Below are 121070 nucleotides of genomic sequence, written 5' to 3' on the forward strand. Positions count from 1 at the left end.
TTAGCCGCATTACGCTGAGGTTTCACCAACGACTATTTTCAGCATGCGCGCACTATTCAATGAGAAAATGCACCTGCATGGTAATTCTACAGTGCGCAACCTGGGGAGAAGTGCAGGAAATAGTGGGGAAAGCACATTGAACCCCAGACAAGTGGCAAATAAAACTGGAAGACAGTATAGAAGGCTGTTATTGGCTATAAGTAAAAAATTGAGATTCTTAGAAGGTGTCAAATGGCTGATTTTAAAATTTTTAATTCTTTATTTTGAGTGGTCAATAAAAAAAAAAAAAGAATAGAAAAACAAGTAGTAGTGCCGCGTGGGGAAGTATTATTAGGCAAAAATAGGCGGCAAAATTCTAAAATGGATAAGAACATAATAAACAACAATCATAGTACAGACACAAAGGGCTGATGTTTACCTTTTATATTAACAGCGTTTTTCACCTCTAGAATGATTTAGGGAACAGAAAAAAAGTCTGTACTGTGACTTAAAAAATAATTATTTTTTTTATAAATTTAAGAAATATTGTTAAAAAAACCCCCACCTGTAACGCCCATTTAGTTTAAATAAAAAAAGTTAAAAAAAAAAAAAAAAAAACCCTTTCCCATCAATATAACACCCCAAAATACATGTCCCATATAAAACAGGCCATTTTTGGAATTTTTACAGATAATCATCCCAAAAAATGACGAACCATTATTGGCCAAATTATGCTAAATGCCTCCATGTGCCTGATTATCCATTGGGAGGGGTATGCTGGAGGTTCTGCATGTTATTACCTTAAAATAAAGGGCCTGATTCCGCAGCGTCGATTGATTGTTAAACACTGTGAATGTGTATAAGTTATGAGTCGACGTTGATGCTGTTAAAATGTCGGCATGTGTAGAATGTCAAGGTGAGAAACGCAGACTTTCAATACGGAGCAGCAGTGGAGAGTTAGGGTTAGGCTGCGTGAGGGGACAGTTAGGGTTAGGCACTAGGGGAAGGGTTAGGCTGCGTGACGGGAGGGATAGGGTTAAGCCATGGCAAGGGAGGATAGGTTTAGGCACTAGGGGGGAGGGTTAAGGTTAAGCTCTTGGGGGAGGGTCAGGTTTAAGCTACAGAATGGGAGGTTAGAGGTAGGCACTAAGGGTAATGTTAGGGTTGGGCTATGGGAAGGGAGGTTAGGGTTAAGCACTACAGGGTGATTTAGGGTTAAGCAACGGGAGGGGAGGTTAGTCGCCAGGGGGAGGGTTAGGGTTGGGCTATGGGAGAGGACGGTTAGGCACTAGGGGAAGGGTTAAGGTTGGGCTATGGGAGGGAACTTAGGTACTAGGGGGAGGGTTAGGAACTAGGGGGAGGGTTAAGCTTTGGGAGGGGAGGTCAAGGTTAGGCACTAGGGGGAGGGTTAGCACTAGGGGGAGGGTTAGGGTTAAGCTTTGGGAGGTTAGAGGTTAAGGTTAGGCACTAGGGGGAGGGTTAAGCTTTGGGAGGGGAGGTTAAGGTTAGGCACTAGGGGGAGGGTTAGCACTAGGGGGAGGGTTAGGGTTAAGCTTTGGGAGGTTAGAGGTTAAGGTTAGGCACTAGGGGGAGGGTTAGGCTATGGGAAGTGAGGGTTCGGGTTGGGCTATGAGAGGGAAGATTTAGGCACTAGGGGGAGGGTTAGGGTTGGGCTATGGGAGGGGAGGGTTAGGTTCTAGGGGGAGTGTTAAGGTTGGGCTATGGGAGGGAACAGGTACTAGGGGGAGGGTTAAGCTTTGGGAGTTTTGGGAGGGGAGGTTAAGGTTAGGCACTAGGGGGAGAGTTAGGTTTAAGCTTTGGGTGGGGAGGTTAAGGTTAGGCACTAGGGGGTGGGTTAGGGTTAAGCTTTGGGAGGGGAGGTTAAGGTTAGGCACTAGGGGGAGGGTTAAACGATGGGAAGTGAGGGTTAGGGTCGGGCTATGAGAGGGAAGATTTAGGCACTAGGGGGATGGTTAGGGTTGGGCTATGGGAGGGGAGGGTTAGGCACTAGGGGGAGGGTTAGGGTTAGACTACGGAAGGGAAGTTAGGTATTAGGGGGTGGGTTAGGCTATGGGAAGGGAGGGTTAGGGTTAAGCACTAGGGGGACACTTAGGTTTAGGCTACAACGGGAGGTTAGGGTTAGGTACTAGGGTGAATGTTAGGGTTAGGATATGATAAGCGAGTTTAGGGTTAAGCACTAGGACGAGGGTTAGGTTTATACTACAGTAGGGGAGGTTAGGGTTTGGCTATTGGAGGAGAGGTTAGGGTCAGGCACTAGGGGAAGAGTTAAGGTTAGCGATACTACTGGAGGCCACAGTGGATCCACCGAAAGTACTCATAAGCTGACCACCAGACCCGAAAGACATATCTGGAGCCGCCGGACCTGCCGTGCCGGGTAAGTCACAACTAGACCACCAGGGATGACGACATTATGCCCATGCCGACATTGTGAATGTCAACAAAATATACCACAACCCATTCATAATAGAATTGATGGTATTGCGGGGGGGCTTCTCTTTCAACCCCACCCTTCGCTTTAGCATGGCGCTGTCACCTCTGCCATAAGCCTTTGATGCTGCTCGTCTCTCTGTTCGCTACAATTTAGTGTATATAGCAGTCAGAATATATTTTGGCTAGGAAGCTGTTTTCAATTAATATGTATTTATTGTTTTTTACAGGACTAAAAATATGACTCCCGTTCCCTAGTGTGCGGCAATTTGATATGGGAACCAGACTCTCCGAGTGGAATATAATTTGGATAATTCACGTTTTCACCATGGAATCTTCTGAAGGTCATCATTGTTTTGAAATGATTTTTAATCAGACTTTTGCTAAGCTGGAAGTATCAGCTCAGACCCTCCAACATGACTCATTCCATTAGGTACAAAATGCTCTGCTCCTGGATTTCCCTCTTAATTTATTATTGCAGCCACCTGTGGTGAAACATCCTTCTCATCAGTCAACTAGTTCAACACAGGTGACTGCAATAATACATTATGCGGGAAGTCCAGGAGCAGAGCATTGTGTACCTGATGGAAGGGGTCATATTGGAGGGTAGGAAATCGTTCAAAAAATCGTCTAGTGTGTACAGGGCTTAAAAGCTGATTGGTTGGCACTTTATCCCCATCCACTTCATCTCTCGCCAAGGCTTAGCACATAGGACCTCATTCAGAGTCGGTCGCGAGCGCCGATGTGCTCGTAACCGACTCGATGGTTTGGCCTTGTTTGGTAGGCGGGCTTGGGGGGGTGGTTTCCAAAATGGAGGCGTTCCTTTACGAACGCTTGCCGTTTTGTGGGCGGCCGCACTGACATCATCAGTGATGTCAGTGGGGAGCTTCCTGCTCCATCAGAGCAGAAAGCTCCCTGGGGCTTACGAGTGCCCAAACCCAACCTTAGGGTCTGGTTGTAAGCCCCGATGGTCGCGATGGTGATCACCATCGCGACCATCAACCTGGTTGGTCGTTAAGCTGTGGGTGGTAACCCACAGCTTAACGATCGACAAGGAGGCGGCCGTTCAGGATGCAAGCGGCCACCCTGATTCTGTGCGACCGCTTGCATCTAATGATCGCCTCTGAATGAGGTCCATAGACCCCATAGATTCTTAAACTCTGACCTCCCAAACAGTGCATGCTTTCCAGGTCTTCTCACAGAATTGCAAGTGAAATAATTAGCTCCACCTGTGGAACTTTTAAAATGTGTCAGTAATGAAAACACCTGTGCACCTGCTGGGTGACCCAGAAATGTGTCAGTAATGCTGGCCACACACCTTACAATTATCGGGGCGATCCGCCTGATAGCCGCGGATCGCCCCGATAATTGTAGCGTGTGTGTGGGCGACCGAGGGTTAAATATTGCTCGGTCAGGCATGCCGGATTGTCCAGCATGGCCGTCTGATGCGATATTTATGAGGTGAACTGTCGGCTGCATCGGGCTGTGTATGCCCAGCCACGGCCGACAGACAGACAGACATTTCCTGTGTTCCTTCCCCGGAGCGCAGATGTCGGGGTTAATACACTGCAAGAAATCTCACAGTGTATGCCGCGGACATCTGCGGCTGGCAGGCTGCCAGATAAAATGTCTGTCGGTCTGACGGGCATTTTATCTGGACGTGTATGCCCAGCTTAAGTAATGAAGTGACCTGGAAAACATGAACTGAGGATTGAGTTTGAGAAGCACTGTTTTAAAATAATTAATCTATACCCGACAGGCATAATGGGCTTCAAATACATTTATTTCTAGACTTAGGGGGATATTCAATTAGATATTCTTAAAGAAACAAGTTTATTAATAACTAACTATAATAATGACATCAGCAGACTACATACAGTTAGTATATTATGACAGATATGTGATTTATATTGTGGTGTTTATAAAGGATGTCAATGTAGGGTTTATTATATCTGTACACATACATATATGTATATCTATATATATATATATATACACACACAAATACATATATAATATGCGTGTGTCCCCAATTCGTTCTCCTTTTAAAATGGCTCTCTTTGTATAGAATAGATGTTTTCAAAGTGCATAGTCCAGACTTTCAATGTATAGGGAGGGTGTTCTTAAAAAAGGTCAAAATAGATGTCCCAATATTAGTGACCTAGGACACTAATATTGGGACATCAATTTTGACCTTTTTTAAGAACACCCTCCCTACAGATTGAAAGTCTGGACTATGCACTTTGAAAACATCTATTCTATACAAAGAGGGCCTGATTCGGACCCGCTCGCGAGCGCTGAGCGCTCGCAAGCGGGTCGATGGTGCCCTAGTGCGCATGCGCACGATGGACGGAGCTCCGTTGTGCGCATGCGCGAGACTCGCATAGCGACAGCCAAGCTGTCGCTCCGGGTCTCGCACCAAAGGGGGCGTGCTGTCGATGGTGAGTGACAGCACGCCCCCTTTGGTGGGCGTGCCGGGGGCGTGGCTGCCAGACGGAGGCGTTCCCATGGGAACGCCTACCGTCTGGGTCTGGCCCCACTGACATTACTAGTGATAGAGCCAAAATCACTCCAGGGCTTGCGGTCACCGAGACCCTACCGCAGGGTCTCGTCGCAAGCCCGATGGTCGCGATGGTCTTGACCATCGCGACCATCATTATGGACGCTCGCATAAGCTGTGGGTGGTTAACCCACAGCTATGCGAGTGTCCAGGAGAACGCACCAAAAAAAACCAACGCCCTGATTCAGAGCGGGCGCTCATTCAGAGCGTCCGGCTCTGAATCAGGCCCAGAGAGCCATTTTAAGAGGAGAACCAATTGGGGACACTCATATACATATACATATATATATATATATATATGTGTGTATATATATATATAGATATACATATATGTATGTGTACAGGTTTAGTTAAATACAGAGAGATATATATGCCCCAGAGCGCACCACAATCCCTGTTTCTTATAATTTTAATAATACGAGGTTGGGATACCTCTATATGTGGAGCTGCTAGTGACATTGCACTAAAAGAACCCAGAGCGCTGTACTAAAACCAGTTAAAGTTTATTATATCTGTAACTGCAAGTTGGTAATGATTACAATTGGCAGCTGTAACTGGTGCCTGACCTATGTGCAAATGGGCGTATCTATAATGGGTGCAGGGTGTGCGGGGAACACGGGCCCCTGGGTCCAGGGGGGCCCCGCACCGCACAAAATGCACCCATAAAATTACTTACTTCTCCGGAGTCCCATGTAGGCCCGGGTGTCCGGTGCTGTAAAACGACTGGAAAATGGCCGTGGCGGCCATTTTCCCGTCGTTTGCGCATGCGCAGTACAGGGAAAATGGCCGCCGCGGCCATTTTCCCGGTGACCTGTGCAGACACTATAGACTCTGGGCACACTCTAGTGCCCAGAGTCTATAACTCCGGCACTGGCCGCGCACAGCTCAGTGCGCTGCCAGCCACCGGACGGAGAGGAGGGGACCCGTGTCGGAGACTGCACACGGGCCCCCTCCTCTCTAGAAACGCCCCTGCATGCAAATAATACCCCTTTTCCACTAGCCTCAAAATCCCGGGTTATTACATGTGAGCGCACATCAGCCCGGGATTTTGGTAAGTGGAAACGGATCCACCTGTGTCCAGTCACCCGGAAGCCATGCCTACTAGCGAGCAGGGTTATTCCTTGGAAGAACCCAGATAATGCTCAGTGTAAATGGGTAACCTGGGCTATCCGACCCGGGACCCATTTACAGCACGGGGAGATTCTGGCGCAAGGAGATGATGTCATCTCCAAATGCCGCACCCGTGTGCAGTGTGAACGCCCTACGCAGCCTGAGACCTGATAGCGTGCGTGGCAGTTAGCAATTTCTGAGTAAGGTCAGAGCTTGTGCAAGTGTGCGTGAGGCTGCGATGGTACTCGATTGTACCGATGGTTTTGCAGTCTCGCTAAACATTACGGATGTGCGTAAGGTAAAGTGGGCGTCCTTATGTTGTGCCGCGATGGCATAGCGATCGCAATGGATTAGCATACTATCGCAGTTGAACTTATTGCGTAATCGCTGGTATTCGCAGTTACGATCCGTAGTAAATCAGGTCCTGTGTTCCAAGTTTTGGGTCAGACCTGGAAATAAGTGGAAAAGCGGTATAACTGTAGGCATGGTGCACTCATGGTAGCATTAGGTAAGGGGTATGAAGAATACATTAAGGACAGGGCTGGTTAAATGCATCCAATGTTAGGAGGTTGAGATTTTGTAGTTAAGAATATTCAAGTCACAGCAACCTATATAGGATCCGGCTGTGTACAGTTGCAGGTGTCAGAACCATAACTCACATTGACAAGCAAATGGTTGCTGTAAATTTGTATTCTACCACTGTATAGTATGACACATTATCCCAAATAAATGATTACATTGACCCTTACCCCCACAAAATGATTATGGCAGCCTGTGATCTGATTATATTCCCTTTAGTACCCACAAAATATGCACCAACTTGTAATGCTCAAACCAGGGGCGTTTCTAGAGAGGAGGGGGCCCGTGTGCAGTCTCCGACACAGGCCCCCTCCTCTCCGCCCGGCTGCCGGCAGCGCACTGAGCTGTGCGCGGCCAGCGCCGGAGATATAGACTCTGGGCACTAGAGTGTGCCCAGAGTCTATAATGTATGCACACGTCACTGGGAAAATGGCAGCGGCGGCCATTTTCCCTGTACTGCGCATGCGCAAACGACGGGAAAATGGCCAGTCGTTTTACAGCGCCGGACCCCCGCGCCGATGTGGGACTCCGGAGAGGTAAGTAATATTATGGGTGCAGGGTGTGCAGTGCGGGCCCCCCTGGACCACACCCGGCATCCATTATAGATACGCCCCCTGGCTCAAACATAATTCCAAAACAGCCCTGTGCCCGCACATTATAGTATTGCAAACCTACTCCAGACCCTCCAACATGACCCGTTCCATTAGGTACAAAATGCTCTACTCCTGGACTTCCCTCTTAATTTATGATTGCAGACACCTGTGTTGAAACACCTGTCTCATCTATACGTTAGGTGGGAAGTCCAGGAGCAGAGTGTTTTGTACCTAATGGAACGGGTCATGTTGGAGGGTAGGCTACTCCTATCCTGAGTATATGTGACAATATTTTTATTTTCAGGGCCCCAAGCTCAGGAGCAGGGCTGTTGAGACTTCCAAGGGTTCTGGGTACTGAGGGGGCATGCCCAAATCTGTGAGGCATGTCCACGCCCCCTCATGAAAAAGCTATGTAAAATACTTGCAGCAACTGGCCCGTGGCCCTGCCGGGTCCATCCAGACCTGGGCCCGGGAAATTGAATTTCTACCAGATCCCCCTCCACCACTGCCTCTCGTCCGCCCCTGCTCAGGCGACATGTACTGTAGACAATGTAATAATGTATGTAGAATATCTACTTTGGTGGTACTTAAACAAATGCTATTCTCCTTCTGCAGGTCTTGTATCGAAATCAGGCAATGTTGTATTTAAACCAGCGTCTGTCGTCTCTATGGGATCCAACGTTTCCATAATTTGCATCTCTACAAGTTTCAGCTGCAATAGGGGAGGCGATTTCTGGTTTCTGTTGAATAAAACCATGAGGAAGCCGGACTGGGGGAATTGGACGTCGGCCACGGTTCACCTCTTCAGTGTCACAGAAAGTCGCCACGTTGTTTGTTTCAGGGAGTGCGATGGACTGAAGAATGTTGTTCACATGGACTGGTTACGGGTCGGGTGTAAGTGTTCTGAGGACCTGTATGTCATACATGTACGTTTTACCAATAACAACACTTGAGGCTAATTTTTTAACTCAAATTTTCCATCCTAGATCCTCCTGATCCACCTTCAAATATAGGGTGCTCATTGGACGAATGTTCCCCTGTGATGATTTGTAAGTGGGACCTAGGCCAGAGGACAGGGCTGCCCACAAACTATAGCGTACTTGTAAAAAAGTAAGTCCTGGTGATAACTTCCTCTTTTTACTCACTGTTTATGTTTCGTCCCCTCCTCCCATGTCATTAACTGCCCAGGCTTAATGAACATTCCTGCTTAGTTAATGTCCGCCATTTTTGCCTTGTTAACTAACATCTGTAATCGCTGATATGTGCAGAAAACACAGATTAATTAACGTGACTATTTATCATTGTAGTCATGCTGGGACAGCGTGTCCGATAAGAATATGCGCCGTAGGTGTCTTACTCTCCATTGAAACCACTTGTGCATCGCCGCAGTGAAGACGGTGTTTGTACTGGACACGAGCGCCCTCCAGGGTGTCGGGGTGGATCCAGAGATCCTTTCTAGGGAAAATGTGGTCTGTATGTTCCAAAGGCGTTGGCTAGTGGGGACTAGCTCCGAAAAGCTGATCATTCCAGAGCTTAGTACCCAGCTCCAGACTGCAGACCCCATTGTGAGTAATACCCCTTTTACACCAGAGCAAAAACCTGGGTTATTGCTGGGTCTAACCGGGTCACAGCTCAGTCTAAAAGGGTCCCTGATAAATAACCCGGGTCAAGTGACCCAGCAATCCAACCCAGGTAACTACCAGGGTCGGACCCATGATGGACCTGGGTAATGGTGCAGTGTAAACGGTGCAACCTGGGTTATCTGACCTGGGTCATGCCTAAAATGAGCTGATTGGTAGTTGTGGAGCAGTCACCTCCCACTTTTTATGACCTCACAAGTTTTGCAGGGCAGACACAGGTTCAGTGTGAATGGGGCTGACCTGGGAATAACCCAGATCGATGGTGCTGTGTAAACGGTATCTGACCTGGGTTGGAACCATCTCTGAAAACCCAGGTCGGACCTGGGTTTTTGGTGTATTATAAGAGGTATTAATGAATAATAGGGACCAGTGGTGGCTGCAGTGCAGTCCAAAATTCAAATAGGGGAGCCACACCAACTGCCATCTCAAACAATGACAAACATCACCTGCCGGGACTCGCTGGCAGTTGGTGTGGCTCCCCCTATTTGAATTTTGCCCCAACTCTGGAGCCGCCACTGATAGGGACTGTGGTATCATGCGATGCTGAGCTGAAGGTGGGAGGTTTATCTGATTTCTTCTGCTTTTACCCTTTGGTAAATTGTATCATGCAATATGCAGGCACTAATACATAATTGTTGCATGATTTAAGGGTACAATAAGCTTGATAAATATGCACCATAATGACAAGAGTTTTACTTTATAGAAGTTGGTTGTAAAAACTTTGAGCTTAATTCAGAGATCTACGTAACCTGATGCATGAGCAAGCCGGCCATTAGGAGTTACCTGAGATGTTCATGCCAGTGATCCGATGATGCGCCTTCAGACGCAGCACCGGATCTCCTAATCTGGCTGGAGGTGGCTATTTGTACGAGACGCCTCCTGCAGTGTTACCATATATTAGCACATTCCAAAGACGCAGCTACTGTTCTGCTGCATCAGGCCCTTTGTATTATATAGGGGTGTGTCTGATGCCACAACATTCCTGCATTCATTTAACAGGAAACCCCCATGATTGTTCTGTGCTGTTAAGGACCCTGCTTATTCCACTATATAGCAAAAACTATATCACTGCCCCTGTCACATTCAGCCCTGTCTTTGCTAACAAACGACTTGTCTCCTGATATGCTCTGTGCTGCTGTGGGACACTGCTCTTTCCACTATATAACTCACAGTCTGTGGCTTCCTGCTGCCTCCATTCCCCTCCTAACATCATGTCACCACCCCTGTCACATGCAGCCCTGTCCTCACTAACACATCACTCATCTCCTGATATACTCTGTGCTGCTGGGACCCTGCTCCTTCCACTATATAACTCTCAGTCTGTGGCTTCCTGCTGCCTCCATTCCCCTCCTAACATCATGTCACTGCCCCTGTCACATGAAGCCCTGCCCTCACTAACACATCACTCATCTCCTGATATACTCTGTGCTGCTGGGACCCTGCTCCTTCCACTATATAACTCACAGTCTGTGGCTTCCTGCTGCCTCTATTCCCCTCCTAACATCATGTCACCACCCCTGTCACATGCAGCCCTATCCTCACTAACACATCACTCATCTCCTGATATACTCTGTGCTGCTGGGACCCTGCTCCTTCCACTATGTAACTCTCAGTCTGTGGCTTCCTGCTGCCTCCATTCCCCTCCTAACATTATGTCACCGCCCCTGTCACAGCCCTGTCCTCACTAACACATCACTCATCTCCTGATATACTCTGTGCTGCTGGGACCCTGCTCCTTCCACTATATAACTCTCCAGAGTTTTTGGACTAAACAAACTAAAAGAGAAATGTAAAGAAAATAGTATAAATATCTTCTTTGTATTATTCTAATCAATTTTATAGTCAAAACTCAGGGGTAAAATGTGTGTGGCAGGTGAGGCTGTGTGTGGCAGGTGAGGCTGTGTGTGGCAGGTGAGGCACTGCCTCCCCTGTCTACCTTTTCCGCACATGCCTGATCAAAACGCACCAAATTTCCAGCACTATATACTGCTGCACCTTCTGGTTCTTCATATATGTATCTGTAAATCTGGCTCTGATACTAGCCAGTGCCACCCCAGCAATGTACTGTACCCAGGGGCGCCGAGAGGGGGGGGGGGGGGCGGGTACAGTTGACCCGGGCCTGGGCTTCCAGAGGGGCTTGACGGGGCCAGGGCCGCCCCCCCTCTCACTTCTTCCCGTCTCCCTCCCTCCCCAGCAGTCCTGCACACAGCGTGTGCTGGGCTGCAGTGGGAGATTGCTTGCTGCTGCTAAGTAGCAGCCACAGCAATCTCCTATGCCTGAAGGGGGGAGCGATCACACTGATTGCGCCCCCCTCTGGCTTTGCACCGGGGTGAGGGGCTCACAGCGCCCCCTCCCCGGCACGCAGCGACGCTTCGCGGCGCTGCAAAGCAATGTTTTTTGTGGGGTTTTTCAAGGGGGCGTGGCCACGCCTTCCGCGATTAGGCCACGCCCCCTCTTTACCGGGGCCCCGTGTGGCTCTCTACACCCCTGACTGTACCTCGCCGCACATCACAGGTTCCTACCCACTTAAAAAATGGACATAATGGACGAGCAGGAGATGAAGATTGATATCAAAATGATCTTTTCATTACTCTGTGAAGCTCACAGCAGCAGCAGGCAGCGATTTTCCATCCTAGAGGCTGGTGGGTATCTACTAGACTATATGCTTCATGAGCGATATCGTCTAGTGTTTGCCCTGCAGTGCAGGACACAATGTCGTTAACGGCATTGAGAATCATATCGTTCAGTGACGTCACCCTCCCTCCTACCCGTACTCAGCTTGCCCTGCAAGTACGGGCGATGAAAGATGTTGTCAACGACCGGAGAGATCGCTGGTCGTGGACTGCATACCCACTGGACGATATTGCGGACGATGAACGATAACATTATCGTTCAAATCGTCCGATTTATCGTCTAGCGGATATGCGCCTTAAGAGGGGAGATGTACTGAGCCTTGTTGGAGAGAGATTAAAGTACCAGCCAATCAGCTCCTAACTGCCATGTTACAGGCTATGTTTGAAAAATGTCACTTAGGAGCTGATTGGTTGGTACTTTATCTCTCTCCACTTTATTACTCTCCAGAGAATAATGCAAACCGAATGTCTGCAGGAAAGGTCACCTCCCTCTCATTTGCATACAATGCCAGAAGCAAAACAGATGGCTACAAATGTAAGTGTGCCCGCCTGAGATGCAGAGCGTGACATCTGCGCGGTTTATCTGCAGAGTATTAGAACAATGCTCGTAACTGAGAACAATTACTGCCCCAATTAGTGTTTCCCATATGCGATCTTTATCACGTACAGTCACTGTATTACTGTGTGCTTTACCCTTATCTGTATAACAGTGATTGACGTGTGTGATAATCTGAGAGGGATGGAACGGAAGCCTCAGCCACAGCACCTGTAAATTATTGAGGTCGATCTGAACAGATGATGAAATTTCGAGCTGAAGTTCTAGTAATCTGATCTAATACGGGGACATGATATTGGTGCTGACAGGAAATATATACTAGGTTGCACTGTGACATCACCATCTACTAGAACAAAACTCTGTACTCCACAGATATTTACAGAGCAGTTACTGATGGTGGAAAAAGAAAAGTTCTCTCTATAAAGTTGTTTTCCTAGGTGCGCTGGTTGTGTCGATCTGGCAGTGTGCTAGGTGTCTACTTGGCCAGAGGTTCCAAAACTCTGTCCTCAAGGGACCCTAAGAGCTATTTCACACATGCCGGTTTCGGCCGGTCAGGCAAGAACCGGCCGGTAGCCGGCCGGCTTTTTTCTGCCACTCAGGGCCTGATTCAGAGCCGCTCGTAAGCGGCCGCTCGTTCGCTCCGAGCGATGTTCGCACAACTGCGCATGCGTATGGGTTGTAATGCGCATGCGCCAACCAGTCACTGCGGTCAGAAATCGTGCGCTCGTAAAACAGCGAGGGTCTGCTAATTTGAGTGACAGAATGAGGCGTTTGTGGGTGGTAACAGGGGAAGGTGCTTGAAAACGGGGGAGTGGAGATCCGAACGCAGGCGTGCCTAACGGTCAAAACGCCGTTTTATGGGAGTGCATAATTAGTAAAGGAGCGTCATCGACCACGTCACTTGGTTGTCTTTTAGCCTGAACTGCTCGCAGTGATTGCGGGAAGTAAATCCTACCACAAGCACTGCGAGCAGGTCAGACGCCTTTCGATGTTCCAGATTAATCTAATAAATAGCGGAGATGACGTATGATGCGAACAGCAAAGGGGCGTCTTTAGAAAATAGCGAGCGCATTTTTCGGACGCTCGCTCTTTGCGGTCTGTTGACGCCTCTATGTCTGAGCTCAATTTAAATATCCGGCCCCTTTTTAAGAACGAGCGTTCGCAAATAGCGTCCGGGTCTTAATCAGGCCCTCAGTTCCTTTCATAAGCAGCGGCTTTGAGACGCTACTTATGTCAGGTGTTTTTTGTCCCCTATTGGGCATGTGCAGCAGCGGCACAAGCCCGGCCAGCAGGAGCCAGTGTGTGTGAAAGGAAACATTGTTTCCTTCACACTACTGGCGTGCAGAGACGGCACGGCATAGTAGTTTTTTCCGGCTATATCACGGCGACCGTGCCGTGACCGTGTCGTGTGAAAGGAGCCTGTCCTTTCCCTGCAGTACTATATTTCACAGCCGGTTAAATACCGGGCGGCTTTTTGCCGCCCGGTCAAAACCGGCATGTGTGAAATAGCTCTAACAGTCCAGGTTTTAAGGAAAGCCATGCTTGACCACAGGTGATTTAATTAGTACCGCAGTCAATTTGATTTAACCACCTGTGCTCAATCATGGATAGCTCTAAAACCTGAGCTGTTCTGGAGCCTTGAGGACCACGTTTGGGAACTTTTGTACTTGGCTGATGTGTTCTGGCAATCAGATTGTGGTGGGTACAGTTAATGTATAGGCAAACCCACAGTTAGGTATGGCCATCGACCATCGATGATTCATAATCAGAATTATGGTTGATGTTGAATGCTTTCAGCATCGACGAGGGAGAACAAGATGATTTCCATCCATCGATGTCTAAACATAACCAAATGTGTTTTTTTTTAACAAGGTGCCAGGACTCGGAGCATAGCCCCGCCCCCGGCACCCACAAAGACCCACCCCTAGGTTCTGATTGGCCCACGGACAAGTCAGTCAAAACAACAGTGATGACCATCGGTTGATGAAACCATTGATGGTCATACATTGTATAGTTTGTTACCATCAATGGTTACTTGCTATTTTGCCATTGATGGTAACACCATTTTCATTGTGTCATCGGCCACCCTAATGAAGTGGGTGGGTGCAGACAGCCTCCGGGAGACTTGGCTACTCTTCCGGGCATCCTAGACAGCCACCCGAGATTCAGGAGCTTACCGGATGTTCCCGGGAAGTTAGGCAAGTATGATAAACAACACTGGGCCTAATTCAGCAGTGCACTGCTGAACGCAGAGTCTCGATGTTTGGGAAACCACACATGTGCAGAACAGGTCTGCGCGGCTGCAAGGAGACTGTCAGCAGACTGTTAGTGATTTACAGTCTGCTGCCGTTTGGGGGCGGGGAGGGGCGGCAATAGCCTCCGTTAACCGAAACGGAGGAGTGTCGCCGCCGCTGGGGGGGGGTTAGAAGGCAGGATCTCTGTCGGGTGATGAAGATTTCCTGGCCTCTTCCTCTAAACTATGGCGGCCGGCTGCGGGACCCTATGGGTCACCACAGCCGGCCGATGGTATGCAGATTAACCGATGATGCATTACCTGCTGCATTACCAGATCTGCAAAGGATCGCAATTGCAAAGCTGCCTGCATGTATACATCATATATCTATAGCCTGCGTGCATACATCATATATCTATAGCCGGCATGCATACATCATATCTATAGCCTGCGTGCATACATCATATATCTATAGCCTGCGTGCATACATCATATATCTACAGCCTGCGTGCATACATCATATATCTATAGCCTGAGTACATACATCATATCTATAGTCTGCGTGCATACATCATATATCTATAGCCTGCGTGCATACATCATATCTATTGGCTGCGTGCATACATCATATATCTATAGCCTGCATGCATACATCATATCTATAGCCTGCGTGCATACATCATATATCTATAGCCTGCGTGCTGCGTGCATACATCATATCTGTAGCCTGAGTGCAGCTTTGCAATTGCGGTCCTTATAGAATCAGGCACACAGTACGGTATCAAGTATCACAGTGATACTTACAAACATGCAGCCGGTATTTACCATAACTAACCGGAGAGATCCAGCGCTGTCTTCCTCCCCTGCAGCGTCCTCCGGTGAGTTGCCGTCAGCCGTGCAACAGCCGTCTGTGTGTGTGTATAATGCTTCATGTCGGCGGGGATTCCGCAAAGTCTGGAAGGTTTCACTGAAGCCAGAAAGGCTTAGCTTGGGTCCCCATGTCCGGCAATGGTAACTGTACCGCCTCAGCTGTCTATAGTTGGAGTAAGCGCTACAAAAACAGAGGTAAGCCAAGCTTTCTGCTGTCTGCTAAATGCTGAAAGGTGGTCACATAAACCCTTTTAGCATAAAAAAAACAAGTTCTAAAGGGGTTATGACTTGTTCTTAAATGGAGCCTTATATCACTCAACGGAAATGAAAGTGTAGGTGCAATAGAACCAATGTGATCACCACCTAAATACTGTACACTGGTAAAGGCATCTTTTTAGAACTTTCACTACGAAATAGAAATCATTCACATTGTACGTCAAGACCCTTGGTTACAGCAATTGTCGTCAGGATTGCTGCAAAACCTGGTTCCTATTAAACATGTCATGCAACAATGTCTGTGGTTGGTAGTGATAAAAGGAAAATGAGATCTAAGGCTCTCCCGCCATTGTAGAACTACAAATTCCAGCATGCATTTGGCTTGTTGAAAAGGGGCCTTGTCAATCAACCAGAGCTCTGTCATTCATGTCCCTTCTCTGAGCGCTCCCTCTACAGCTTTCGGAGCATGAAAGTTGCGTTATCACTAGAATACCAGATTGTGGTAGAGGTGTAATTGTCTCCTTTGGTTATGGTTAGGACTTTTCTGCACTGTTGCAATCTAAACGTTTAACACCAGTGTGGTCACAGAGGCAGCTGCCTCAAACTCTAATCTACTTTAATCATATATCATGTCTTATAAATTTGCATAGAGGGTTTGCAATGCCCTAGATCATCATGTCCACAGCAATACATAGCAGCAGACGAGTATCAGCGTGGATACATATCATTCATTTCATGGACGCTGAAAGTGGTGGTCTCAGGGCCTGATTCAGAGCTGAACGCTCTGAATCAGGGCCGTCCTATTTAAATGTGGAGCGGCCTTTTGGACGCTCGCATAGCTGTGGGTTACCACCCACAGCTTATGCGAGTGTCCATGATGATGGTCGCGATGGTCAAAGACCATCGGGCTTGCGACGAGACCCTGCGGTAGGGTCTCACTTCCGCAAGCCCATCATTACTGATGTCAGTGGGACCGGACTCAGACGGTAGGCGTTCCCATGGGAACGCCTCCATCTGGCAGCCACGCCCCCGGCACGCCCACCAAAGGGGGCGTGCTGTCACTCACCATCGACAGCACGCCCCCTTTGGTGCGAGACCCCGAGCGACGTATTTCTCGTCGCTCGCCGGGTCTCGCGCATGCGCACGACGGAGCTCCCTCCACCGTGCGCATGCGCCAAACATCGACCCGCTTGCGAACGAACTTCCCTCGCGAGCGGGTCTGAATGACCCACTCAGTCCTTGTACATTCTTATGCACGGCTGATGAATGGGTGGCCATCGATGCTTACCATCATTGGGCCCATTGGTGATTACCATCGATGGCACAAACCCATCGATGGTGAACCATCGATGGTTTGCACCCCCTCGCTGGCCGCCGATGCTGGCTGCACAGCAGCGCACTGGCCAATCAAAAATGGGGAAACATCTTAGTGGCCGCTGGGAGGCTGATTTAAGCTCTGTCCTGAGAAGGAACAAAAAAGAATATCGGCTACCTCTCATCCATCAATGGTGGAGAACTATTGGCTTTCTGCCATCGATGATAAAACTAGTTAACATAGGTTGGCCACCATCAATGTTTTGAAAATATTGATGGTCGATGGCCATTTCTACACTGATGGCATCAAGTAGCAATCCGTAGGCCTTATTCAGTAAGGAACGCATGCACTTGGCCAATGTTTTCGCACTGCGCATGCATATGCATCGCAATGCGGGAGCGCGAACTAGCCAGTGCGATCGGGTTAGGGTACGCAGACCACACGCAGTGTGTACGCAGATCCTTACGAAATTGATTGACAGGAAGTGCAATTTGTAGGTGGTGACGGGGGGTGATCAGGCGAACGCAGGCATACCTGTGCGTTGGGATGCCATTATAGGGGCGTGCATAATTAAGGCAGTGCAACGGCATACGCAGCCACACCGTAAGCTGTATACAGGAAGCGGCCAAACTCCTGCAGCGGGTCAGGTCAACCACTATTATGCTAATGGGTCCAAAGGTTCTCTATGTTACCGAGCTTTACGCTGTCTTACGTACTGATCAGGCTGGGAGTAGAGGGAGATGGGCGGCTTAATATACCGCTGGGCGTCTGTATCTTGTGCAGCAGTCTCCGTGTGTATGCATTGATTAGCATATTCTCACAGCGGACGGGTGCGTGCGTTCTCTCCTGTGCGTTCCTTGCTGAATCAGGCCCTGAGTGTATGGAAAGAGGGCTGGCGAATATATGCATTTATTCACGCACATGTAATGCTAGAGCGTATACAGACAATTTGTGATCAGCTTTGCAACATGCCCAGTGTGTTTATGTGAGTAGCGGCGTGGAGGGCAGCGTATGTGTATAGTTACAGCGCTTGTGTTTGTCGGTAACGGTGGTGGTCTTTGTACTGGAAGCAGTGAAGTTGGTGCGATGTGTGATAATAGGAGTTACAGTTGTGTGCGCTATAATAGAGGCCGTATGCTGCCAGCAGTAATAATGTAATAATGTAACTGAGCAAAGTACACAGTATATTGAAGCTGAGCTGTGATATATATATATATATATATATATATATATACACTGGTAGCAGCGGTGTGTGATGAGGAATCTACGCAGAAGGATGACATTAGTCTATCAGATGTAGTTAGCAGACTGGCGGATGGCACGCCGCCGGTCTAAATCCTGACAGTGGAAGCCTGACATGGAACTTAAGATAGGTGTCGAAATAGCGGCGCTTATCTTAATCCCGAACCCAGACAGACGCCAGCCCGAATGAGGTAAGCCGGGGACATCGTAGCTGTCAGCCACGGGGGGGATGGGAGTGTTAGGTATAGGCAGCATAGGGCGGTTAGCGTTCGTTTTTTGGGGGGGAGGTTAAGGTTAGGCACCACAGGGGGGGGTTAGGCTTAGGCACCACAGGGGCGGGGTTAGGGTAGGCACCCCTAGGGGGGTTAGGGTAGGCACCACAGGGGGCGGGGTTAGGGTTAGGCACGAAGAGGGGAGACTTAGGGTGCGGGGTGGGGAGGGTCAGGGTTAGGCACAAGAAAGGAGGGTTAGGGGGAGAAGGGGAGAGGGTAAGTATACTTAAACGACCCCTGTCGGGATACTGACCATCGGGATGCCACTGTTCCCATTCCGGCTATCACTGTGCAACCTGCACACCCTGCCCCCATTCTAAATATGCCACTGGTTGTAACATTATTATAAATAAATGTACTTCATACATGGAGATTTGCATTGTGATTAAGGTTTTTATATTGCATTGATACAGTCAAAGTTGTGAGCATTTTGGGTTATTTTCACTGAGATATATTAAATCTTAGAGGCTGGGATGTACTAAAGGAAAAATGCGGTGAAAATCCTTTTTTCGGGATTTTTACCGCATTTCCATATGTACTAAGCCCCACCTGCACTTTTATCGGTGCAGAGGGTAACGCCAGAAAAACCTGGCGTTACCCTATAGAAGCCTATGGGCTTCTTACCGCACCCCGCTCCCGGCGCTTCGTCTCCGCCCCGCCATCGCCCAGCGCTGGCCCCCACTCACCTGCTCTCCATGGTCGCCAGCCTGCACCTCCTCCTCCTCCTAATCTTCTTCCGGGTGCAGGGAGGAGGAGGAGAAGTCCGGGGCTTCCTGCACATGTCACCAGCAGAAAGCTCCCGGGGCTCGGAGGGGGCGGGGTCCCACGGAGACCCCGTTACCCGGCGTTGGCTATTTCGCAAAGGGCACCTCTTATCGCAAGTGCTGTCCTTTGCGATACTAATAGCATATGTTAGTACATATATGCGATTAGTAAGGTTGCGGTGACTGGCGGAATGGTCACCACAACCTTAGTACATCTTGGCCAGAGAGAGATAAAATTGTGAGAGATAAAGGGACGGAATGAACTAAGTATCGCTCCGCGATGCCGTACATCCCGCCTATCTTCAGGTACATACATTCCCGATATGAGCTGTCCTTTGCAATGGCTCCGGACAGAGGCCCTGATTCAGAGCCGGACGCTCTGACCAGAGCGCTCGCTCTGAATCAGGGCCGTCCTATTTAAATGTGGAGCGGCCTTTTGGACGCTCGCATAGCTGTGGGTTACCACCCACAGCTTATGCGAGCGTCCATGATGATGGTCGTGATGGTCAAGACCATCGCGACCATCGGGCTTGCGACGAGACCCTGCGGTAGGGTCTTGCTTCCGCAAGCCCATCATTACTGATGTCAGTGGGGCCGGACTCAGACGGTAGGCGTTCCCATGGGAACGCCTCCGTCTGGCAGCCACGCCCCCGGCACGCCCACCAAAGGGGGCGTGCTGTCACTCACCATCGACAGCACGCCCCCTTTGGTGCGAGACCCGGAGCGACAGCTTGGCTGTGGCTGTCGCTGTCCGGGTCTCGCGCAGGCGCACGACGGAGCTCCCTCCGTCGTGCGCATGCGCATTGGGGTAACATCGACCCGCTTGCGAGCGTCCTGCGCTCGCGAGCGGGTCTGAATGAGACCCAGAGAGACTTCTGGGTTTAAACCCCAGAAATCCCCCTGGTGTTCTTCTACTCCATTTTATCTCTCTCCAAACTTTAAGAAATCTCCCCCTAAAATATTATAAGGACTTGAGTGGGCGTGGCTTATGATGGAAAGTGTGAAAAGCAGGTGGGTATTTAACAATATAATCTAGGAACGATGTACAGAGATAGCGAGACGTGTGCAAAATAACATACGTAATATGCCTTTTTTCTTTTCATGAAATACCTTTATTTTCTTGGCCCCAATTTGCTGACTGGGATTGCTGCCTCATTTTACCACGTCACAGTGAAATCCCCTGACTGTATATATTACTGTTCCCCAATTCTAAGTGCAGACACATTATAACACGAAGTGTTGTTTAGTTTACAGACAGGACAAGAGAACACAGTGAGGAGGGACGTAGCTAATGTCACCATCCCAGTGAACAGGACAGTGAATGGAACTTTTGCAATTCAAATCATTGCTGCAAACCGACTGAATCATTCTGCATCGGAAGTTGTACTGGTCCAGCTGGCAGATATAGGTAATGTCTGTATCATTTAACTCCTGTCAACTATGTTTTTGTTTTTCTGCAGCAAATACATTAACGCAGTGGTTCCCAAACTTTCTCAGTTCACGGCACCCTTATTCACTAAGAATTTTTTCGTGCCACCCCTAGGCCAGTGGGCAGAGAAGAGATCTAAAATGCCTAGCAACAGAATGTTTGCTTTGTTTCAAAGCAATTGGCAGATTGATAAGTGATCTATAATGAAGCCTGACGGGTACCTGACAACTTTCCTAGAATGTAAAACACTCAGATGCAGGCCTGGTAGGTGGGTAATGAACCTTTACCTGCTACACAATGCCAATATTTTCGGCATTGTGAAGAGGGGGCGGAGCTACGATGATGCGATCGAGTCATCGCCCGGCCACGCCCCCCGCTGTGCACAGACATTCAGCTCCCTCCCGGAAGGAGGGAACTGAATATCGGCATGTATGGTGTAGAGGTTATGGGCACAAGTGGGCTACACAGTGCCACTATACACGGGGTGGGGAAGCACAGTACCAGTGTACATTGGGTAAGAACACATATGAGGCTACACAGTGTCAGTGCACACAGCATGGGGGCACAGATAGGCTACACAATGTCGGTGTATACAGGGTGAAGGCACAGGCGTGGCTGCACAGTGTCCGTATACACAGGGTGGGGGAACAGGTGGGCTACACACAGTATACTTCTTACCTGCTCTAGTCTGCAGATAGCTGCTGCACAGCGGACTCCCACTGTTATCACTCTATTCCGTGCTTCTAACTCCATTGCCCTCTGTGACCCCCAGCAGCTGGCTGCCTGTACAAACTCCGGAGCACGCAGCGCGTATACCGATTGTATACTGACTTGCTTAAGCCCTCAAAGATCTTTTTTTTTTTATTGCCCCCAAACTGCCAGTAAATCTCCTTGCCGCCATATTGTGCGGCATTTCTTTAATATCCACTTAAATGCTTTTAGTTAAATTTATATCCGTTAATCAATGATGAAATGATTAGAAGAGTATTTTAAAGATATTTTACTTTAATATGTATCTAAGGACTTTACTGTCCTCCAGATACATATGAAACACTAAACAGGTGCTTACATTTCAAATTAAAAAGCAGATCACGGATTCTGCCATGTCCAGTGGTTGTTTATCGATCAGAGACACTGGGCCTGATTCAGTCCCGCTCGCGAGCGCTTGCAAGCGGGTCCATGTTGGGCCAGTGCGAATGCGCACGACAGACACGGCTCTGTCGTGCGCATGCGCGAGACCCGGATAGCGACGGGCAAGCCGTCGCTACGGGTCTCGCTACAAAGGGGGCGTGCTGTCAATGGTGAGTGACAGCACGCCCCCCCGTTGGTGGACGTGCCGGGGGCGTGGCTGGCCAGATGGAGGCGTTCCCATGGGAACGCCTACCGTCTGGGGCTGGCCCCACTGACATCACAAGTGATGTCAGTGGGAGTGCTTTTGGCTCTGATACCACAAGGGTCTCGTGGCAAGCCCGATGGTCGCGATGGTCTTGACCATCGCGACCATCTTTTTGGCCGCTCGCTATAGCTGAGGGTGGTCACCCACAGCTATGCGAGCGGCCAGGAGGCCGCTCTAAAAAAATAGAGGGAGGACACTGATTCAGAGCGAGCGGTCTGAAAGAGCGTCCGGCTCTGAATCAGGCCCACTGTTCAACTGGAGTCTGTGGGGCAGATTTAACTAGCCGTGCGCTGACGTCAGCAGCTTGCGCTACGTGAATATTGGCCCAATACGGTAGCTGATTTTTGACAATTCCGACACGGTTGTAATGTTGCTTAAAGCATTTTAACCGTGTCGGCATTTATGACTTTTAACCTGGTGCTTTACCGTCATGTTTAAAGCTATAATGCCGACACGGTTAAAATGTTCAAAATGACATTACAACCGCGTCTGCATTGTCCTGCTGACATAATGCTGCCTGTCGACATTTTGACTGTCGCCAGGATTAATGTCGACTTTTCGTATGTATGCATTAGCAAACAACATGTCCTACTTTAATAAGAAGGCGAATGTTTAGCGGAATAGGTCACTTCATTTCACTTCACGCGTGTGGAAAGAATATGTTTATTATTACAGTGGTTCCCGTCACACCTGTGATCACCAAGATTGACGTCCTGGAATCAAACTTGGTCATTTCCATCAATTGGCGGAACCAGACATCAGAGAACCGGCGTTACTGCGAACTGGAGTACAACACGCTGAGGGAGCCGATGTGGACATTGGTGGGTAGAGTTCTGTTATCACAGTGGCAGCAGGCCAAGGAGCGTTAACCGTTGAAAGCATGGAGGGGGAGAAGAGACAGAGGACACCAGGGGGGGGACAAAGAGCGCATACCGGGGTAAGGATGCCGGGCACAGGACACAGCAGCAGGGGAACAAGAGATGGAGTGTTGAGAGAGAACAGAGCGGACATCGGACAAAAGGATGCAGCGGGAGGAGGGCAGCAGGGGGCACAGTCGTCGGCAGCTGGGGGCTGCAACTGTGGGCAGTGGGGGGGCACAGACACCGGCAGCTGCAGGGAAATCCATAGGGACATGGCAGGTGTTAGGGGAAAAGTATCTCTTTTCCAAAAAGCCGACTCCGCAAACAGAGCAGCTTTTCCGAAGTGATACTTTTGTTAATGAGGCATGATGAATGAGGCATGATGAATGAGGCATGATGAATGCCTCCAAACAGTTTTTCAAACTCGCAGTGAGTTTAAAACCTAATTATCACAAGTGATAATTATGTAATGATGAATAGACCCCTAAATCCATCAACGAGCACCTCCACTACTGAGAGATTTCTCGCTATCTATGAATTCCCTTTAAAAGTTACAGTTGAGTTTCCCAGAAAAGAGGTTTCTGCCGTAGACCAACAGTCGTCACAGACCACAGACCACCGACGTTATCAGTCCCAACTGCAGTAATATGTATCCAGTGCGACTTGCGGTCTCCCCCTCCAGCAGTGCATCTATGTATGTAGGACGACGTTTGCAAATTAAGGGCATGATTCAGGGGTGGACGCTTTGCTGGTGTGTGTGTGCGCAGTTTGACAATGTATGTTGTACTGCGCACGCGTCCGAGTCACACCGCGCACATATCACGATGGTTCACTGACAGCGGTCGTAGTGAGTATTTGGATGCAGTGTGACTGACACTCAGTGAGACTTTATATGGGAGGTAACAGGGTTTCTACTATAGTAACATGTGAGCGTGTCACAAGCGTTTTGTGGGCGCGTCGCAGCTAGCGTCTGCTTCCTTGTACGCAGCCTCACTGGCCACGGCGGTTTACTTCCGGCAGACATTCTGATCAGCCATAGAGATGCTCAGAAGTTCAATGGTACAACCGATGGGGCGTCTTTGTTAAAGCATGTGTATGAACTATGGGTCTGATTCAGTACGGATTGCAACTGCGATTTTCACACGGAACGCAGTGGCGAAAATATGCTAATGCTTCCCAAAGCTCAGCCGGCATAAAGACGCCTGCTACTGCTTTCTCACATTAATCCAATGGATGGATTCCTCTGTGCGTCCGTAGTCGCAGTGCGATGGCAGACTGCGCGCACAGTGGCTTATACGCATGCGTGGTGGCAAACAATCGCTCAATCTGCGTCCGTAGTTGCACTTGCGATCGTTACTGAATCAGACCCAATGAATCTGGCGAGGTCCACACGGCACGTATACAAGTAACGTGAGTTTTTGTTGTTTTTTTTGCGCTTGTGTCTTAGGCTGGAGAGAAAATAATCAGTAACAATCGTCTTTCTATTGTGAAAATCCGTAATGCAAATTCCCTGCAGCTGCGATGCAGAGAGGCGACGGGACGTAGTTACTGGAGTAGATGGAGCGACCCGTATGTGTTCCCTCCTGCAGGTACTCGCTGCTTAATGCTTCAGGTTTCTCTTAAAATGCTGCTTAAATTTAGCTTATTGTTTCCATTACATTGGTCGATGGTGCAAAATATATCCCATTAAAAGTATAGGAGACCCGGAGGTGACTGTTAATTCAGGTAACTTTGTGGGAGGTAAAGGCTGTGTGCCCTCCCGAACAGCAGGGATCATATAGGGGACATACATACATCTACAGGCCGATTCTCCATTCTGCCAATCACAGCAGGTATCATATAGGGGCCATACATACATCTACAGGCCGATTCTCCATTCTGCCAATCACAGCAGGGATCATATAGGGGCCAAACATACATCTACAGGCCAATTCCCCATTCTGCCAATCACAGCAGGGATCATATAGGGGCCATGCATACATCTACAGGCCGATTCTCCATTCTGCTGATCGCAGCAGGGATCATATACGGGCCATACATCTACACCTTGATTCCCCATTCTGCCGATCACAGCAGAGATCATATGTCTCCCCCAGAAATGACATTACCCAAAATATTCAATAACAAAAAACAAATTGCATTGTCACATTTACTATCATGTGCACAACACAAATAAGTGAAGACAATAGGATGCCGGTGCGTGATGACTGAAATAGCGTAGTCCAGTGATTCCGTAACTCTGCCATTACAGTCCATGATTTAAGGATAGCCATGCTTGAGCACAGGTGACTTAATTAGTACCTCAGTTCAATTTGATTTTAACCATCTGGGGTTAAATTTACTAACGTTCGATTTGTGATTCATTTTTATGAATCGCTGAAATCTCCTGAGATCGAAATGAACTCAAACAGCAGAATCCCTCAGTAAGTCTCAAATTTACTAAGAATGGATTTTGCTTTCGATTTTCAAATCGAATTCGATCTTGTTTAATGTTAAGAAGGGATTTGCTGCTCAATTTGGCATATTCATGTCCAAATGGAACAGCAAATCCCACTTCAAAACGAAGTGAAAATCCCAGACTTAATAGACCTGCTACATGCTTTCACTTTTAGCATGAGCAGTTCGATTTCACACAGATACATGCAGACATCAGTGAGATGCCTGCATGTATCTGACTGTAACAAGCTTATAAATAGTTACATTTAGAAAAAAAATTACGTGGGACCTCCCCCCCCCCAAAAAAAAAAAAAAACAGAACCAGCCCGGACTCTTCATAGCCAGTACTGGTTGTCTAAGTATAGGGAAAAAATTGCGTAGGGTTCCACTGTACTTAGTACAACCAGCACTGGACTCTGGGAACCAGTGCTGGGTCTGGAATTACAGGGGAAAAAATTGCGTAGGGTCCCCCTGTAATTACCAGAACCAGCACCGAACTCTTTCTAGCGGGGGGCTGATGCAACAGCCAGGGGAGCCCTTAGCACCATGCCCCCCAGCCGCAGCATCAGCCCTGACCGCTAGTCAGCCCAGGCCAGGGATCCCTGGGGAGTTCCCAGAGCCCAGTGCTGGTTATACTAAGTACAGTGGAATCCTACGCAATTTTTTCCCTATACTTAGACAACCAGGACTGGCTATGAAAAGTCCGGGGCTGGTTCTGTTTTGGGGGGGACCCCACGTTTTTTACATGTAACTCTTTGTACAACTTGTTACAATAAGATACATGCATGCATCTCACTGATGTCTTCATGTATCTGTGTCAAATCGAACTGCTCATACTGAAAACGAATGCATGAAGTTCTATTGGGATCCTATTGTTCTCTATGTGAAAACATCGATGTTTTTTTAAAATTCATCTTTGTGTTCGATTTGACATTCGATTTGGCCTTTAGTAAATCCTTTCATAAAAAAATCGAACCAAAAGCGAATGCAAGATCGAACAGAAAACAAAATCGAACTTTAGTAAATTTACCCCCTGGACTCGAGCATGGATATCTTTAAAACCTGGACTGTAATGGCGGAATTTGGGAACCTCTGGCATAGTCAATACACCTGATGTCCTGATGACGCCTATTCTTTCCATACATTCCCTCTGCAGCTCCCGGAAGGGAGGTATGATAATGCATTACTTTGCCATTTTATTATTAATCCCAAAAGTCTTTTACACCCCAAACAATGAAAGTTCAACACTTGGTATTGCTCTGCTGCTCCCTGCTGGTCACTCTTGAGAACTGAGATAAATATTATATGGATAACAAAATTGACCAAACATCTGTCCTTGCTTTGCTCACTGCTGCTGCTCTATCAAAGTTAGCTCTGGATGTTAGTAAATAGAAATAACGGATTGGTTCCAGATGCCAGAGATGCACTCGAGTACCAAGATCCTGACTCACAAGGATACCCAAACTTTTATGGTCTTTATGTGACTTAGGGGGAGGTGCACCAAGCCTTGGTGAGAGATAGCGGGGAGAGATAAAGGGCCTGATTCATTACAGATCACTATTGCAATCACAGCTGTGATTACGCACGCAGACCCACTGCGAAAATATGCTAAAGTTTGGAATTGTAATGCCGTCGCAGCCTAACATAAGGTCGCCCACTTTTCCTCACTCACATCCGTAATACTTAGCAAAACAGTGAAACCATCGGTAACATCGAGTACCATCGCAGCCTCACGCACAGTTGCACAAGGTCTGACCTTACTTAGAGATTGCTAGCCTTATCGCACGCTATGAGACCTCAGGCTGCGTTTGCCATCGTCTGCGTTTCGCCGACTACCCTCTCCATCACCACCCTTAAATGCTCAATTCCTGTCAATCACTCTGTGATGGTTCTGCGTAGTGTCTGCGATCGCAGTGGAGCCTTCGCGCACGCGCGTTGCGGTGCATACGCAGTGCACAACAATCAGCCGTCTGGATGCGTGTTCGCAATAACGATTCATAATTAATCAGGCCCAAAGTATCAACCAATCAGTTTCTGTCATGTTACAAACTGTGGGCCTGATTCAGACCCGCTTGCGAGCGCATAGCGCTCGCAAGCGGGTCGATGGTGGCCCAGTGCGCATGCGCACGATGGAGCCGGCTCCGTCGTGCGCATGCGCGAGACCCGGATAGCGACGGTCACTCCGTCGCTCCGGGTCTCGTACCAAGGGGGCGTGCTGTCGATGTTGAGGGACAGCACGCCCCCTTTGGTGGGTGGGCCGGGGGCGTGGCTGCCCAGATGGAGGCGTTCCCATGGGCATTCCCAAGTGATGTCAGTGGGAGTGCTTTCGGCTCTGTTAGAGCCGAAAGCACTCTGGGGCTTGCGGCAACGAGACCCTACCACAAGGGTCTCGTCACAAGCCCGATGGTTGCGATGGTCTTGACCATCGCAACCATCTTCCTGGCCGCTCGCTATAGCTGTGGGTGGTCACCCACAGCTATGCGAGCGGCCAGGAGGCCGATCACAAAAAAAAAAAAAGGAGGGCCCTGATTCAGAGCGAGCGCTCTGTCAGAGCGTCTGGCTCTGAATCAGGCCCTGTGTTCGAAAAATGACAGGAGCTAATTGGTTTGTACTTTATCTTCGTCCACTTTATCTCTCTCCATGGTTTGATACATCTCCCCTCCCTATTCACATACTGATACCTGGGAAAAGTAACTAATTCCTAAGTGAAATAAAGTTACATTTTGAATGCTGAAAGTCACTTAAAAGTTTCAACTTTGAAATGGTCGAGTGCAGATTAAATTATTTAGAAATTGGTTATAAATTTTAGAATTTCAAAAGACTTTCTTAAATTTTATTCCCCCCCCCAAACTTTCATTTTCTTCTCTCAGCCCCTGAGGACCATCCTGATGTGTGGCGGATTCTTGGTCCAGAGCACCCCGACGGGAGCCAGGAAATCACCATCCTTATAAAGGTACCAACTTAGTTATCATATTGTTTTGTAGAAGACCTAAAACCGTAGATAACACATTGCCTTAAGCTGGTCATACATCTAGCATCTGTCGAGACAATTACCCGATCAACAAAATCCAGCACGTTATACAATCTTGATTTGCCAATTCCAACCCAAAGAGGAACGGAATCGGCCAGCCGCTGGATTTTTAACATGTTGGATTTTGCAGATCCCCCGAGAAATCGCCGATCATCAGATTAGTATCGGGGAAGCTGGGATTAGGCCGCTAGATGTATGAACCGCATTACACGGTTATAATTCAGGTTCAAATCAACTTCTCTGTAAATATTCTCGGCTCTGACTTTTTGCATTAATATGATTCTGTTGTGTCACAGCCGAATCCTGATGATTTGCCGCTGAGAAGAGTCGCCGGATATAAAGTGTATTACTTACATAACAGCATAGAGTCTGTTCTCCGCAACTGTTCTCCGACTGGCATCCAGTGTGCAGCCGTGATACCAAAAGGCATATCGACTATATTTATATCATCCTATAATTCCTACGGGATATCACCGGCAAGTGAAATACCAATCTGGGAGCAGGCGGGGTCTGGTGAGACTGCATCATTTATTCTATTTGATATAATCGTAACATTTTGTTTGTTAAAACAGTCCTATAATTATTTGCACAAACTAACCGAAACATCGGGGCATACAGTGAACAAATGCTGTGGAGAGGGGTGTCTATCTAGAAAATTAGGGGCACCTTAGAAATGTTGCTATGAGGCCCACAAAGATTTAGTTACTCAATTGTGTACAAGTGTCAACATTATATACATGTCGACAAGTTGGCTGGTGACATTCTGAGCATGTTTTACCTATTGACATTATGGTGTCTATATAGTGATTGTTGGCAAAACAGACCAAACCCCGCTGTTATGGTTTTGTTAGACTATTGTCATATGTCCTGTCCCTCTAATATTCCACTTTTATCCTTTTGGTCTTTGTTAGCACAAAACTAGAATCAGAGGCAGCCAATGGGGGCAAGGGTGTATCTAACAGCTGCTATGGAGCCCGGCCCTCCTCCTACAGCAACTTCTCCGCAGTTTGCTGCAGGGCACATTTACTGTCACAGGTCCGGCTGACTCCATCTTTCCCCAGTGGGAGTGTAGCCGTGTGCAGGGGCGCCGAGAGGGGGGGAGCGGGTACAGATTGCCCGGGCTTCCTGAGGGGCCCGGGTCCAGCGCCGCTCTCCCCCTCACAGCTGCCCAGCACACAGCGTGTGCTGAGCTGCAGTTGGAGACTGCTCGTGACTGCTGAGCAGCAGCCATGGCAGTCTCCTATGCCTGTGCGGGGGAGCGATCACACTGATCGCGCCCCCCCTGGCTTTGCGCCGGGCTGAGGGGGCTCAGAGCGTCCCCCCTACCCAGCGCACGGCGCTGCAAATCTTTTTTTTTTTTCTCGGCAAGGGGGCGTGGCCACGCCTCCCCACGATTAGGCCACGCCCCCTATTACCGGGGCCCGCCACAGCTCTTGGCGGGCCTGGCTGTGTGTGACAATTTTACCCGCTGGAAGCAGCAAAACTACCTGACTGATTTGTTAGTGAATCATAGCGTTCTTATATACCACGTTATATAAAATACAAAATTAAGATTAGGGATACTATATCATTAGAGATTATTTTTCATTTATAATACTATATGCTAATCAGCATTCATTTAAACCTTGTATGTCAACTAAGCAAGCAGATAGTGCAAACATTATATAATTTACAATCATTATGGATAAAATGCTAAATCATTTTCATATATGCATTTTATTTTGCTGCTTAACCTTTATGCTGGTAAATGCTCTAATGTTTGCACTATCTGCCTGCTTAGTTGAGATACAAGGTTTAAATGATGGCAATTAGTATTTAGTAAGTATTATAAACTACAAAATATATGTAAAAATATATACTGTGTATATAGTCTCCCTAATCCTAATGTGTGTGATATAGGGGGGCCATACTCCAATTATGTCCTTAATGCTGGTCATTCTTCCTTCCAGCATTAGGGAGGAGAGATGGAGCTGGCTGGGCTTATGACAGCAGATATGCTGTCCTGCAGCAGCGAGTCGGAAGTTTGCTATGGGGCCCTTGTAGGTCTTGATGTGCACCACAATGGGGGGTATATACAGGGGGAGGAGCCTGAGTTAAAATGGCAGATTTGAAATTGGGCAGCAGAGGCGTTTTAAGAGAAGAGGGAGCCCGTGTGCAGCCTACATGCGTGTGCTCTCTTACTGACGCATGCACAAAACCTCCTGATTTTTCGACTACACATGCGCAGATCTTTGGGAAAATGGCCCTTGTGGTGCAGGGTTTGCACCGTACAACCTGCACTAATTATACACTATGTAGACAAAAGTGATTGGACACCCCGTGCTTCAGCTGGTTTGGCCTGGGTCCACTAGTTGTAATGCATGGTCACATTAGCTCTCAGAAGTATAGAGATGGTCTCGATAACGCTTTGCTGCCTACACTGTGGCGGTTCGACGGAAACAATGAATGTTTTTATCAGGACGGCAATGCCACCTGTCATGTTTCTAGGGCGACGGTGGGCTGGTATACACAAAATTCGGTAACCCGGATGGACTGGCCAGCTGAGGCGATTTGGAGCGACGGGTGCGTTCTAGGCTGACTCGACCTTCCTCAGTGTCACAGTTGGTCACTGTACTTAAGGCGGAATGGAAAACATAGTAATCACTGCACGTGGTGGACCTACAATGTACTGACGTCAATAAAATCTTGTTGATCTATTTGCTGGTAGCGTCCAATCACTTTTGTCTACATAGTGTAGGTACGCCCATGATGACCAGGCACTTCCACCACTCACTATACCTCAGTGTCTCCATTCCCTGTGGATTTGGAGAAAGGGATTTAACGTAAGTTTAATGGCGGATGTCAGTCCGCAGGGGCTGTTATTATAGAATTGATGACGGTCATTATCTAATGGCCATCAATCACAGTGACCTGTACGGGTCTCTAACACCTAGGTGTAAATTGTTACATTGTTCATGTTACACTTTTCAGTGATCTCACTTGGAAATTGAATTCACAATAGATTATCCTTCTGCTGTCTTTAAACATGTATCAGAACCACAAAAGCTGACCGTCACATCTGGACTCCTGACCTCCATACCGGTTCAGTGGCAGCCACCACGCTACTTAGGTGGCCTCCTCCAGGCCTTCATTCTGCAGTGGTCTCCTGACTCTTGTGACGGGAAACAGAGAAATATATCCTGGCAGAAGCTTGGGAAGGAAGAAACCAGTTTTACCATAAACGGTAAGCATTGCCTGTTATTTATTTGCTCATGTTTTGCTGCAACTCTCGCTAAATACATGACTTTAGGTTCTCTCCTCTGACCTTTGCCAACGCAGTTATATCATCAGGCAGAGTTGTCTATTTTAATAGCCCTCTGTGCTCTCCATATTTCATACACTTTTAATTGGCAACCAGATTTATGTTGTCTCCAAAGATACCAATAAAAAGTACATCTATGGCGTTAGTTCCCGTTGGCCCGCTCTGGGAACTCTCATTGGCTGCTGCATCCACGGAGGGAGCTGGGCAGGAGCTCACTCATGAGCTCCGCCTTCCGGCTCCCGCAGTGGGTGATGGCGAGAGACGTCATGACGTCTGTCCCATAGTTTGAGCGGAAGGACAGAGGAGTGGACGGTGGCAGGCACAGGAGCGGGGATTCAGGTAAGTATATTGTGTGTGTCTTGTGTTATATATGTAAGGGGCACTGCATAGGGTGGACCACTACTGGGGGCACTGCATAGGGCGGATCAATACTGGGGGTACTGTATAAGGGGCACAACTGGGGGCACTGCATGGGGGCTACTACTGGGGGCACTGTATAAGGGGCACTACTGGGGGCATTGCATAGGGGGACCACTACTGGGGGCACTGTATAAGGGGCACTGCATAGGGGGGGCACTACTGGGGGCATTGCATAGGAGGATCACTACTGGGGGGCACTGTATAAGGGGCACTACTGGGGGCACTACATAGGGGACCACTACTGGGGGCACTGCATAGCGGGACCACTACTGGGGGCACTGCATAGGGGGGCACTGTATAAGGGGCAGTACTGGGGGCACTACTGGGGTCACTGTATAAGGGGCACTGCATAGGGGGACCACTACAGGGGGCACTGTATAAGGGGCACCACTTTAATAAATGTAATAAATCATGCTGGCTGTTTTTTTAAGTTATAGAGGTGTGTGTGTGTCTGTCTGTGTCAATCAGTGTGTGTGTGTATATATACACTGTATATATATATATGTGCGTGTCGCAGGGACAGCAGGATATCACTGGTTTAAATGTGGAACAGCAGTTGAACATTGATCCAGTCCAGGTTTTCTTTAAGGTCAGATATGAACTGCAGCTAGGCTGATTAGTAGTACCAGTTAGCTATCTTTAAAAATGGTGTTTGTGTACAGGGATGATGATCCTGACGTTGAAATAGTCGCCCAGGTTATAGGCCCGGGGGTGACTAGTGTTAGGGATCCTGGACCTGTGAGTCCACTAAAGAACTGTATTACTGTTTGGAAGATTCTGTGTACGAGCCTGTAACATCTTGCCTATGAACACTGCACTGTCCTGTATACCTGCCTGCAGCCAGGTGCTAGTTCTTAAGTTACGGAGGAACCCCACTCGTTTTGTTCCCTGTAATTTTAGGAACCAGGACTGGCTGACCAGTCCGGAGCTGGTTAGCCTTTTGGGGGGCACCCCATGTAATTTTTTTGAGAAAAATTAACCCACAAAACACGAGTATCATTAGTAAACATACACAATCACACTGATCTGTGTATGTTTGATGGCAACTCGCAGCTCAGAAGGTGGTGTATTAGAAACTTCTAGTGAGTCCCCGATTTGAGTGTAAAACGGCTGAATTTAGCAAAATGAATAATGGTAAATTCCCGATTTAGGCAGAAATGAATGAAAAGTACTTGAGCCGATGGTGAAATCATTTCTATTACAAAAAACGGCCGAATTAGCGGAATTAAATCACCCAATTTCAACCCCAAAAGATGAACAAATCACCCGACTTGAATGATAGTAAATTTCCGATTTGCAAAAAAGTGATTTTTTTTTTCCCACCTGAGATAGTAATCTCGGATCAACACAAATCTCAGTAAATTTACCCCTAAATGTTTACCACGTTATCTTACCATATTCTCTATCCTGATAACAGAAAAATATTTATAGAATTACTTACCTGATGATGTAGTTCCCAGGTGACATCAGGAAAAGGAGCATTAAAATGATAATAATAAGAGCACAATTATAAATACAATTTGTATTTCATCCAGGGCGATACATTAGCACAAGTCAGCCTGAATTCCTCCCGCACTGCATGCACAGCGCTAAATGCGTATATTTGCCCATGTGAAAAGTGTACGCGTCAATGTGGCCATACCACCCTTATCCGTTTGCCCGATTAAAGAGCCATTATCGGTGCGCTCTGACACCAGCCTTATGCTGGGAGTAAAAGATGCTTCACAACAGGCGAAAAACACATACGCAAAACCCCGTGTAGCCCAAAGCCACACTGAGCTTAGCCAGTGTGTGACCGCCCCATTACAGCCCAGTTATGTCCTTTCAATCGCAAGTGAGATGTGACTGAATTGTGCTTAACTCTGCATCAAACGCAAGTGCGAATGCTGGATCCCCTGTATATTCAGTGATGAGGGTGATTCTTCTGTCATTGTCTCATGTGTACCTTCTGTTTTAGATAATATGGTGGCAGGAGACATGGTCACTATATCCGTATACGCAGTATACAGCTCCGGAGTAATCAGGCTTAGCACCACCTATGGTTACAGCCAAGAGTTGAGTGAGTTAATATGTTACCGTTTGTTTCATTGTCTCTATGGAATTGTTATCCATCTGGAAAAATGATTATTTAAATGTCCTTTATTTATAGCACAATAAATAAAATAGTACGCTTCTATATAGATGCTTTGGGTCATATACTAGGTTTGTTTACATAAATACAAAGAGAAAAGGCACACATAGGATATATAGATGTGCTACTGTACATATAGAAGTATGACAAGTATACCTAATCCAGTATTACAATAAATATTTACAATAACCCCCAAACAAGATTATTTCATTTTATTTATATCCTCCACAGAACCCAAGAAAGGTCCTAGATCTAAATTAGACAAGGACTCATCAGATGCAAGAAGCATCCGATGGGATGAGATTCCGCTGTGCGACAGACGAGGGTTCATCACAGAATACACGTTGTATCTGAAGCCAGAATCAAGCCGTGTACAAACCAAAGGTAGTAAGTGACGCAGAAAGCTTGCAAATGCCAGCACAGCATGCCTGTATCTCTGCATCTTGTACAAGGGATGGTACAGGATTTTAGTGCAATGAACTTAATTAGGGGCAAGCGCATTCTGTAACATGACCACTAGATGGGAATGTGCACTACATGCTTCAACAACTGTACATGCAAACATCAAGTACAGTTATTATAATAATGTGTATAAACTCTTGTACTTAATCTATAATGTTTATGTATAGGAAGGTGTCCTAGTTGTAAAACTAACAGTGGAGTATAGATTTCTAGCTGTAACCTACTATATCCTCTTGTAACCATATATATTGGGAATTAGGCAGAAAATACAACCCAAACTGTCCCTATCTGCACAACATCATTATCAGGGCGCACTTGTGCCGGTCCTAGCCCTGGCGCAAAAGTTTCGCCTGAAAACAGGATCTATCGCACATATGCCCAACTCCCCGTGTCCTGCAATTCTGTTATCACGCCCTCACAGAATTAAGGGGCCTATTCATCATCGAAGGCCGTATGGCCTCTCATGATGAAGGATTGATCTTGCTGCGAGGGATACTTAAGTCATACTTGTCTCCGGGAGGGAGCTGAATGTCTGCGCACAGCAGGGGGCGTGGCCGGGCAATGATGCGACATTGGGGGGGAGGCGGGCCCACGTGATTGTGTCATCGTGGCTCTGCCCCCTCTTCACAATGCCTAAAATATTGGCATTGTGAAGGTGGGGACGGGGCCACGATGACGCGATTCAGCGTTGCGTGGGTTTCTATGAGTATTGGGGGGCAACAGGCGGCAGCCAGGAGGCTTCCCTGCCTTTCCGGGGGGTCGGGAGTGGCACCCAATATTTGGGAGGCTCCCGACCAAATCGGGAGGCTAGGCAATCCTGACTTAAGTATCCAACTCACAGCGGAAGAAACGTGACACCCGAGCAATTCATCATTGCTCCGGTGAGTGGACAGCTGCTCCAAAAAGCAGTTGTCCCTGTGGTTAGTATCGCAGCTACTTCTTACTTACCTGCTCCCCACGTCGTCCCGACTACACATGCGTGACCAGAAGTCACGCATGCGCACAGCCGCCGGGGAGCTGGTGAGGAGGCGGCGGAGGGATCCGCTCGGTTCTCTCTTCGCATCCCCGGAACTCCTTCCCATAGGAAGTATCGGAGCTATGTGAACAAGAGCCGTCTGAAGATGGCGCTTGTTCTCGGCAGCAAACTCTGAAAACTTTTAAGTTTGCTTAATACCCTATCGGGCCCCTGATGATGAATGGCCAGGTAACTTAAATAGGCGGAAACTAGCATTTCTGCATGGTTACCGGGCCATTTATCGTTTGATGAGTAGGCCCCTAAGCCAGAATGAGTACACCCTGTTAGGGTGGAGATGTGTTTGGTTTATGGAGGACTCTGCACCACTCGCTTGGTTAAGGAGCCTGTGCAGAATGAAAACACAGTAGATACGCTGCGCAGACTTACTTTCAATGTGGCCCCATGGAAAGGATTAGTGTAGCCTCATTGTCTCTTTGGGCGCCTCTGAGTGTGCAACCACTAATGGCCGGTGAGATCTTCGTCATACAGTCTAATGGGGAATATGCACCTAGTTCTTATTTCTTTGTAAAAAAAAAAAGGTAAATTTAGATTTTGTACTTCGGTTTACCAGGATCCTCAAGACACTTTGTGCTGGAGAGACTGAATTCCAGTGAGCTGTACTCTGTTTGTATCTCTGCCTCGACGAGCGCCGGAGAAGGCCCCGCTGACCACTGCACTCTCATCCATCCTGGTAAGACCGCTTAGCACTGTTTTATGTGGATATCTTACCCGCAGCAGCCTCCATCCCATCTCTAGAGGAGAAGCAGTCGGGAAGCCGACAGACGGAATCCCGACCGTCGGCTTCCCGTCTGTCTAATCCCGGCAAAGGGTTAAATGATAGGCGTCGTTTTACTTACGCCGGGAGCCCGACACCCGGCTTACCGATCCAAGGTAAGCCAGGAGCCGGGCACGGACAGCCACTTCAGGGGGTTTAGGCACCCCCACGGGAGGTTAGGGTCAGGCTAGGGGAAGGGGGGGTTAGGGTTAGGCACCCCCCGGGGGACTTAGGTTTAGGCGGCGGGAAAGGGGGGGTTAGGTTTAGGCACTTAGAGGGGGGATTAGGGTTAGGCACCCATAAGGGAGGGTTAAGGGGGTAGAATAGGGTAGGAAATACTTACCGTGGGACGATCGGGATTTTCACTGCTGCTGAGATGCCGCTGCCGGGATTTGAACGGCCGGCGGTCAATCATATTGGATCCCTCTAGAGGCCGGATCATTCCCGAGAGCAGACGTCTTTTATCCACGTTCTCTGCCACACCCGAAAGTGACCTAATTGATGTTTATTACTGAGCATTGTGATCACTTTGTAGATACTCTGGGTCTGATTCAGAGCCGGACGCTATTTGCGCTCGCTCGTTCAGAAAAAGGGGTGGCTATTTAAATTAACCGTTCGCTCTTTGCGGTCTAGAATGCGCTGATATAAACAAAAAAGTGAGTATCATATGTCATCAAAATACTTCCCTTAATAATATGGTCTGGATCATTCACGTCTCTGAATCCTTCTTCCTCCCTTATAAGTCCAGTGCCATAAAAAACATAATCAAAGGGATAGGGACCATAGTGTAGTATGTTTTAAACACGACAATTTTAATAAGAACATACAACAATGGTTCGTAACAGAATCCAAACATCAAACTGAAAAAATATTCTTTAAAAAATAAAGGTGGGTAATTACCGGGTTTCCCCTTGCATGCAGGCAAATAAAGTCTCAATCTGGTGGCCTCCGGAAGCTCCAATTTGATACCTTTATGGTCGGGGTAATCCCTGGAACATCCACCCTTCAAACCTTTCAGTCTGCACCACAGGCCAACGCGTTTCAAGAGTCACTGCTCTCTTCCTCAAGGCAAATGTGGTTCAGACTGTGAAATGTCGGCCTTATATACCCATCTTCTCAATTACTTCCGGGTCAAGTTCACCTCTATTTTGCATATCAGAGTGTTCTCCCGTTTCCTCACTTCCGGGTTACAGCGGCCATCTTACTTGAGGCATCAAGCATCCTGGACAAAGCGCCATATTTGGAAGGTCCTTTAGGCATAGAAACTTTCCAGGTTCTTTTAACCTCCATTCTAAATCACAAGTCCACAATGTCTCTGCCATCTTTGTTAAGGGCACCCATACTTATCCTTAGGTGCCTTATCATTATTTTCCTAGGAAAAATGGCAACCGTTCTGGATCTAGATGCCTTAATAACTATAGAAAATGGAGTGAACCTAAAACAATAAAAGATAAATCTTATAGAAATGGATAATATAACCCCAAATATATACACACAATAAATAAAACATATGATCAATATAAAATAGATGTATAATATAATTCTAAAATGGATCAATAAATGCCATAAAAAAATAAATCATTAAAAACCATCAAAAATACATAAATGAATAAATAGTAAAATTTGAGATGGGATCATAAAAACCACTTTAATTCAAAATCAGAGTTTAGACCATTGGGGATTAGTGTCTTTAGTTTAAAAATCCAATTAATCTCTCTCTTGGCTAAACGGTTTTCTAAATCTCTATTCTTCCATGTATTCTTTACATTTTCTATGGCCATGAAGCTAGTAATTTCTTTAGTAGAACAATTATGCATTTCTTTGAAATGTTTTGAGAGAGCATGAGTTAATAGGCCCTTTCTTATATTACGCAGATGTTCGCTTACCCTAGTTTTAAGGGCTCGACTGGTTCTACCTACATAAATGAGTTTACAACTACATTCTATGAGGTAAATGACACTAGTTGTGTGACATGTCATAAACTGATTTAATTAAAAATTTTTGCCATTCCTTTCGAATTCCTCATATTTCGTTTGCCCAGTCACAATATCTCTGCATGCGGCACAACTGCCACATCTGAAGAAGCCTTTATTTCTTATTGGGTGGGTAGATGTTTCTGGTAAGGCACTTTTTGTTAGAAGACTTTTTAAATTAGGTGCCTTGCAATATATGTGATAGGGACGTTCAGGTATAATTTTTTTCAAGACCAGATCTTTTAGAAGGAGATGCCAATGTCTTTTTATGATGGTTTCTATCTGTCTATGTTGTGCCGAATATCCTGTGATAAACGCAAATTGAAACCTATCATTTTTACGTTTGTCTTTAATAGTGTTATCAAGTAAATCCTTTCTGTTTTTATCCAAAGTTTCTTTTTTATGCTGATCCAATAAATTGGTGTCATAGCCTTTTTCTATAAACCTTTGTTCCATGGCTTCGATTTGCAGCTCACATTCCTCCTTTTTACTACAGTTACGTCTCAACCTTAGATATTGACTTTTCGGGACGCTTCTTAACCAGTTTCTATGATGTTGACTGGTACTCGCAATGAAATTGTTTGCGTCTGTAGGTTTACTGTAACTTCTTGTGTGTAGTTCATTATTATCCACATAGATGGTTAAATCTAAAAAATGTATTTCCTTTCTACTGGATTGAAACGTTAAAAAAAATATTAAAATCATTATTATTAAGATCATTATAAAAAAGAGCCAGATTTTCCTCATTACCGCTCCATAAAAAGAAGATATCGTCTATATAACGGTACCACCATTGGAGGTTCACCCTAGGTTCTTTCATGATTACCTCCTCTTCCCAGTACGCCATAAATAAGTTGGCGTAACTGGGAGCGAATTTTGTACCCATGGCAGTGCCGTTCAATTGGATATAATAATCTCCATTAAAATAAAAATAATTATTACAAAGGATAAAATTAATGCCTCTCATTATAAAATCTTTCTTATCTTGGGTGAGGTTAGTCTTCTCCAAATGCCATTTTATCGCCACTAGACCTTTATCATGTGGTATGCTAGTGTATAAAGAGGATACATCCGCTGTAACAAGAGTCATTTCTTCCACCCATCGTACATTATTTATTTTCCTTAGAACATCTGTGGTGTCCTTCAAATGAGATTTTGTTTTCTCTACCAGCGGTTGTAAATAAGAGTCTATATATTCCGATAAATTCGTTGTCAAACTTCCTACTCCTGCCACTATTGGTCTTCCTGGTGGCTTAGTAACACACTTATGAACTTTAGGTAAAGTGTATATGGTTGGAGTATTAGGATCCTCTATTTTCAAATAATCGTACTCTTTTTTCGTGATCACTCCTTTCTGGGATGCTTCATCTAAAAATTTGTAGTAATTTGTTTTAATCCTTACTGTAGGATCACTCTTCAATTTCCGATAAGTTTTTGCATCACTTAGTTGTCTGTCTATTTCTGCGACATAATCGTCTTTATTTAAAATCGCGACTCCCCCACCCTTATCACAAGGTTTGATGATAATATTTCCATCCTTTTGTAGATTTTTTATAGCTTCTCTTTCCTTCTTCTTCAGATTAAATTTCTTCAGACCCGCTTTTTCAAGCTTCTCTATATCAAGTAGAACTGATTTTTGGAAGCTATCTAAAAGGCTTCCCTTCATATGTCTAGGATAAAATGTGGAGCGTTTTTTAAATTTACTAGTTTCTGGCTCTTCTACTTCATTATTTTCCTCATTTTTCTCTGCAAAAATTTTTTGAATCGTCAGTTTTCTCACAAATCTTTCTACATCTAAATAGGTCTCAAATTGATCAATTTTATTGCTGGGGGCAAACTTCAACCCTTTTAGAAGGAGATCTTCCTCTTCCTTTTTTAAAAGTCTCTTACTTAAATTGAAGATCTTACTTTGATTATTCGCCGTTATATTTCTTTTGATCTCCTTTTGATGTTGTTGTTCCTTTCTTATCTTCCGTTTCTTCTTTTTATATATCAATATTTTTTCTTTACATCCCCCCCTTTTCCCTATAACTCTTTTTTGTTGTATTACTAAATTTTTTATCGGTTTTTTGGTCGTCCCCAACCTTCTTCTAAAAAAGGTTTTGACCTGTTAGTGTAGATCCAATTCCTTTCTTCCACTTGGTTCCTATCTTCATTTTGCATCCAAGTTTGAGGAAATCTATCACGTCCTGATCTTTCCCCTCTCTGTATCCATCTATCTCTTTCATTTCTTTCATTTTTTCCAGAAAAATAGTCTTTTCCCCATTGTTCTCTCCGATTTCTTGTATTAAATGGTTTCCATCTCGTATCCTCGTATTTCTTTTCATTTCTATATCTTAAAGTTTCGTTTCCATGTGATCTTCTATGGTCTTTTCTAATAGTCCATTTCCTTCTACTATCATCTACGTCTTTATGCATCTTTCTGTATCCACTATTATATCGATCTCCATAGTTCCTAGAGAAAGGACTCTTATTGTGACGAAATATCTTTTGTTTTTCTTTTCCTTCCTCTTCATCCCTTATATTCCTCCAGATATTATTCTTAGATTTTTCCTTATTCATCATATATTCCGGAGATGCAGGTATATCTGATATTTCTTCCACATCTTCTGAATCTGTTTCCATTGAATATTGTGATCCCTCATTCACCCTTTCTCTGAAGAAATCTCCTTTACCTTCTTTATAGAACTTATGGTCTCTTTTCAACTTCTTTTGTTTTTTCTTTATTATCTCCTTGGTATTTTTTATTATTTTAGACTCAATTTCTTTCTCCGCTCTTTTAAATTCAGATTGTTCTTTAAACTGCTCTACTAAAATATATAATGCATCTATCTCTTCTTTGATCTTTTTAATTCTCTCCCTTCTTTCCTTTAAAATTAGATCCATTAACGAAAATGAGCATGTTTCCAAGGTTCTAATCCACTCATCCCTGAAAGACTCATCCGAGTCTTCAAAAGATGGTAATTTCTTTAACCTCAGACCTTTAGGAATTATTTGATCGGCAACATATTTTTCTAATGTAACTGTCTCCCACCACAGGCGATTTTCTTTTAATAATAATTTTTCTAATTTCTTAACCATCTATGTGGATAATAATGAACTACACACAAGAAGTTACAGTAAACCTACAGATGCAAACAATTTCATTGCGAGTACCAGTCAACATCATAGAAACTGGTTAAGAAGCGTCCCGAAAAGTCAATATCTAAGGTTGAGACGTAACTGTAGTAAAAAGGAGGAATGTGAGCTGCAAATCGAAGCCATGGAACAAAGGTTTATAGAAAAAGGCTATGACACCAATTTATTGGATCAGCATAAAAAAGAAACTTTGGATAAAAACAGAGAGGATTTACTTGATAACACTATTAAAGACAAACGTAAAAATGATAGGTTTCAATTTGCGTTTATCACAGGATATTCGGCACAACATAGACAGATAGAAACCATCATAAAAAGACATTGGCATCTCCTTCTAAAAGATCCGGTCTTGAAAAAAATTATACCTGAACGTCCCTATCACATATATCGCAAGGCACCTAATTTAAAAAGTCTTCTAACAAAAAGTGCCTTACCAGAAACATCTACCCACCCAATAAGAAATAAAGGCTTCTTCAGATGTGGCAGTTGTGCCGCATGCAGAGATATTGTGACTGGGCAAACGAAATATGAGGAATTCGAAAGGAATGGCAAAAAATTTAAATTAAATCAGTTTATGACATGTCACACGACTAGTGTCATTTACCTCATAGAATGTAGTTGTAAACTCATTTATGTAGGTAGAACCAGTCGAGCCCTTAAAACTAGGGTAAGCGAACATCTGCGTAATATAAGAAAGGGCCTATTAACTCATGCTCTCTCAAAACATTTCAAAGAAATGCATAATTGTTCTACTAAAGAAATTACTAGCTTCATGGCCATAGAAAATGTAAAGAATACATGGAAGAATAGAGATTTAGAAAACCGTTTAGCCAAGAGAGAGATGAATTGGATTTTTAAACTAAAGACACTAATCCCCAATGGTCTAAACTCTGATTTTGAATTAAAGTGGTTTTTATGATCCCATCTCAAATTTTACTATTTATTCATTTATGTATTTTTGATGGTTTTTAATGATTTATTTTTTTATGGCATTTATTGATCCATTTTAGAATTATATTATACATCTATTTTATATTGATCATATGTTTTATTTATTGTGTGTATATATTTGGGGTTATATTATCCATTTCTATAAGATTTATCTTTTATTGTTTTAGGTTCACTCCATTTTCTATAGTTATTAAGGCATCTAGATCCAGAACGGTTGCCATTTTTCCTAGGAAAATAATGATAAGGCACCTAAGGATAAGTATGGGTGCCCTTAATAAAGATGGCAGAGACATTGTGGACTTGTGATTTAGAATGGAGGTTAAAAGAACCTGGAAAGTTTCTATGCCTAAAGGACCTTCCAAATATGGCGCTTTGTCCAGGATGCTTGATGCCTCAAGTAAGATGGCCGCTGTAACCCGGAAGTGAGGAAACGGGAGAACACTCCGATATGCAAAATAGAGGTGAACTTGACCCGGAAGTAATTGAGAAGATGGGTATATAAGGCCGACATTTCACAGTCTGAACCACATTTGCCTTGAGGAAGAGAGCAGTGACTCTTGAAACGCGTTGGCCTGTGGTGCAGACTGAAAGGTTTGAAGGGTGGATGTTCCAGGGATTACCCCGACCATAAAGGTATCAAATTGGAGCTTCCGGAGGCCACCAGATTGAGACTTTATTTGCCTGCATGCAAGGGGAAACCCGGTAATTACCCACCTTATAAACCTGCACTTTTATGATATAGATGAACTGGAGTTCATATATTTTTTAAAGAATATTTTTTCAGTTTGATGTTTGGATTCTGTTACGAACCATTGTTGTATGTTCTTATTAAAATTGTCGTGTTTAAAACATACTACACTATGGTCCCTATCCCTTTGATTATGTTTTTTATGGCACTGGACTTATAAGGGAGGAAGAAGGATTCAGAGACGTGAATGATCCAGACCATATTATTAAGGGAAGTATTTTGATGACATATGATACTCACTTTTTTGTTTATATCAGCGCATTCTAGTCTGCAAAATTTTTTTTAGTTTATGTTCCAGTTGTTTGAGTTATAATAGGGTATAACTTTTTTTGCGGATAGGAGTGCAGCATAATATATACACATAGGCGCCTGGTAACACACTAATTTTTTCACGTTTGCTCTTTGCGGTCTGTTCACGCCTCTATGTCTGAACGAGCGAACAAAACATGCGGTCGTTATTTTTAAAAAAACGCCCCCTGGCCGCTCGCATCATACGTCATCTCCGCTATTTATTAGATTAATCAAGTACATCGAACGGCGTATGAACTGCTCGCTATTCTTGTGGTTGGATTTTCCTACCGCAATCATGCGAGCAGTTCTGACTATAAAACAACCAAGTGACGTGGTCGATGACGCTGCTTTATTAATTATGCACACCCTTAAAACGCCCGTTTTGACCTTTAAGTACGCCTGCGTTCGGATCTCCACTCCCCGTTTTCAAGCACCTTCCCCTGTTACCACCCACAAACGCCTCATTCTGTCACTCAAAATAGCAGGCATTCGCTATTTAGCGAGCACACAATTTTCGGCCGCACTGACTGGTTCGCGCATGCGTATTACAATCCGTACGCATGCGCAGTTGTGCGAACATCGCTCGGAGTGAACGAGCGGCCGCTTACGAGCGGCTCTGAATGAAGCCCTCTGGTCCAATTGCCTAATGTTGGCGGTGATACCAAAGCATGGAAGAACAATATGACCTTATTGAAAGACACTGCAGGAATCTAATTTTCATAGCCTAGAATGGTTGCAGCAGAAGATAACAGTACGGCTACCCCGGCTCCAATCATTGGCCATGAATCCTCACCTATTATATTGTGGGATGATTACACACAGGAGAGATGAACTCTGGGAAGAGGGAAGGGGATAGAGGGCCTGATTCATTACGGATCGCTATTGCGGTTACGCATGCAGACGGACGATTGTTGCGTACTGCGCATGTGTGCTAAGGCATCACAGCGAACACAGAGACCAAGCAGACCACAGAGTGATTGACAGGAAGTGAGTGATTGGGAGTGTTGATGGGGGGGAGTGGTTGGCAAAACGCAGGCGCGCCATTGTGTTTGAACGCTGTTACAGGGGCGTGTATAAATTAGCCACTTCGATGGGATACGCAGATTGTGTACTCACTGCATGCGATGAGGTTAGTATTTCCTGAGTAAGGTCGGGGCTGCTGTAATTGTGCATGAGGGGCCGATGTTACTCGATGTTCCCGATGTATACGCAGGACTGCGAGGTATTACGGATTTGAGATAGCGGTAATGGGCGTCTGTATGCTGGCTGTGCGATGGCTTTGCGATTGCAGTCATTAACATATCTTCGCAGCGGGTCTGCGTGCGTAATCGCAGCTGCAATCGCAATAGTGATCTGTAATGAATCGGACACAGAGACAGAAATAATGGCAGTCTACAGAAGTGTGAGGTCTCACTCAGACGTCTTATAATAAACATATTATACATTCCTGACACAAAAGGAAATTACACGTGCACAACTCCAGCATTACTAATTCCATGTATAATACATTTTTGCAATAAAATTTGGCAATGAATAGAGGTTTTAGCATAATCATGGCCAAGGTTATGGGCCTACCCACCACGTCCAGGTAACCTCTTAGGGTAGGTCCCTAACATACTGGGGTTAAAGTGCAGAGCGCGGGACACCCCTAAACCAGCACAGCTGAGCTACCCCAGCGGCTGGCTGGCAACTTTCAGCCTGGGGGGCAAACAAGGGCAAGTGGCCCAGCTTTTCTACCAGCGAATGCAATTTTAAAATGGGCGTGACAATAATGTTGGAGGTATGGTTTGCGCAATGTGGCGCTGCAGAGCAGAGAATATTGTTTTTTTTTGCAGGTGTCCTATCCTAAATGTGATAGCTATATATGGGATGAGATGAAATATATTGCAGCTGTACCATGTGTTTGTTACTTATGTATCATGCACAGTGACATTTATGTAGGGGGCAAATGTAGTAATTATTTAGGTGACATGTGCAAGTACAACCTACATAAATATCAATGTGCATGATATATGAGTGACAAAAACACAAGACACCTGCACTATATATCATTCCACCGCCTAAATAACTACGTATAGTATAGGAGGACCCCTGCAATATATAATAGTGAAGTGTCCTATGTGTTTGTTACTAATATAAAATATGCTGGCAGTGTTACTTACGTTGCACTTGCGTGTGTAGTAATTGTTTAGGTGACATTCACATGTACATGTCACCTAAATAATTACATATGCAAGTGCAACATAAATGCATGATATTTTATATAATTAGTAAACTCATAGGACCCCAGCAGTATTTATAATACATATAGTATGCAGCCCATTGCCATAATATAAAATAAATGTGTGACAGTGACACAGTCAAGTGCCACTGCCCTCACCTGTTCTGTCTCAGTCTTTGGCTGCACGTGGATGCCCTGGAGTTGCTGCTGGAGTCCAACGGACATGGACGGGGGTGGAGCTGTGAGTTGTGACTCACGAGTTCCGCAAAGGCCCATGGGAGGAGCTGCTGCGGCTGGGCATGTGCGGCAGCCCTCCCGCGGCCATTTTAATATGGGGAAGCCAGGACTATGATAGCTGCGGCGCCATGCGGCCGGGTAGGTAGTGTGAACCGGCCCGGCATAGGGGGACATGGGACCGGCCCTGCGCCAGTGGCCCAATCATCTCTCTCTAGCTGGGCAGGGACCAGGGAGCCGGAGCATCTGCTGCCTGCCTGCTGGAACCTGGCGGCCCTGGAATACTAAAATTGTACCGGCTCGGGGGGCAGATGGCACCCTGCCCCCCGGCCCAGCCCGCCACTGCCCCAGGGCATCACTCTAGAGAGAAAGGTGAAGTGTAAAAGAGTGTTAGATAGATAAGAGCAGTTACTGCATATATTAGAAGTGAGGTGAAAAATAGAGGTATGAAAATGTTACATATATAATAAACAAACAATAGAGGCGCTAAAAGTGCAAAAAAAAGGGAAAAATGTGTTATAATGCAATGCCCTGAAGCAGCCCAACCGAAGCAGTTCAGGGGACTCACGCCCCAAAAATCACCCCATGGCTACACTATATAAATGTATAGGACTTACCTCAATTGTACCTTGTTCAAAAGTGCAGTCAAACATGCCAGGATCCCTAGTTAAAATCAATGGGAGACAGGTGGGGAGGGGTGCTAGTTTAGGTTGAAGGAGTCTCATGCCTTCAGATGTGCATATGAGCACACTAAAAAATAGTGTATATGGAGAAGGGCCCTAGACTGCACACCCTGACTATATATATAATGGGAGGTGCTACTTGTGGAGACTAATGTTGCAGACACAAAAGGAAAAATGACAAGTGCACAACTCCAACATTACTAATTATATATAATACATTTTTGCAAAAAAATAGAGGTTTTAGCATAATCATGGCCAAGGCTATGGGCCTACCCACCACGTCAGTAGTAATTCCAGTAGACAAATACAGAGGGGAAACAAATGAGCTTGTACGTAGCTCCTCAGATATAACCCATCAGTGACCCTGAACATTTATATGATTTGAGAGATGACGATTCTATTCATCCTCCGGGACTCGGCGGTGACAGATGACCCCTGGCCGCAGCACCACCTGTAATGGATGTAGTTCCACCACTTCCTGTACATACCATTATCTCATTTGCAATGAAGAGCAGAGCAGGGGCCTCAGGAGGAAAAACCACCATGCCGGGCGCCAAAAATGTTACTATTGAGTGGTGTAGTGTCTCGTCCCTGACCATAATATTTAGTTATATTACCTTGATGGATCTATGGTATCATTGTGGTGTGTACGATATGTGTCTGGGGTCTTGAGTTGCCTCTCATCTGCACATTGCTTTTTTTTCTAGATAACAGTTTGCACAACTATCTGGGGCTCCTGTTTGGTATAGGCTTCGGCACCATTACTCTCACGGTGCTCTTTCTGACTGTATCGCCGATTCGGAAAAGGTAGGTTTTGAATACAACCGTTATTTGTATGTTTGTCTTTACGTGTAAGTGGCCTAAAGGTGATGCAATGGTAAAGGTTGTGTCTACCATACATCTATCCCTCTGTATAGCCTCTGACTTCCATTCTGTATGGGAAAGCTCTGGTATTAAAGAAATAAATAATTAAATTATTTTTTTTTAAGTTTTTCCCCTCCTCCAATTCTGCAACCAACCCAACGATAGACAACCAGGAGTGGAGTAATGAGGTATTTTGGGAACCCTGTAGTGACAACTTTGTCGCCCCAGTGGTATCCGTACACTGACCTAGGTAAGTATGGTTTGTAGAAGTGCAATTCTATCAAAACGGTCTTATCTTTGGTCAGTTCACCAATATACAGGGTCAGACTGGCCCACAGGGGTAAAGGGGAAATCCCTGGTGGGTCCCACCCCCTCCTCTAAGGTCAGGTTCCAGACTGTGCACTCGCTTTATACATTGGGTCTCTATAAGGGGGTCAGTTACCTGGTAGAGCAGGTACATGGATGAACACAGGGGCTCGGTTTGCTTCTATAGAAACTACACCAAGATCCGCCCTCCTGCCAATCAAATTTACCGGGTGGGTAAGTACATATATATATATATATATATATATATATATAGTCATAACACCCTGCACCTGACACAACCCATGCAGTACCTCTCTCCTGCCTGGGGTGTCGCTCTCTGCTCTGGTCTGATCTGTCACTCTCTGCACTGGGCTATATATCAGAAGTCTGTTGATTCACCTGAGTGTGCTAGAAGCACCAGAGCTGACACCCCAGGCAGGAAAGAGGAACTGCATGGGTTGTGACAGGTACAGGGTGCTAGAATGAAGCATATATATATGGGATTGAAATGCCGGCGGCTGTTTAGACGCCGGTTCAAATCACGACAGCGTGAGCCTGACAGCAGGAAATCCCGACAGCGGCAGGCAAGTGATCTAACCCTCCCCTCTCCCCCCCTAACCCTCCTTTAGGGGTGCCTAACCCTAAACTCCCGGGGTGGTGCCTAACCCTAATCTCCCCCCAGGGGTGCCTAACCCTAACAGCCCTTACTGCTCCCTAAACCTAACCCTCCCGGTGGGGTGCCTACCCCTAACCTCTCCCTGGGGGTGCCTAACCCTAACCTCCTCCCCCAAAACCTATCGCTAACCCCGCTAACTGCCCTAAACCTAACTCCCCCCCCCCCCCCACGGCTAACAGGACGGTCGCCCTGGACTTAGCTCGTTCGTGCACATGTTGTCCTCCATTCCAGCATCGGGATTATGATAGGCATCGGCATTTCGGTGACCGTCGTTCACATAACTACATATATATATATATATATATATATACACTGTAGTATCCATGTTGTCTGTAGGTTATGTCCGCTCTAATGCTTGGCCAGGCTGCTATGGTGACTGGCCACACCCCTTAAGCGCATGCTGCTGCTGCTGCTTTCCCCCGATGGGCCCTTCCTATATACGATGATGATTCAGCCTTCTGCTTTCTGATTTATTTATTTTTTTTCAGCAGAGGGCCTCATTCACACAAGTACGCCATGCAAATGTTTTTGCAGTTGAGCAAGTATGGGTAAACTGCGCATGCATCAAAGTACTTTACTCTAGTCCCTTACTACAACTATTTAATCGCAGTGTGACTGACAGGCCAGCAGCACTTGGCGGCGGTAACAGGGAGTGACAGCAAAAACGCCGGCGTGTGGCGACTGTTTTCAGGGCATGTCGCTGTCTGCATCTGCAATCCCATGCGCAGGAAACATGGCTCCGGCGTCTCACTTCCCACGGCCATTCCGCACAACCATAGGGTTACTCAGGAGGCCGATTATCGAAGGATCTGCAACAGCGCCTGTGTCTTTGTAGTACGCAGATGCTTGGCTTTACGAAGCCGCCGATGGGCGTCTCAATACAATTATAGCAATTTGCGACATTTGCATATTTTTGCACATCCACTGCGTGCACTGAGGCGGCGGCATTAGCGTAACTTCTCTGAATCAGGCCCAGAATTTACAAAAATGATCACAAGTTAATGAAGTTATTAATTAAGCAGCCAGCAGGGGGCGCCGCAGTACAATTACCTGCCTCAGAGCGATACACCATAGGTTCTGTGTTACATAGTAACGTGATGGTATGGCGGTTTTACCCAAATGTCAGCAAAAAGTACAATCTATGTGGTAGGAGATTACCTGAACATGATGTACGTAGAGATTACCAGCCCTTTACCACATCGCCTTGCATTCTCTTCTTTGTTGTCTGAAAGGGAATACACGCAGTGCTGCGTCTCTTCTTTTACTGTCTTTCAGGTAAATAATCTCTTTTAAAAAAAAAATAAAGAACAAAATAATTATATTCATTGCGCAAATATGGAATTCACAGGCAGCAGATTTTGGGGTGCAGTAGAATTTATGGTATCATTTTACAGGCTTATTTCACCCAAAACTGAGAATTCTGTAAGATTACTTACTTGGAGCGCTATGTACTAAGGGCAGAAATGCGGTAAAACCCCTGAAAATGCCGTTATCAGGGGGTTTTACCACATTTCTCATATATATTAAGCACTGGAATGCGATCGCGTTACCCAATAGAAGCCTATGGGCTTCTTTTCGGGACGCCACCTGAGGGGGAGCCAATCCCTCACAGCTCCCCCCAAGGTGCGTGGAAAACTGGATTAAGGCTTTGGGGGGGTCCGGGGCACTTAAGACAGGGGGGCCCTAAAGTCTAAAATTAAAATAATGCATCATCAATCACTAGAGAGAGAATTACAGTACAATTAGGTGGTAAATATTAATATTATATATAGCATATACTGTAGGTATCCTGTAGAAAGGAAAAAGCTGCACTCCACAGACTTTTAAAATAGTTTCAATCTGTATTAATAGTTACCGATATTTCAAGACCTCTATGGGTCTTTTCTCAGGGTACAGATTTACACTAATTTAAATGTATGTGGAGTGATGCTTCTTTCTTTCTACCTTAGCTATTTGCTTCTACTAAAGTAGGAGTGCACCCCGGCATGCTGTTTCTTTTCCAGAGTGCCAAACTTCACGCCCCTTCCCTCACTGCACCCTCCCCCTGTGCTTACATTATTCACAGCAATCGACGGGGTGGTGGGCGGGACTTTCCTACTGCCGGACCACGGCACCCCTGTGCGACTTTTTTCTTTTATGATGCTGACAGACCGTTATGTGACACAATGCCTCAGCCTCAGCCGTTCTCAGCTGCACCGCGGCATGTTCCACCCCCTCCGTCTCCATACGCCGCCATCGGGGACTGTAAAGGATGTCTTAAGGTGCCTACACACATGGCGATATTTTACCCGATCTGGCCGATTTCCGACGCATTGGATCGACAGATCGGGTAAAATATGCCCAAATCGTGAGTCCCCACTCGCGATCACGATGCGATGCGCGTCCCCGCAGGTCGCACATCGCATCTCCAGATCTGACAAGCTCAAGTCACGATGCACTGGATAGTTTAGGAGGCACGAATGATCGTGTGCACAGATTGGCAGCGCTTTCAGACCATATCATGCCCACGACTGCCGGGGAGCTCCCGGGCACAGTTCAGGGGTACACATCGTGGGATCGTGAGCACATTGCTACCTTTAGACAGTGGCTGCGCCTGTGCTGTGGATCGCGGAAACCGATCTGATCTGTGGTGGGTGCAGGAGGCCCTCTCTGAGAGGGGGGCCAGAGAGTACATGCCCCCACTGCCCCCCTTAAACCGGCCCTGGTTGCGTGTCCCTCTGCGCTTACGCAGAAGGACAGAAGAGAGCCTTCTGGGCTATAAACTTGGAAGTCTCTCTATCACAAAGGATAGCTCTTACCGGGAGAACTGTCCTTTGCAATTTTCTAGGTACATACCGGTGATATTATTGCCGGTATGTACCCGATAATGGGTGGTATGTACGGCATTGCGGATGCGATGCTTAGTACATCCCAGCCCTGGAGTAGGTTCGGGCTGCCTGATCAGCAGACATCTCGCGCACGTGCCTGTGCATGGTACTACGCACTCCCCATGGCATCATGCTTCCTGCCCGCTCCTCGCACCGGCTGACCTGGCCTTCTTTGTTTCATGGCTGGCAGTGTTGCCCAAAAATAAGGCACTGCCAATGTTAGTGTTCAGAATATAGCAGAGAGGCGGCAGGGGGAGCACAACATTAGTGACCCGCGTTGCCTGAGCGCTGCACGTCAGATGAGAAACCTTCTTGGATCCGGTTTTGCGCAGGATTTTTGTTTTTTAGTTTTTGTTGGAATTATCATTTAATGTTCCTTTAGGTTTACTGCTCTAGTGATGAATGTAATGACCAGGCCTAATTCTGAGCGGCACGTCAATGCAGCAGCGTTTTTTGGCGGCCGTCCGTCTGCGAGTTTATGCCAATTGCGCTACAAACTCCTTCCCTTCTCGTTTTTTTCTTTGCGATACGATTGTGTTCGTACATAGTCGCAGTTGCAATTTTAGACGCAGGGAGGGAGAAGTGTATTAAAAATGTAGCAGGCGTTCCTAGGCGGTGACAGGGAGGTGGCTTAGCGCACGGGTGGAGATGTCCGTCTTATGGGCATGATACGGAAGTGTCCCAGAGCGTGTCGGTGAACGTGGTTGCGTGCGCAGATGCTCGACTACTCACACTGGAGGCCATACTTGTAGAAACCGCGCCTAGCATAGGGCTGGTGCGAATGTCGATGGTGTGACCAATAATGGCGTCTAAAGATGCACCAATCATAAATTCAGCATCTACCGCTGCTGCAAGTAGGCGACACGGACACAGTATCAGTGTCAGACGCAACTCGTGGCCCTCATGAAGGTTAGAAGTGTATCAGGTTGCCAATGCCTGTTTTGGATAATGATAGCAGATGTCTGGTTGCTACTGGTTACTGAACAAGTATAGGGACTCGGTATGATTTACTGCTGGACGCTTGTCCGGCGGTTGGAATCCCGACAGCGGCTGCCCGACATGGGCGAAAATCCCGATCGTCCCTAAGGTAAGTATTCACTAACCTAATTCCCTCCCCTAACCCTCCCTTAGGGGTGCCTAACCCTAACCTTCCCCCCAATGCCTAACCCTAATCCCCCCTCTAAGTGCCTAAACCTAATCCCCCCTTCCCCGCCGCCTAAACCTAAGTCCCCTGGGGGGGTGCCTAATGCTATCCCTCCCTCCCCCTAGCCTAACCTTAACCTCCCGGGGGGGTGCCTCTAGATTTAGACGCCTGTCATTTAACCCTCGCCGGGATTAAGCAATCGGGAAGCTGGCTGTCGGGATTAGGCCCGCTGGCTTCCTGACTGCATACCTGTGTATAGCACCATGCTATATTATAGGGACGCTTATGATAACAGGGACAAAGAAAAACTTGGCACTGCCCATAGCGGCAAAACTGTTAAACTTCACTTGAAAAATGACAAACATCGGGTTTCCACAGGCAGCACCGTTCCTTACACCCACGTGCTTACATGCTTTCCAATGTCTCCATAAAACCTGGTAAGATTTGTAAACGTCACATTTCTCTGATTTTTAGGTTGAAAACAGTTATAATCTTCTTTCTCCCGAAATATCTACGAGAGGAATATCCCCGAGCAGATAACAGTGAGGCAGTGAAGGCTCTGCAGGTAATAACCTCTCTCCTGTCATTCCACTAGCGCAGGTGCAATAACTCTCTTACAATGCAGTCGTTTAGGGAGGTTCTAATAGCAAAAGAGGCGTGTTCACCGCCATGGGAGGCGTGGCCAGTATGAAAGGGTCTGAAAATTTGACAGCGTGGGCAGACTGTTAGCAGTTACCCCCGCCCCAAATTTGTTTGTACCCTTCACAGAGTGGCATCATGTGACTGTCAAGAATATACACTGTATTTCCTCTATAGGGCCGGGAGAGGGGCCAGGCAATGACACTATAGCCAGTGATTGCGGCCACGTTATATAATTTGGGCATTTCCTGATGCTCATTAATGCCAGCTGCCTTAAATAGCCAGCAGGTACAGGGGGAGATGTATTAATCCTTGGAGATAAAGTACCAACCACTCAGCACCTAACTGTCATTTTTCAAACACAGCCTGTAACATGGCAGTTAGGAGCTGATTGGTTGGTACTTTATCTCTCTCCGAGGCTTGAGACATCTCCCCCACAGACAGACCTTGCTGTAATAGCATCGACACACTATTGTTTCAATGCTCCTGTTACTATGCTGTATTGTATCCTGACTGCTATTTTGTATTTCACTGCTGCTTGTGACTCTGACCATTGTGTTTGCTGCCTGTTCTGGAACCTTTGACTTTTCTGTTAGCTGCCTCCACTGACTTATTCATCGCTTCACGCCCATTTGTTCCGTTCTCCTGCTTGTGCATTTATCATGACTTATTCTGCACGCCTCTACAGCAGACTGACACTTGCTTATCTCCATTCTTGCTGTTTCGCTGACCTGTTATCTGGCCCAATAGTTGCTACTGGCTACACTATACTGCCAAATGGGGTAGTGGTTGAACTTGGGTACTGCACCCAGCTTATTCAAGATTCTGTGGGGGCCTATTCAGGACTGTACGCCAGCCGTCAGCGTTTACACTCGCACTGCGTGCATGGAGATAAATGCAGATATTTGCCCGTATGCAAAGTTGCAGGTAACTATGCGACTGCACTGCCCCTTTCCATCCGCTCGTGGGCGTAATCAGTACGCACCTGCCCAAGCCCAATACCTGTTGCAAATGATCTCTGTGAAATCTGCGCAATTTCACTTGCATGCCCCCCAAAACACTCCCGCATCTATTTAGCCTACGTGCAAATGATCTGCGTATGATTTGGAATTGTCTGTAGTTGCTGGTAGTTGCGAACACTCAGCTATGGCGTATGCGCGCAGTGCTTAAAAATCGCAAAGGTCTGCAAAACAGAGTTATCTGCAATCCTGCTTTGGCCCCCGTGGGTCTATCCTGTAGTCCTGCTGCATCTTGCATCCCTGCTATAAGTGGTACTGTCAGGTCATTCTGTTACCTGATTGTGCCAACCAACACCTGTGAGCTTATCAATATCTGAGATTAAATCCTAGGGGGGCAAGCAAGTACCAATGAACATATTGAGTCTCGTTGGGGCGGGGGCTGCTCTCGTCAAGATTGGTTCTGATAACTTTAAAAGTGACCAACCAACTACTTATTGCTATTGCTTTCAGTTTCTATGTTCCTTGCTGCATGTGTGCACTTACTGCAAACGGTGAACAGAAAAAAAAAAAAATTGGGGGGCAATTTTGTGCTTCTGTTTTTGGTTTTTTTAATAAATTTTTTTTTTTTTTACTTTCATATATCTGACTAGGCAGACAGGGAGGATCTGGAGACCACCTCCTATCCGACATATAGTGACCCTGAAATCACTGAGGTACAAGATGCTTCAAGTTACCCGGTCCCAATGGCAGAAGCCGTCGAGGAGAGAGTTGCGGCAGATGAGCCACTTCTGAACTTCCCGACCAGTGATGATTTCCCTGAGCACACGCTAGGATACAGGCCACAGCTTACAGAGGCCAAGATCCAGAGGAACGATTCCTATTACAGCCCCACTCACATGCTGGACATTCAGAGAGTCGCTCAGAGGTCGGAGAGTCCTACGCTTGCCTTGGACACGGAGGAAAATACTGTGTTATGGGACACTGGAGCTGAAATGGATCTACAATTTTTTAAAGCGATTAAACTTCTGCTAGGCGATGGTACTGATCCGAATAAAGAGTCTTATTCTCTGCAAGCAACAGCCAGCAACTGTACCGAGAGACTCCATAGGGAAACCTCAGCAGAAATGCAGGAGGTTCCCACCGACCGACTAATCTGTACTTTGCAGAGTGGCCCTAAGGAATACAATGATGTCCATTCCTATTTTCCACAAATGTTTGCAAAAGGAAAATAACGTGTGTGGGTAGCATCAGTCATGCCCACTTAGAGAAGAGCTGGCTTTTGGCTCATAAGATCTCTTGATCAGTTAATGCCACAAGTTGGTCTCTGATTGAAGCAGATGTGTTTTCACCACAGCTGCTGAATGTTTTCAGTTATGATCTCATGGATCCCCCTTTTCCAGAGCATCGTTCTGCACTAGTATGAGGTCCTGGTAATTTGCAGACACTGGACCTCATTCATGAAACGCGTTGGGTACATGGACGAATCTCCTTGGTTTGGAACAGCCTAGATTGTTGCCCGGCGCACTTCAATGGGGCATAACTATTCTTTAACCTTGGGGAGCACCTCCGCTGAGTAGGGTGCTCCTAGGTTAGTGTAGAAATGGAAAAAGGAAAGAATGGCGCACTATGGAAAAGCGTAAATGTCTTTTCAAACCTACCAACACTTTAGAACTTCCCCTTTTATTCAACTTTTCAGCTCTTCTCTTACATTAATCATGAGAGAGAGGGGACGCCTCTATAGAATATTGTGCTGCTCCTCCGTTGCTTTGACATTATGACCTTCTGTTACTTTACTGCCCTCCTAGATCTGCAGAACAGTGACACATTCAATTGATCAAGGGCCAAAACAAAAGGTTTTGTATAATCTCACTACAAAATTATGGGGTCTATTTACTAAGCCTTGGATGGAGATAAAATGAATGGAGATGAAGTCCCAACCAACCAGCTCCTAACTGTCTATTTCAAATGCACGCTGTGACATGGCAGTTAGGAGCTGATTGGTTGGGACGTTATCAGGGCTGCCATCAGAAATTGTGGGGCCCGGTATTGAAAAAACAGGCAGCCCCCCTCCACGGACCCTAATGGGGATACACAGTGCAGCAAAGGATGGACATGGGGGGCACAGGGCTAGGAAGACTGTACTGGAGTGGGGGCACAGGGCAGGGAAGACTGGACCTTAATGGGGAACAGGGAAGGCTGACTGGACTGGGGGAGGGGCAGGGAAGGGGTAGGCTGGACTGGGGAGGGAGGGTCAGGGCAGGGAAGGCTGGCTGGAGTAGGGGGGAGGCAGAGACAGGAAAGGCTGGATGGAAGGGGGCAGGGAAGGCTATCTGCACTAGGTGGGGGGGGCACAGAGCAGGGACTATGGGTCTCATTCAGACCCGGTCGCAAGCACTGAGCGCTCGCAACCGGGTCGATGTTAAGGCCCTGCGTACGCGCAGCGGCCGCACTGCGCGTGCGCAAGCCCCGGAGCGAGAGAGAACCTCTCTCGCTCCGGAGCTCACTATAAAAGGGCCGGCTGACGATGTTGATCGACAGCTCTGCCCGTTTTGTAGGCGGGGCGGGGGGTGGTTTCACAAACGGATGCGTTCCTTAAGGAACGCCTGCCGTTCTGTGGGCGGCCGCACTGACATCAGCAGTGATGTCAGTGGGGAGCTTCCTGCTCGATCAAAGCAGGAAGCTCCCTGGGGCTTGCGGCTGCTGAGACCCAACCTTAGGGTCTCGTCGCAAGCCCCGATGGTCGCGATGGTCTTGACCATCGTGACCATCAACCTGGTCGGTCACTAAAGCTGTGGATGGTAACCCACAGCTTAGCTAGCGACCAGGAGGCTGCACTTACAAATAGAAGCGGCCGCCTTCATTCAGAACGAGCGCTCGCTTCTTGCAAGCGCCTCTGAATGAGGGCCTATGTACCTACCTGTTTTCCTTGTTTCTACAGAAGGACTGGAGAGAGCGGGGGTCCCGGGTGGGAGTGGTGCAGATTTGCCTCGGCAGTCAGTAAGAAACAGTGCTGTCAACATGTCAAATATACCGCTGGTCGCGAGCCAATCACACCTCATGGACTAGCAGCCAAACATGAGTGGGTGCTCCTGATTGGCTGCTGTTCCACAAACTGTGATTGGCTCGCAGTCGGCGCTATATTTGACATGCCGGCGGCGCTGTTTCTCACTGACTGGCGCTCCCCCGCTCTCTCCAGGCCCGGGATTTCCAGACCCGTCGGTCCCCCCTCGATGGCGGCCCAGGACGTTCACTTTATCACCATCCAAGGCTTAGTAAATAGACCCCTATATGAGAGTCGCTAAAGGAATTTATATAATAATAAAAAAAGTTAGTGAGTTGTTAACCATGAGAAGCTCCCATGAAATTCTCAACCTGCAAATAATTGAAAAAATAAGAAACACAGATCAGAATCAACAGTGACATTTAATTTCTGAAGTTTGTGTCACAGAAGCAGATGAATGAATGAATAGTGCAGCATTGCAGACTAATGTACGGGCTGCAGATTGGCGCTAGCACTGGCCGCTCCTGTGTTGCTTACATACAGATGTCACTGAGAACAAAGTCGAATACAATTGACATCTAGAACCCAGCAAAATGAGCCGAAATAGAGATATTTGTGCAAAATGTTTAACAATGCAAACATGTATATTGGTAACTACCCTAGTAATCCTCAATTAATCATTTGTGCAATTATATTTTTTTATGATGGGGACTTATACAGAGAAACATTTTTGGAATAATACTTTTGTAAGTAGTGGGGGAAATGACTAGAACACATTGGGGTATATTTAATAAAGTGCAGGTTTTGAGAAGTGGAGAATGTTGCCCATAGCAACCAATCAGATTCTAGCTATTATCTTCTAGAACAGGGGTCTTCAACCTTTAAGACAGTGTAGGCCACATTAAAAATTTCAACGAAGCCCGGGGGCCACTAAGCTATACTGCGGTATTTAGACTCTGCCCCTTCCTCACACAATTATGTCCCATAACTGCCCCCTCCTACAATTTTAATTAGGTCCCAGAACGACCCCCCTCCTCCCAAAATTATAATTATGCCCCATAGCTGTTCCTCCTCCTCCTCCATTAATTATGTCAGATAGTTGCCCCCATTCTCAAACAATTATGTCCCATAACTGCCCCCCTCTGCAGTGCCCCCAGTAGTGCCAGGGCTGTAGCTAGGGTGGTGCGGTCGGTGCTTCCGCAACATTGCTGAGGGCGGAACACTGACCGCCCACCATCTCATATATAATAGTATTCCACTATTCTCTCACTCTGTGTGTTCTTTAATCCAGGGCCGGGCGGACGCTGCTGCTTGTCCGCGGCGCCCAGCACAGAGGAGGGAGACAGCCGCAGCCTCCCCGCCTCCTTCTGATGTCACGTCTCCCGGCAACCTATTGTGATAGGTGAGATGGAGACGTCATCACGTTTCCTTCCAAGGCTCCCTCTGAGGTCAGTGAGGAGCTGTTGTGTGGTTGGGCTGGCTCAAGGAGTGGCGCGGTGCGGCGCTGCCTGTGTGTACCGGCTGTGGACGCAGGACCGAGGACCTGCCACTGTACCAGGTGAACCAATGAACTTTCTCGCACAGGGCACCAAAATGTCTAGCTACGGCTTTGAGTAGTGCCCCTCATATAATGCCCCCAGTAGTAGTCTTTCCTATGCAGTGCCCCCAGTAGTGGTCCCCCCTATGCAGTGCCCCTTATACAGTGCCCCCCATAGTAGTCCCCCTATGCTGTGTCCCCAGTAGTGGTCCCCCCTCTGCAGTGCCCCCAGTAGTGGTCCCCCCTATGCAGTGCCCCCAGTAGTGGTCCTCCCTATGCAGTGCCCCCAGTAGTGGTCCCCCCTATGCAGTGCCCCCAGTAGTGGTCCCCCCTATGCAGTGCCCCCAGTAGTGGTCCCCCCTATGCAGTGCCCCCAGTAGTGGTCCTCCCTATGCAGTGCCCCCAGTAGTGGTCCCCCATATGCAGTGCCCCCAGTAGCGGTCCCCTCTATGCAGTGCCCCCAGTAGTGGTCCCTCCTATGCAGTGCCCCCAGTAGTGCTCCTTATATAGTGCCCCCACCCCTATGCAGTGCCACTTACATATGGGGGACCCCTATTTGGGAACAAACTTGGGGGTATATGTGGTACCCCCAAGTTTGTTCCCAAATAGGGGTCCCCCACATATATAGGACAAAGACACAAAAAACCCCACTTACCTGAATCCCCGCACTTGCCACTTGCCGCCGGCCCGCTCTGCACTATGGGAGAGATGTTATGACGTCTCTCCCATCACCCACTGTGGGAGCCGGAAATGGAGCTCATGAGTGAGCTCCAGCCCGGCTTCGGCCGTGGGTGCAGCAGCCAATGAGAGTCTGTCTGACTCTCATTGGCTGCTAAAACAAACACACCACTGCGTGGTAGTACGAGTGTACTACCCGGCACCGGCGGCGGTGTTTGTTACTGTGTAGTGTGGACCGCATTCACTGCGTTCCGCACTACACTAACCATTGGCGGCCCACGGGGAACAGCTCCACGGGCCACGGGTTGAAGACCTTCTAGAAGGTGCTAGATAAATGTTAAGTGGAATCTGATTGGTTGCTATGGGCAACATATCCACTTCTAAAAAACCTGCACTTCAGTAAATATACCCCATTGCCCATGGTTGCCAAAATTCTGGCTGCCCCTTCCGGGAGGGAGCAGCCAGATCGGCGTGGCCGGCACAAGGGGTGGGGCTGAACAGATTACTGTCATTTGTGGGCGGAGCGGGGGGGGCTGGGCCACGTGATTGTGTCATTTTGGCCATTCCCCCGCTACACAATACCGATATTACAGTTATTGTGAAGCAGGGGCGGGGCCAAAATGTAGCTGTTCAGTGTGAATCGCATCACCCCCCGCGCTGCGTGGGTTTCTCAGGTTACAGCGGGGTGGGGGGTCGGAGGGGTCAGCGGCTGCTGGGAGGATTGCCTGCCTGCCTCTCCGTGGGGCTGGGAGTGCCACACGATTTTTGGGAGGCTCCCGGCCGAATCAGGAGGGTAGGCAAGTATGCCAGTGCCCCCACCCAATACCTATACTGTTTGTCTAGCTGCCATATACAAGGAACATTAAACACAATATGTTTTACATTTCAAATCATTTTAGTGTCCAAAACAAATTTTTAATTTCTCTCATTATTTTGCAGACACAATTTATTGTGTAAATGATCACAACACTGTTTTGTTCACAAACCATAATTTTGTGGCCAAAATGACGCATAGGAAAACATTTTCCTGTGTACACAGTGGGCCTCATTCAGGCGTGGATGCAGCCGCTGGTGCGAAGGTTCATGAATTTATACGCAAATGCTAGTTTCAGCCTGCCCCTTATGTACTAGCGTGCACCTGAAAGTGCAAGCACTGGAACGGCCATTTTCAGCGTCTCCGGGACGCTGTACCAACGCCGGTGATTCTTGATAGCCCACCATCAGTGCACAATCGATGCGTGGACCTGCCCTATGGCAGTGCCTTCGTCTAAACATTGCCTCTGTGGCTACGGCTCTGCATCTGAGAACGCAGCTTTATTCAATAACATGCCCACGAGAGCGACTTTACTTGCGTTCCCTTCACGCCACCTCCCAGTCACCACCCAGGAACCCATGGGATTCCCGCCTCATTTCTGCTTCCATCGTTCCCGTATGTAACTGTGCATTGATGCCTACACTCAGGCTGAATAATATCATTGTGTGCAATTAGCAAGGACCTCTGATTCAGACAGACCAAATGTCACTTTCCTATAACTTCATACACAAGTTCTGTCAATTGGAATAAGCATTTTGACAATATACCATTTACTCTGCACTAATTTATTAATGAGCCTGAGAGCCATTTACAGGAAGCTGTCACAGCGTTACTGAGAACTACGCTGTAAATGCGCAAGTGAAAACGAATGCAGTGCGGTTACAATGTCTCTGAAATAGGAGCAGAATGCTTTATGGCTTATTACACGTCTTAATATAGTGACACTCTCAGGAAGGAAGTGGTACACCTAACAATGATATGCAAAGCTAAAACAATGCAACGTTCAATCAAGCAATGCAATAACAACATGATGCAAAATGAACGTGTTTCCTACAGTTCATTTCTAGAAAGCACTTTGGAGCAACTGATCGCTAGGAACCTCATGAGTCCGGATGTTTTCCACTGTAAAGGGGGGTATCCACTTAGCGATTTTTATGAACGATTGAGCGATAACGATCGTTTGATCGTTCAATTGTTTGCAAATCGTTTGCAAAAATGTCTAAAACGACCAGCGATGCGCGTGCCCGCTGGTCGTTTAGACATCTATGATCTCTCCAACATGCTGGTCAACCTGACGATATCGTCAGGTTCAGCATGTTTGCAGATGATTGATGAGCCTGCACTGAATGACTGCTCGTTCAGTGCAGGGTCATCACACAACTGACAAACGACTGCACGATTACAATGTCATAATCGTGCAGTCGTTTTCAGATCTGGTAGTGGATACCCCCCCTCAGTCTACGTTTTTGCAATTTTTCCAGAATTCCGATTTCTGATGCACCTACAGTAGGTGAACAAAAATAGGTTCATATGGAAGAGGCTGCAGGGCCGGGTAAATACCTGTTGGGGGCAGTAGTGAGTAGGAAGCAGGGGCGGCCACGTGTCCATCTATTGCGCAGTCATGTCTGTGACTTTATGGCAATGCTGCTACAAAGCTCTTCAGTGGGGCACAGCCATCCTCGTGTGCAAGGATTGAGGCACCCATTAGGCTGTGACAGCGGAGGGTTAGGGTTAGGCACTAGGGGAAGAGTTAGGCTATGGGAGGGGAGGATTAGGGTTACACTATGGGAGGGGATGGTTAGGGTTAGGCACTAGGGGGAGGGCTAGGGAAGGATGTGGCAGCAGAGGGTTAGGCTGCGGCAGAGGAGGGTTGGGGTTAGGCACTAGGGGAATAGTTATGCTATGGGAGAGGAGGATTAGGGTTACACTATGGGAGAGGAGGATTAGGGATACACTATGGGAGGAGATGGTTAGGGTTACACTATGGGAGAGGAGGATTAGGGTTACACTATGGGAGGAGATGGTTAGGGTTACACTATGGGAGAGGAGGATTAGGGTTACACTATGGGAGGGGATGGTTAGGGTTACACTATGGGAGGGGAGGATTAGGGTTACACTATGGGAGGGGATGGTTAGGGTTAGGCACTAGGGGGAGGGCTAGGGAAGGATGTGGCAGCAGAGGGTTAGGCTGCGGCAGAAGAGGGTTGGGGTTAGGCACTAGGGCAGTGTTGGCTAACCTTGACACTCCAGCTGTTGTGGAACTATATATCCCAGCATGCCCTGCCACAGTTTTAGCATGCCCTAATAGCAAAACTGTAGCAGTGCATGCTGGGTTATGTAGTTCCATAACAGCTGGAGTGTCAAGGTTAGCCAACACTGCACTAGGGGAATAGTTATGCTATGGGAGAGGAGGATTAGGGTTACACTATGGGAGAGGAGGATTAGGGTTACACTATGGGAGAGGAGGATTAGGGTTACACTATGGGAGAGGAGGATTAGGGTTACACTATGGGAGGAGATGGTTAGGGTTACACTATGGGAGGGGATGGTTAGGGTTAGGCACTAGGGGGAGGGTTAGGTGTAAGCTATGGGAGGGTAGGATTAAGCTTAAGAGATACTTACAGCCGGAAGTCATGCACGATCTGCATACTCGGGTCACCGTTGGACCCAGAAGAACCACTGGGGCCACCGAACTAGGTAAGTCATCAGTAGACCGCCAGGGACCTTTTGACAGTGACAACATGATGAATGACATTGTAGTCAATGGCGACATGCCAAGGATGTTAACATAACGCCCGTATCAATTTATGAATGTCGACAAAATATACCACACCCATTCACGGATTCATGTAATTACTATCTAAGGCCCTGATTCAGAGCCGGACGCTCTGACATCGCGACCATCGGGCTTGCGACGAGACCCTTGCGGTAGGGTCTCACTGCCGCAAGCCCTGGAGTGCTTTTGGCTCTATCAGAGCCAAAAGCACTCCCACTGACATCACTAGTAATGTCAGTGGGGCCGGCCCCAGACGGTAGGCGTTCCCATGGGAACGCCTCCGTCTGGGCAGCCACGCCCCTGGCACGCCCACCAAAGGGGGCGTGCTGTCAATCACCATCGACAGCACGTCCCCTTTGGTGCGAGACCCATAAGGACGGCTTGGCCGTTGTTATTCGGGTCTCGCACATGCGCACGACGGAGCCGCCTCCGTCATGCGCATGCGCACTTGGGCAACATCGACCCGCTTGCGAGCGCTCAGCACTCGTGAGCGGGTCTGAATCAGGCCCGAAGAACCTTTGTTTTATTGCTTTTAATCTTTCAACAAAAAAAGCAATCCCTAATCCCCTATGATGGGAAAAATGCAGCAGTTTATTTGCAAAAAAGATGGCGGGTAGCCACAGAACTCTGCCACTTATGGGCAAAACAATGGTGGGAGCACCTGAACTGCCTTATAGTACTTCCACCTAATAATGGTCACCTGGAATATTGGCAGAAGACATTTGACAAGTGGCGAGAATGAGCACATGCCACGGAAACGCTTTCCTGCCCCTGTTCTAGAGTATTATGTGTGCTCAGCGCTGCCGATGGAATTCTAACCACAACAAATGTGGAAACAATATAACAATACATGATCCCTATATTCACCCCAAACCCCACCCCATGCAAAATTCACAAAAGCACACAATGAAAACAAAATATATAGTTATTAATTACGTTACAGATCTAACAGATTGAAATGGAACAAATAAACATTTAGCAACAAACAGAAGCTGTGTAGATTCCATTCCATAAGGCGGTGGTTCCCAAACTGTGTGCCGTGGCCACCTGGGGTGCCTCAGGGCACTTGCAGGGGTGCCTCGGGTTGGTGGCACAGTACCAAATAAAATCAATTTTAGTAAGTGTTATAGGCAAAACCAGTGCTAATGACTGTCACCCAAACAATATGTGGATACAAAAAAGCACAGCCCTGTCAACCACCACATAACTGAATCTAAGGGTAACATATAAACACAATTTACTACAGTTAATTTTTGCTGAATTTCTCAATAAGAAACTTCTGGCCCAGCGGTGCCGTGGAAAAAATGCTGGTACTCTAGGGCGCCGTGATTCGTTTGGGAACCATTGCCATAAGGTATCAAAATGCAAATGCAATTCTTTGGAATGGAATGGTTTCATTTTGCAGGAGAGTCCTCTCGCGATATACTGGCTTGAACAATTAGATGACATTGACGAGGCCTGGAACTGCGAGGCCTCTCTGGTGGTGTCACACGATTTGCACTGGTCGTTCTCGTTTTCAACCAAACAGCACAGATTTGATGGGCAAAATGGCAACGTTTCACCAGCCGATGGAACCGTGCTGACGGCATCCTGCTCTCCAGGCTCGTACAGGAACAAGATTTGGTTTTGCAGAATAAAAAATATTAAATTCAGAAATGGAGTTTGCAGTGCGCACAGCTTTAATGGGGATAGCTTTGCAGAAGTTTGCACAGCTACTTGTACGGTATGCAATCGGGAAGCCGGCGGACGTAAGGCCGACAGCCGGCTTCCCAACTGCTTTATCCCGGCGAGGGTTAAATGACTGGCTAGACGCCTGTCATTTTACCGATGCAGGGAGACCGGCGCCTGGCATCCAGATCAAAGTGAACCCGGGCGTCACTGCGGACAGCCGCGGGGGGGGGGAGGGTTAGGTTTAGGGCTCCTGGGGGGACTTAGGGTTAGGCACCCCCCCCCGGAGGTTAGGGTTAGGCTAGGGGTAGGGAGGGTTAGGGTTAGGCACCCCCGGGGGGGACAGGGTTAGGCACCCAGGGTTAGGCACCCCCCCGTGGGACTTAGGTTTAGGCGGTGGGGAAGGGGGGTTAGATTTAGGCACTTAGAGGGGGGATTAGGGTTAGGCACTGGGGGGAAGGTTAGGGTTAGGGGGGTTAGGTTAGTTGATACTTACCTGGGGACGATCAGGATTTTCAGTCGTGTCGGCCTGCCGCTGTCGGGATTTGTATGTATTCCACTTGTACTATGTAAAAAAATATTTGCATTATTATTATCGGGAGCCCGATTCAGAATAACCTGCGAGCCGGCCACATTGTGTGCTTGGTATTATACAGTATGCAGTACAAGTAAAAATTTTATTTACAGGTGCCCTGTGCGCGTGGAGTGGGGCCACATGTCACAGGGTCATGCCCAAGTGGCAGGTCCTCATTTTTTGGCATGCCTGGCAAAAATCGGAGACGCTGTCACGCCGCTGTGCACTGTGCCTAGCTCAGCAGTGCAGTGTGAACCTAATGGAGCTGCTGAGGCGGGAAGGTGGTTGGGCGATACGGTGTACCGGCTACTAATTTTTTAATGGTACGCCATACCGGCCCATACCGCCTTTCAGTACTGTACGGATCACTGCCTATAGTCATAGTTGGCTGCACCGTATTCTCTTCATCCGCCAATGAATGTAGCCGCCATCACTATCGGCGCATTTTGCAACAACCCTATCCGCGGAGCAACAGATATGTCTGAAATCAAAGAGATCGCTGCGTACACACAACTCTGAATAAGTCGCAATCCCGTCTACAGGCCCACGGCGCGCGTTGCTTACGTACGAACGCTAAGTTACAGCCGCCAGCGGAGATGCATTCGCTATACATAAAACTTGCCCATAGTTGCTCAAACTTGCATACGCATACTATGACACGTGCACCGTTGCTAAAAAACGTGATATCCGTTCCACAAGGCGAATTTGGTCGCAACTGTCAAGTATTCGCTGTTTTAAACTGGTGATTGTGCCCAAATTATAGGAATTGTCGCATATATAAGCTCCTCAACATCTCTGCTGCACCAATCATCCAGCCACAGATCCGCGTTACACCTGGCTATTCTGGGAAGTGGAGCATTGTTTCTATAATGCTGCTGAAGCTGTTTTATTTTCACTTCTATCCACCCCCCTGTTTCAGTACCTATTTACTCATCACACAGACACAAAAAGTTCCTCACTTTGACGCATTTCCTCTTATTTGCACGGAGCACGCAATACCCCAAAGAGCAGGATCACCCCCACTCCCAGCGAACCTCACACTCACCTATCAGCTGTAGCTTAACAACAACTTGGCCAGAGAGACCTCAGCTTCCCCTTTATGGCCGAGAACATTGTTTTTATGTTTGCTGTGTTTCTGTTCTGTTTACTGATAACTTTTTGTTTGTATGTATACAAAAGAAATGTCTTATTTTCTCAGGAGAGACTATTGTGGGGTCAACCCAATTAGGTGCGAATTGTGAGTAGCCTGTGTTTTTCATGAAACTCGGCAACTTCGCACGAATGCACGCATCCGAGAATTCTCCAATGCAATTCAAAATGTCTAATTGCGGTACTTGCAGCGGAGGTTTGCGAATTGACTGCCAAATTCGATGTGAGAGAAGTGCATGAAAAAGTGGGGAGACCATCTTGGACCCCCCAAAATGTATAATTTTGTTAGCAGGACCATATTGAAGGATGTTTGTGGGCATTAGGAAAGTACTGAAGGTTTTTAGGGGTGTCAAATGGGTGATTTGTGCTTTTTATAAAAAAAATTGAATAAAAAAAAAAAAAAAAAATTAATTAAAAAAAACAACTTTTTTTGTTTAATCTCAAACGAATTAAACAAAAAAATGCAACAAAAAAAGTAGAAAAAAAAGGTGATTTTGGGGTACTTTGAGGGCACTTTGAAAAATTGTAAAAACATGATAAAAAAATATAAATTTAAATAAATACTGTAATTAAATTTGGGGTGCCTAAACGAAAAAGTTGATTTTGGGGTAAATTGAGGCAATTTTTTTTTTTTTACTCTAAAAAAATGACATGTAATTATTGGACCAATTAGGCTTATTGGAAACTTCCAGTTGCCTAATTAGTCAACAGGGAGATGCAAATGGAAAAATGCGAACTCACTTTGACTGGTTCAGTGCGAGTTGCTAATTGGATTGCAAAATGAGTTCACCATGCGAGTTCGAAGAGAAAACAGCAACTCGCAATACGCAACACATTGTATTGATCCCTTGATATTTTAAGTCTTTTTTTTTTTGCAACATTATTCAATGTTTAAGAGGCACTATCACCTAGTAAAGGAGTTTAGTTCATCCTCCTAGCTGATGGAAACTCCAGCCTAGAGATGGACATCGTTCATTGATGTTTAGCAAACATGGATGGTTCGCTTCCAATGGTCAGTGTTTTGCTATCGATGGCTGAGTTCCAATTGAGATACAGCACTGTGGTTTTTCCCCCTGGCTCATTTTCCTTAGCCCTACCCTCTATTCCTGATTAGTTTTTTGGACATGTGACTTCAATGGGCCAATCATAACCACATTCAAAAGAGGGCTCTGAGTATGGGGAGTGAGCACGCTCTTCCAAGAGTTTCCTAGGTGGTAGTGCAGCGGGAAAGAGTTTCATTTTTATCAAAGTGTCAGAATTCCAATTAGGGATATCAGCTCAAAAGAAAAATACATGTAATCATACTATAGTACATACAACGAACATTTGAGTAAATAAAAAGATCACATCTACAGTACAATAGAAAAAAAAAAAAACTTATCTAAACTATGGTTGCTGGAAACCAACATCCAGTACAGTCTCTGCAAATTAACCACTGATGTCTCCTGGTCCTCATTCAGCAAATCCGCAGCTGTACCACAGGATCTCCAGATAAGATATTCAGCTGTTTTCATTTTCTTTTAAGACTGTTTTGATTATTTTAGCGCAAAGTTGCTGTTTAAGTTGTTTTGTTTTGCTGTTATATATACATTCAGAATATATCATATTCTGTCAAGGTCCAGTCAGGGGTAAAGAAACCCCCCAGAAAACGGACAGAGGACGCAATTTCAATGTTTGCGCAGTTGGCTGTTGTTTTTTGTACCGCGCATGCATTTGACTGTATTTTGGTAATTCAGTCATTAAAAATTTTAATGCGGATATCAGACAATTAATAAAAGATTTTTATATATCAAATAACATTTTCAATATATGAAAAAATATAATCAAAAGATGTGCACAGTTGATATACTTACAAGAGCGAGGACCACGTTAGAAATAAAGTTGCATAAATGGGGAAAAAAAAGTCCCCAATAGAGTGTATTGCAATTAGCATGGGCCATAGGCTATTTAAGTAGCCAGGGGTAAAGTCCCCTTCACACAACTCTGATGAAGTTATGGGTGTCACTGCAATGAAACTCATCAGGTACTTATCGGGCATACATACTGGACCTGGACCATATATCACTCTATTGATCACTATGTCTTGGGACATAGGAGCTGATTCAGACCCGCTCGCTAGGATGCAATCGCTCGTAGCTGGCCGATATTTCCAATCTATGTATGTGTATGCATCACAATGCGCGTGCGCAAACCAGTGTGAACGCTCGGGAAGCAATCGCTCACTGCGCATAGACAGCCCAGCAGAGTGAGTGGCAGGAGAAGCCGTTTGTGGGTGGTGACAGGGGCAGTCCACTAGAGACGGGGGAGTGGAGGTGCGAACACAGGCGTGCCTGAGTGTTCCAACGCCGTTACAGAGGCGTGCATAATTAACAGACAGCGTCATAATATACATCACTTGGTGGGATTTCACACTGAAGTGATCGCAGTGCTTGCGGCAGGGTATAGTCAACCTCAAGCGCTGCGGTCGCATCCAATGGTGCTCGATGTACCAGTGTTTTCATGCACTTCCTGGAGATGACGTGGGCAAGTGGGCATCTTATGAATAGCCGGTGGACGTCTGCATACACTAAGTGATCGCACGCCAAGACATGGGCGTGCTAATGCCTTGCCGTGTGATCGCCTGCCTTGCTGGGCGTGCGCTGGATTTGCATATACAGGGTGTGAACGAAACGCATCTAGCGAGGAGGTCTGCATGAGCACCATATTTCCAAGCCAGCACAACGATTTGTCTGGAGACCTGAACGAAAGCTCCTCTTTGCTAGAAAGGACTCCAATCTTCACAAGAGTCTGATAATGCCCATCAGTAACAGTAATACCCCAACATTATTGTTTCTGAGTAACTGAAATTGTTTTCTCTTCTTCTTATAACCATAGGATAATGTATCAAGTAAAAATGGGTATTAGTTTATTTTAATTTATGCTAACATGACAGGTCATTTTGGAGTCTGCAAAGTCGGTGCCTTATGCTGGGTACACACTATGTGATATGTCATTAAATAGGCTGACGAACAACATATTGCATAGCGCATCAGTGGGGGAGTACAGAAGATATTTATCTGTACGATGTCGTTTGCAGACATATCACATGGGCCATGCAGCAGAGCCAATGCCGGTACACCTTGCAGATATATAGGTATGTCTGGCTGTGTGTACGGGTGACCCGCTGACCGCCCCGTACACTTGCTGCAAACGCCCAGTTGTGATGTCAGCACAGACATATGGAGCAGCAGATTGATAAGTGTGTATTGGCTTACCAAACAGCCGCTCGGTCTGTGGGTCCCTGGGTCGGCGGACAAGTCGGCGAAGTGTGTACACAGCCTTAGTCTATAGCCTCAGTGCCCTGTTCATCAAATGATAAGTGGCCCGGTAACCATGCGGAAACGCTAGTTTCTGCATTTTTAAGTTACCGGGCCATTCATCATCAGGGGCCGATAGGGCCCCCTTGGTATTCAGCAAACTCTGAAAACTGAAAGTTTTCGGAGTTTGCTGCCGGGAACGAGCGCCATCTTCAGACAGCTCTTGTTCTTGGATGCCCGCTTCTTCCTATGGGAAGGAGTTCCAGGGATGCGAAGAGGGATCTGAGCGGATCCCTCCGCCGCCTCCTCACTACCTCCCCGGCGGCTTTGCGCATGCGTGACCCTCGGTCACGCATGTGTAGCCGGGACGACGGGGAGCAGGTAAGTAACGCAGTCACAGAAGTATCTACGATTTTAACCACGGGGACAACTGCTTTTCACCGGAGCAATGATAAATTGCTCAAGTGTCACATTTCCCCCACTGCGAGTTGGATATTTAAGTACCCTCGCAGCGAATTCAATACTTCATCATCGGAGGCCATACGACATTCGATGATGAATAGGCCCCACAATCTCTCCAAAGAATTTCATAAAGAAATTAGAAGTACATTATTTAGCACATGAGCACAGCTAGAGCATGTGTCTGGGATAGCTATAAATGCTTTTACAAGGACAATTTGTTAAAACCCGGACTGCCCTGTTGGCGTTTATATAGTTACAGAGCAGCGGTGTAAGCTTTTGAATCGTCATAAATAATCATGTTTGGCCACCTGTGCAGAGTTCTGCAAGATTGATAGTGTTTTTGTTTGTGGAGGCACACAGGATTGCTCTGATTTACAGACCGATGGAGGGTTCTGCATTCATAAGCTAGTGGTAATTGTGTGGCAGTCGCAAGGTATAACTCAGATTCTGGACCAAATGTAATAGCCTGCGGGCAGCAGGCAGTGGGCAGGGGAGGGATTTCAGTGACTGCCCACAACTTATAGGCAATTACATTTGGATATTTGTCTTAAACTTGAAACAGATTTTTCTGTGATAGGCTGGTGTAAAACTGCACTTAGCAGAAGACCATGCTGTTTATGCCAGTTCAGAACAGATGTAGTACAGGAAGCAGTCTCCATCACTGTGGGGGCTATAAAATGAATGTAAGTAATTATCAATTCCTGATCTATTATTCTGCACAATGCCACGGGCAACCATGGCAACCACAGTCACATGGCACACGCTGTAGTTATCAGAGAAGCTTTGGAATACCCCTCTGAGATCTGCCTGCAATTTGCAGTGTAAAATCTTTCTACTCCACCTCCCTCCTCTGCCTTTAGATAACATACCGAGAGCTGTGAGCCTGTGTGTGTACCTGGCAGCCATAACTTTTATGCCTTCCAGAGAGATTGTAAAATGGAGATAATGACTTGTAGGAATACAACTAAAAATATTACTATTAGATGCATGCTTAATGGATACATAACTTATTATTTAAAAAAAAAAAAAAAACTCCTGTATTGCATAGCTGCTATTTTCAGCAGGGGGCTCTTTGCATCCATTAGACTCATAAGATAACATAGAAATGTTATGTAACAAATAGCTAAAAGTATTTAATTTAAATTACACATTTTTGAAATACAACATAAGCATTGTAGGATATATACAGTGACTACACATATGTGAAAATATGCAGTAAAGTCATAGTAGGCAGCAATTATCTTTTATCTCTCCATCCATTAAAAGCAAATATCTAATTAATAGGTTGGGTACAGGATCCCGACGGTCAGGATACCAAAAGTCAGAATACCCTTACTCCAACCCCACCCGAACCCAAAAATATCCCCTCCCTCAGCCTAACCCTAATCCTACCGTTCCGCAGAGTAACCATAACCTTCCCCTACCCTAACCTACCCTAATGCAGTGACTGGTCCACTACATTATGATTACATTCTGTTCAGGATGAAGGACGCAGTGACAGGTCCATTACATTATGATTATATACTGAACAGGAGGAAGAACACAGTGACAGGTCCATTACATTATGATTATATACGGTACAGGAGAAAGTAAAAAGCGACTGGTCCACTACATTATAATTATATACTGTACAGGAGGAAGGACACAGTGACAGGTCCACTACATTATGATTATATACTGTACAGGAGGAAGAATGCAGTGACTGGTCTACTACATTATAATTATATACTGTACAGGAGGAAGAACGCAGTGACTGGTCCACTACATTATGATTATATACTGTACAGGAGGAAGAACGCAGTGACTGGTCCACTACATTATGATTATATACTGTACAGGATGGAGGATACAGTGATAGGTCCACTACGGTATGTACTGTACAGTAGGAAGGAAACAGTGACGGGTCCGCTGCATTATAATTACATACTGTACAAGTCCACTATAGCATTTACTGTACAGGAGGAAGAACACAGAGACAGGTGCACAACATTATGATTATATACTGTGCAGGAGGAAGGACACAGTGACTGGTTTACTACATTATAATTATATACTGTACAGGATGGAGGACACAGTGACTAGTCCACTACAATTTGATTATATACTGTACAGGAGGATGAACTCAGTGACTGGTCCACTACATTATGATTATATACTATACAGGAGGGAGGACACAGTAACAGGTCAACTACATTATGATTATATACTGTACAGGAGGAAAGACACAGTAACAGGTCAACTATATGATGATTATATACTGTACAGGAGGAAGGACACAATAACAGGTGCACTACATGATGATTATATACTGTACAGGAGGGAGGACACAGTAACAGTTCCACTACATTATGATTATATTCTGTACAGGAGGAAGGACAAAGTGACTGATCCACTACATTCTGATTATTTACTGTACAGGAGGAAGGACGCACTGACTGGTCCACTACATTATGATTATAAACGGTACAGGAGGGAGGACACAGTGACTGGTCCACTACATTATGGTTATATACTGTACAAGAGGAAGGACGCATTGACTGATCCACTACATTATGATTATATTCTGTACAGGAGGAAGGACACAGTGATTGGTCCCCTACATTAGTATTATATACTGTGCAGGAGGAAGGACACAGTGACTGCTCCATTACATTATTATTATATACTGTGCAGGAGGAAGGATACATTAACAGCTCCACTACATTATGATTAGGGGTGTGCACCGGCCACTTTTCGTGTTTTGTGTTTTGGTTTTGGATCTGGATCTTTCTTCGTGTTTTGGATCTGGATTGGTTTTGCCAAAACCACCCTTCCGTGTTTTGGGTTCTGGGTTTTGTGTTTTGGATCTGTATTTTTTTGAAAAAAAGCATAAAAACAGCTAAAATCACAGAATTTGTGGGTTTTTCTGCTCCTATGCTATTATTAACCTCAATAACCTTAATTTCCACTCATTTCCAGTCTATTCTGAACACCTCACACCTCACAATAGTGTTTTTATGTCCAAAAGGTTGCACCGAGGTAGCTGGATGACTATGCTAAGCGACACGAGTGGGCGGCACAAACACGTGACCCATCTAGGCGTGAAACTGCAGTGGCAGACAGGATGGCAGTTTGAAAAACTAGGCCCCAAACTGTACATAATGCAAAGAAAAAAAAGAAGTGCAAGATGGAATTGTCCTTGGGCCCTCCCACCCACCCTTATGTTGTATAAACAGGACATGCACACTTTAACAAACCAATCATTTCAGCGCCAGGGTTTGCCACACAACTGTGGCTGAAATGATTGGTTCGTTTGGGCCCCCACAAAACAAGCTGGCAATTAATGTGTCCCTGCACAAACTGGCTCTACGGAGGCAAGATGTCATCCTCATCCTCCTCATCCACCGATTCCTCACCCTCTTCAGTGTGTACATCCTCATCCTCACAAAGTATTAACTCGTCCCCACTTGAATCCACCACCACAGGTCCCTCTGTACCTTCTGGAGGCTGGTCTCCCTGGAAGAGCTGATAATTCATTTTGATGAACATCATCTTCTCCACATTCTGTGGAACCAACCTCCTACGCCTTTCGCTGACAAGGTTCCCGGCTGCACTAAACACTCTTTCGGAGTACACACTGGAGGGGGGGCAACTCAGGTAAAATAGAGCCAGTTTGTACAGGGGCCTCCAAATTGCCTCTTTTTCCTGCCAGTACAGGTATGGACTGTCTGACATGCCTACTTGGATGCTGTCACCGATGTAATCCTCCACCATTCTGTCAATGGTGACAGTATCATATGCAGTGACAGTAGACATGTCAGAAATTGTTGCCAGGTCCTTCAGTCCAGACCAGATGTCCAAACTTGGTCCTGCCTGCCCTGCATCACCGCCAGTGGGTTGCTTAGGATACCTAAGTTTTTTCCTGGCAGCCCCAGTTGCGGGAGAAAATGAAGAAGGAGCCGTTGACGTGTCACGTTCCGCTTTAGCTGACAGTGTGTTCACCAGCAGGTCTTTGCACCTCTGCAGGCTTGTGTCGGCCGGAAAGAGAGACACCAAATAGGCTTTAAACCTAGGATCGAGCACGGTGGCCAAAACGTAGTGGTCTGATTTCAACAGATTGACCACCCTGGAATCCTGGCAAAGCGAATGAAGGGCTTCATCCACAAGTCCCACATGCCGAGCGGAATCGCTCCGTCTTAGCTCCTCCTTCACTTTCTCCAGCTGCTTCTGCAAAAGCCTGATGAGGGGAATGACCTGACTCAAGCTGGCAGTGTCTGAACTGACTTCACGTGTGGCAAGTTCGAAGGGCTGGAGAACCTTGCACAACACGGAAATCATTCTCCACTGCGCTTGAGTCAGGTGCATACCCCCTCCTTTGCCTATGTCATAGGTGGATGTATAGGCTTGTATGGCCTTTTGCTGCTCCTCCATCCTCTGAAGCATATAGAGGGTTGAGTTCCACCGCGTCACAACCTCTTGCTTCAGGTGATGGCGGGGCAGGTTCAAGAGTGTTTGCTGGCGCTCCAGTCTTCGGCACGCAGTCGCTGAATGGCGAAAGTGGCCAGAAATTTTTCGGGCCACCCAAAGCGTCTCCTGCACGCCCCTGTCGCTTTTCAGAAAATTCTGCACCACCAAGTTTATTGTGTGAGCAAAACATGGGACGTGCTGGAATTTGCCCAGATGTAATGCCCGCACAATATTGGTGGCGTTGTCAGATATCACAAATCCCCAGGAGAGTCTAAGTGGGGTAAGCCACTGGGCGATGATTTCCCTCAGTTTCTCTAAGAGGTTGTCGGCGGTGTGCCTCTTACTGAAACCGGTGATACACAGCGTAGCCTGCCTTGTAACGAGCTGGCGTTTCTGAGATGCTGCTACTGGTGACGCTGCTGCTGTTGCTGCGTAAGGTGATACATCTACCCAGTGGGCTGTCACAGTCATATAGTCCTTAGTCTGCCCTGTTCCACTTGTCCACATGTCCGTGGTTAAGTGGACATTGTGTACAACGGCATTTTTCAGGACACTGAGGACACTTTTTCTGACGTTTCTGTACAGTCTCGGTATCGCCTGCCTAGTGAAGTGGAATCTAGACGGGATTTGGAACCGGGGACACACTACCTCCATCAATTGTCTAAATCCCACTGCACTAATGGCGGATACCGGACGCACGTCTAACACCAACATAGCAGTCAAGGCCTCAGTTATACGTTTTGCTTCAGGATGACTGCTGTCGTACTTCATCCTCCTCGCTAAGGACTGTTGGAGGGTCAATTGTTTAGTAAAAGTAGTGGTGTTCCTACTTCCTCTCTGGGATGATGAACGACTCCCAGCAGCAGCAGCAACAGCAGCAGCGGCAGCAGTAGGCGTAGCAATGCAGGATCCTCCGGAGGAATCCCGGATAGGAGAGTCAGTCATGCCAGTGATATGGCCTGCAGGACTACTTCCGATCCTGACTAAGGAGGAAATTGACGAGGAGGGAGTTGACGGTGTGGTTTGCAGGCGCTTGGATACAACAGGACAACGGGATTTAGGTGTCCCTGGACTGCTTACGGTCTGAGCCAAAGTTTCTGAACTTGACAGTAACTTTTTATGAACGCGCTGCAGGTGCCGTATAAGGGAGGATGTTCCTAGGTGGTTGACGTCCCTACCCCTACTTATTTCACCTTTACATATGGTACATATGGCAAGACAGTTGTTGTCCGGATTTGGATAGAAATATTGCCAGACCAAAGAGGTGGAATGTTTGGTCTTCTGCCCAGGCATGACCGTGATGGGCTTTTTCATCCCACGGACAACAACTGTCTCCCCCGGAGCCTGATTTAAACAAACCACATCACCATCAGAATCCTCCTCGCCAACTTCCTCCTCAGCGCCAGCTACACCAGTATCCTCATCCTGTTGTACTTCAACAGTGACATCTTCAATTTGCATATCAGCAAGTGGACTGTGGGTGCTCCTTTCAGCACTTGCAGGGGGCGTGCAAATGGTGGAAAGAGCCACCTCTTCCTGTCCAGTGCTGGGAAGGTCAGGCATCGCAACCACCACCACACTTGGACTCTCTTTGGGGATTTGTGATATCTTCTTAGAAAGCACAGTTCTTCGCTGTGCTTTTGCCAGCTTAACTCTTTTGATTTTTTTAGTGGGAGGAGTGCTTCCATTGTCATGTGAAGCTGAACCACTAGTCATGAACATACTAGGGATCGACCTTAGCCGTTCCTTGCCACTCCGTGTCGTAAATGGCATATTGGCAAGTTTACGTTTCTCTTCAGCTGATTTAAATGTCTTTTTCAAGGTCATTTTCCTGAACTTTGCCATTTGGGATTGTATGTGCCCTCTACTATGACATTGGGCATCGGCCTTGGCAGACGACGTTGATGGCATGTTATCGTCTATGTCATGACTAGTGGCAGCAGCTTCAGCACTAGGAGGAAGTGGTTCTTGATCTTTCTCTATTTTATTTTTATCGGAGAAAGTTTGGTCCTCCATTTATGTTATATCGATTTGATATATACGTGCGGCTAAACACAGAAAATAAATTTTTTTTGGGTTCGGACTGGAGTGTACTTTGTGGGTTACAGCACCCTTTAACGGTCAAGCCAGCCGGCCCTTTACTTATGACACAGGCGCACTCTTGGCACTACTTTGTTGATGCACGTGCGGCTACTGCGCACACAATTCACAAACACAGAAAATAATTTTTTTTTGGTTTGGACTGGAGTGTACTTTCGGGGGTTACAGCACCCTTTAACGGTCAAGCCAGCCGGCCCTTTACTTATGACACAGGCGCACGCTTGGCACTACTTTGTTGATGCACGTGCGGCTACTGCGCACACAATTCACAAACACAGAAAATAATTTTTTTTTAGGTTTGGACTGGAGTGTACTTTCGGGGGTTACAGCACCCTTAACGGTCAAGCCAGCCGGCCCTTTACTTATGACACAGGCGCACGCTTGGCACTACTTTGTTGATGCACGTGCGGCTACTGCGCACACAATTCACAAACACAGAAAATTATTTTTTTTTTGGTTTGGACTGGAGTGTACTTTCGGGGGTTACAGCACCCTTAACGGTCAAGCCAGCCGGCCCTTTACTTATGACACAGGCGCACGCTTGGCACTACTTTGTTGATGCACGTGCGGCTACTGCGCACACAATTCACAAACACAGAAAATAATTTTTTTTTTGGTTTGGACTGGAGTGTACTTTCGGGAGTTACAGCACCCTTAACGGTCAAGCCAGCCGGCCCTTTACTTATGACACAGGCGCACGCTTGGCACTACTTTGTTGATGCACGTGCGGCTACTGCGCACACAATTCACAAACACAGAAAATAATTTTTTTTTGGTTTGGACTGGAGTGTACTTTCAGGGGTTACAGCACCCTTTAACGGTCAAGCCAGCCGGCCCTTTACTTATGACACAGGCGCACGCTTGGCACTACTTTGTTGATGCACGTGCGGCTACTGCGCACACAATTCACAAACACAGAAAATATTTTTTTTTTGGTTTGGACTGGAGTGTACTTTCGGGGGTTACAGCACCCTTTAACGGTCAAGCCAGCCGGCCCTTTACTTATGACACAGGCGCACGCTTGGCACTACTTTGTTGATGCACGTGCGGCTACTGCGCACACAATTCACAAACACAGAAAATAATTTTTTTTTAGGTTTGGACTGGAGTGTACTTTCGGGGGTTACAGCACCCTTAACGGTCAAGCCAGCCGGCCCTTTACTTATGACACAGGCGCACGCTTGGCACTACTTTGTTGATGCACGTGCGGCTACTGCGCACACAATTCACAACCACAGAAAATAATTTTTTTTTGGTTTGGACTGGAGTGTACTTTCGGGGGTTACAGCACCCTTTAACGGTCAAGCCAGCCGGCCCTTTACTTATGACACAGGCGCACGCTTGGCACTACTTTGTTGATGCACGTGCGGCTACTGCGCACACAATTCACAAACACAGAAAATAATTTTTTTTTAGGTTTGGACTGGAGTGTACTTTCGGGGGTTACAGCACCCTTAACGGTCAAGCCAGCTGGCCCTTTACTTATGACACAGGCGCACGCTTGGCACTACTTTGTTGATGCACGTGCGGCTACTGCGCACACAATTCACAAACACAGAAAATAATTTTTTTTTTGGTTTGGACTGGAGTGTACTTTCGGGGGTTACAGCACCCTTAACGGTCAAGCCAGCCGGCCCTTTACTTATGACACAGGCGCACGCTTGGCACTACTTTGTTGATGCACGTGCGGCTACTGCGCACACAATTCACAAACACAGAAAATATTTTTTTTTTTGGTTTGGACTGGAGTGTACTTTCGGGGGTTACAGCACCCTTAACGGTCAAGCCAGCCGGCCCTTTACTTATGACACAGGCGAACGCTTGACACTACTTTGTTGATGCACGTGCGGCTACTGCGCACACAATTCACAAACACAGAAAATAATTTTTTTTTGGTTTGGACTGGAGTGTACTTTCAGGGGTTACAGCACCCTTTAACGGTCAAGCCAGCCGGCCCTTTACTTATGACACAGGCGCACGCTTGGCACTACTTTGTTGATGCACGTGCGGCTACTGCGCACACAATTCACAAACACAGAAAATAATTTTTTTTTGGTTTGGACTGGAGTGTACTTTCGGGGGTTACAGCACCCTTTAACGGTCAAGCCAGCCGGCCCTTTACTTATGACACAGGGGCACTCTTGGCACTACTTTGTTGATGCACGTGCGGCTACTGCGCACACAATTCACAAACACAGAAAATAATTTTTTTTTAGGTTTGGACTGGAGTGTACTTTCGGGGGTTACAGCACCCTTAACGGTCAAGCCAGCCGGCCCTTTACTTATGACACAGGCGCACGCTTGGCACTACTTTGTTGATGCACGTGCGGCTACTGCGCACACAATTAACAAACACAGAAAATAATTTTTTTTTGGTTTGGACTGGAGTGTACTTTCGGGGGTTACAGCACCCTTTAACGGTCAAGCCAGCCGGCCCTTTACTTATGACACAGGCGCACGCTTGGCACTACTTTGTTGATGCACGTGCGGCTACTGCGCACACAATTCACAAACACAGAAAATAATTTTTTTTTAGGTTTGGACTGGAGTGTACTTTCGGGGGTTACAGCACCCTTAACGGTCAAGCCAGCCGGCCCTTTACTTATGACACAGGCGCACGCTTGGCACTACTTTGTTGATGCACGTGCGGCTACTGCGCACACAATTCACAAACACAGAAAATAATTTTTTTTTTGGTTTGGACTGGAGTGTACTTTCGGGGGTTACAGCACCCTTAACGGTCAAGCCAGCCGGCCCTTTACTTATGACACAGGCGCACGCTTGGCACTACTTTGTTGATGCACGTGCGGCTACTGCGCACACAATTCACAAACACAGAAAATATATTATTTTTTTAGCACTTGGGGGGAGCACCCCTGATGGACAGAGCACCCCCTGGACAACACTACAGCACCCCTTTAGGACTGGGACACTGCACAGGACTTTGGAACTGACTGCACAACACAGTCCAGCCAGCCCCTATGGACTTTGAAGTAGTGGACACAGCCCCTATTAACAACAGCAGCACAGCACAACACAGCCAGCCCCTATGGACTTTGAAGTAGTGGACAACAGGAGCACTACACTACACTACACTACACAGCACTAACTCCCACCCTCCCTCTTCACTGTCCACAGCCGAGTGAGAAAATGGCGCCGACGCGGGTACCTTATATAGGATCCAAAACCCGCGAGACTCGGAAGGCGGGATGATGACGTTTTGCCTCGATGTCAGATCCGAGTCAGGCGGGAAAAGTCGAGCCTGACTCGGATCGGACTCGGATCGGGGGGGCTCGGGGGGGTTCGGATTTCAGAAATCCGAACCCGCTCACCCCTAATTATGATTATATACTGTACAGGAGAAAGGACACAGTGACTGATCCACTACATTATGGTTATATACTGTACAAGAGGAAGGACGCATTGACTGATCCACTACATTATGATTATATTCTGTACAGGAGGAAGGACACAGTGATTGGTCCCCTACATTAGTATTATATACTGTGCAGGAGGAAGGACACAGTGACTGTTCCATTACATTATTATTATATACTGTGCAGGAGGAAGGATACATTAACAGCTCCACTACATTATGATTATATACTGTACAGGAGGAAGGACACAGTAATGGGTACACTACATTATGTTTATATACTGTATAGGAGGAAGGACGCAGTGACAGGTCAACTACGTGATGATAATATACTGTACAGGAGGAAGGACACAATGACTAGTCCATTACATTATGATTATATACTGTGCAGGAGGAAGGACACAGTGACTGGTCCATTACATTATGATTATATACTGTACAGGAGGAGAGACACAGTAACAGGTCAACTATATGATGATTATATACTGTACAGGAGGAAAGACACAGTAACAGGTGCACTACATGATGATTATATACTGTACAGGAGGAAGGACACAGTGACAGGACCACTACATGATGATTATATACTGTACAGGAGGAAGGACACAGTAACAGGTCAACTACATTATGATTAAATACAGGAGGGAGAACACAGTGACTGGTCCACTACATTGTGATTATAAACTGTAAAGGAGGAAAGTCACAGTGACTGATCCACTACATTATGGTTATATACTGTAAAAGAGGAAGGACGCATTGACTGATCCACTAGATTATGTTTATATTCTGTACAGGAGGAAGGACACAGTGATTGGTCCCCTACATTAGTATTATATACTGTGCAGGAGGAAGGACACAGTGACTGCTCCATTAGATTATTATTATATACTGTGAAGGAGGAAGGATACATTAACAGCTCCACTACATTATGATTATATACTGTACAGGAGCAAGGACATAGTGACTGGTCCATTACATTATGATTAAATACTGTACAGAATGGAGGACACCGTGACTAGTCCACTACATTATGATTATATTCTGTACAGGATGAAGGATGCAGTGACTGGTCCCCTACATTATGTTTATATATTGTACAGGATGCAGGAAACCGTGACTAGTCCACTACATTATGATTATATACTACACAGGAGGAAGAACGCAGTGACTGGTCCACTACATTATGATTATATACTGTACAGGATGGAGGATACAGTGATAGGTCCACTACGGTATGTACTGTACAGGAGGAAGGAAACAGTGACTGGTCCGCTGCATATTAATTACATACTGTACAAGTCCACTATAGTTTTTACTGTACAGGAGGAAGAACACAGTGACAGATCTGCTACATCATGATTATACTGTACAGGAGAAAGGACACAGGGACAGGTGCACAACATTAGGAGGGAGGACACAGTGACTGGTCTACTACATTATGATTATATACAGGAGAGAGAACATAGTGACTGGTCCACTACATTATGATTATATACTGTGCAGGAGGAAGGACACAGTGACTGGTCCATTACATTATGATTATATACTGTACAGGAGGAAGGACGCAGTAATGGGTACACTACATTGTGATTATATACTGTACAGGAGGAGAGACACAGTAACAGGTCAACTATATGATGATTACATACTGTACAGTAGGAAGGACACAGTAACAGGTCAACTACATGATGATTATATACTGTACAGGAGGAAGGACACAGTAACAGGTGCACTACATTATGATTATATACTGTACAGGAGGAAAGACAGTAACAGGTCAACTATATAATGATTATAAATGGTAGAGGAGGGAGGACAAAGTGACTGGTCTACTACATTAAGATTATATACAGGAGAGAGAACACAGTGACTGATCCACTACATTATGATTTTATACTGTGCAGGAGGAAGGACACAGTGACTGGTCCATATTATTATTAATATATACTGTACAGGAGGAAGGACACAGTGACTGCTCTATTAGATTATTATTATTTACTGTGCAGGAGGAAGGATACATTAACAGGTCCACTACATTATGATTATATACTGTACAGGAGGAAGGACATAGCAATGGGTCCACTACATGTTGATTATATACAGTACAGGAGGAAGGACGCAGTGACTGGTCCACTACATTATGATTATATACTGTGGAGGAGGAGTGACACAGTAACAGGTCAACTACGTGATGATTATATACTGTACAGGAGGAAGGACACAGTGACTAGTACATTACATTATGATTATATACTGTACAGGAGGAAGGACGCAGTAATGGGTACACTATATTATGTTTATATACTGTACAGGAGGAAGGACGTAGTGACAGGTCCACTACATTATGATTATATACTGTGGAGGAGGAATGACACAGTAACAGGTCAACTACATGATGATTATATTCTGTACAGGAGGAAGGACACAGTGATTGGTCCACTACATTGTGATTATATACTGTACAGGAGGGAGGACACAGTGACTGGTGCACTACATTATGATTATATACTATACAGGATGAAGGAAGCAGGGACTGGTCCCCTACATTATGATTATATATTGTACAGGATGCAGGACACCATTACTAGTCCACTACATTATGATTATATACTGTACAGGAGGAAGAACGCAGTGACGGGTCCACTGCATATACTGTACAGGAGGAAGAACACAGTGAATGGTCCACTACATTATGATTATATAGTGTACAGGATGGAGGATACAGTGATAGGTCCACTATGGTATGTACTGTACAGGAGGAAGGAAACAGTGACTGGTCCGCTGCATTATAATTACATACTGTACAAGTCCACTATAGTATTTACTGTACAGGAGGAAGAACACAGTGACAGGTCTGCTACATCATGATTATATACTGTACAGGAGGAAGGACACAGTGACTGGTCCACTACATTATGATTATATACTGTACAGGAGGAAGGACACAGTGACTGGTCCACTACATTATGATTATATACTGTACAGAAGGAAGGACACAGTTACTGGTCCACTACATTATGATTATATACTGTACAGGAGGAAGGACACAGTGACTGGTCCACTACATTGTGATTATATACTGTAAAGGAGGAAAAACACAGTGACGGATCCACTACATTATGGTTATATACTGTACAGGAGGAAGGACACAGTGACTGGTCCATTACATTATGATTGTATACTGTGCAGGAGGAAGGACAAATGACAGGTGCACTACATGATGATTATATACTGTGCAGGAGGAAGGACACAGTGACTGGTCCATTACATTTTGATTATATACTGTACAGAAGGAAGGACACAGTGACTGGTCCACTACATTATGATTATATACTGTACAGGAGGAAGGACACAGTGACTGGTCCATTACATTATGATTATATACTGTACAGGAGGAAGGACACAGTAACAGTTCCACTACATTATGATTATATACTGTACAGGATAGACAAAGTGACAGGTCCACTACAGTATGTACTGTACAGGAGGAAGGACACAGTGACTGGTCTGCTGCTTTATAATTACATACTGTACAGGTCCACTATAGTATGTACTGTACAGGAGGAAGGACGCAGTGACTGGTCCGCTACATTATAATTACATACTGTACAGGGCCACTATAGTATGTACTGTACAGGAGGAAGGACGCAGTGACTGGTCCACTACATTATGATTATATACTGTACAGGATGGAGGATATAGTGATAGGTCCACTACGGTATGTACTGTACAGGAGGAAAGAAACAGTGACTGGTCCGCTGCATATTAATTACATACTGTACAAGTCCACTATAGTATTTACTGTACAGGAGAAAGAACACAGTGACAGGTGCACCAACCTTATGATTATATACTGTGCAGGAGGAAGGACAAATGACAGGTGCACTACATGATGATTATATACTGTGCAGGAGGAAGGACACAGTGACTGGTCCATTACATTATGATTATATACTGTACAGAAGGAAGGACAAGTGACAGGTCCACTACATTATAATTATATACTGTACAGGATGGAGGATACAGTGACTAGTCCACTACATTATGATTATATACTGTACAGGAGGAAGAATGCAGTGACTGGTCTACTACATTATAATTATATACTGTACAGGAGGAAGAACGCAGTGACTGGTCCACTACATTATGATTATATACTGTACAGGAGGAAGAACGCAGTGACTGGTCCACTACATTATGATTATATACTGTACAGGATGGAGGATACAGTGATAGGTCCACTACGGTATGTACTGTACAGTAGGAAGGAAACAGTGACGGGTCCGCTGCATTATAATTACATACTGTACAAGTCCACTATAGCATTTACTGTACAGGAGGAAGAACACAGAGACAGGTGCACAACATTATGATTATATACTGTACAGGAGGAAGGACAAGTGACAGGTCCACTACATGATGATTATATACTGTGCAGGAGGAAGGACACAGTGACTGGTTTACTACATTATAATTATATACTGTACAGGATGGAGGACACAGTGACTAGTCCACTACAATTTGATTATATACTGTACAGGAGGATGAACTCAGTGACTGGTCCACTACATTATGATTATATACTATACAGGAGGGAGGACACAGTAACAGGTCAACTGCATTATGATTATATACTGTACAGGAGGAAGGACACAGTAACAGGTGCACTACATTATGATTATATACTGTACAGGAGGAAAGACACAGTAACAGGTCAACTATATGATGATTATATACTGTACAGGAGGAAGGACACAATAACAGGTGCACTACATGATGATTATATACTGTACAGGAGGGAGGACACAGTGACTGGTCCATTACATTATGATTATATTCTGTACAGGAGGAAGGACAAAGTGACTGATCCACTACATTCTGATTATTTACTGTACAGGAGGAAGGACGCACTGACTGGTCCACTACATTATGATTATAAACGGTACAGGAGGGAGGACACAGTGACTGGTCCACTACATTATGATTATATACTGTACAGGAGAAAGAACACAGTGACTGATCCACTACATTATGGTTATATACTGTACAAGAGGAAGGACGCATTGACTGATCCACTACATTATGATTATATTCTGTACAGGAGGAAGGACACAGTGATTGGTCCCCTACATTAGTATTATATACTGTGCAGGAGGAAGGACACAGTGACTGCTCCATTACATTATTATTATATACTGTGCAGGAGGAAGGATACATTAACAGCTCCACTACATTATGATTATATACTGTACAGGAGGAAGGACACAGTAATGGGTACACTACATTATGTTTATATACTGTATAGGAGGAAGGACGCAGTGACAGGTCAACTACGTGATGATAATATACTGTACAGGAGGAAGGACACAATGACTAGTCCATTACATTATGATTATATACTGTGCAGGAGGAAGGACACAGTGACTGGTCCATTACATTATGATTATATACTGTACAGGAGGAGAGACACAGTAACAGGTCTACTACATTATGATTATATACTGTACAGGAGGAAGGACACAGTGACAGGTCCACTACATTATGATTATATACTGTACAGGAGGGAGGGCACAGTAACAGGTCAACTACATTATGATTAAATACAGGAGGGAGAACACAGTGACTGGTCCACTACATTGTGTTTATAAACTGTAAAGGAGGAAAGTCACAGTGACTGATCCACTACATTATGGTTATATACTGTAAAAGAGGAAGGACGCATTGACTGATCCACTAGATTATGTTTATATTCTGTACAGGAGGAAGGACACAGTGATTGGTCCCCTACATTAGTATTATATACTGTGCAGGAGGAAGGACACAGTGACTGCTCCATTAGATTATTATTATATACTGTGAAGGAGGAAGGATACATTAACAGCTCCACTACATTATGATTATATACTGTACAGGAGGAAGGACATAGTGACTGGTCCATTACATTATGATTAAATACTGTACAGAATGGAGGACACCGTGACTAGTCCACTACATTATGATTATATTCTGTACAGGATGAAGGATGCAGTGACTGGTCCCCTACTTTATGTTTATTTATTGTACAGGATGCAGGAAACCGTGACTAGTCCACTACATTATGATTATATACTACACAGGAGGAAGAACGCAGTGACTGGTCCACTACATTATGATTATATACTGTACAGGATGGAGGATACAGTGATAGGTCCACTACGGTATGTACTGTACAGGAGGAAGGAAACAGTGACTGGTCCGCTGCATTATAATTACAGACTGTACAAGTCCACTATAGTTTTTACTGTACAGGAGGAAGAACACAGTGACAGATCTGCTACATCATGATTATACTGTACAGGAGAAAGGACACAGGGACAGGTGCACAACATTAGGAGGGAGGACACAGTGACTGGTCTACTACATTATGATTATATACAGGAGAGAGAACATAGTGACTGGTCCACTACATTATGATTATATACTGTGCAGGAGGAAGGACACAGTGACTGGTCCATTACATTATGATTATATACTGTACAGGAGGAAGGACGCAGTAATGGGTACACTACATTGTGATTATATACTGTACAGGAGGAGAGACACAGTAACAGGTCAACTATATGATGATTACATACTGTACAGTAGGAAGGACACAGTAACAGGTCAACTACATGATGATTATATACTGTACAGGAGGAAGGACACAGTAACAGGTGCACTACATTATGATTATATACTGTACAGGAGGAAAGACAGTAACAGGTCAACTATATAATGATTATAAATGGTAGAGGAGGGAGGACAAAGTGACTGGTCTACTACATTAAGATTATATACAGGAGAGAGAACACAGTGACTGATCCACTACATTATGATTTTATACTGTGCAGGAGGAAGGACACAGTGACAGGTCCATATTATTATTAATATATACTGTACAGGAGGAAGGACACAGTGACTGCTCTATTAGATTATGATTATATACTGTGCAGGAGGAAGGATACATTAACAGGTCCACTACATTATGATTATATACTGTACAGGAGGAAGGACATAGCATTGGGTCCACTACATGATGATTATATACAGTACAGGAGGAAGGACGCAGTGACTGGTCCACTACATTATGATTATATACTGTGGAGGAGGAGTGACACAGTAACAGGTCAACTACGTGATGATTATATACTGTACAGGAGGAAGGACACAGTGACTAGTACATTACATTATGATTATATACTGTACAGGAGGAAGGACGCAGTAATGGGTACACTACATTATGATTATGTACCGTACAGGAGGAAGGACGCAGTAATGGGTACACTATATTATGTTTATATACTGTACAGGAGGAAGGACGTAGTGACAGGTCCACTACATTATGATTATATACTGTGGAGGAGGAATGACACAGTAACAGGTCAACTACATTGTGATTATATACTGTACAGGAGGGAGGACACAGTGACTGGTGCACTACATTATGATTATATACTATACAGGATGAAGGAAGCAGGGACTGGTCCCCTACATTATGATTATATATTGTACAGGATGCAGGACACCATTACTAGTCCACTACATTATGATTATATACTGTACAGGAGGAAGAACGCAGTGACGGGTCCACTGCATATACTGTACAGGAGGAAGAACACAGTGACTGGTCCACTACATTATGATTATATAGTGTACAGGATGGAGGATACAGTGATAGGTCCACTATGGTATGTACTGTACAGGAGGAAGGAAACAGTGACTGGTCCGCTGCATTATAATTACATACTGTACAAGTCCACTATAGTATTTACTGTACAGGAGGAAGAACACAGTGACAGGTCTGCTACATCATGATTATATACTGTACAGGAGGAAGGACACAGTGACTGGTCCACTACATTATGATTATATACTGTACAGGAGGAAGGACACAGTGACTGGTCCACTACATTATGATTATATACTGTACAGAAGGAAGGACACAGTTACTGGTCCACTACATTATGATTATATACTGTACAGGAGGAAGGACACAGTGACTGGTCCACTACATTGTGATTATATACTGTAAAGGAGGAAAAACACAGTGACTGATCCACTACATTATGGTTATATACTGTACAGGAGGAAGGACACAGTGACTGGTCCACTACATTATGATTATATACTGTACAGGAGGAAGGACACAGTGACTGGTCCACTACATTATGATTATATACTGTACAGGAGGAAGGACACAGTGACTGGTCCATTACATTATGATTATATACTGTACAGGAGGAAGGACACAGTAACAGTTCCACTACATTATGATTATATACTGTACAGGATAGACAAAGTGACAGGTCCACTACAGTATGTACTGTACAGGAGGAAGGACACAGTGACTGGTCTGCTGCTTTATAATTACATACTGTACAGGTCCACTATAGTATGTACTGTACAGGAGGAAGGACGCAGTGACTGGTCCGCTACATTATAATTACATACTGTACAGGGCCACTATAGTATGTACTGTACAGGAGGAAGGACGCAGTGACTGGTCCACTACATTATGATTATATACTGTACAGGATGGAGGATATAGTGATAGGTCCACTACGGTATGTACTGTACAGGAGGAAAGAAACAGTGACTGGTCCGCTGCATATTAATTACATACTGTACAAGTCCACTATAGTATTTACTGTACAGGAGAAAGAACACAGTGACAGGTGCACCAACCTTATGATTATATACTGTGCAGGAGGAAGGACAAATGACAGGTGCACTACATGATGATTATATACTGTGCAGGAGGAAGGACACAGTGACTGGTCCATTACATTATGATTATATACTGTACAGAAGGAAGGACAAGTGACAGGTCCACTACATTATAATTATATACTGTACAGGATGGAGGATACAGTGACTAGTCCACTACATTATGATTATATACTGTACAGGAGGAAGAACGCAGTGACTTGTCCACTACATTATGATTATATACTGTAGAGGAGGAAGGACGCATTCACTGATCCACTACATTCTGATTATTTACTGTACAAGAGGAAGGACGCACTGACTGGTCCACTACATTATGATTATAAACGGTACAGGAGGGAGGACACAGTGACTGGTCTACTACATTATGATTATATACAGGAGAGAGAACATAGTGACTGGTCCACTACATTATGATTATATACTGTGCAGGAGGAAGGACACAGTGACTGGTCCATTACATTATGATTATATACTGTATAGGAGGAAGGACGCAGTAAAGGGTACACTACCTTATGATTATATACTGTACAGGAGGAGAGACACAGTAACAGGTCAACTATATGATGATTACATACTGTACAGGAGGAAGGACACAGTAACAGGTCAACTACATGATGATTATATACTGTACAGGAGGAAGGACACAGTAACAGGTGCACTACATTATGATTATATACTGTACAGGAGGAAAGACAGTAAAGCTGGCCACACACTAGACCAACTTACATCCAACCAGCCAACTTGTTGATTGGTTGGAATGAAAATTTGGTAAGGTATTTGAGTAAATGATGATAAGCAATTTGCTCCTAAATGCCAGAAAACAGATGAAAATGGTCGTTCAGACAAGTTTTTTAAATGTTTGATCTAAAATATTAGTTCAAACAACAGTTTTTTTCCATTTTCCGTCATTTGGGAGCCAATTGCTGATTGTCATTTGCTTTCATACTTTACCAAATTTTCATTCCAACCAATCAACTAGTTGGCTGGTTGGACAGATAATCTTTAGATGTGTGGCCAGCTTAACAGGTCAACTATATGATGATTATAAATGGTACAGGAGGGAGGACAAAGTGACTGGTCTACTACATTAAGATTATATACAGGAGAGAGAACACAGTGACTGATCCACTACATTATGATTTTATACTGTGCAGGAGGAAGGACACAGTGACTGGTCCATATTATTATTAATATATACTGTACAGGAGGAAGGACACAGTGATTGGTCCCCTACATTAGTATTATATACTGTGCAGGAGGAAGGACTCAGTGACTGCTCCATTAGATTATTATTATATACTGTGCAGGAGGAAGGATACATTAACAGGTCCACTACATTATGATTATATACTGTACAGGAGGAAGGACATAGCAATGGGTCCACTACATGATGATTATATACAGTACAGGAGGAAGGACGCAGTGACTGGTCCACTACATTATGATTATATACTGTACAGGAGGAGTGACACAGTAACAGGTCAACTACTTGATGATTATATACTGTACAGGAGGAAGGACAGTGACAAGTCCATTACATTATGATTATATACTGTACAGGAGGAAGGACGCAGTAATGGGTACACTACATTATGATTATATACTGTACAGGAGGAAGGACGCAGTAATGGGTACACTACATTATGTTTATATACTGTAGAGGAGGAATGACACAGTGACAAGTCCATTACATTATGATTATATACTGTACAGGAGGAAGGACGCAGTAACAGGTGCACTACATTATGCTTATATTCTGTACAGGAGGAAGGACACAGTGATTGGTCCACTACATTGTGATTATATACTGTACAGGAGGAAGGACACAGTGACTGGTCCACTACATTATGATTATATACTATACAGGATGAAGGAAGCAGGGACTGGTCCCCTACATTATGATTATATATTGTACAGGATGCAGGACACCATTACTAGTCCACTACATTATGATTATATACTGTACAGGAGGAAGAACGCAGTGACTGGTCCACTGCATATACTGTACAGGAGGAAGAACACAGTGACTGGTCCACTACATTATGATTATATAGTGTACAGGATGGAGGATACAGTGATAGGTCCACTATGGTATGTACTGTACAGGAGGAAGGAAACAGTGACTGGTCCGCTGCATTATAATTACATACTGTACAAGTCCACTATAGTATTTACTGTACAGGAGGAAGAACACAGTGACAGGTCTGCTACATCATGATTATATACTGTACAGGAGGAAGGACACAGTGACTGTTCCACTACATTATGATTATATACTGTACAGGAGGAAAGACACAGTGACTGGTCCACTACATTGTGATTGTATACTGTAAAGGAGGAAAAACACAGAGACTGATCCAGTACATTATGGTTATATACTGTACAGGAGGAAGGACACAGTGACTGGTCCATTACATTATGATTATATACTGTGCAGGAGGAAGGACAAATGACAGGTGCACTACATGATGATTATATACTGTGCAGGAGGAAGGACACAGTGACTGGTCCTTTACATTATGATTATATACTGTACAGAAGGAAGGACACAGTGACTGGTCCACTACATTATGATTATATACTGTACAGGAGGAAGGACACAGTGACTGGTCCACTACATTATGATTATATACTGTACAGAAGGAAGGACACAGTGACTGGTCCACTACATTATGATTATATACTGTACAGGAGGAAGGACACAGTGACTGGTCCATTACATTATGATTATATACTGTACAGGAGGAAGGACACAGTAACAGTTCCACTACATTATGATTATATACTGTACAGGATAGACAAAGTGACAGGTCCACTACGGTATGTACTGTACAGGAGGAAGGACACAGTGACTGGTCTGCTGCTTTATAATTACATACTGTACAGGTCCACTACAGTATGTACTGTACAGGAGGAAGGACGCAGTGACTGGTCCGCTACATTATAATTACATACTGTACAGGGCCACTATAGTATGTACTGTACAGGAGGAAGGACGCAGTGACTGGTCCACTACATTATGATTATATACTGTACAGGATGGAGGATATAGTGATAGGTCCACTACGGTATGTACTGTACAGGAGGAAAGAAACAGTGACTGGTCCGCTGCATATTAATTACATACTGTACAAGTCCACTATAGTATTTACTGTACAGGAGGAAGAACATAGTGACAGGTCTGCTACATCATGATTATATACTGTACAGGAGAAAGGACACAGTGACAGGTGCACCAACCTTATGATTATATACTGTGCAGGAGGAAGGACACAGTGACTGGTCCATTACATTATGATTATATACTGTACAGAAGGAAGGACACAGTAACTGGTCCACTACATTATGATTTTATACTGTACAGGAGGAAGGACACAGTGACTGGTCCACTACATTATGATTATATACTGTACAGGATGGACACAGTGACAGGTCCACTACGGTATGTACTGTACAGGAGGAAGGACACAGTGATTGGTCCACTACATTGTGATTATATACTGTACAGGAGGAAGGACACAGTGACTGGTCCGCTACATTATAATTACATACTGTACATGTCCACTATAGTATGTACTGTACAGTAGGAAGGACGCAGTGACTGGTCTGCTACTTTATAATTACATACTGTACATGTCCACTATAGTATGTACTGTACAGGAGGAAGAACACAGTGACAGGTCTGCTACATCATGATTATATACTGTACAGGAGGAAGGACACAGTGACTGTTCCACTACATTATGATTAGGGATGTGCAGGCTCGGATAGGTTCGAGTTTGCACGTGGAGTTCGGATTTTTCCCTCCAAAAAAACGGAACTCAGAACGAGGCAAAACGTCATCTTACATGGACGAACATCATCATTCCTTGTCTTTTGTCCAGGAATGATGATGTTCGTCCATGTAAGATGACGTTTTGCCTCGTTCTGAGTTCCGTTTTTTTGGAGGGAAAAATCCGAACTCCACGTGCAAACTCGAACCTATCCGAGCCTGCACATCCCTAATTATGATTATATACTGTACAGGAGGAAGGACACAGTGACTGGTCCACTACATTATGATTATATACTGTACAGAAGGAAGGACACAGTGACTGGTCCACTACATTATGATTATATACTGTACAGGAGGAAGGACACAGTGACTGGTCCACTACATTGTGATTATATACTGTAAAGGAGGAAAAACACAGTGACTGATCCACTACATTATGGTTATATACTGTACAGGAGGAAGGACACAGTGACTGGTCCATTACATTATGATTATATACTGTGCAGGAGGAAGGACAAATGACAGGTGCACTACATGATGATTATATACTGTGCAGGAGGAAGGACACAGTGACTGGTCCATTACATTATGATTATATACTGTACAGAAGGAAGGACACAGTGACTGGTCCACTACATTATGATTATATACTGTACAGGAGGAAGGACACAGTGACTGGTCCACTACATTATGATTATATACTGTACAGAAGGAAGGACACAGTGACTGGTCCACTACATTATGATTATATACTGTACAGGAGGAAGGACACAGTGACTGGTCCATTACATTATGATTATATACTGTACAGGAGGAAGGACACAGTAACAGTTCCACTACATTATGATTATATACTGTACAGGAGGAAGGACACAGTGACTGGTCCACTACATTATGATTATATACTGTACAGTAGGAAGGATGCAGTGACTGGTCTGCTACTTTATAATTACATACTGTACATGTCCACTATAGTATGTACTGTACAGGAGGAAAAACACAGTGACAGGTCTGCTACATCATGATTATATACTGTACAGGAGGAACGACACAGTGACTGTTCCACTACATTATGATTATATACTGTACAGGAGGAAGGACACAGTGACTGGTCCACTACATTATGATTATATACTGTACAGAAGGGAGGACACAGTGACTGGTCCACTACATTGTGATTATATACTGTAAAGGAGGAAAAACACAGTGACTGATCCACTACATTATGGTTATATACTGTACAGGAGGAAGGACACAGTGACTGGTCCATTACATTATTATTATATACTGTACAGGAGGAAGGACAAATGACAGGTGCACTACATGATGATTATATACTGTGCAGGAGGAAGGACACAGTGACTGGTCCATTACATTATGATTATATACTGTACAGAAGGAAGGACACAGTGACTGGTCCACTACATTATGATTATATACTGTACAGGAGGAAGGACACAGTGACTGGTCCACTACATTATGATTATATACTGTACAGAAGGAAGGACACAGTGACTGGTCCACTACATTATGATTATATACTGTACAGGAGGAAGGACACAGTGACTGGTCCATTACATTATGATTATATACTGTACAGGAGGAAGGACACAGTGACTGGTCCACTACATTATGATTATATACTGTACAGAAGGAAGGACACAGTGACTGGTCCACTACATTATGATTATATACTGTACAGGAGGAAGGACACAGTGACTGGTCCACTACATTATGATTATATACTGTACAGGAGGAAGGACACAGTAACAGTTCCACTACATTATGATTATATATTGTACAGGATAGACAAAGTGACAGGTCCACTACGGTATGTACTGTACAGGAGGAAGGACACAGTGACTGGTCTGCTGCTTTATAATTACATACTGTACAGGTCCACTATAGTATGTACTGTACAGGAGGAAGGACGCAGTGACTGGTCCACTACATTATGTTTATATATACTGTACAGGATGGAGGATATAGTGATAGGTCCACTACGGTATGTACTGTACAGGAGGAAAGAAACAGTGACTGGTCCGCTGCATATTAATTACATACTGTACAAGTCCACTATAGTATTTACTGTACAGGAGGAAGAACATAGTGACAGGTCTGCTACATCATGATTATATACTGTACAGGAGAAAGGACACAGTGACTGGTCCATTACATTATGATTATATACTGTACAGGAGGAAGGACACAGTGACTGGTCCACTACATTATGATTATATACTGTACAGGAGGAAGGACACAGTGACTGGTCCACTACATTATGATTATATACTGTACAGAAGGAAGGACAAAGTGACTGGTCCACTACATTATGATTATATACTGTACAGGAGGAAGGACACAGTGACTGGTCCACTACATTATGATTATATACTGTACAGGAGGAAGGACACAGTGACTGGTCCATTACATTATGATTATATACTGTACAGGAGGAAGGACACAGTGACTGGTCCACTACATTATGATTATATACTGTACAGAAGGAAGGACACAGTGACTGATCCACTACATTATGATTATATACTGTACAGAAGGAAGGACACAGTGACTGATCCACTACATTATGATTATATACTGTACAGGAGGAAGGACAAAGTGACTGGTCTACTACATTATAATTGTATACTGTACAGGAGGAAGGACAAAGTGACTAGTCCACTACATTATGATTATATACTGTACAGGAGGAAGGACTCAGTGACTGGTCCATTACATTATGATTATATACTGTACAGGAGGAAGGACACAGTGACTGGTCCGCTACATTATAATTACATACTGTACATGTCCACTATAGTATGTACTGTCAGGAGGAAGGACACAGTGACTGGTCCGCTGCTTTATAATTACATACTGTACATGTCCACTATAGTATGTACTGTACAGGTCCACTATAGTATGTACTGTACAGTAGGAAGGACGCAGTGACTGGTCTGCTACTTTATAATTACATACTGTGCATGTCCACTATAGTATGTACTGTACAGGAGGAAGGACGCAAGTTTGTATCTACCCATTGGCCTGGATGTCACTCGCCAGGGGTGCCGACCAAAGGGGGGGCGCCGTCCGGCAGTGCCACCAGCAGCCAAAGGGTTGAAAAGTCCCCCGGCCCCACAAGTGTAGGGCAGACCACAGTGAGAGCGGTCTGCCCTACACAGTTTACAGACAGCGGCGACTGTGTGTTAGTAATAGCAGCCAGCCAATGAGAGTCATACAGACTCTCATTTGCTGCTGCGTCATCCGAGGAGGGAGCCGGCTGGAGCTCACTAATGAGCACCGTGTGCCGGCTCCCCCCGCAGCATGTGATGGGAGAGACGCCATGACATCTCTGTCATGCAGGAGAAGAGCGGGCCGGGACTCAGAGCGTACAGCGGCGATCGCGTCAGGAGCGGGGATCAAGTAAGTTGTATTTTTTTTCCCCCTTGCACTGCAGGGGGGGAGGGCACTGAAATAGTGGGTGGCCATTGCTGGGGGCACTTTATGGGGGGGTGCCCGCGACTGGGGGAACTGTACAGGTGTGGCCACTACTGGGAGCAATTTAAGGGGGGTGGCCACTACTGGGAGCAATTTAAGGGGGGATGCCCGCGACTGGGGGTACTGTACAGGGGTGGCCACTACTGGGGCACTGTATAGGGGGGACTACTACTGGAAGCACTGTAAAGGGGGACTACTACTGGGGTCAATGCAGCATAGGGGGGGATTACTACTGGGGGATTACTACTGGGGGCACTGCATAGGGGGGGTAGGGGGGCATCAGTCCATTAAATTGCCAGGGTCGCTTGGAGCCCTAGAAACACAAAGAAAAATGGTAGTTGCTCAGATCAGCTTAATTGCATAACACAGGTGCTTGTAAAGGGCGGGTTTATTCTGAACACAGAAAAAAAAAGAGATTTGCCCTCCAGCACACTGCAGCAAAAACAATACTTAAATCCTACATAATAATAGAGATTTAGAGGTATTGGTTACATATATTTGCAAATATATGAATAAGCGCCATGCCAATCATCAAGGCTCCTCTATACTGGCGTCCCTAATATTAAGGGGCTCGCGTCCGAGAAGCAAGGCACCCCAAAAAAATTCCAACCAAGGGCCATCCCCAGGGCATCACACGAAAAAGGGAAAAAGGTGATAGTGAAGTATGTAGAAAAGATGTGTAAAGATAAATCAATAAGTGTTAATGAAATGATAAAGAATTAAAATGACATAAATAATATACAAACAAATAGAAAAGTGATAAAAGTATTCTATGTGAATTAAGTGGTGATGCCATGAGAAAGGCCCAGTCAGAACCCCCCCGGGGGCCCCACTCCCAAACGCTCACCCCAAAATAATTATTGCTACATAATGGTAGCACAAACTCTGGGTCATATAATTACAATTGATGTACTGCATGATAACAGTACATATGTAAGCTGAGAGCTAACTTACCTTGGAGGTACCCCAAAAAACCTCCACATGGCAGTACAAGCATCAGCACTCTTTTATCTTTTATCAGTTAAGGGACGTGAGCCCCTTAATATTAGGGACGCCAGTATAGAGGAGCCTTGACGATTGGCCTGACGCTTATTCATATTTGCAAATATGTGCAACCAATACCTCTAAATCTCTATTATTATGTAGGATTTAAGTTAGGGGTGTGCACCGGCCACTTTTCGTGTTTTGTGTTTTGGTTTTGGATCTGGATCTTTCTTCGTGTTTTGGATCTGGATTGGTTTTGCCAAAACCACCCTTCCGTGTTTTGGGTTCTGGGTTTTGTGTTTTGGATCTGTATTTTTTTGAAAAAAAGCATAAAAACAGCTAAAATCACAGAATTTGTAGGTTTTTCTGCTCCTATGCTATTATTAACCTCAATAACCTTAATTTCCACTCATTTCCAGTCTATTCTGAACACCTCACACCTCACAATAGTGTTTTTATGTCCAAAAGGTTGCACCGAGGTAGCTGGATGACTATGCTAAGCGACACGAGTGGGCGGCACAAACACGTGGCCCATCTAGGAGTGACACTGCAGTGGCAGACAGGATGGCAGTTTGAAAAACTAGGCCCCAAACAGTACATAATGCAAAGAAAAAAAAGAGGTGCAAGATGGAATTGTCCTTGGGCCCTCCCACCCACCCTTATGTTGTATAAACAGGACATGCACACTTTAACAAACCAATCATTTCAGCGCCAGGGTCTGCCACACAACTGTGGCTGAAATGATTGGTTCGTTTGGGCCCCCACAAAACAAGCTGGCAATTAATGTGTCCCTGCACAAACTGGCTCTACGGAGGCAAGATGTCATCCTCATCCTCCTCATCCACCGATTCCTCACCCTCTTCAGTGTGTACATCCTCATCCTCACAGAGTATTAATTCGTCCCTGCTGGAACCACAGGTCCCTCTGTACGTTCTGGAGGCTGGTCTCCCTGGAAGAGTTGAATTGTTGAAGTTGTATGAACATCATCTTCTCCACATTTTGTGGAAGTAACCTCCTACGCCTTTCGCTGACAAGGTTCCCGGCTGCACTAAAAACTCTTTCAGAGTACACACTGGAGGGAGGGCAACTCAGGTAAAATAGAGCCAGTTTGTACAGGGACCTCCAAATTGCTTCTTTTTCCTGCCAGTACAGGTACGGACTGTCTGACATGCCTACTTGGATGCTGTCACCGATGTAATCCTTTAACAGACAGACGCACGCTTGTCGCTGCTGCTTTGAGGATGCAAGTGCGGCTACAGCCCACACAATTCACAAAGACAGAAAAAAAAAAAGAATATTTTTATTGTTTGTGGAGCGCACTTTGAGGGTTACACCACCCTTTAACAGACAGACACACGCTTGTCGCTGCTGCTTTGAGGATGCAAGTTGGGCTACAGCCCACACAATTCACAAAGACAGAAAAAAGAAGAAGAATATTTTTATTGTTTGTGTAGCACACTTTGAGGGTGTCACCACCCTTTAACAGACAGACGCACGCTTGTCGCTGCTGCTTTAAGGATGCAGGTGCGGCTACAGCCCACACATTTCACAAAGACCAAAAAAAAAGAACAATATTTTTATTGTTTGTGTAGCACACTTTGAGGGTGTCACCACCCTTTAACAGACAGACGCACGCTTGTCGCTGCTGCTTTAAGGATGCAGGTGCGGCTACAGCCCACACATTTCACAAAGACCGAAAAAAAAGAACAATATTTTAATTGTTTGTGTAGCACACTTTGAGGGTGTCACCACCCTTTAACAGACAGACACACGCTTGTCGCTGCTGCTTTGAGGATGCAAGTGCGGCTACATCGCACACAAGTCACAAACACATTAAAAAAAATGTTTTATTTTTTGGAGCACTTTGAGAGTTACAACACCCTTTAACAGACAGACGCACGCTTGTCGCTGCTGCTTTGAGGATGCAAGTGCGGCTACAGCCCACACAATTCACAAAGACAGAAAAAAAAGAACAATATTTTAATTGTTTGTGTAGCACACTTTGAGGGTGTCACCACCCTTTAACAGACAGACGCACGCTTGTCGCTGCTGCTTTAAGGATGCAGGTGCGGCTACAGCCCACACAATTCACAAAGACAGAAAGAAGAAGAATATTTTTATTGTTTGTGTAGCACACTTTGAGGGTGTCACCACCCTTTAACAGACAGACGCACGCTTGTCGCTGCTGCTTTGAGGATGCAAGTGCGGCTACATCGCACACAAGTCACAAACACATAAAAAAAATTTTTTTATTTTTTGGAGCACTTTGAGAGTTACAACACCCTTTAACAGACAGACGCACGCTTGTCGCTGCTGCTTTGAGGATGCAAGTGCGGCTACAGCCCACACAATTCACAAAGACAGAAAAAAAAAGAACAATATTTTAATTGTTTGTGTAGCACACTTTGAGGGTGTCACCACCCTTTAACAGACAGACGCACGCTTGTCGCTGCTGCTTTAAGGATGCAGCTGCGGCTACAGCCCACACAATTCACAAAGACAGAAAGAAGAAGAATATTTTTATTGTTTGTGTAGCACACTTTGAGGGTGTCACCACCCTTTAACAGACAGACGCACGCTTGTCGCTGCTGCTTTAAGGATGCAGGTGCGGCTACAGCCCACACATTTCACAAAGACAGAAAAAAAAAGAACAATATTTTAATTGTTTGTGTAGCACACTTTGAGGGTGTCACCACCCTTTAACAGACAGACGCACGCTTGTCGCTGCTGCTTTAAGGATGCAGGTGCGGCTACAGCCCACACAATTCACAAAGACAGAAAGAAGAAGAATATTTTTATTGTTTGTGTAGCACACTTTGAGGGTGTCACCACCCTTTAACAGACAGACGCACGCTTGTCGCTGCTGCTTTGAGGATGCAAGTGCGGCTACATCGCACACAAGTCACAAACACATTAAAAAAATTTTTTTATTTTTTGGAGCACTTTGAGAGTTACAACACCCTTTAACAGACAGACGCACGCTTGTCACTGCTGCTTTGAGGATGCAAGTGCGGCTACAGCCCACACAATTCACAAAGACAGAAAAAAAAGAACAATATTTTAATTGTTTGTGTAGCACACTTTGAGGGTGTCACCACCCTTTAACAGACAGACGCACGCTTGTCGCTGCTGCTTTGAGGATGCAGGTGGAATCTAGACGGGATTTGGAACCGAGGACACACTACCTCCATCAATTGTCTAAATCCCACTGCACTAATGGCGGATACCGGACGCACGTCTAACACCAACATAGCAGTCAAGGCCTCAGTTATACGTTTTGCTTCAGGATGACTGCTGTCGTACTTCATCCTCATCGCTAGGGACTGTTGGAGGGTCAATTGTTTAGTAAAAGTAGTGATGTTCCTACTTCCTCTCTGGGATGATGAACAACTCCCAGCAGCAGCAACAGCACTAGGAGGAAGTGGTTCTTGATCTTTCCCTATTTTATTTTTATCGGAGAAAGTTTGGTCCTCCATTTATGTTATATTGATATATACGTGCGGCTAAAGCGCACACAAACACAGAAAATATTTTTTTATTTTTGCTGGAGAGTAGTGCACTTTGTGGGTTACACCACCCTTTAAGAAATGAGCCAGCCGGCTCTTTACTTATGGGACACAGGCGCACGCTTGGCGCTGCTCCTTTGTTGATGCACGTGCAGCCACAGTGCACACAAGTCACAAACACAGAAAATATATATTTTTTTGTTTTGGAGTGTACTTTGGGGGTTACAGAACCCTTTAACGGTCAAGCCAGCCGGCCCTTTACTTATGACACAGGCGCACGCTTGGCACTACTTTGTTGATGCACGTGTGGCTACTGCGCACACAATTCACAAACACAGAAAATAATTTTTTTTTGGTTTGGACTGGAGTGTACTTTGGGGGTTACAGCACCCTTTAACGGTCAAGCCAGCCGGCCCTTTACTTATGACACAGGCGCATGCTTGGCACTACTTTGTTGATGCACGTGCGGCTACTGCGCACACAATTCACAAACACAGAAAATAATTTTTTTTTTGGTTTGGACTGGAGTGTACTTTCGGGGGTTACAGCACCCTTTAACGGTCAAGCCAGCCGGCCCTTTACTTATGACACAGGCGCACGCTTGGCACTACTTTGTTGATGCACGTGCGGCTACTGCGCACACAATTCACAAACACAGAAAATAATTTTTTTTTGGTTTGGACTGGAGTGTACTTTGGGGGTTACAGCACCCTTTAACGGTCAAGCCAGCCGGCCCTTTACTTATGACACAGGCACACGCTTGGCACTACTTTGTTGATGCACGTGCGGCTACTGCGCGCACAATTCACAAACACAGAAAATAATTATTTTTTTGGTTTGGACTGGAGTGTACTTTCGGGGGTTACAGCACCCTTAACGGTCAAGCCAGCCGGCCCTTTACTTATGACACAGGCGCACGCTTGGCACTACTTTGTTGATGCACGTGCGGCTACTGCGCACACAATTCACAAACACAGAAAATAATTTTTTTTTTGGTTTGGACTGGAGTGTACTTTGGGGGTTACAGCACCCTTTAACGGTCAAGCCAGCCGGCCCTTTACTTATGACACAGGCACACGCTTGGCACTACTTTGTTGATGCACGTGCGGCTACTGCGCACACAATTCACAAACACAGAAAATAATTTTTTTTTTGGTTTGGACTGGAGTGTACTTTCGGGGGTTACAGCACCCTTAACGGTCAAGCCAGCCGGCCCTTTACTTATGACACAGGCGCACGCTTGGCACTACTTTGTTGATGCACGTGCGGCTACTGCGCACACAATTCACAAACACAGAAAATATTTTTTTTTTTGGTTTGGACTGGAGTGTACTTTTGGGGGTTACAGCACCCTTTAACGGTCAAGCCAGCCGGCCCTTTACTTATGACACAGGCGCACGCTTGGCACTACTTTGTTGATGCATGTGCGGCTACTGCGCACACAATTCATAAACATAGAAAATTATTTTTTTTTTGGTTTGGACTGGAGTGTACTTTGGGGGTTACAGCACCCTTTAACGGTCAAGCCAGCTGGCCCTTTACTTATGACACAGGCGCACGCTTGGCACTACTTTGTTGATGCACGTGCGGCTACTGCGCACACAATTCACAAACACAGAAAATAATTTTTTTTTGGTTTGGACTGGAGTGTACTTTCGGGGGTTACAGCACCCTTTAACAGTCAAGCCAGCCGGCCCTTTACTTATGACACAGGCGCACGCTTGGCACTACTTTGTTGATGCACGTGCGGCTACTGTGCACACAATTCACAAACACAGAAAATAATTTTTTTTTGGTTTGGACTGGAGTGTACTTTCGGGGGTTACAGCACCCTTTAACGGTCAAGCCAGCCGGCCCTTTACTTATGACACAGGCGCACGCTTGGCACTACTTTGTTGATGCACGTGCGGCTACTGCGCACACAATTCACAAACACAGAAAATAATTTTTTTTTTGGTTTGGACTGGAGTGTACTTTGGGGGTTACAGCACCCTTTAACGGTCAAGCCAGCCGGCCCTTTACTTATGACACAGGCGCACGCTTGGCACTACTTTGTTGATGCACGTGCGGCTACTGCGCACACAATTCACAAACACAGAAAATAATTTTTTTTTTGGTTTGGACTGGAGTGTACTTTCGGGGGTTACAGCACCCTTAACAGTCAAGCCAGCCGGCCCTTTACTTATGACACAGGCGCACGCTTGGCACTACTTTGTTGATGCACGTGCGGCTACTGCGCACACAATTCACAAACACAGAAAATAATTTTTTTTTTGGTTTGGACTGGAGTGTACTTTTGGGGGTTACAGCACCCTTAACGGTCAAGCCAGCCAGCCCTTTACTTATGACACAGGCGCACGCTTGGCACTACTTTGTTGATGCACGTGCGGCTACTGCGCACACAATTCACAAACACAGAAAATATATTATTTTTTTAGCACTTGGGGGGAGCACCCCTGATGGACAGAGCACCCCCTGGACAACACTACAGCACCCCTTTAGGACTGGGACACTGCACAGGACTTTGGAGTGGACACAGCCCCTATGGAGAACTGACTGCACAACACAGTCCAGCCAGCCCCTATGGACTTCGAAGTAGTGGACACAGCCCCTATTAACAACAGCAGCACAGCACAACACAGCCAGCCCCTATGGACTTTGAAGTAGTGGACAACAGCAGCACTACACTACACTACACTACACAGCCCTAACTCCCACCCTCCCTCTTCACTGTCCACAGCCGAGTGAGAAAATGGCGCCGACGCGGGTACCTTATATAGGATCCAAAACCCGCGAGACTCGGAAGGCGGGATGATGACGTTTTGCCTCGATTTCAGATCCGAGTCAGGCGGGAAAAGTCGAGCCTGACTCGGATTGGACTCGGATCGGGGGGGCTCGGGGGGGTTCGGATTTCAGAAATCCGAACCCGCTCACCCCTAATTTAAGTATTGTTTTTGCTGCAGTGTGCTGGAGGGCAAATCTCTCTTTTTTTTCTGAGCCCTAGATACACCCCTGCTCGTCTGTTACATCATGATTATATACTGTGCAGTTGTTAATCTTCATACAACTGATTTGCTGGATTTCAATTTGTTCTGCAAAAGAAGACATACTTATTCTATAGGTGACACATAATGATGGAATCTCCCTGTGAAGATCACATATCACAAGGAATTAGTCACAGTGTCGCTGGCAGGGTGTATTATAAGCCCACAATTGTGCAGGTTTGTAAGTATGATCACAAAGGTGGAGCTTAGTTTGTACGTAACATATGTGGTTTGTGGGCTGAGCAAGTGCGATATGCTCTGCATCAGGCTCTGAGCTGTGAGCAGAACATCACTGCCCAGGTGTGCTCTGCACAGAGAGGTCATACACAGCAATAGCCATGACAAGCGCAAGCCTGGTACCACTGGCCAAGTGCTGCCACTTCTAATGTATATACAGAGAACCACAGCACAGGTAAGGAGCTGGATCATTCCTCTGCTAAAAATGTGTGTGTTTATATATATATATATATATATATATATGAAACGTGTGTATATATATATATATATATATATATATATGAAATTTGTATGCCTGTATATATATATTATATGAAATGTGTATGTATGTATATACATATATATGTATATATATATATATATATATATATAAATATGCAGATAGTAGGAATAAGAATTACATACGTTTATAACTTCCAAACTTATACAACCTTGATTAGCTTACTTAACCTTAACTACAAATAAAGACACAGACACCAGAGCTTGGCTAAAAAGGTCACAGCTTTTATTTATAATTGAATCAATTAACCTAACCAGGGTGGCAAAGAGACGCTGCAGACTCAGTTCTAGCTTTTTAACTTACTCCAAAATACTCAGGGAACGCCTAAACCGTTCCCCCTTTCAGACGCACTTAAACCGTGAGGGTCTCACTTCCCTCCTGGGCCAATCCGAGGCGTTTCGTGCAAAAACGCCCGGGTCCCCCCGTGCGGAGCAGGACAAATCCGCCTTGTACATCGAGAGCAAGTGCTCCCACAGTTATCTTGCGTCCCATAAAACCACTGAGCTGCAGCGTACTCCCGCCAAAGCCAGGCCCTAATAGAGACTGGCCCGCCACCCAAAAGAACTAACCAAGAAACGAAAACAAATCCTGAACAAAAAGATTCATACCCAGTCCGTTCAAATGCACGCCATCATGACGGAAGAAACGTACAAGATCACCCTCAAAAAAGCCATGACGCACCACCAAGCCACCTATCGACACGACATGCTTAGACACTGCCACGTTCACCTTCCTCCGTGTTCTTTCCAATGCCCCAAACTTTCGCACTCCTCTCCACGTCAAGCGGGGTGTCATCTCTGACCACACCATCTGAATGGATGGCCATTTTGTACGAATCGAATCCACAATCTCACGCAGACTCACGATTAAACCCACGCCTGTCAGCTGACCAACATCATTGCCACCAACGTGAAGCACCAGCCATTCGGGCATTCCCCATTTTGCTACCGCAGAAACAATCAGTGCCAAAACACCGTCCACTCGCAAACCTCTCACTCCAATCCAACGCACTTTCCGACTACCAATTGGCAAGCCACTAGTCCGACCCGAGACATGTTTTTCCGCCCAAAAAATGTAGGAGTGGCCAACCAACCACACCTGCCCGTCTTCTTTTGTCAACACTGCAAAAGAAGAAACCCTAACATGAGAAACCACACCCAACCTGGATCAAAACGACACAACTTAGAACAAAACAGAGCAACTAACTAGCAGGGATGCCAAAAAAGGGGGAAACAGGAACCCGAGTGAAGAAGAAAAAACCAAAAACCTACCCGTGAACCAAATTGGGCCAGATCATGGCTAACGGGAGGAAAATTAAAAAATCCCCTCACACCCCCAATTGTTGAACGCTAACCGTTCAACGATTGGCAGGTAAACAACGTTTTCGGGTTATCGCAGGGTGCGCACCTACAACTTGTCGCAGCGAACATACTTCTTATAACACCCTGACTTCCAACGCCCCACCTTTTGAATATCCGAAGGAGATGCCCCTGCAAGCGCTGCACAAGTGGCTGCCCCTATTCGAAAGGAATGGGTGCCATAATCTGTATGATCTAAACCCAATTCTATTAAACTTCGCTTAAATAACGCAGTGAACTGAAACTTTGTGAGAGGCTTAGCATCCGCATGATCCAACCACTGAATCCCCCCAACTGGGCGCACTAACATGTATTGCGATGCTAAATGAACCGGGCAAATATTACAATCCTGCTGCTGCGCAAGCGAGACCCATTTACCCCTACCTGACTGATCCGTTTTAGAGAGACGGAGCTTACAAAGCACCGCCGCATCTCTAAAAACAATGTCCTTATACAACAACCCGGAGGACTCAGATAAACTATTAACTGCCACTAATTCGCTAACCCTGAAAGCTCCAAAAAACGCAGCAGAAAAAGCTAAACGAAAAAGAGCAGCCTCAAACGAATCAGAAGCTACCTTCTCCATAACCTTAAGCAATGCTGCCAAAAGCTGGGTGTCCACCGGCCGACGGGAATCGGCGTGAACAGGAGCTTGCCTAGCCCAACCTTTTAGAGCCTTAGCAAGAAGAAAAGACCTGGTTGGGTCAATCAAACCTTTTAGTTTGCAAAAAAAAGAGACTCCCGCAAGCGCCGACGCCACGTAGGCCCTGGACCTCCCCTGCTGATATCTCTCCCACACAAAGGATGACAGCAACTCCTTCGGAGACTTACCCTCCGAATCTTGGCGCGCGCAGTGACTGCTCCAATCCCGCCATGCGGCCGAGTATTTGCGGAGAGTTGATGGAGCGAGCGATTGCATCGCCAAAGCCTCTAAGCCGGCCTGATTATCTGCCACACAAACGGGGGGCATGTCAAACCAACAGCAGAAGCAGACGGTGCAAGCGCCCGAAAACGTTCAAATTGAAAACGAGACAATGCGTCTGCAATCTCGTTAACAACACCCGGTACATGACGAGCTCTAAAACGTATGTTGGCCTCTAAACAGCGCAAAATTAAATGACGAAGCAAACGCAAAACTAACGGAGAGGATGATCGCTGATTGTTAATAGCATGCACCACCCCCAAATTGTCGCACCAAAAAATTACATGCCGGTTACTCAGACGCGCTGACCAGAGTTCCACAGCAACGACAATTGGGAACAGTTCCAAGAGCAACAAATTACTAGTTAAGCCTTCGTCGCGCCAAACTAAAGGCCAAGCAGTAGCGCACCATTCCCCATTGAAAAAAGCCCCAAAACCAGATGATCCAGCCGCATCAGTATACAGTTGCAATGACCCATCTGCCACTGGAGGCGCTGGCCAAATACGTTCGCCATTGAACTGAACCAGAAACTCGGCCCAAACCCGAAGATCTTGCCTAATCTCTGACGACAAACGAATATGATGATGCGGCTGTCTCGACCCAGCAGTGGCCCTCTCCAATTTCCTACAGAAAACCCTGCCCATGGGAATTATGCGACAAGCAAAATTAAAGGAACCCAGCAGTGACTGAACTCCACGTAATCTTACCGTGTCCACTGCTAAACAACCCGCAATCTGTTCTAACAATCTAGCCACTTTGTCGCTTGGTAACCTACAACAACCCGCAACCGTGTCTATCTCAATTCCCAAGTACGACAGACAGGAAATGGGACCCTCCGTCTTATCTTGCGCAATGGGAACTCCTAAACTGCGAAACAGAGCTTGAGCGGAAAACAGGAGGTCTGCACAGACGTCGCTCTCCCCTGGACCTATGAAGAGAAAGTAATCTAAATAGTGTGCCACGCCCGCTTGTCCTGTGCCGGCATGAACACACCAGTGTAGAAAAGAGCTGAATTTCTCAAAATAGGCACAGGAAACCGCACAACCCATAGGCAAACATTTGTCAACAAAGTAACCTGACTCTAGTTTGAATCCCATAAACTGCATAGCGTCTGGGTGCAACGGCAATAAACGGAAGGCTGACTCAATGTCTAACTTAGCCAGCAGCGCGCCCTGCCCAAAACTGCGCACTAAACCTAAGACTTCATCAAAACTTTGATATTTCACTCTACAAAAACTATCAGGAATGGCGTCATTCACCGAACGCCCATCAGGATATGATAGGTGTTGGATCAAACGAAACTTCCCAGGGGCCTTCTTGGGTACCACACCTACCGGAGAGATACAAAGATCCTGCACCGGAGGAACAGGGAAAGGACCCTCCATCCTCCCCAGCAGCACCTCAGCCCTAACTTTCGCTTGCACAACTTCTGGGTAGTCCCTGGCCGAGCGCAAGTTACGGGGAGACCGGACCCATAAAGGACCCACTATTGGCAGAGAAAAACCGAACGAAAAACCTTCTAACAAAAAAGAAGCGTCCTCCTTATGAGGATATAGACCCAACCAGCGAGCTAGTGCAGCTAAACAAATAGGCGAATGAGCCTTAACCAGCTCCTTTTGACCCTTCACGATCCTGGGTGGCACTAGCAGACCCTCTACAGCAATCCTTGGCTGGATGTTCCCCCCCGCAGAGACGACAGGAGTGACGAAAACGACAGGACGACCCCCGTGTACACCGGGAGTCGTTGAAAGCAAAACACTTGCCCTTCATAACTCCCGTCGCCCCCGTCCTGCCACTAGCATAACCCTTGCGAGGATGCATCCCGTCCAAAGGGGGCCTACGCTGCTGCGACACCTCTAACCACACCTCTACGTCTTTTGCTCCGAACGGAATAATCTTGCTGCCATCATGCTTTCTTCTAAATTGCACGTCGTATTCCCGCCATGCCAAGGCCCGCGAACGGACAAACATGTCTAGCACTAAAAAAAATATATCTCACTATGTTTACATGTTCATCCGCTCGCGTCTCCAAATAGCACGCCGCAAATACCAGCATGCCCTTCAACCAACTGGTGAAACTACAGAAAGCCTCCTCGCCCATACCCCCCGCCTTCTTAGCCTGACCAAAAGCCTTTTTCATATCTTCGGTAAGCGTAAAGAAGTCGACAAATTTACCTTTACGAATTCTCCCCCTCACACTCTTTCGCAGGCCGCGAAGAACGGCGGTGTTCGCACAATGCACTGAATCAGCCCCTGCCGCCACTGTAGCTAGCTCCACACTAACGCCCTGTGCAGCTGTACTCACTGACTTCTTGGCTAAACGCCTGGCAACCATTTTGGCTATTTTACGCGGGCGCGCAGGGGAACCAGAAGAATGAGAAGAAGAGGAGGAGTCAGACATGGACGAACAAGAAGACTCATGCTCACCAGCACCAGATGGACCCGGAACAGCTCCCTCGACTTGCTCATTCGTCATGGCCGAAGACTCGCCTGTCGTCCCTTTCTCCGCGCACACCGGATCAGCTGCTGCAACAGTGATTGGTTCGCTTGACGGAGCCTCGATCGCCCTCCGATTATCTGCAACCGGGGTAGACTGGTGAACAACAGGACTGGAAGTCACTACCATCTGCGCGGGGGGGGTGGGAATGCCAGGCGTAGGCGGAAGGGGTGCAGGCGCGGCTAACAGACGAGCCGGAGGCACCAGCGTGAAGTCGGGCGTCGCGGACAAGCTGGTGGAGGTTTGACTGTACATGACAGGAGATGCGGAAGGTAGCATCGGCATGGGAGCCGATGATGCGCTTTGCTGCGAAATTGGCAAATAAGGGAAATAAAGCTGCGGATGAAAACCTGAGAAAGGGTAAGGTCCAAAAGTGGCCCCAGAGTAGTTGGGATAAAAAGGCGGAGAGGACACAACTGAGGTGGAGGGATAAATGGGGGGGGCCGCCCCGGAGCTCCATGAAGCCTGACCCCAGGATGAGCCGACTGACAAGGGGGGCGCATTATAAATGGGAGGTGGGGCACTGTTGGCGGGGAACCATGGATTCTGATAGGTGGAAGGGACAGCTTGCCTAGGCCAAAATTGGGCAGGTTGACTAAGCATGGGGCTGATAGACCCAGGGGTGCTACTCAAAATGGCCGCCGGGGTTAAGATGGCCGCCGGGCCCGACGTGCAGACCAGGCCTGCGGGACCCCCCGCTCCCCGGGGACCAAAACCTAATGACCCCACGTGACCCGCGACGCTAACCGCCGGCGGGCCCAATGCAGAGTAACCAGCGGGAGGCGCGAGCACTTGCGCCCCCGCCGGTGCAGCGTAAGCGGCAGCCGACGTGTGGCTGATGGGCGCCGGCAAGGAGCGTCCAGCGGACGCTCCCGACGGCGGGCCCGATGCAGAGTGACCAGCGGGAGGCGCGAGCACTCGCGCCCCCGCCGGTGCAGCGTAAGCGGCAGCCGCCGCGTGGCTGGTGGGCGCCGGCAAGGAGCGTCCATCGGACGCTCCCGTCGGCGGACCCGAAGCAGAGTAACCAGCGGGAGGCGCGAGCACTCGCGCCCCCGCTGGCGCAGCGGAAGTGCCAGCCGCTGCGCGACTGCTGTGGGACGGCGAGGAGCGTCCATCGGACGCTCCCGCCGGAGCCGCGTGGGGAGTGAGTCGGCCCGGGGAGGTTGCCGAGTGCACAACCTCCGCCGGGGTAGCAGGACCCGCATGATGCGCTGGTGCAGCCGCACCAGCGTGCACGGGAGGAGGGGGAGCCGATGGGAAGGACGGCAGTATCAGAGGTGAGGTGGGGGGGGAAGGAGGACGTGGGGACAGCACAGGTGGGGAAAGGGGGGGGCGCGGACGCGCAGGGGGCAAGCTGAGGGGGCTAGCATAATCAGCTAGCTGACGGGGTGGGGGAGCAGAGCGACGTGGGCGAGGCATGATCAAACTAAGCTGCTTGGGCTATGGCACAGGGGCACTGGTACTTAGCTTTCAAAATTTCTTTCAAAGAGGCTGATCCCAAGGACCACAGGCTCCTATATAGTCCCCTATAACCACTCCCCCAAACTATATGACTGGCCCTTGGAAGCAGCTGATCACACCCAAACTAATACTCAATTTACCCAGCAACAAGGCTGTCATTCAAAACACACTGTCAGTAAAAACTAATAATCTTAACACTCCTCAATCCTATTCATATTTCGTCATTCATACCGCACTCGTGAGGATAGTATAAAAAGTATCATTTTACTTGTAATAATGCTCACATACATCAAGGTTAAGAACTTTGTACATAGCCCAGTAATCAGCTTTTCTCAGCTGGCAGATCTCTTAGTCGCCACCGCTATAGGAGCCTCCGGGACAGCGCTGCTTCTGGAGATAGCAGGTGACTTCAATGTCTCACATCAGTTTGGACCACGCCCTACATATAATGTATAGAAAACATTTTTTGTAGAAGTACAGTTAATGCAATTATTTTATAATCTGTATCCCCCCAATTGATAATAAGGACACTTGCAAACTCTGAAACGTCTTGGTTTCTCCTTTGCCTGTGTGCGTTCAGCTACAGTGGTATCACTATCTCTGTCACAATACACCACTCATAGGGATCATTGTTCCTTATGGCAAGCTCTCTTCCCATTCAGTTCTCTGCACACATTAAACCCCAATGAGACACTAGCAGTGGCTGCCTGCCATGGGTAGTTGTCTGTCCATGTAGAATGTATACGTCACTGGTCCTTGTTATGTTATATCATTATTTTTCCGCCACAAGGCTGTAGGCAAATCATCTTATCAGCAATTGGGAGATGTGATTGTGTATTTTGTGTCATTTTCAGGTGGAATCTCTCTTACCTGCCATAGGTCCATTAATGGTTCATAAATGTGTTTTTTTAATGGATACGATAAAAATGAGCATTGTCTGCATTGTCATATGTTAGCTAGCTGTATATGGATGGTGTTAGATATTATTACGGATATTAAAGTCTGATGGTATACTAATCCCTGGATGACGCTCCAGGCTGGGAACCACTGATATACGAAGGGGCTCATGTGCAGTTGAAAGCAAAATGGGTGTAAATGTTAGGTGTAGGTACTAGGGGGAAGGGTTAGGTTTTGGCACTAGGGGGGAGGGTTAGGTTTAGTGTGCGGCGAAGGAGGGAGGGTTAGGGGTAGGGAGAGGGGGTGGGGTAGGTTTAGGGATTAGGGGGGAGGGTTAGGTTCAGGGTGCGAGGTAAGGAGGGTTAGGAGTAGGGAGAGGGGGTGGGTTAGGGTTAGGTTTAGGTACTAGGGGGAAGGTTTAGGGTGTGGGGAAGGAGGGAGGGGGAGGGTCAGGTTTAGGGTGCGAGGAGGGGGGAGGGTCAGGTTTAGGCATTAGGGGGGAGGGTTAGGTTTAGGGTACAGGGAAGGAGGATAAGGGGTAGTGTGAGGGTTAGGTTTAGGGTGCGGGGAAGGTTAGGTTTAGGTACTAGGAGGATGGTTTGGGTACGGGGAAGGAGGGAGGGGTAGGGGTAGGGAGACGGGGAAGGGTTAGGTTTAGGCACTGGGCAGAGAGTTATGTTTAGGGTGCGGGGAGGGTTAGGTTTAGGTACTAGGGGGAGGGTTAGGTTTAGGTACTAGGGGGAGGGTTAGGTTTAGCTACTAGGGGGAAGTGTTAGGGTTAGGGTGCGGGGAAGGAAGGAGGGGTAGGGAGAGGGGGAGGATTTGGATACTGATCAACAGGTGTTGGTACCCTAACCCTGTCGGGATGGCGGCGTTGGAATTCTAACTTCCAGGATCTTGAGCGCCGGTAACCCGTACATAACCCATCATCAGTAACTTGCACCTACCTGTAGCAGGTGTAAAAGATGCCCCCTAACAGGCGCATGTGTGTATAATGGCTGGTCTGCATGAGGAGCATTTGCGTACATGAGAACGCCCCATCCCATCCCTTATCCGCCCAATGGGTCTGCAGGGGCGAGGGTTCGCATTCTGAGCATGTGCAGTGTGATATCATATTACGCGATATACGCTCAGTAACCTGGCGTAGAACTCACTCTGCACCTGCCAGTAAGTAGTGTTTCATTTAGTATCAGTATAGGAGATCATATACAATCCAGTGAATAAAATAAAGTCATCTGAAAATCCCATTTATGGTCATTCTGACTCTCCACAGTCACAAAGCTGTAATCAGCGTATGTGGGAGCCAACTCCCAAATATAGAAACACACCGGCTGCCCCTCAGAAGACCCTGCTGTCTACTTGGACTGTCTAGTCAGACAGAATAGCCCACTTAAAGGTCTGTGTACTAAGCCTTGGGAGAGAGATAAATACCAACCAATCAGCTCCTAACTGTTATTTGTATGTAAGTCATCTATCACTGACAGGCACTTGCAGCACGAAATACATTAAGGAGCCAGAGAGCGACCATCAGGCCCTTTTACTGCACAAATGTTGGAAGGAGAAAAAAAAGTTTTTAACCATCTGCAGCACAGACATTAACCCCTATATCACCTAGACAGTGCCTTAAGCAGATGCGGTATATTGTCTATAGATGATCTACTGTACTACAGTGAGACAAGAGACTCACAACAGGCACCAAACATTTGCGCTAGCACTTGTCAGTTTATGCCGATGTATTTATATTACCCACCCTGACATTTATTGTCCTTTATTGCTTATTTGTTTTTCAATTTATATGTATGATTATTTGATTATACTTTTTGGAGTTTTTCTGCAGTATTTACTGCAGGATACTACTGTGTATTTTCATGTCTTTACAATTTTAAATAAATTGTTATATTTAATTGTTATATTGAATGTTCACCAGTCTGTACACATTTATATAGATATCTCCCTGTCATTTATATAGATGTCTCCCTGTCATTTATATAGATGTCTCCCTGTCATTTATATAGATATCTCCCTGTCATTTATATAGATGTCTCCCTGTCATTTATATAGATATCTCCCTGTCATTTATATAGATGTCTCCCTGGCCTTCGTTAAAAATTCCTCCATCACTTGGCTTCCTGGCTCTTAATCTTCAAATGGGCTCTCAAGATCCATTTCTTCCTCAATGCTTTCCAGCGCTCATCCTAACCCACTACTCTATGCTCCTTCCTCACTATCTAGCCCATCTGTGTCACCCCTGTTTGTCTGACCCTCCCCTCAGAATGTAAGCTCTGGCGAGCAGGGCCCTCTTCCCTCACGTGCTTCTCCTTGCCTTACTTTTACTTTCATTTACAATGGCACCTAATACCTGGTTACTGACACCCTGCTGCTTATTTAGGTGTTATGCAGCATTGTTTATATATCATGTACTTGTCCTGCATTGTCTGTACTGTTAATAACTGTTGTCTTGTGTGCTCATTTGTTTCTGTACTGTGTAAGGCGCTGCGGAACCCTTGTGGCGCCATATAAATAAAGCATAACAATAATAATAATAATAATAATAATAATAATAATAATATCTGTGCCCGAAGGAAAGCACCACCATATAGATCTATTCAGTCCTTGCACATGAGAACCTCTGTGTACTTTCCATAAAATCACATGACTGGTAAAATCACAGGGTTTTATTGCATCCAATAGCCTGCAGCTAGCTATGCAAAGTAATGACATAGAAGTGTATACATACAGTATATGCGTTACATATGATTACATACCTCCCAACTTTTGAAGAGAGGGAGGCGGGACGCCGTAGGCGCGAGCGCCAGAAAAGGGGACGGGGCTTCCGAAAATGGGTAGAGCTTTCCTAAAAGGTCCAGAGCCTCGTGCCATCCCCCTGTTTTTGTCACTATAGGGGGCATGCCCAGCACTCTCCGAGATGCTGGGCAACCCCCCCAGGCTCTCCCTGCGCTAGTGAACAGATGCTGTGCGATGCGCACGGCATCTGTTCACCTTCTGCACTCCTGCTGCTCTGCTATGCAGAGCAGCGGGTGTGCTCTCCCCAACTTCCCCCCCATTGCAGGACCGTCGGGCGCCTATCTTTAGTCCTAAATCGGGATTTCGACACTGGGATTCCGTCAGACGGCTTCCCGGGCGTCTGTATTCTGACTACACCCCTTTACACACTAGTCATTACATTAAAGCTCAGCTTTGTTGTATACTAGACCTCACCTAAGGTTCAACGTAGTACACTAGCTGCAATTTGGGCTTGGTTTTATACAGTAGCCACAAAATTGGCTTCATTTTATACAATAACCACTACATTGGGCTCAGCTTTGTAGGTTAGTTATCCAAATAGGCTGAGCATTGCACACTAGCCATCATATTAGTCTTAGCTTAGTACATTTACCAAAATTCTGGTCTTAGCTTTGTACACTAGCCACCACATTGGGCTCAGGTATATAGTAGTACATTAGCCAATAGCCACCATATTGGGTTCAGCTTTATACACTCGTTGCCGACATAACTCATATATCAGTGATGCCACTTGTTCTTAGTTCATTGGCTGCATTGTAAGGGCTAATTTGCATTCCATAAAAGGGCTACCATTACTGTATGGCGGTAACTGGCAATCTATCATTTTAGTCGCTTAAACACAGGATCACCACACACAACTGTCCCTATTTCCCCAGGACAGCGCCAGATTTTGAAATCTGTTGCTAGAATTGTCCCAATATTTCTACATAATACAATTGTGTTACAGCCTCTTCAAAGCAATTTTTGCCATCTAGCCTTATTCTCCAGGCTTTGAAAACTGATGTTTGTTGACGATGACCATTTAATTAAAATACAAAAAAAGTGTTTTAATCAATTCAATAAACATCTACTGAGACTGAGTATTACATCTAAGCTCTCACGAGCAGGGCCCTCTTCCCTCATTTGCTTCTCTTTACATTTTCTTCTACTCCTGAAGCTACATACACACACAACGATTTTGTTACCAACGATTTTATGAACGATTTTCTGTCAGATTATCTGTCAGATTTTTTAAAGTGCAATGAATGATTTTTTTGAACTACAAACGATTTTTGCATATTCCCTTAATGAAAATCGTTGAGTTGACAAGTCTGACTGAACTACAAACTACAAATGTGAACGCGCATGAACGATTATCGTTCATTGTTTGACTCAGAAAGTGAATGATTTTTTCAAACGATTATCGTTAAACGATATAGTTTAACGATAATCGTTCAAAAAAAATCGTTGTGTGTGTATGCAGCTTTACTCCCCACAAGGGCACCTAACACGTGACTGCCAACTCCCTGCTGCTTATTGTGAGTGCTTTTATCCTGCACTGTAATGTACTGTAAATTACTAGTTTCTTGTTCACTTATTAGTTTATGTACTCTGGGCCTGATTCAGAGCCGCTCATAAGCGGATGCTCGTTCGCTCCGAGCGATGTTCGCACATCTGCGAATGTGTACGGGTTTTAGTACGCATGCGCGAACCAGTCAGTGCGGTCGAAAAATCGTGTGCTCGCAAAATAGCGAATGCCTGCTAATTTGAGTGACAGAGATAGGCGTTTGTGGGTGGTAACAGGGGAAGGTGCTTGAAAACGGGGAGTGGAGATCAGAACGCAGGCGTGCTTAAAGGTCAAAACTAGGGGTGTGCACCGGCCACTTTTCGTGTTTTGTGTTTTGGTTTTGGATCTGGATCTTTCTTCGTGTTTTGGATCTGGATTGGTTTTGCCAAAACCACCCTTGCGTGTTTTGGGTTCTGGGTTTTGTGTTTTGGATCTGTATTTTTTTGAAAAAAAGCATAAAAACAGCTAAAATCACAGAATTTGTAGGTTTTTCTGCTCCTATGCTATTATTAACCTCAATAACCTTAATTTCCACTCATTTCCAGTCTATTCTGAATACCTCACACCTCACAATAGTGTTTTTATGTCCAAAAGGTTGCACCGAGGTAGCTGGATGACTATGCTAAGCGACACAAGTGGGCGGCACAAACACGTGACCCATCTAGGCGTGAAACTGCAGTGGCAGACAGGATGGCATTGAAAAACTAGGCCCCAAACTGTACATAATGCAAAGAAAAAAAAGAGGTGCAAGATGGAATTGTCCTTGGGCCCTCCCACCCACCCTTATGTTGTATAAACAGGACATGCACACTTTAACAAACCAATCATTTCAGCGCCAGGGTCTGCCACACAACTGTGGCTGAAATGATTGGTTCGTTTGGGCCCCCACAAAACAAGCTGGCAATTTATCTGTCCCTGCACAAACTGGCTCTACGGAGGCAAGATGTCATCCTCATCCTCCTCATCCACCGATTCCTCACCCTCTTCAGTGTGTACATCCTCATCCTCACAGAGTATTAATTCATCCCTGCTGGAACCACAGGTCCCTCTGTACGTTCTGGAGGCTGGTCTCCCTGGAAGAGTTGATAATTCATTTTATGAACATCATCTTCTCCACATTTTGTGGAAGCAACCTCCTACGCCTTTCGCTGACAAGGTTCCCGGCTGCACTAAACACTCTTTCGGAGTACACACTGGAGGGGGGGCAACTCAGGTAAAATAGAGCCAGTTTGTACAGGGACCTCCAAATTGCTTCTTTTTCCTGCCAGTACAGGTACGGACTGTCTGACATGCCTACTTGGATGCTGTCACCGATGTAATCCTTTAACAGACAGACGCACGCTTGTCGCTGCTGCTTTGAGGATTCAAGTGCGGCTACAGCCCACACAATTCACAAAGACAGAAAAAAAAAAGAATATTTTTATTGTTTGTGGAGCACACTTTGAGGGTTACACCACCCTTTAACAGACAGACGCACGCTTGTCGCTGCTGCTTTGAGGATGCAAGTGCGGCTACAGCCCACACAATTCACAAAGACAGAAAAAAGAAGAAGAATATTTTAATTGTTTGTGTAGAACACTTTGAGGTGTCACCACCCTTTAACAGACAGACGCACGCTTGTCGCTGCTGCTTTAAGGATGCAGGTGCGGCTACAGCCCACACATTTCACAAAGACCAAAAAAAAAAGAACAATATTTTAATTGTTTGTGTAGAACACTTTGAGGTGTCACCACCCTTTAACAGACAGACGCACGCTTGTCGCTGCTGCTTTAAGGATGCAGGTGCGGCTACAGCCCACACAATTCACATAGACAGAAAAAAAAAGAACAATATTTTAATTGTTTGTGTAGCACACTTTGAGGGTGTCACCACCCTTTAACAGACAGACGCACGCTTGTCGCTGCTGCTTTGAGGATGCAAGTGTGGCTACATCGCACACAAGTCACAAACACATTAAAAAAATAGTTTTTTATTTTTTGGAACACTTTGAGAGTTACACCACCCTTTAACAGACAGACGCACGCTTGTCGCTGCTGCTTTAAGGATGCAGGTGCGGCTACAGCCCACACATTTCACAAAGACCGAAAAAAAAAGAACAATATTTTAATTGTTTGTGTAGAACACTTTGAGGGTGTCACCACCCTTTAACAGACAGACGCACGCTTGTCGCTGCTGCTTTAAGGATGCAGGTGCGGCTACAGCCCACACAATTCACATAGACAGAAAAAAGAAGAATATTTTTATTGTTTGTGTAGCACACTTTGAGGGTGTCACCACCCTTTAACAGACAGACGCACGCTTGTCGCTGCTGCTTTAAGGATGCAGGTGCGGCTACATCGCACACAAGTCACAAACACATTAAAAAAATAGTTTTTTATTTTTTGGAGCACTTTGAGAGTTACACCACCCTTTAACAGACAGACGCACGCTTGTCGCTGCTGCTTTAAGGAAGCAGGTGCGGCTACAGCCCACACATTTCACAAAGACCGAAAAAAAAAGAACAATATTTTAATTGTTTGTGTAGAACACTTTGAGGGTGTCACCACCCTTTAACAGACAGACGCACGCTTGTCGCTGCTGCTTTAAGGATGCAGGTGCGGCTACAGCCCACACATTTCACAAAGACCAAAAAAAAAAGAACAATATTTTAATTGTTTGTGTAGCACACTTTGAGGGTGTCACCACCCTTTAACAGACAGACGCACGCTTGTCGCTGCTGCTTTAAGGATGCAGGTGCGGCTACAGCCCACACATTTCACAAAGACCAAAAAAAAAAGAACAATATTTTAATTGTTTGTGTAGCACACTTTGAGGGTGTCACCACCCTTTAACAGACAGACGCACGCTTGTCGCTGCTGCTTTAAGGATGCAGGTGCGGCTACAGCCCACACATTTCACAAAGACCAAAAAAAAAGGAACAATATTTTAATTGTTTGTGTAGCACACTTTGAGGGTGTCACCACCCTTTAACAGACAGACGCACGCTTGTCGCTGCTGCTTTAAGGATGCAGGTGCGGCTACAGCCCACACATTTCACAAAGATCAAAAAAAAAAGAACAATATTTTAATTGTTTGTGTAGCACACTTTGAGGGTGTCACCACCCTTTAACAGACAGACGCACGCTTGTCGCTGCTGCTTTAAGGATGCAGGTGCGGCTACAGCCCACACAATTCACAAAGACAGAAAAAAAAAGAACAATATTTTAATTGTTTGTGTAGCACACTTTGAGGGTGTCACCACCCTTTAACAGACAGACGCACGCTTGTCGCTGCTGCTTTGAGGATGCAGGTGGAATCTAGACGGGATTTGGAACCGAGGACACACTACCTCCATCAATTGTCTAAATCCCACTGCACTAATGTCGGATACCGGACGCACGTCTAACACCAACATAGCAGTCAAGGCCTCAGTTATACGTTTTGCTTCAGGATGACTGCTGTCGTACTTCATCCTCATCGCTAGGGACTGTTGGAGGGTCAATTGTTTAGTAAAAGTAGTGATGTTCCTACTTCCTCTCTGGGATGATGAACAACTCCCAGCAGCAGCAACAGCACTAGGAGGAAGTGGTTCTTGATCTTTCCCTATTTTATTTTTATCGGAGAAAGTTTGGTCCTCCATTTATGTTATATTGATATATATACGTGCGGCTAAAGCGCACACAAACACAGAAAATATTACTTTATTTTTGCTGGAGAGTAGTGCACTTTGTGGGTTACACCACCCTTTAAGAAATGAGCCAGCCGGCTCTTTACTTATGGGACACAGGCGCACGCTTGGCGCTGCTCCTTTGTTGATGCACGTGCAGCCACAGTGCACACAATTCACAAACACAGAAAATAATTTTTTTTTTGGTTTGGACTGGAGTGTACTTTCGGGGGTTACAGCACCCTTAACGGTCAAGCCAGCCGGCCCTTTACTTATGACACAGGCGCACGCTTGGCACTACTTTGTTGATGCACGTGCGGCTACTGCGCACACAATTCACAAACACAGAAAATAATTTTTTTTTTGGTTTGGACTGGAGTGTACTTTCGGGGGTTACAGCACCCTTAACGGTCAAGCCAGCCGGCCCTTTACTTATGACACAGGCGCACGCTTGGCACTACTTTGTTGATGCACGTGCGGCTACTGCGCACACAATTCACAAACACAGAAAATAATTTTTTTTTTGGTTTGGACTGGAGTGTACTTTCGGGGGTTACAGCACCCTTAACGGTCAAGCCAGCCGGCCCTTTACTTATGACACAGGCGCACGCTTGGCACTACTTTGTTGATGCACGTGCGGCTACTGCGCACACAATTCACAAATACAGAAAATAATTTTTTTTTTGGTTTGGACTGGAGTGTACTTTCGGGGGTTACAGCACCCTTAACGGTCAAGCCAGCCGGCCCTTTACTTATGACACAGGCGCACGCTTGGCACTACTTTGTTGATGCACGTGCGGCTACTGCGCACACAATTCACAAACACAGAAAATAATTATTTTTTTGGTTTGGACTGGAGTGTACTTTCGGGGGTTACAGCACCCTTAACGGTCAAGCCAGCCGGCCCTTTACTTATGACACAGGCGCACGCTTGGCACTACTTTGTTGATGCACGTGCGGCTACTGCGCACACAATTCACAAACACAGAAAATAATTTTTTTTTTGGTTTGGACTGGAGTGTACTTTCGGGGGTTACAGCACCCTTAACGGTCAAGCCAGCCGGCCCTTTACTTATGACACAGGCGCACGCTTGGCACTACTTTGTTGATGCACGTGCGGCTACTGCGCACACAATTCACAAACACAGAAAATAATTTTTTTTTTGGTTTGGACTGGAGTGTACTTTCGGGGGTTACAGCACCCTTAACGGTCAAGCCAGCCGGCCCTTTACTTATGACACAGGCGCACGCTTGGCACTACTTTGTTGATGCACGTGCGGCTACTGCGCACACAATTCACAAACACAGAAAATAATTTTTTTTTTGGTTTGGACTGGAGTGTACTTTCGGGGGTTACAGCACCCTTAACGGTCAAGCCAGCCGGCCCTTTACTTATGACACAGGCGCACGCTTGGCACTACTTTGTTGATGCACGTGCGGCTACTGCGCACACAATTCACAAACACAGAAAATAATTTTTTTTTTGGTTTGGACTGGAGTGTACTTTCGGGGGTTACAGCACCCTTAACGGTCAAGCCAGCCGGCCCTTTACTTATGACACAGGCGCACGCTTGGCACTACTTTGTTGATGCACGTGCGGCTACTGCGCACACAATTCACAAACACAGAAAATAATTTTTTTTTTGGTTTGGACTGGAGTGTACTTTCGGGGGTTACAGCACCCTTAACGGTCAAGCCAGCCGGCCCTTTACTTATGACACAGGCGCACGCTTGGCACTACTTTGTTGATGCACGTGCGGCTACTGCGCACACAATTCACAAACACAGAAAATATATTATTTTTTTAGCACTTGGGGGGAGCACCCCTGATGGACAGAGCACCCCCTGGACAACACTGCAGCACTCCTTTAGGACTGGGACACTGCACAGGACTTTGGAGTGGACACAGCCCCTATGGAGAACTGACTGCACAACACAGTCCAGCCAGCCCCTATGGACTTTGAAGTAGTGGACACAGCCCCTATTAACAACAGCAGCACAGCACAACACAGCCAGCCCCTATGGACTT

General features: G+C 46.0%; 1 protein-coding gene across 1 annotated transcript; it reads left to right on the forward strand.

Moving 5' to 3' along the window:
* The first annotated feature begins 2701 nt into the window (after window positions 1-2701).
* IL23R (interleukin 23 receptor) lies at window positions 2702-55192 on the forward strand. The gene is made up of 15 exons (XM_088466555.1): window positions 2702-2771; window positions 7885-8163; window positions 8256-8379; window positions 20258-20418; window positions 22511-22656; window positions 24143-24284; window positions 28002-28084; window positions 28459-28675; window positions 31197-31385; window positions 33841-33942; window positions 34246-34383; window positions 36063-36182; window positions 47213-47312; window positions 52837-52927; window positions 54611-55192. Exons 1-15 carry the CDS (start codon window positions 2702-2704, stop codon window positions 55190-55192), a joined length of 2544 nt encoding a protein of 847 aa, XP_088322681.1.
* The last annotated feature ends 65878 nt before the right edge of the window (window positions 55193-121070 follow it).

This window comes from Taudactylus pleione, unplaced genomic scaffold (assembly GCF_031769625.1).
Source record: "Taudactylus pleione unplaced genomic scaffold, aTauple2 ptg003505l, whole genome shotgun sequence".
Classification (NCBI taxonomy): Eukaryota; Metazoa; Chordata; class Amphibia; order Anura; family Myobatrachidae; genus Taudactylus; species Taudactylus pleione.

Coding starts and splice junctions, on each gene's coding strand:
- IL23R (XM_088466555.1), top strand. CDS start 2,702: ATGGGAACCAGACTCTCCGAGTGGAATATAATTTGGATAATTCACGTT. Junction 24,285..28,001: donor GTATGTGTTCCCTCCTGCAG/GTACTCGCTGCT, acceptor TTCTTCTCTCAG/CCCCTGAGGACCATCCTGAT. Junction 28,676..31,196: donor CTGGGAGCAGGCGGGGTCTG/GTGAGACTGCAT, acceptor AACATGTATCAG/AACCACAAAAGCTGACCGTC.